General features: G+C 38.6%; 3 protein-coding genes across 4 annotated transcripts; 1 reads left to right on the top strand and 2 right to left on the bottom strand.

The window, feature by feature from the left end:
* The first annotated feature begins 2761 nt into the window (after positions 1-2761).
* Positions 2762-11317, top strand: PPIC (peptidylprolyl isomerase C). The gene is made up of 5 exons (XM_082301085.1): positions 2762-2888; positions 6943-7056; positions 7542-7635; positions 9300-9484; positions 10717-11317. The coding sequence occupies exons 1-5, from the start codon at positions 2790-2792 to the stop codon at positions 10843-10845; spliced, it is 621 nt and encodes a 206-aa protein (XP_082157211.1). The 5' UTR covers positions 2762-2789; the 3' UTR covers positions 10846-11317.
* A 1589-nt stretch (positions 11318-12906) lies between these two features.
* SNX24 (sorting nexin 24) lies at positions 12907-101859 on the bottom strand. The gene is made up of 7 exons (XM_082301377.1): positions 101754-101859; positions 56297-56380; positions 49385-49489; positions 20470-20564; positions 19310-19342; positions 18380-18444; positions 12907-13746 (listed from the first exon to the last, which is right to left on the bottom strand). The coding sequence occupies exons 1-7, from the start codon at positions 101811-101813 to the stop codon at positions 13676-13678; spliced, it is 513 nt and encodes a 170-aa protein (XP_082157503.1). The 5' UTR covers positions 101814-101859; the 3' UTR covers positions 12907-13675.
* Positions 101860-108544: 6685 nt separating this feature from the next.
* Positions 108545-141128, bottom strand: SNX2 (sorting nexin 2). 2 transcript variants are annotated; one of them, XM_082301275.1, is made up of 15 exons: positions 141009-141128; positions 132773-132890; positions 123616-123779; positions 122413-122479; positions 122160-122203; positions 121930-122071; positions 118637-118715; positions 117365-117440; positions 116011-116124; positions 115690-115783; positions 113751-113956; positions 112586-112729; positions 109965-110045; positions 109786-109857; positions 108545-109026 (listed from the first exon to the last, which is right to left on the bottom strand). In XM_082301275.1, exons 1-15 carry the CDS (start codon positions 141114-141116, stop codon positions 108976-108978), a joined length of 1560 nt encoding a protein of 519 aa, XP_082157401.1. In that variant the 5' UTR covers positions 141117-141128; the 3' UTR covers positions 108545-108975. The 2 variants fall into 2 exon arrangements, with proteins under 2 accessions (XP_082157401.1, XP_082157402.1); XM_082301276.1 differs by lacking the exons at positions 132773-132890; positions 141009-141128 and adding an exon at positions 130945-131031.
* Positions 141129-144179: the final 3051 nt, after the last annotated feature.

Consider the following 144179-nt stretch of genomic DNA (forward strand, 5'->3'; position numbering starts at 1 on the left):
AGGTCCTGCACTTGGGGTCACGACCCCAAGCAGTGCTACAGGCTGGGGAGAGTGGCTGGAAAGTGGCCCAGCAGAAAAGGATCTGGGGGTCCTGGTCAAGAGAGGCTAAATATAAGCCAGCTGTGCCCAGGTGGCCAGAAAGGTCAATGACACCCTAACCTGTATCAAAAATCATGTGGCCAGCAGGACCAAGAGATTGTCACCCTGTACTGGGCACTGGTGAGGCTGCACCTCAAATTCTGGGTTCAGTTTTGGGCCCTTCACTACAAGAAAGACATTGAGGTGCTGGAGTATGTCCAGAGAATGTCAACAAAGGCGGAGAACAGTCTGATGCACGGGTCTGATGAGGAACAGCTGAGGGAGCTGGGGATGTTCAGCCTGTAGAGAATGATAACCAAGGGGAGACCCAATCACGCTTTAACAACAACCTGAAAGGAGGCTTTAGCAGGTGGGGGTCAGCATCTTCTCTCAAGTAACAAGCCTTAGGACATGAGGAAATGTTGCAGTGGGGATCCTGCAACATGCATATATCAAACCAGGTGTCCTGTGGAAAGGAAATATATATGGACAGATTCTTGGTAGATGTTTCAGAGATGTTTATTTCTCCAGCCGCATGGCCGGGGCTCTGCCCAGGAACTGTTCCAGTCCCGGGACCCGAGGGTCCTTCTGCCCGCGCAGGGAACACAAACCAACCCATGGGAATGAGGCTGAGCAGGGGCAGGGAAACGCCGTGCCTGTGCCCTCAGGGCCCCTCTGCCAGGGCTACACGGCAGGGGAGGGACCCCAACAAGGAAACGTCCCTAAACTGTTTCAGGGGAGACTTAAGTTGGATACTATGAAAAATTCTTTCATGAAAAGGGCTGTTAAGCACTGGAACTGGTTCTCCAGGGAAGTGGTAGAACCATCTCTGGAGGTATTTAAAAGACATGTAGATGTGGTGCTTAGGGACATGGTTTAGTGCTGGGCTTGGCAGTGCTGGACTAATGGTTGGCCTCAATCACCTTAAATGTCTTTTCTCACCTGAACAATTCTATGACTCTGTGGCTATTGCGTCTACTACTTGCCAGCTGAGGCACAGTCTGAAGCCAAGCGGTTCGGCAGCCACGCAGAGCACATGCGGCAGTGCAGAGCACACTCTCCCTCGGGCACTGCACCTGAGCTCTGGGCTGGCTCTGCAATTCTCTGTGTAAGTGCTATGCCATACACCCAGAACCACAGTGCTGCTGAGTTTAAGCCCGAGTGTGTTTACATAAGCCACTGACAGCCTCCTGCTTGCAGTTCATTGGCATCTATTACAACTTTCATATGCTGGCACCTGAGAGGTCACAAAATTTCAGTGTGTGCTACAATTTGCAAATTTTCTAGGGACTGCAGCAGCAACACCATTTGAGACAGGTCCTGAATGCAAATGATTTTCTAGCAGAGAAAGCAACAGGTAATTTGCAAGACTGGGATCCCTCTTCCCCATCTTGGTAGGTAATGGCTTGGGAGAAATGTTTGTGTTTGATGAAATCCTTTAGTGCTGTTGTTTATTATTCAAAGTCCTGGGTGCAAGCTGATGTGGGTGCCAAGCAGTGCACCTCCACTGCTAACACAAACGAACCCGAAAGTGTTACAGGTGCCTCACAGGCTCTTGTTTCTACTCACTACATTAAATACAGCAGAGATCCAACGATGCACTCCCAAAATCACAGAATCAGAGAACTGGTCAGGTTGGAAGGGAGCACAGTGGGTCATGTGGGTAGTCCTAGAGCACACGGCACAGGACTGTGTCCAGATGATTCTTGAGTGTCTCCAAGGAGGGAGACTCTACAATCTCTCTGGGCAATCTGTTCCAGTGCTCAGTCACTCACACAGTAAAGAAGTTCTTCCTTGTAATTAGGTGGAATTTCCTGTGCATCAATTTCTGCCTGTTGCCTCTTGTCCTATTGCTGGCACCACCCAGCAGAGCCTGGATCCATCCTCTTGACACCCTTCCATCACATACTCATAGACAATGACATGGTACATCTCAGTCATCTTTTCTCTAGGCTGAACTTCTCTCTCAACCTTCCCTCATAAAAGAGATGCTCCAGTCCCTTTCTTGCACTCTGCTGGACCCACTCCAGGAGCTCTACACCTCTCTTATGCTGAGGAGCCCAGAACCGGACAGAGTGCTCCAGACGTGTCCTCACCAGGGCTGAATAGCAGGATCACCTCAGTCGACCTGCTGGCAATGCTGTTCCGAATGCAGCCCAGGATACCATTGCCCTTTCCCACAATGGCACACTGCTGGCTTAACCCCTTGCACGTTTACTGTTTTGGCTACTTCACCCACACGTGGGACCTTCCTGGGCACACGGCCTGGCCGAAGCCGAAGGCTGGGCGGCCGGGCCCCTCTCAGGCACTGCGGCTCCCGTTGGGCGAGGCTGACCCCGGGGAGGGCACAGGGCTTCCCACCGCCCATCGGGAACGTGCGCCACGACCCCCCCGCACTGGCACCCGCCCCACATCCCGCCTGGGGCGGGCCTGTCCTGGCAGCCCCCGCACCCGGGCAGCGCCGGGACCGCAGCTCAGCAGGGCCCGCGCCGGCCCGCCCCGGGCAGGTCACCGCTCCTGCCGGGATGGGTGACGGCTTCTCCAGGATGGGTGACCGCTCCCCGGGATGTGAGACCGCTCATGGGATAGATGAGCGATCCCTGAGATGCTGACCGCTCCCCGGCACGGATGACCGCTCCCCGGAGCCCCCCGCCCCGGCGCGGGAGGAGCCGCCCTTGCCGGCGCAGGCGCCGCAGCGCTCGGCCGGCGCCATGGCCCGCGGGGTGCTGCTCGGCGTCGTGGCCTGCCTGTGCTTCCTGGCCCCGGCGGCCGAAGCCTTCAAGAGGAGGGGACCCAGCGTGACAGCCAAGGTGACTCTTGCCCGCCGGGAAGGCTCGGGCCGGGCCGGGCGGGGCCCGCGGCGGGGGTGTCCCGCGGCCGTGCCGGGGGAGCCGGCCGCCCTCTGCCCTGTCCCGCTTCCACAGCCGGCCCCGCGCCGCATCCCGGGCACAGACGGCTTGGGGCGGGCTTGGGCAAACGCCAGAAATTCACCGTTTTATTAGATTTTTTTGTTGGTTGGTTTGTTACTTGGTGTTTAACCCCTTTGGGCATGCCGCCTTTCTGTAGGCGCTGGCATACCGTAGAGTTCGGGCCAGCAAAGCCTGCCTCTGGCTTGCAGAGGTGGAAACTTTTACATTCCTCACCCCACCAGCGCTGCTGCGGCCTCTCCTGCTGCCAGAGCAGTTTGGGGCTGCTGGTGCTGCCAGCCTGCCCCGAGCAGGGGGGGTTTGACTGCGCTGGCGCTCGTCTGTGCCATGGGGTTTATTCACTCTCCCCTGCCCTCTTTGCTGAAACTCCTGGAGAGGATCCAGCAGAGGGCTACGAAGTTGATCAAGGGAATGGAGCATCTCTCTTGCCAGGAAAGGCCGGGGGAGCTGGGCCTGTTTAGCCTGGGGAAGGGACTGAGAAAGTACCTTATCAATGTCTATGAGTAGCTGAAGGGAGGGTGCCCAGAGGATCGACCGGCCCCTGCTCGGTGGTGCCAAGCTGATGCACAGAAATTCTGCCTGAATATGAGGAAGAGCTTCTTTACTATGCAAGTGACTGAGCACTGGAACAGGTTGCCCAGAGAGGTTGTGGAGTGACCCTCACAGGAGATATTGAGGAACCACCTGGACACAATTCTGTGCCATGTACTCTGGGATGGCCCTGTTTGAGCAGGGAGGTTGGCCCAGATGACTCGCTGTGTCCTTTCCACTCTGACCCATTCTGTCTTTGTGTGAAGCTCTTGGTACTGAGAGCAGTCCCTTTGCTGCTCCTTGTTTCCCACTGCCTTGTGCCCGGAGGAGCGGTGCATGCGGTGCCTGCGAGGTTCTGCCAGCTGAGCTGCGGGCCAGGATCCCCTGGGGCTCAGTGCTGCAGGGCCCCTGGGCAGGCATGATAAATGGGCTGTGTGCCTGTGGCACACATGGCCACTGCAGATGGCACTGCCCAAGAGATGGACTTGTGGGCTGTGGTGCGTGCTGATGGGACGGGGATGCACCTCATTACTGCAGCATGCTGGCATCTCTTTCCAAAAAATGTTTGTTTGGTGCAGGAGGTGGGATGTTTAGTGCAACTTTGGATAAAGCAGGAATTCCATGTTTCAGCCCCCAAGTGTCTTTCCATCTGCAGTCACGAGAGAGTGTGTCCATGCTGGGAAAGACACTTACACTCATGAAAGTGTGACAGGGAAGGGCAGGGGCAGAACTGCTTCCTCTTCTGCATGGCTTCAGCATCCTAAGCCATGGACTGTGCCTTTTTCTCTGTACTTCATTGCCACTGTTGTCTGCAAATGCTTACAGTTTCATTGCCATGGACTTCTAGACCACAGATTTGATTTTTTGGGGGGGTAAATTTGACCTCCAAATAATCTTCTAGCAATATATTTCCATTAAATTATGCATAAAGTACTTTCCTTCTTCATTCCTTCTGCCTGGGCTATAATTTTATGCCATTTTCTGATTGTTGTGGCACATAAAGAATTGCAGTGCCAATCTTCCGTGTCCTAGGCAGTGGTAACTTTACAAAGCTCATCAAATCACACCAGTCTCCTCTCTTCCAGTTTAAGTAGCTTTCTGTAATTTTTCTTCATATAAAAGGTATAAATAGGTATTCTGTACCTATTGAGCATCTGTTCTGCCCATTTTTCTACATTTTTTTAGGTTGGTGTTATCATTCTGTGATAGAGAAGCCAGAATTGCATGCAGCACTCGGGGTGTGAACTCACAGTACACATGTAATTATGGTGTAATTATGGCCCATCTCTTTTCTGTTTCCATTTTAATTATTTCTAGTATTTGTTTGCCTTCTCTGACCTTCACAAGCCCAAAACCAAACTTTTCACTAAACTGCTCAGGAGGACACCAGATGTATTTTGGCCCCCTTGTTGTGGCTCTACACCATAGTCAGTATTTTTGCATTTATAAGGTTATTAGATTATCTGGTCTCCAAGAATAATGAGATCTTCCTTTCAAAGTCCGCTTTTGTTTCCCTGAATAATTGAATGCTCTTGTCCATTTTTTCAATTAGCTGTACACCATCTTGTGTAAATTATATATGAATATGTTTATGAGAACCAGCCACTCATACTTTCTTTTTTCATTTCAGTCTTGAAATACTTAACTTCAAATTGTAAATATGTTTAGATATTTATAAAAATATTAATAAGACTGAAAATTTATAATATTTATTTTCTTTCAGAGTTTTTAGTGAAGAATTTGGTCAGATGCTTTTTGGGATTCGAAAGTGCTGTATTGACCAGCTCAGTAGTGTCTACATGCTCACTGAATTTCCAGAGAACCTGAGGAAATACACTCACAATGACATGGCTTTTCTATGCAAAAATAGTGTCTAGGGCTACCAGATATTTCCATACTTGATTTTCTGGCCAAAAATATGTGCAGACACATTTTTACAAGTACTGGGTTTGCTGCTTAGGTGAGCAGCAGTGCCACATATGAAGCCTTGTGGCTGGGCTAGGTTTACAGCATATGATGAACTTGTCTCCGTGTGCTCTGTCAAAGTGTTTGATGTTCCTGCTCTGTGGGGTGATTGTTTGGTAGCCTTGGTCGTGTTACTTATATATGCCAATGTATTTCAGGCAGTCCTAGTAGAACAACATTTCCAAACAAAATAGACAGACAATGGGTTTAGAAAACATAGGAGGGCAATACCCCTTACCTAGATAACACTGGAGGCACAATTCAGAGAGAGGTTTGTTTATAAAACTCCTAAAGAGTTAGTGAAAGTGTGTTGTTAATACTTTGGGAGCCACACATCTAAGAAGCATGTTATTCAGTGCCAAGGAAATGAATGAGGTGTATCAAAAGGAATTTTATTTCCTTTATAGCGCTTTTATAGCGTTAGCCAAAAGTTCAACAGTCAAAACCACATGGAAGATCAAGAAACGGTAGAAATGTTTAGTAGGAGAGCGTGAAAGAGGCATTCATGTTGGAGAGACTGTGGTCATTTATTATCATTATTGGACTAATTTCTTAGCATTACAGACAAGTAATACTTGGTTGAGTGCCACAAGGAACAGCAAATACCACATCATAGGAATACACATTGCTGTTTCCTAGAAGTTGTAATAGCCTTTATGTAACTTTTTCAGAACTTCAAAATGCCTCATTTCCTGACAGCTGTTCCTACTTTCAGTAATTATTGGAACATTTTTGCACGTTCAAATATGCATTCATAGATTCTGAAGCATATTGAAATGTCTTATAATTCATTTGCCTTTTTGAAGTTGCTGTTCAGCGACATATACATTGACGTTTTTAGGCAATCAGCTGAATCATCTGGCCAGGTTATTTCTCTGTTGGGTTTGAATTCATGTTTAGGAAGGCGGCTGCTTGCTTGAGCCGTAGGATTTTCTTCCCACTGTTTGTCAATTCAATGGAATTTAGGCTTTTGTCTGCACATACTGATGCCTGGAACAGTGAAGATTATGAGTGGATAGCAAACTGTCATTTGTAGGGAGTGTCAGTACTATAGTTCTTTGTTATTTTCCCCCACATTGGAATAGCATTGTTGTTCTTCCTTACTTTCATATTTCAACTTCTCCATTCAGCTTTAAAGACTTATATGTCTGGGAAAAATCTTCTTGAACACTATCTTCAAGCTTGAGATACAGCAGTCCCACTGAGCCATTAAAAGCAATAAGAATCAAAACATAGTCACCAGTTCTCAAACAGTTCTCTGCATAAGCTGATTTTGGTGGCTCTGAAAGGATTTCTCTGAAACAGCACCCTTAGGAATTGCAGGACACTATTAATACAGGCCAGGCAGAAGCAATTTCTTACCACCTTACTCTTTGAAAAGCTTGGCCTTTTGTTGCGCTCACGTCTGTATCACTTTTGTTCCCTTCACAAAAATATTCAGGTGTTCTTTGATGTGAAGATTGGAGACAAAGATGTTGGCAGAATTGTAATTGGATTGTTTGGAAAAGTTGTCCCAAAGACCGTGGAGAACTTCATTGCGTTGGCGACTGGAGAAGTATGTTTGTGGTTTTCTTCCACCATGTACTCAAGTTTGGCTTGGGAAGGCAATGTTTGTTTAATGCTGTTTCAGTTGTGAGCTGTCAATCTTCATTCACTGGAGCCTGTGCAAAAGTGCCATCCCCAAGGCTATGCACTAGTGTGTGTCTTCTCAGGTCCTCAGTTCACAAGACATAATTACGAGATGTTGGATATGACCACCTCAGTCTGTCCCTGCCTTGCAGATCTAGCATGTGGAGTTAACAGTGGTCAGATACCAGTCAAATAAAGACAATGCCTTTGATCACCTGAATCATACCTTCTTTGTGGCAGTGTAGTCCAGCTGTGTTTACCTGCACCTCAGTTCAGTGTGTTTCCTGACAGTATTACATCTCTTGTTGATATATTCTGTGAAATCTAGCCATTCACAACTTGTGTATTTCCATATGATTATATATAGACCTGGGTGTTATATTCATTTAAAGAATTATTTCATTTTCTTAGAGAGGATATGGATACAAAGGAAGTAAATTTCATCGTGTGATCAAAGACTTCATGATTCAAGGAGGAGACTTTACAGCTGGAGATGGATCAGGAGGTAAAATACTTAGTATATTCCAGGTTCTCTTTTTTTTGTTCAAATGTCTGCTGAAAGTATTGGCAAAACAGCATATTCCTTCATTGTTTCTGCTCACATAAATGAGAAAAACCCCAAACCAGCCCACATTTGTTTCAGAGCATCTAGTACTTTTCCAAGCATCTTGTATCCTAAGATGCAGCTGGTTGGATTATCTGATTTATAAGTATGTGTAGCTCTTCCTTTGTCCTCAATTTTTGCAGATAGCTCTTTTCTGTCTGACTTGTCCCCATTCAAGAAGCATGGCTTTGCGTGCTGGGCTGGAGCCACGTGACCAGCTGAGCTGCTCCTACAACTTACCGTCTCCAAAAGATGGATGTCTCCACCCTTCCCCTGCTCTGGCTTTGTGACAGCGCTCCTTCCCTGAGGCACTCACTGATTGCATGAATAGGTGAACCTATTCAAGTCATCCAGCAGAAGTCTAATGCGTGATGAAACAGTGAAAGCGCGTAGAGGGAAGGCAGGTAGGGAAGGAGGAGGCTGTCCTCCCTGCCCTCAGCTCAGGCTGTTCCCAGGAACCTCTGAAATGTGCTGTGAGAGGGAATTTCATAGCAGGGAGAGAGAAAGAAATTAGAAGATGAGGGTCATGCCCTCTCCCCTTTTTTCTCTTACTAAAACTGAAACCATAAACTTGCTGGTGCTGGGAGTCCTGGCTGTGTGTATCACTCCTCACTCCTGAGCCTCCAGAAGAACAGTTCAGTCCACTCAGGAGGGCATTGCCAGCGCAGCATCTCTTGCACTGCACTCATTCTGGCTGCAGATTTCTTCCCTTCCTTTACATGCACATTCTTCACATGCTAGGATTTGAACTGTCTGCCTGAAATGTTAGTGATTTCCCTGCTGGGAGAGAATGGAAAACACAAATTCCTTTTCCTAGCAGTGAACAGTGGGGAAGACTGTAATACCAAAGACATAGTTTTAGCATTAAGGGTAGGCAGCATTTACTTGCTTGCTGATGTTGTTTATCGGGATAGCATCTGGTGGTGTTGTGAGCAGTGTCCCCATTGTGCTAGGCACTGCTCAAGTAAAGAGTGAGACAGACAGCCTTCTCTTTTCAGAGTGATGGTGGTATAAACATGACTGACGTATTTTCTCTCTGAACAGTTCTAGAAACATCTTAATCTTTATGTCGTGGTTGTACAAATCCACACCAAGTATTTTAGGCTAACTTCCATTTGGTCTTTATATATTTGTAAACCTGCCTAAAGCAATTTCTTAGTATAAGGGAAAGGTTTAAATACTGAAATTGTCACAAAACATGACAGCCTTATTGTTAATTGCCATAAATATGTACTTTTTTTAAGCCAAACAGGATGAAGTATAATATTGTTCAGTGGTGTCTGTAAACCAGACCTTTGAAGGTATTCAGCTTGCTTAAATTCAAAGGATAAAGCATCATCAGCTTTAACTATTCTGTCCTTATAGCTTTAGGTGGTTTAGCTTACCTTTACACACAAAATGATTTTAGTTATGGAGTCGCTGATGATTGAACAGTGATGCTGCTGTGTTTACTCAAACAATGAACCTTCAAGTCCTGAATCCATACTTTGTTTTTCCCATTTTTGAAAAAGGGCTTTTGTTTAGTATTTTTTTTTAATGTTTGCTTTCTTATTTTTTTGTCATAGGAAGAAGCATCTATGGAGAAAAGTTTCCTGATGAGAACTTCAAGCTCAAACACTATGGAATTGGATGGGTTAGCATGGCTAATTCTGGCCCAGACACCAATGGATCCCAATTCTTCATCAGTGTGACAAAGCCTTCCTGGTTAGATGGAAAACATGTAGTATTTGGCAAAGTCCTTGATGGAATGGTAAGTGTAAAGTAGTGGTTGATGTGGACAAATTGTGACACATTATATCCCTGTTACCATGGTTCAGAAACAGTTGAGTATTCATCTAATACGTACATGGTAGAAAATAATTGTGAAGAGCTCCAGCTGGATGATTTAGAACTGAAATAGCAGAAATCGAAACCTGTATCATGCTTTTGGCTTTCACAGCCCTTATTTCAGACTGCTAACCACTGAAAACAACACTGACACCTTTGCAGATTACAGATGGAGAAAGTTCAGCTCCTCCTGTCAGTAACACTGTTACCCATGAAGTAATTATGTTTCTACAGGCTAAAATCAAATATTGTAGCACATGCTAGTTATGGATAACACTTTCACTGTTACGGTCTTTAGAAGCATGTGAATGATACTGATGGAAGGCCAAATAGAATTTTAAGTTAAAAAATCGTATTTTCAAGTGATTATACTTTTATTAGTCTGGTTTTCCTTACAGATTATTCCTTTTTAATCTACGTCTTGAAATTAATGGGGAAAACACAAGCTGCTGGATGGACCAGTTCTTTGAGGAGTTTGAAAATCTAATCAGAACTCTTGCCCCTCACTCCCACATTCATACTGAATTCCATGTTCACGATCTACAGTAATAGCTGGAAATTTTTGAGAAGGTATTTAGATTTAAGTTTCAGTTTAGTCAGATTAATGGACAAATATCCAAACCCAAATTGTCAATAGAACTAACTGAATGTAATTAAAAAATACTGATGGCATGGTACCACACTGAAAATGTGTATGTGTGTGTTACATGCTAAAGGTAAAAGCAGTAACCAGATTTCTGGAAGCACAGTTATGCTGTACAATTAGGAGAATAATAGTGCTTGTCTTTTCTGATCTCTGGACTCACCTTCTGCACACAGGCCACAGATAGAATCCTGTATATGCCAGCTTAATCACCTGAATGTACATTTTCAGTTGCCCCTTCAAAATGTTTTTGTTGGCTGAAAGATTTTCTAGGAGGACAGGCAGCCTTTCTTGTGCTTCTGTCACCTGTGTGAGTTACAGAATGGTGTAACTGCTAATGTGGAAAAAAAAGGATGTGGGAAGTCAACAGGGTAAAGGTCTTTGTTCACAAGCTGTTTCATAAGCAGTGACATTAGGCGTACTTCGTTGTTTCCGTGGCACCAGACTTCAGTCACTGGAGTTTCTTTGGCTAAACGGAACCTTTCTGTTTGTTTGTTTTTTTTGTTTAACAGTCTGTGGTGCACTCGATAGAACTCCAGCCAACAGATGAACATGACCGGCCCCTTCAAGACTGTGTGATTGTGAACAGTGGCAAAATAGCTGTAAAGGAACCATTTGTAGTTGAAGTTGGTGACTGGTGAGACCAACAGTCAGAATGAAAAGTAAATCTTAAATAACTTTCCTTTAATGCCTGTTTTTGACTGATCTCAATTATACATTGAGTTTTCTCCTCAAAACATATGAGGCTACATTTAGGCAATACTTACCATTTGCCAAATACATAAAAAATATGACCATTTCTGTAACAACATGTTGGAGCTGCCACTGCTTGAAATTCAAGACATATCCCACTAAATTCTAGATCTTGCAGAAAAAGTCTTTAATGAAAAATTATAGCAGTAATTCTATTTTTTCAAGATTTAAAATACAGTAATTTTATTCTGTTTGGAAATTTTAGCAATGTTTGTTTTTGTCTTTTCAGCTGAAAATATTTACTATAACAGTACCAGCATTTTTAAAAACTAATAAAAAAACCTAAAAAAAAAACCTTAAAAAAACCCCAGAGTAAAATACAGAAGTGTTTTGAATAAATAAACTTTGATTTCAAATAAATACTTGAGAGCATTTTTTACTCCACCCCCACAAGGTCTTTCTTCTCACCTCAGCTGATTCCACTTAATATGCAGGGAGTTTTGCTTTATAGGAGGTAAGGTTGTAAGGTTAGAGCAGAGATGGTAAATTTTCCTAATCTTAACCTGTCAGATGAAGTCCCTGCTGTCTTTCAGAGAACCACAGTATTCAGATACCATCCTGTGATCAAGGACATGCAGCTTTTCTGTCTATTATTAAGATAATCACTTAGAAACTGATTAAAACAGAAGAATTCTTCTTTTACAGCACAGTGAATTTTGTAACACCTAACTGATATTATTTATTGTAAAGCTCAAATGCTTTTTCTTTTAAGTTTTGCTGTAAGTTTGAGAACTTTAGGTTAATTATTTTTGTGATGCTTCATAAATAACTCTTAAGCTGACAATGAGTAGCTTTCAGAGAAGGTCAGTGTAGGGTAACACTTAAGAGACACACCCCTGTTAAGTTTTTACAGTACTCCCCAGGACAGAGATGTGGATTTTTTCCTGTTGACAGTGTTTTAGGACTCAATATGGAAGAGGCAATGCCAAGATCTGATGAAGGACTCATCCACCTGTACAACAGGCAGCACACCACTCCTCCCTTTAGTGACTTGTTTCCTGAAGGGTGTCCTGGAGCTCATGAGAGGTATCTAGAGCTGAAGTGATTCAGGGTAGGAGAGGCTACTACAGCACAGAGCTTGTAGGAACCTACTGGCATTCTACTTAAAAGGAAACAGGAAAAAGCTGTGGGCAGGGATTTACCCCAGGTTCTCCTGACATGTCATTTGCAGTTACAGGATGCTTCTGCTGGTTCTTCATCCATAGCTCTGGGGCCTCTCCTGAGGGTAAATACTGACATTTCTTTTCAGAGACCTGTGAAAGGATTACTGTCCTCTTTAAAGAGAACTTGAGGAGAACTTGGCAAGGGCCTCTAAATTTGCCTAGTGCTAGGCAATCAAGATTTTAATTTTACCTCTGATCACTTCTTTTTCTACTGGCACTTTAAAGTAAAATTCTCTGAAAAGCAGCACTGGGAAGGCAGGGTTAGCAAGCAGGAGTGAGGATGCTTCAGACTGCCTTGTCCAACCAGCCTTCTGCCAGTAGCTGAAAGCTTTCCTGGAGGCTGAGCCTGCAGACCTCATAAAGTTATGCTACCTGAACAAGTGTTGCAGTCCCAGGCCTACCTTTTGTCCAAGTCCCAGCTTTCTGTTCCCCAAATGGCTTCCAAACACATTTAGTAGCTAGAGCAGGCCACCCATGTGTCTCCAGGATCAGACTGCTGTTTGTGCCCAGCTTTGCCATTGCTGCTTCTGTGCAAAAACTCCCCTCTGTTGATGAGCCCAGTGACTTACTAGCTATTCAATTACCCTGATTTTTTTCACCAAGACATACACTTCTGTAAGCCTACTGTGTTCAGCTGAGCTAAGAGCTTTAAATGAGCAGACACACAGGTTATTTTCTCACACTTCATGGGGAGACATCTATGAGACCCATCTCAGATGACAGAATCTCAGAAAAATTTCAATAGAAAAGCACAAAAAACCCACTGAAGTGGTACATTCATGTCCTAGTAATTTATTTTGTAATGTCCAGTAGCACACATACAAATTTCCAGTTAAATCTGAACATACATATATATGTATCAGTTTTAGTTTGATCATAATAATAGTCTTGCTTTAGTTTACCACAGAGTTGTATGTTTTGTGACTTACAAAATGTTAATATATGGAATACAGTCAGCAAGTTGATGTGGAGAGTAAACAAACACACAAGTTAGATGTTAAAACTGAATGGACATGTATAAAAGCCACATAAAAGCTCCTGGTAAGTAAAATAATTTCAACTGAAATCTAGAAAATTTCCTCAGAGAGTGCTATGTGTTTCAGAATGTGAAAGCACTCTTTCCAATTCCGCACACACTCTTCAGCACTTTTAATCCATTCAGTGCCAGCAGTGGGTAATGTGCTGGGAAAAATCCTGGTGCAAAAAGGTTTAGTGTTTGCTTTAATAAAAATTATAGAAATAATTAGTAAAACTTTTCTCTTCAAAGGTTAGCATAATTCAGTGTAAGACTTAGAACATTTAGTGTTAAATAGCTAGAGCATGTCAATATATAGAAGGTATAAATTACTTCAATACTGTTGTTTCCGTATCATTTTTAAAAGCAGCAACTGTAATGACAGTGATTTTAGTTAAGAAGACATAATGCTTGAACTTAATCTGATGTTCTGCCTCTTGCTTCTGAGCATAATTTTCACATCACAGAATTTTATTCCTGTTAGTTCTATTAACCATGACTCAGAGACTTGCTTCAGCTTCTTCTTGCCTTATATCACTTCTACCTGGGCAGTAGATGAGGATAAAATATTCCATGTAGAATGCCGTCTATAACTACGTTTGGAAAGTCATCTGAAAAAAAAAAAGAAACAAAAAAAGAAACTTACTTTCTTATCCGTGTCAGAACAATATAAATGTTTTTGTGAAACTTAACTAGGTAAGGCCTCGTTTACTTTGGGTTACTGCATCACTCAACTGTTTTTCCATGTTGGGGATGTACTATTAGTAATGCTGTTTCAGCACTAAAGCCACTTTAGGGTAGCACTGGGCATTGCATGAATGCGCTGCCAGATTTCTAGCTTATTGATTTAAAGGGATGTTCTAATACTTAATGCTGCTAGGCTCCAGCTCTTTATCTGAATCTTTTCTCACAAGGAAGATGGATTACACTGGCAATTCAATTTCTAACAAAATCTCAATATACTTGAAGAAATTTCAAGACTGCTACTGGGAATACTTCAAAGCTGTTTTTTGTATTGTGGCTTACAGCAATGTTTAGACTGAGAAGACCTGAGGATGCCTATACAAAGATGATTATTTGAGGCAAGAAATTTTCAGGTTGTCCAGTTGACATAAAATGTCTCATGTTACAAAATGTCATCCTACAGTATTTGAAGGAAAAATTCCCCACAACTTTGTTATCACAGATGCAGAGGTAACTACCAGTTAATTTTCATGTTCAATTTGGCTTGAAGGATTACCTGATAGAACACAGTAATAGATCCAGGATGTGCATTGTTGAATTGAAAAGATTTTTCAAATGCACCAACACCTGAGGTTTTAACAAAGGGTTTATTTAAATCACCAGGCATTAAAACTAAGAATTTCTGATCACATCTTACAACCTTAAAATGGTTAGTGTGCTAGAAATGGATTTGCTACTAAGAGCTGACTGTTTCTGATACAGAACTTTCCACACTAATCAAACCTTCAACTATCAGCCTACAGGATATTCACAAAGAGGAGATGCAACTTTTATAAAAATCACTAGTACTTGATAAATTAGATCACCGAATGTGAGTGGGAATTAGGGTTTGTCCCTAATTCTTTCACAGAAATAATTTTGGATGTAAAAATATTGAGCAAAAGTAGATTTGGAATCTATAAAAACAATCCTTAGTGTCTTAAATGTGTTATTTCATTGTTACTAATAAAGTGATTTCAGAATATTAAAGATGTTACAAACAGAGATATTTCAGGATGTTTTCATGAACTGTAGCCTCCTAACTTGACTATGTAAACAATATATGCATACTTCTACCCAGCTCATAGTAAGTCATAGTTATAAATTACTTGCTAATATTTTGAATCCAGTAATGCTTCCTCCAATTCTCTAAGTTCATCTGTACCAAATTACCCTGGTAGAATAACCCTGTGCAGTTGTCATTAAAGTTATCAAAAATACACTTGTAAAGGCAACCTGAAGCTTTCCTTCTAGATTAAATGCTGCAGTTCCAGAAACCACTTTTTATTGTTTCTTTTATAACATAGAGTGTATATAGGAAAATAAGGATTGATTTTCGAAATTATAGTACCTCACAATATTAGATTTAATGTGAGCCATTTCTGCTTAAAAAAATCAAGCATATCAATTTCAGTTAAATACAACTGGAGTATATATACATAACTATAAACACAACAAAGCACAGTTGCAGATCTGTGATATTTGCATGGCTTAAAAGAATCAACACAACAATTTTCAAACAAGTGACACTAAATCTAAGATCCCATTTTTTTTAGCTTACAAGATATTGTCTCCAATTTGAAGCATATTAGGTTTTTCCTTTATTTTTCTTGAAAACATTAATTTTTTTTTTCTCCCCATACCCTTACACAAAAAGTGATGCACACTTGGGCACTCATACTGTTAGATACATCATGAAAAAGGGAATCTAAAAATCAATGAGGTTTGTAACTGCAGATCTTGTTTCTGGAAAGTTGTCTTGTACCTCAACAGTGCTTGAAGCCCAGTCATTGGAATAATGGCGAGATTATATTTTATAAAGACAAGTAACAGTGCAATGACAGGGTAAAAAATATTCTTTGAGTATTATATTCCAGAATTAGTTATTTATTTTGTTTAAAACTCACACTACTTCCTATTTATTGAAATATGTTAACACAGGCATTCCCGTATCCAGGAAAGACTTCTGATTGAAATTCACCTTCTTCAAAGAAAACATAGAACAAATAGTTGTTTGTTAATGGACACTTACTTTTGGTCATAGGTTGAACAACCTTGGCTGTTTTTACAAAGGAATCAGAGTCTATCAAAGTAAGAACTGATCTGAGAGGGAAAATTTTAGAAAGCTCATCTACATTTTCTCTGTGCTGCAAACTAAAAACAAAGAAGAAGAATTAAAGGCAATGGTAGTTGTGTAAAAACTTTGTTTCTTTCTAACTAGACTTGAGTCAACTAGTAGAGCCTCTAGACTCAGGACTTGGTTTTCTTCTTCCTTTTTTAAACCACAAGTCACATTCTAATTTGTGTTTTAATTCATTAAGTTAAAGAATGACTTGCAGTGAATTTGAGGTTTTAGGGTTTTCAAATACAAAGCATTTTCACCTGCCATGTAAAATTCTAAATACTGTGGGTCAAGGCCAGAAAATGCCTTGAAAAGGCAAAAGTCTGAAATGTCCTTTGTTTCAGATGTCATTAATGAGGCCTACTCAATATTTAAACATCTTACTCATTAGAAGAGGCCTTTATATTAATGCTTTTTTGCACTGCTTAAAAGAATAGTTAAAAATTAATTTGGAAGTTTCTAATGATTTCACAAATAGGAAGCTTAGCCTTACTCAGAGTACACATTATGGAAGGGAGGTAAATACCATCACAGAACTGCAAAATCTTGAAGTCTTATGGCAAAATGTTACATGTGGGCTGGAAATACTAAGCACCATCTCAATATTTTTGGGATAACTACATGAAATCTATTTTCTCCCTTCAGAATGGTATGGAATTACATGATGTTCATAATTTATACTGGGCTCTTGAGGAATCAAATATGCAATTAGGAGGAGCATTAAACAGATTAAGACATGCAATGTGGCTCCCTCTAAATAGTATAGGCAGCATCTGGCCCAACTTTTAAACAGAGGTTGCTCTGTGGGTGATTCTTCATTACTGTTGTCACTTGGGTCAGACATGACCTGTGCAGTGACCCCCCCCCTCCCCTTACCACGCTTCGGTTCATTGATTTTGTGATTTGCACTCCAGCCTCAAATGAACATTCAGTGGGATCAGACTAGTGCTAAGTCAAAGTAAAAGCTAAACAACCTTGTGATGTGTATTCTGATGTGGACCCGAGTCACACTGGACCTCTGCTGTCTTGTTTTGCTCTAGTTACACTTTTGAGTTCAGTAAGACTTCAGAGGGTCAATAGTGTTTGGCTGCACTACTAGCTAGAGTGGACACTGCCTGCAAGAGAGACTACTTAATCCTCTCAAAATATGTGCACCTGTCCCTGTGGTTTTGATAAACAGCTTGAATAAAACAACCATAGAATAGCTGCAGCTGGAAGAGACGACTGGAGGTGATCTGGTCCAACCCCCTCTTCAAGCAGGAGCACCTGCAGGCAGTGACCCAGGACCATGACCAGGCAGCTTCCAGGTGTCTCCAAGAGTGGAGACCCAAGACCACTCTGGGTAACCTGTGTCTGGGCCTGGGAAAATTTTCCTGATGTTCTAGTCCTGTTACTGGGCATCACTGGAAAGAGATTGGCTTTGTCTTTCTTATGCCCTTCCCTCAAGTATTTATAAACATCTTGAGAAAATCTCAAGGAAGTACACTCCATTGTCTAGGAAACTACGAGCAAAAATGTATTCTTTCCTAAATTTATTCTTAAAATTTTAATGGTTTTCAAGGCAGTGTGAGAATTTGACTTCCACACAGTATTTTATAAAATGAAACAAAATGCCACATAAAAAAAGAATCCTTATGTGCAGCTCAGGGAGAAAATTCTCTCCTGAAAGCATATTACATTTTTTAATAAAATATTTAGTAGAAACAACAAGTTCCAGCAAGTAAAATGACAAAGCCAAGAGGAACACACTTGGAAAATGGTCCTTTTTTCCCTGCACACATTTAATTTAAGACAGGGTAAATTCTCTGAATTATTAATTCAAAGAACTTTTTATATTAAAAAAAAAGTTTATAACAAACTATTTCAAACACTCCTTTGAACTCCATGTTATGAGATGAAGTCTAATGTAAATGTCCTGTGAAATACATCACGTGCACTTAAAGTGCACTTTTTTTTTCCCCCATAAAGAGCTCCAGAGGTTATAAATGATAAGAAATAATAATAATCCAAATGGAAATACAAACATGCTTGCAGTAGATCGACTGGTGTTTAGGGAAAAAGCACTTACAAAGGACTGGGCCTCCAAGTTCAAATCCTTCAGGCAAAACAGCCAAAGGGTCAACAACAAGAAAAGAAAAGCAGTGTTCTTCATCTTTTGATTTGAATTCTCAGTAGGTTTGCCTGAGAGAACAACTGGGGGAGAAAATTCCACTCTTTTATAAATCACCCACCCCGCTTAGTGTTTTAATGGTTTCTTACACAAGAACTATCGTTTTATTGGCAGGTTATTAGATGCTGGACCAGTGTCATTTGATTAGGCCAGTATTAATAATAATGTGGTTTATGCAGTGCAGGGTCAGATCAGTAAAGTGCTGTTAACAGATGACATGTTTGATTACCGTTGGCTTTAGGCAAGACATATGGATCCCTTAGGAACAGCAGCACAGGCTGGTGGGACAGTTTGCTGGAAAGGTCAAGAACAGGGATGTCAGTATCAAGGGACAGCAAACAGACTATTCTACAAACTAGCTTTGATAAAGTGAGGTGGTCAAGCTGCCAGGAGCCATGCGGTGTGGCTCTGCACACCAGCGCTGCTCCAGAGGGCAGGCTCCATCTCCTGGAAGCAAAGCTCGCTGCTCCTCCACCATACAGTGAAACCCTCAATGTCAAGCTGGAGTGAAGGGGCTCCATCCAGGAGGAGTGGCTTGCAGCTGGCTCTGAGACCTCCTGCTCCCTGGCACGCAGTGTCATGCAGGCTACAAGACCATCTACAACCAGGCTCCGTGTCTACAGGCTCTCCAGGCCACAAAGCAGACTCAAAATGTCACCATGTTCTTACAGCTCCCAAAGCAGTTGCTGTACCCATCATCCGTGGAGAGAAGTCCTTGGAAGCCCCCCAGGCCTGACTCCCGCCCTTGGTCGTGGCATGGACAGCCTCCCCCAGCTCTCTCCACTTCACTCTGTACATATACATTCCAAGTAGTGCAACCTGATGCATATGAAGCTCTATCAAATGCATAAGGAAGAACCCAAACCTCTAATTTCTTCTGATAAGTCTTCTTGCTACAAAAAATATATTCCGCAATATATTTCAGAGCTGGTAGTATTCTGTCAGTTTTGTAAGGAATTTCTCAACACTAGCATAAGGATGTCCAAATCACACTATAAATGGACAGATATAGCATAGCTGATGGTAATTAACAAATACATCTAATTTTAATGCTCAACTACTGCTAGTTTGTTAACTGCAAGGAACAAATAAAGTAAATGCCAATAATTAAAGTAGTTTATTAATCAGGTGTCCTATAAAGAGTAGAAATCAAGCTCACCTTGATTCTTCAGATTCTGTTTCATCAAAAGAGCTGCAAGTAAAGTGAGAGAAAACTTTGGTTACAACAAAACTAAGTTTAAAATTAAAACTCCCAAATCTTTTAAGAATCAAAGAAGGGAACAATCTTTTGCTGGTCAGTGGCCACATAATGCCACATAAGGAAATGAATGTAGGAGATTGTATCATTTTATAACCACCACTACTTGAAAATGACAGCATCCATTTTACCATAACAGATTAATTTCCATCTCTCTATCTCTCATTCTATCTATGAAGTGTTGGGATACAGTTCCACTGAGGATAATGGCTGATGTGATTAACTGCAAGTGAAAACTGCAAGTCTGCTAGCTTCTCAATGACCCTGGACACTGCCCTGGGCCATAGAGACCTCCAAGTCTAACAGGTCCTCAAAATTATCTTCAGGTAAAGTTGCCTTCTTGCCACTGCAGATCCAAACAGCCTGCCCCAAAGTGGAAAAGGGCCATGTGACTTTCTGGGGAGCACATCCTGGTAATGCTTCTGGACTGTCAACCACATCATCTTACACAGCAAAAGAAATTCTCCCTACTAAGCTCTCAGCTGCAGAGGGTATCAGAGCTTCCAGTTACACTGTTTTGGGTATTTCTGTAGTCATTACACTCATCGTACTAAGATTCCCTTCTGCCACTCTAGTTAGGAACCCTTCCCAGGGGACAGGCAATTGGTTCACTGGGGTAATGTCATCGGAAAGGTGGAAGACCTCATTCCTGAACACACAGAGGGAGACCATAAAATGATCATGGAATGAGCTTCTATTTTGTACAGTTACTATGACCATAAAACACATGCAAAGGCTTTCTATGCAATTTTAGTGAGTGCTTATGAATATCTTACATTTCAGTAGATACTTCAAGATCTACAAGAAAATTGTATTTTTCTCATCTAAGCTCTCCTTTGCTTTCCAAGAATATTACATGAAACTTCCCGTCTTTGAACATGCTGGATTTATTTTACGACCTTTTGGGAATATATAAACATACTTAACATGAACCTAATGCCCATTTATTTTACAGTGTTAGAGTTGGCAGCAAGACCATTTTAAGTCAATGGAATTGCATCAGCACTGAGTGGATATGGGCCTTTTGGCCTCCATATATTTTTCAGTAAATGAGAGCTTACCCACAGCTTTCTGCTTTTGGCAAGGTAGGTACATGACGAACATTCAGAAAATCAAGAAATATCTTAGGGAGCTCTTCATTTTCTAAAATGACTGTCTGTAAAAAAAAAGGCACAATAGAAACCCACATTTTAAAAATATTTTAGATATTGCACACTTCCATTCAAGCTACTAAAACATTTCTCTCTTGCAACACTTTTCAGTTCTCCATTTTTTTACACCTATTATGGAATGCCACATTTCAATAGGAAAACCACAGTTCTTGATGAATCACTTATGCTACTTACATTCTTTTTCACCTGCCATCACTGGTGCCAAGCTATATGCCTCTCAAGCAGAGATGTCTGATTCTGGAACTAAGTTACTGGCATGCTCATTTCTGAATAAAGTTCTGTTTATTTAAAATATAAAATAAAACAGCCTCAGCTCAGTGCTTTCATGTTCACCTCACAGCAGACTCCCATCTGGCATATGGGCAGAAGAAGGAAGTCTCCACTTTGTGCAGTTTTATTAATGCACGTCTTGGTGAATGAAAAGAAGGGGAACTCCTTGCTTGGCTTGATAGGTCAGCTTACAACATGCTCCATTGTATCTGCACTATGGCTCCAAATGACAAAGCTCTGACCACACAGCTGCTGCCCAGACTTATCACACACACTTCTTCCACAACCGTGATACAATGGCCACATAATGGCCAGACTACATCCTGTGTTTTTTCCTGGAGATGATTTACAGTTTTCACAAGGCAAAGAAAAACAGTTCATAAATTAAATCAGTGTCTCACCTGAAAGATTAAACCCCTATTTCTTTACTGTTCATACTGATATATATTCTGAAAATGTGTACTTCACAAGAAAAAGGAAGCCACAAGCTCTTTCTCAAAGAGATTTCCTATGTAAAGGCCTGATCTGAAGTGAATGTATGTATGGACGAAACTTCACTGTATTTAATATTAAATTGCCTCCTAGAAGCAAAGCTATCCATGTTCAACCTGTTCACTTTCCCACCCTATGATACAAGAAATAAATATAGAGAAGAAACAAGTCTGGTGATGGAAAGAAATATCAGTCTTACATTCAGAAGGTAACTTACTCCTGTGTGTATATTCTTTTACATTACAGTATCACAAGGGAGACACAATGGTATATAGAGGATAGCAGGATCACAAAAAAAAAGTTGGAAGAGACATCTAGAAGTCATCTAGATTTTATAGCAGCTTTTATATCAAATGGTTTGGTTATTTGTGTTAGGAAAACCTGCTTAATGTTAAAATTACAGAAGATGTGAATGGACTTAAAAGCTTTTGAAAACAAAGATATTTGAGAACTGGATCTTTTTTTATGTTACAAGTCTCAATTCAGAGGCTACACTTTCTCAACAGCTGAGGCCATCACTAAAATGTTTGAAGAAAAGAACAGGGAAAAATGTAGTTGAACTTTTCTGTTGTAGATTTTAAGGGATGTAACAAGCAAGGAGGTCTAAGATGCTGGCAAGTGTTAAGCCTTTCAGTTCACCTCTATATGAAGATGCTGCATTAAAAAATGGCACTTTGCATTCTGCAAAATCAGCACTCTGCTGCTGCAAAATGTATCCCATTCTGCATTCAGGTTATGCACAAAAGAAGGTGTGGAGGGGATGCATATTCAGAGGGTGCGTGAATTGCATAGAAATGTGTATGATTGGCTCAAATAAAACCATCTTGCTAATTATATGCAATGAGGAACTGCAAAAAGTTGTAGAAAGATGTTTAAGGGCATCCAGTGCTTATATGCAACTTCATACTTACAACTCTTGACAGCTTTTTCTAAAACTTGAGCTGCCTGCTGAGGCTGCTGAATGGAACAGGGAAGAAGAGAAGGATACACCATTTTATAAAAGGAAAACTACTGACAGCTCTTACAAACCTATTTGCTTCTACTTCCACTCATTTGAGATTAATATCTCCTTCTGTTTTTTCCCCCCAACATGTATCAAGTCAACCCAAGCCCTCCTAATCCTGGCCTGACCAAACACCTTTCGCCATACAGGTTGTTAGTTGTTAATAACTCTGCTTTGGTGATCACTAAACTTGAAAACGTAGAATTTGCAGAGAAGCAAATGCAATTTTGCACTGCCCTGTATTTGTACACCACCTCTGCTGACTGGAAATTTTGTCATTTCCAGAATTTTATGAAGGCAGGAATGACTGCATTGACCAAAGGAGGATTTTTCAACTGATGTAATGTGACATGGATTTTTAAGCATTAAAAATAAAAATATTAAACTTACAAGTTAATTATACTAATAGGGGGAAATTATCTTCTGGCTTGACTTTGTTGGCTTTGATTCAATAAGGGGTGAGGACATAATCTTGCCATTTAAAATAGATGGTGGAAACCAAAGGAAAGGAGAAAAAAAAAAGCCTGATAACAACAACAATGACCAAACCAAACCAAACCAAAGCAAACCCAACAAAAACCACACAAACCACCAACACCAAAACAAAACCCCCACAAGCACCAACCAGCCACACCAGATTAGGTGTGTCTGTCTAAATACATTTCCTAACTCTGCTGGTGGCCCAAAGTGAATGTCTTGAAAAAAATCTAAGCATTCTCAGCTTCCTACTTAAGTTTAAAAAAATACCCTTAAATCATAAATGTTATTATAGTTGGCTTAATTTACCTGGAACAACCCTTAACACAACAGATTTTCTACTTCTGTCTGAAAACTTGTAAGAAATCGGTATTTTGCAAATCTGATGATCTTTAATGATAGTTGTGCAGAAAAGGAACCAGCAGGTAAAGTTTCTCAACCACTACCTATACATTGTGATGTAATATGCTCAATTGTAGCGTTTGTTCAAGTATGACATTGGCTTGTAAGCATGACTAGCTACTTTGTTTGCTCCGTCATCAGAAACTGAAGGATAAATATTTTCAAAGAAATAAAAACTCAAACTTAGTTTCTTTGTAATGTGAATTTCTGTTGCATCCAAAATCTGTCAAGATCATAGCAATGAGTTTCAAATATGGGTCCCAGAGTGCTAAGTAGGCCAGTTTAAGAACAAAACCCCAGCATGTGTATTTCCTTCCTAAAGTAATTACAATGCCCTCTTCTCCCAAAACTAAACCAGCTAACACAACCTCTAGCAAGTGATTTGGGAAGTGACTCCAGAAATACATTTTTCAACTCATTGATTTCAGCTGAACTAAAAGTGCCATATTTTCTTGGAAAATTGTAAAGGGTGTTTATCTGTTACTGTCACACTTTAATGAACTACTCTGTGCTTCAGGAGAAAAACCCACAACACAACACAAGGGAAAGTCTGATGTTTACATCAGCAGAAATGTCTTTTTCACTGGAAGGGTGCAATTATTATTATGTAACACATCATAAAATCCCCGATTTTTCTACCTTATCAGTTACATAAAATCATGTTCCCTAAGGATGTAATTGATTAGTTGCACATGTTCTTTCAGTGACATCTGAAATACTTAATTGTCGGTTATCTTTTCTCCTTCAGTAAGTAAAATATAGTCACAAAATTGCAAAGGGACTTGTTCTGCCTTAACCTTAGCTAGATGCCATCATGCAGTGGAAAACAGTGCTAAAATATCACAGGATAATGCTCTCCAACAAGGGAGACATATAAACAGCATAATGATTTCCCACGAGTTTCCTTTTTAGAAAATTGTCACTAAAGCCAGGGTAAATGGTGACATATCTTCACAGAGGACACAGTGAAATCGAACACTGGCATTCTAGTTAGGCCCAAACCTACTCATCAGCCAATTATAACAGTAACTGAACATCTTGCTGAAAACCTGAACAAGACCACTTCGCTAACCTTCAGAGATCATGCCACAGAAATGCATCATCTTCTAGAATTATTATTATTGTTAGTATTATTATTATTATAGCTGGTTTTAATGAAGAAAGATTTAAAAATCAATTTCTTACAGTCATCTATCATACTTTATTGAGGTTGCTGGAAGAGCTGTTGGAAAGGGAGAAAAGTGAGTGGGGAGCTGAGTTACAGGGTTTTTACAGACTTTTCCATTCAGTCGGGTTTAGTTTGAAAGGCTGTACTGTTAGGGTGAAAAAGTTCATGACAGTTTTTCCTCTCTTCAGAGGGAAAGATGCTTCACAATACCTAATTCAGTGGTGCAGCTAAAATGGGGGAAAAGAAAATCAATACATTCCAGCTACAGTAAGTAGGCTGGAGTGTCAGTCTCCACTGGGACCAAAATCCACATCTTTTAGAACATTTTAGAGTCTATATTCTTCTATTAACCTGCTTTTCCTGAACTTACACAGTCCCATGAAATGATAAAAAGGTTATCAAAAAACACATTAGCTAAAAACCAAGTAGATAAAGGAACCAGACTTCTAAGAGCAAGCTTTTCTTTTTTAAAGTAATAGCAGATACAATCATGTTTTATATTATCCATTGCGAAGAACTAAGATGAAACTCACTCTCTTGTTCAGTGAGGCTGTTGTTAGAGGTTATTAACTGGGATTAATTCTAAAAAGAATTTCCACTTTTCATTGCTATCAGAAGTATTCACATTTGTGAGAATGGAAGGAGGCTATCAAACATGCTTAAAAACCTGTATAAAGATACAAGAAGCGTGAAAACACGTGTACAACAACACAGAAGTGATGCTCCATAGGGAAGCACCAGCTAGTTAACACTCCCACGCTGTGTATCAAAGGGAAGTCAACAGTAAGAGTGACATCCATGCAGCGGAGCTTGAAAGGGAACAAATAGTGACTATAGGTATTATAAGAGAAAATACATCCAGTGAAGATCCAGAAGTTCCAACTGAACTACCTGAAAGATAATGTAAAGTCACAAGAGTTAAAAAAAAGGAGGACAGAGGGGAATTGCACATATGAACCTCAAGACTGGAGGATACTTCCAGGGAGCTTAAAACTCCCCCGGTATCTCATGAGTGACAAATCTATCTATCATAGTAATCTCAAGCTATGCAAAGGATAAATTAGATGAAAGGGGAGGCCAATAGGTTAAACGACTACTGGATCATCACTGAAAATGTGTATGCATAACTTCATGACAGTGTCTATAACTTACACTGCAAAGCAGTTAACTCATTTTGATTAAAAATACTGCCACATAGGTCTTAAGGTAGAGAGCACTTTAATTAGAAAGCTACTTAAAAACACAGTTACTGTTCCAATTAATATTTAACTACTAAGTGCGGAGCAGATAGACTTGTAGTTAAGTCTACAAATACAACCCATTTGATGTAAAAAATAAAATATTGAATTTTTTTTTTGGAAAACTGGGAACATAATTTAGTGGGACCAAACAGTGAACTTCTCTTCAGTGAAACAGGAGACTAGTCCTTGAAAGATTAGAAACAAAGTGCAAGAACAGTTCCTTTGAAAAATAAAAATGAAAGGAAGCGGTCAATATAATTTCCTGAGACACTGCTCAAAGGACTGGAGGTTAAGACAAAGCTGGATGACAAATGAAAAAATCAACAGAGCAAAAGGAAAAGAAGCAGAAGGGCAGGCCAAGTTAATGATATTATAAAAACTTAGCAAGAACAAGAAAGGCTTTTAAAAATAAGTAACAGGAAAAAGTAATACAAAGAGTGAGTAGATCCATTAATGACAGACACAAAATTAGATGCTGATTTCAAAATGCCTAAATTGAAGTGTTTTTCAGAAGTCAATGGGCCACTAGGATCATGAAAAATTAACAAGTAATTAAGACGATGTCAATACTGGTGGTGATGACAAACAGGTGCAGGAATACCTTAGATAATAATATATATATCAATCAATCCAGAAATTACACGTTCTAGGAAGATACAGAAATTAGGTAGTCAGGTTTGAAAAAGTCTTCTCAAGAGTACAGGGGAAGAAGGCTTGTAAAAAAGCAACCACATTTACCACCACAATACACAGTAGATTGCAGTACTGTTTTCTAAAAGCTTAAAAGAACTAAACACAAATATGCTATAGTGAAAAAACCACTGAACATTCAGGGAAAGCAAGGTGCCTCATTTACCTCGCCCTCTGCCAGGGAAAGCTCCAACAGGCAGTGCCATGGAGCACCAGGACGCTCACCTGAGACAGGCACCATCTGAGACCTCTTACAGAACCCCTCAGACCAACACAGCCACTGGTGAATGCCAGAATTTCCTCATAAAACGCTCCAAGTACAAATCAGCCGCGAGAACTGCACGTAGCACAATTCATGTCACCAGAAACTCATGCATTTTCCCTGTTCAGGATGCTTCTGCAGTCCACTACCACAGCCTTATGAGACACCAATTATCTAAGAATTACATTTTGAGAAACATTAAGGATAGAGACCACTAAGACAAATAGAAAAATAAAGAAAAAGAAAGGGAAGAAGAAGATGTAGTTAAGTGGAAGAGATGTAGTTACAAACTACAACACCTGGAAAATTTCAAAATCAATAGGTTTTTGTTTTCTGTCAGTCAGGTACTGCCCTCCTTCTATGGTGATCCTTGTGCATCAGGGAGAAAGTTGCATGGGAAAAAGAAGCAATACCCTGCAACAGGATCTGATCAGGTAATTAAATACTATCATAAATACATAATCTACTTTAAGGTGAAAATGTCAAGTCCTAACCTTCTTCCTCTAAATATCAGGGTTTAGTGTACATTCCTGTCTTCTTAGTGTGTGACAACTCTTAGAATTGTAGGATCATTTAGATGGGAAAAGGTCTTTAAGATCCACCCTTAAGCCAGTACTGCCAAATTCATCACTAAATCAAGTCCCTAAGTAAAGGGACTATATGTCTATATGTCTTTTAAACACCTCCAGGGATGGTGATTCAACTAGTTCCCTGGACAGACTGTTCCAATGCTTGACAACCTGTTCCTTGAAGGAATTTTCCCTCACATCTGATCTCAACCTCCCCTGGCCCAACCAGAGGCCATTTCCTCTCATCCTGCCACTTCTTACCTGAGAGAAGAGACCAACCTTCACTCTGCCTCAACCTCCTTTCATGTAGCTGTAGAGAGAGATAAGATCCCCCCTGAGAATAGTTTTCTCCAGGCTAAACACTCCCAGCTCCCTCAGCTTCTCCCCACAGGACTTGTGCTCCAGACCCTTCCCCAGCTCCACTGCCCTTCCCTGGACATGCTCCAGCACCTCAATGCCCTTCCTGAACTGAAGGGCCCAGATCTGAACCCAGGATTCAAGGTGTGGCCTCACCAGTTCTGATTACAATCACTGCCCTGGTCCTGCTGGCCACACTATTGCTGATACAGGCCAGGACGCCATTGACCTTTCTGGCCACCTGGGCACAGCTGGCTCATGTTCAGCCACTGTCAACCAGCACCTCCAGGTCCTTTTCTGCTGGGCAACTTCCCTTCTGCCCAGCCACTCTGCCCCCAGCCTGTAGCAGTGCAGGGGGCTGTTAGGACGCAAGGACAGGACACAGCACTTCACCTTATTGACCCTCACCCAGTAGGCCTTGCCCCATCAATCCAGCCTGCCCAGATCCCTCTGCAGAGCCTTCCAATCCTCAGCAGATCAACACTCCTGCCCAACTTAGTGTCATCTGCAAACTGACAGAGGGTGCACTTGATCCCCTCATCCAGACCATGATAAAGATTTTAAACAGGGCTGTCCCCAACACTGAGCCCTGGAGAACAGCACTTGTGACTGGCCACGAGCTGGATGTAAATCCATTCACCTCCACTCTCTGGGCCTGGCTGTCCAGCAAAGAGTATTTCCATCCACAACATGAGCAGCCATTGTGAAGCCATCAGCATTCATCACTGTCAAGATCTGAAATCAGAATACTCAGCATACACTTCCATTTTCCCTTTTTTTTGTTTGACTCCTCATCAAGCATTTCTCTCATTGAGGTAATAAAACACACAGAAATTACTTGCTTGTTACAGTAACAAGTCAGCAGGAGCACAGTATTCCTCCTTATTCATTTTCTGATTAACAGTGGTGTATAATATATTGTTTATAGCTCCTTTAGAACCAGACAACTAAAAAAATTGCAATAATAGTAAAGATGATGATGATGATAACAAAAACAACAACAACAACAATAATAATAATGACAATAGAGTACCATGAGAGAACTAATATTAATAACTATTAATAAAGTGATATGCCTGTACCAGGGAAGTTACCCCACAGTAAGTAGTAGAATTATTGGGAACAAGGATAAAGACATCTGAATGGAAACATATCACAGAACTGCTGTGATTGAAACAGAGAGACTTTGGTTAGATGGTTACTGACTAGATATTACAACAGAGGAAAGAGACTCTGTTTCAATACTTACTGCAACTCCTAAAAGGATAGAACCTACTTTCATTTCCAAAAGGCTTTTGACAACCTGCACCCCCCAACCAAAGGTCTTAAGGCAAACTCAGCAAAGATAAATAAATTGCTACAAGATCCTTACATAAGTAAGTTGTTACGAGAGAGATTAGGAGAACACAGCTCTGAGTGATGCCTATTGGAAAAAATGTAACAAAACAATGATGGACTTTAGAATGACCATTAGTGATTGGGGGAGTGAGTTGCTGATGGCTGTAATAGCATTTTCTCTTCTTTTTAGCTTCAAGAAGTCTCCCACAGCTCTAACTCATTTTGCTGGCTTTGCTGAGAACAAGGCAAGAGACAGATGTTTGATAAGGTCTGAGGAACTTATCTATGAAAACAAGTCTTGCTTTCCACAAGAATGACAATTTCATGCAAATGTCAGATCAAAAATTTAGAAGTCATCTGAGCATGGTTTCCTCGTCTGCACTGTTTCCACCAGATACTGTAACAAAAATGCTATTCAACTCTACAATAACTTCTTATTTTGTCTCTCTGACATTTCTTGTCAGATGTTTTGGGTCAGAGTAAACTCTTGAGAAATGATTCTACATTCCCTTTGAAACTAATTAGACTAAGCAGCAGGTACCCACTCTGATGCCCAAACAAGAGAATGTAGAAAGCCCAGGGAATTCACTGCACCTGGGGTTAATGAACTCAATTGTGCCATTTTTGCAGAGGTAAAGCAGGGGTAACATAGCTGACAAAATATATTTAGATTTATATGGTGGGTTTTTTTGGGTTTTGTTTGTTAGTTTTGAGTGTTGGTAGCTCTTTCAGTGCAAAATACAATGTTGAATAAATACTCTAAGCTATTTTGTAGTGTTGGAAGTGTAGCTGCAAGGAAATTGGCAAGCTTTATTTTAAAAACTCGGAAGCTTACTTAAATTTTAATCAGCTTAACAAGAACATACATGTTGTGTTTGCAAGACATTTACTTACCTTTATCATCAAAAGAAATGTAAAAATCTGTATGTGGGACTGGTTTTTTTGGCTGGGGTTTTTTTTCCCCAGAATAGTTAATACATTAACAATTTGCTTTGATATCTTGATTCTGTACTTGAGGAGGTGGTTGCTTACACAATGGCAAAGAAGCACAAAGTATGTTTTGACCACTGACAAACTCAGAAATGGAGAAAATGAAGAAAACTGGAGACAGTCATAACAGTACAGATAGACCACAGGTATAGAACAAGAATATGAATGTATTGGTTGAAATTTGTAAAAGCAAAGGGCTTCCTTGTAACAAGAGAAAACTCTGTTTTAAAACACAGACTTATCCATGTTCTATTACATTAACTTCTGTTTGTAAACATTCTTATGTTTAAAACATTTCCTTAGCCCCACAAGAGAGCAAGACTAGATCAACTTGGAACAATGTGATAAGTGCTGTGCTCACAGCATTAGCTGTTGATTAAAAAGCATCTGTTTTTTGAAAAAATCACAAAGGTTTGCTTTGAAAAACACTCATAAGAAATGTCTACTCTGTATTGGAACCAACAGGTTAACGTCAAAGATTCAGACAATGTCTTCTTGCCTGCTTATGCTATAGAAGCAGCATAACAAATGGTCAAGATGTAGTGACACATAACCATATGGATATTAAAAAAGCTTAGACAGCATTTCATAAATTACACAAGCAAATTGAAATCAATGTCAGAGAAGAGAAATTTGAATAGATGAAGTAGGACATTTTTCAACAGATACTAACATGCATGTTTAAATTAAATTCTTGATAAATAACTAGCTACTAACTATGCTGTGACAATGTTTTTCCAGGGGTCGTAACTCAGTCATTATTTTCATTAAAAAGAAACACAATATAAAGTAAATGGAGGACAGTAGAGCAGTCACAATGGGGTAAATAATTTAATTTTATTTTCCTAAATAACATAAGAACAGGAAGATGCTCAAGACTGTCCAAAAGCAACAGTACACATTTCCAGCAGTAAGTCACTGCAAAACAATCAGGTGGGCAAGAAAGGCTTTAATATGTGCAGTCAAAACACTTAAATGGCCCAGTTTTGTCACCAAGAGTCTAAATTTAACTCTCATACTACAACACTTGTGGATCTTGACCGATGGGTTATTTCTGTGTTAAAACAGATTGATCAAGGACTGTACCCTGCTCCTCAGTAGCACCCACTGAACTACTCTTTCAGGAATAAGACTACAAATTAACTAAAATGTGTTGTCTTACAACATGCCTATACTCTATTTGTTGACACTCTCTTCTATCACATATCTGCATTTTGTTAAAATCTGCCAAAGAATTCGACATCTTGTTCATGCCAAAATTCTGCATTAAGTATCCTTCCACATAAATTTTCAGAGAAAGCTGACTTTGTCATGTATGTGTGTCCTCCATTACAGGAGAGGTCCAGCAAAAAATTATTAAATTCTGCATTCTTCAGTGAAATTAACTGCTTGCAGAATCAAGCCCAGCATATTGCAGTATGATTTTGTCTTGCTAATGAATCAACGGTCTTTACACAAGTAGGACAAAACATGAATAAATAAAAAAACATAGCAGTTAAGGCTTGTGGTGTAGAGCTCATGACACTAAATTCTGCCTATTTCAAAAATCCTAAGTATGCTTGCTCATGGATTCAATCTGCATCAGGAATTAATGTCACCAGAAGTGCTAGAACTGGACAAAGTAACTCCCTTCCTCTGCAAACACAGAAATCCTGCTTTTCATTTGCACAGGGCTTCAACATTTTTCTTGTTTTTTCTTGAAAAAAAACCCTACAACCCCAAAACAATCCTCAAAACCCCCCATCCTTCCTTTTTCACTCCTGCCACCCTGGCAAAAAACCTCACCTCTCTTTCGGAGAAATGAGCATGCCTTGTTACATGCTGCTCTGTAACTATAGGAGGAAATCAATAGCAGCTGAATGCCATCTGCTTCGGGCAGCAGAACAGCACCAAAAGTGTGAGCAATGCATCTTCCCTTATTGAAAGGTTATTTTATGCAAGTAAACAATTCATCGTCTTCTTGCACGCTTGATGCTCATTTACCACTTTTGATCAATAAAATATGCAAAACAACAAAAAAATTGAATCCTAAGAGTAGTTCTGATGCCAGTGTGATAGGTAATCAATACCAGGTCTCTGTTCAGTAAGGCAGCCAGTAGGGTAACTCCTTTATTGTACAAACCCAGGAGAAAGTGTGGAAATGTGTCTTGTTATCTATAAAATGCAATAAGAGAGTGAGAAACACAACTTCTATCCTGGAAATTAAAAGAAAAAAAAAAAAAAAGGAAAGGAGAGCCACTATTTTAATTGTATTTTCCCCCTAACTATGCAAAGGTTTCTAATGTCAACTTTCTTGATCATTTCTTGCAAAGGCTCTGCTGTTACACTGTTGATAGAGCTTCATTCACTATCATTAACACAGATTTTTTGGTTAAATTGTAGTCATTACAAGACATACTTTGGACAACAATCCCTCTTCCTTCTGAAGCTGCTCTACCTTATTAAGCCTCAGTTTTCAATGTATTTATGGTTCAGGTGAACTCAGTTTTTCTGTTAAAAACAAACTGGTATGGGAATTCTTTTGCACAGTGTTTCTTTTAGTCAGACCACAAACTGCCTTATTACATTAAGTCTCCTGACAATTGATTCAAGTAGAATACTTCTCTCCCAACAAAGAAAACAACATCATTTTTACAGATACTGCAGAACAAAACCTCCAATTTAAACAGTTTCCTAAAATAACATAAAATACTTGAACTAACAGTTGCTACCAGCAACTAGATCTCTACTCTAGTGTACCATATATCCTAATATTTACAAAAAAAATTAAAGCTACTACTCTCTCATTTGAACAGCAATTTTGCAGATTATATCACAAAGCCACAAATTGAGCTGCACACTCTATATTCTGATCTCCACTTAATACAGAATTTTTTTCAATCTTCTTTCCTGCATGTTTCTAGAAACACAATTACTTGCGTATGTGGCCTTTACATTCTTTTGGTTATCTGAACTGCAAAAAAGCTTGACATTCTTCTGTAGGATCATATCTTATGTAGGGCTTCCACTTAAGAGACCTCATCGGTACAAAATGTTTTTAAAAAAACCACAAACCCCCCAAAACTTGATTTTTTAAAATATTTGCAATGCAAAGACATTTTCCAGTGCAGTGGTCATAGATTTTGAGAAAAGTTTTATTAAAGTGAAACCAAGAAATACTGAAAAAAACCCAATTTCACTATAAGATTATAGCCAAACACTAACTTGTAGTCAAGCAGTGGTGCTTCTACACAGCAAAGGCAAAAAAAAAATCTTCTTAGCAGCTCAGTTCTCATAATTTTTGCAAGAAGAAGACAACTGGAAGAACTTATCTGTAAATCAACTTACATAGAATTTTTAAGGTAATTACTGGCAATTAAAAAAGAACATATTTGCACATGTGGAAAAAGTCCTTCTGACCAATCAATGAAACTTATTGAATGTAAGATAGATTTGGGTTTGGGATTTATTTAAATCTGTGAATTAGAGGCATGTTTGTAAGCAACAGTTCAAAATTTTTCTTTTATAACCTTGTAAGACCCCAAACATTTGTAGTAGTAACAGGCAACTACCCCTTCTATATAATGTAGCTTGGATCATGCTCCTCCTGCATCCCTTCCTCATGCTTATGAGTTTATATGAACTTCAACATATGGCTTGAACACTTTTACAGAAGCCAAAACAATTCTGATCAAATTAATAATACAGAACATAGTAGTGAAAGTGCAGTAGCTTGGAGTCAATGACCCAACTAGCAGCAAGGGTATAATTTAAAGTCAGAAATTTCCAGTGCATGCACCGTTAGCCACAGTGAACCTGTTACTGCTCTAAAGGGAATTGTTTGCCTCTTATTAGATTTTCTACAGCACAGCCATAAGTGATAAATGTACTGCTGTACTCACTGTCAAGTTAATCAATGCTGCCAAAGTTTTGTTGACCTAACAGTAATCCATAAAGTGAGCGGCATTTTCTCTATCCCTATGACATCTCGGTCCTCAGTGGGGATACAAATCTTACAAGAGCTTCTCAAAAAAACCCCCAACAAACAAAAAAACAAAACAAAACAAAACAAAACAAAAAACCAAAAACAAAAAAACCAAAAACCATCCAATCAAACAAACAAAAATCCAAAAAAAACAAAAACACCAAAGCAAAGCAGGGGGGAGAAAAAAGATATTTTCAAAATTCTGTCTTTAAATTAGCAGACTGTGAGAATGCCTTGCTTCTCTGACAAATTGCCTAAAAATGATGGCCATACAATGGAATCAGTTTGATGGCTAAAATACTAGCAAATGGATAACTTCATGGAGGATAAAGCCTTGCCTACTAAAAAGAAGATAAAAAACAGCTTCATGAGTCTTTCAAGGAAACAGTTGTGAACACGATTTACATGTAACTATAGGTTAGTGCACTGGTTGAAACAGAACACATTGCAGCAATTCTGAAGACAGTAATGTGAAAACAATAATAAAAAATCACCACCAATAAAACTTGTCTACTGCTGTCTAGCTGTGATTCACAGTCCATGAGAGGCATCACCACTGGAAAGAAGAAAAAGTCAGGAAACAATCCCTGGTAGAACAAGCTGTTCTATAAACAAACTGCTGCCATGCTCTCACAAGCAATTATAGACATATGAAATATGAATTGCCATTGATTTTTCTTCTAGAGGTCACTCTGCTCCATGTTTTACGCAGTCTAGGCATTTATTTGGGTGGCAATCTGACAAGTTTTTACAGAATTAACAGAGCAATGTAATCCTTGCTCAATCGCAGGTACTTCATTATGGCTCTGTTTCTTGACACTTGTCCCTCCCAAAACTCACCAGCAAGGGAGTCCTTGATAAAGGTGAGGAACGATGCAATTACTTGTGAAAAGAGACCATCCTAACTTGGTCAGTGAATGCTTATTTACTTTTTCTGGCAGACAAACAGCATCAGCTGGAAGGCTGCATTTGTCACACCATAGCAATTCTGTGGACAATGTTCTGATTTGGCTAAAAATTCTCCACATTCTTGTTATTGAAAGAGGGATGACTTATCCAAAATGGAGAAAAAATATTGCAATTTATCCTGCTAACAGAACCAGAAGAGCTATCTATATTTCTGTTAAAAATTATCATAACATTAGAATGCTGCAAGAATGCCCAGATGTTCTCTATAAATCCCATATTTTTGATATATTCACACTTAGCAATTACTTGATGTTCCTCACTCAGCAACCAGAGACCTACTTAATTATGGTCAGTAAACTCCACAAATTAGGTTGAAATTGAGTATCACTCAATTAATCATAATATATGATTAATGAATCATATATTCTGGCCTTTTAGACAGCAATCTTCCTTATTTCTATTACTCACTTTGGCACAAATATTTGGTCTCCATGTTTCCCACACAAGAAGGATTCATAAAAACGCTGTGTTGCACCTCTTCTTCCCAATGGTTATTCTTTTTCCGAAAGGTCTGGTTTACCTTACAAGAAAGCTTTAGTATCTGAAGCTAGGTATAATTGTTATTTAAGTCACATTTCTTGGTGCATCAATGAAAAGGCGGAACAGTACTATATACAGCAGTACAGAGAGCTTAATCAGACTCTAGACTCCACAATGAGCAAATAAAAGTGAGTATGCCATCAGATGTGGATGTAGCATAAGGGTTCAGAAAGGATTTATAGTAGAACTGAAATCTACAAAAAACTTGCATTGTCTGTTGACTGGCCACAGAGATGACCTTCAGTACATGATCATCAGAAAACAATACTGTGAAAGATATGTAGATTGAATAAACCAGTCAAAGGGACAAAATTAAGTTTCAGGGGAAAAAAACAAAACAAGAAAAGGTTGGAAGATGGAGAACTGAAAGAATCTGAAGTTGAAAGAATCTGCTATAGATATAAAAAGGATAATATGGTGGTTATAACTGGTAAATATACTATAGGGAAAATAATTTTCATGTCTTCATACACACAGTAACAAATCCATCAGTCTTGTCTGATGATAGACTTCTCTCTGACGTCCTTGGTGAACATCACTGCTTTGTAAAACTGGGCAAAAATAATTGACAAACTAGAAAAATTTGGATTATTTTTGGGATTTTTTTTGCCACTTAAAATTTGGGTTGATGTGTCAAGCCTGGCTGCTGGACCTCTTCACTGTAATGTTGTCATGTTGTCTGTACTTTTACATTAATAATACAGTTCCTGAGCATCTACATTGAACCACAGTTATTAAGAGCCTCCTACATCATTACAGGGCAACTTTGTCATAAAACCCACTAATCTTTATTTCCAGTACTACAAAAAGACCCCAATATCTTGTGGTAACTCACTCTTGCAGTACATGTCCTTGTGATTCCAGCACTTAAAGCTGGATAACTTATTCAGGTCACATAATTAAACTTGCCTGAATTTGATTAATTATAAAAAAATCCCCCTGTAAAGCAGGTAAGCACTACTGCATGGCATTTAAATACAGTATCATTACAGAAACACAAATTGCTTCTTAACTGTGAAGTTATACAACTGCTGCTGTTCAAAACTATTAGCACATATCACCGCATGACCTTGACTGAGTCCAAATACACAGAGAAACATCTGATGGGATAATGTGGAGACGGCTGCTTAAATGCTGCTGTTTACAAGACTGTAGAGTCCAAATTCTGTGCATGTTCTTTGTTGCTCCATAATCTCCTGTGGCTTTATGAGTGGTTTTTTTTAATGTGTGTTATATTAGGAACCTTTCCCACAGAACTATGTGTGAGAGCTGGACTCCATACTGAAAAGCACACTTGAAGATCTGGATGCTTTGACATCTGAAGAAACTAGTCTAATTTCCTCATGATTTCTTGGAGATATTCTGAATATTTTTCAGAAGCCAACATTACAGGTAAGCTGCTCACAAAACCATAGTTATTCTTAATACAACTGTGATCTTACTCCTGTGTTTGTTAAAGCATGTCTGTTACCATCACTTCATGAGCTGATATGACATGATACTATTATGGTTATGAATGCTGAATTTCTCTAATGATGATGATATTCCAGAAATAAAAAAATATGAAGCTCAAAAAATGGATTATGAACTCCCCTAGTCAGACACACATAACTGGAATGACATTTTCTCAGAAGGTTTTATTGGGAAAGTTATCACTGACCTTTTCATTTTCCTAGAATAGACGTACCCAGTGGGTTGCAACAGCATAAGAAATAAGGTTTTTATCCAACCATTTTAAAACTGTAATTCTGTAAAAGCAGACTCCAGCCACATTGCTTCTGTAAAGGCCAGAGATGCACCATACAAACTGATGCTCTAAGAGAGCAGTTTTAAAAGTTGGCAGCTGGTATGTTTGTGCTATCAATTTATGTGAACGATGCCAACTCACAGAGTAGCAATATAACTTACCTAGCCAAGGTAGTTCTGTAAAAACTGACTTAGATATTAGTCTGTTTCATGTGCCGCCTTCTTGTTGGAGTACATTACTCCAAAGCAGAATATATGCAACACTTCTCAACAAGTGAACAAACGTGTAATACCTTTTTTTAACATATTAATATTCAGAGCCTCTAAGTTTATTTCAATATCTAAGGTGACAGACGTGTGTGCTGTCAAAAGGCAAAAGGTTGGCACTTAAGGAGAGCATCCAGGTGCTTTTTCTACGTTTCATCATTAAGAGAAATATCCAGAGCACCCACATGCAGAATGATGTTTACACCATGTGGATCAATGCAATTTGGCATGCACAGGCAGCTGGAAGGAAGGAACACCCATCCAAAAGGTATAGATATACAGGAACACATACCTGTACTAAAGGGGAATCAAAATACAGTGTTTAGGCTAAGTCTCTACCAAACACAGGGGTTACTGATTATTAACATAAGCAATGCACACTTGGAGATTACTGTGTCTACAAACACAAGTGTTGTAGTATATGCAGGGTTTTCTTATGCTTTAGATGCAAGTGGAATAAATCTTGTGATGGTTCTGAATTGTAGGATCGGTGATTTCCCACGTCTTTTATTTCTATATCACAGATAAAATTTTCCTTTGTGCTTAGTGGCTACTCTCAACACTGTTTTGTTGCATCAGTGCTTCTTACTGCTTTACGAAAAATTTGCATTCATTGATAATGTTGGTTCACTCTAACTGCTATACTGAGCTTTGAACTAATTGCTCTCAATTAATCTGTTCCACTCTTTGATAGCTTGTTTATCAGATTGGGAAAGATAGATTTAATGGTGCTTGCTGGAAACAAGTTCTTTAATTGGAAATACCTGAGTGCTTAGCTCACTTCGTGCTCTAGCAATTAAGGACAATTTGGAAAAGCGTTTTTCCCCCTACTATTGTCTCCTTGATTAGATATCCAAAGAAGCAGACAAAACAAATGACAACACCACCTAGCAATATTGGTTCAAATAAAAGCCCAGCAGCCAAATTACTTACTATGAGAAATGTGAACCATCCCCATCAATTCCAATGCTCTGTTACATTCATTTTGCTGTATCTTTGCCTCCCAAGTAGGTAAATGGCAAAATTTCTTTCAAAATGCATAGCTCTATGCCTGCCTCTATACAATTATCCCTTTCCACAAATAAGCCAAATCAACAGAAGAAATTATTTTTCTTGATTAAGCTCCCACATTTCTCTTGGGATGAAACAAAACAAACAATTAATCTTTCCTTATTTGTTCTCAGAAGAACCTACATCCCTTAAATGTACAATAACCAGGGTACCTGTGGCAGGCAGTCGGCAGCAATTAGGCTTGTGCTGAAAACGAATGGACTAGAGTCAGAATGCCTAATCTGCTGAGAGTTTCTACAGGAGGGCAAGGTTAGACCAGGAAAATTCCCTTGCTGTGAAAACACTGTTAAAAATTACCACCTGACTTCAGCATAATTAACAAGGTTTGGGAATTTATATGAACTGAGTAATTGAAAAGAATTAGCAAGAGATATATACATTAATCTTCGCCAGTTACAACATGCCTAATGAAATTAAAGGTTCTACTTCTGCTTCACACTTTTTTTCTGCAAACTTTTTTCATCTACAGAAGAAAAAGTATATTAGATAAAGACAATGATAATTATGAGAAATTTAAAAGAAGAAACTGCACCATGAGCCTCAATTTTTACATCAATACTTCTTGAAAATTTTCTTATATATAATTCACAGTTTTTATCATAAGTAACCCTGGAAGTTTCTTATTTTAACCTTTTCTAAGTCGACAGGAAAAATCCGTATCAGAGTTATAAATTTAGGCATCATTCAGTAATGTGTATTTGTTTGCAAATGTACCTGCACAGAAATCCAAGCCTATCTCAGTCCAAAAATTCTGCAGTGAATGGGTTTAGTGTAAAATGAGCTTTTTTACACTTAACTAAATCTATATTATATTTGGACAACAGAGACAACAAGCAGGTAAAAAAAAAAAAAAGACAATCAATAGTGATGTGGGTAGAGATAGACAATGTTAGAGAAGATAACAAGCATTTGTTATTCTCCTAAGCTACCCATGACCACAGGACCTTCCCCCCTTAGTTCACTCTGAAATCCTACATCATCTTTCAGAAAGGAGTCATGTAAGACTGCATAAATGCCAAGAAAAGGCAGCATACACACACACACACACACACACACACGGGAATTATGTCTAATGCAGGAGCATTCAATTTACTGCAGAACCAAAGGAAAAGGCTCACTGACCATCCTTCCACAACGTATCTGAGGAAGACTACTTGTCTCTTCCTCTGCTCACCTCTCTTAGCTACTGATAGACTAGCTCTCTTATTTTGCTTAGCACTCCTTGCAAAGAATTTTTCTGTTCCACTGCTCCTTCCTTTCAACATCGAAAGCAGAAGGTCAAGAATTACTGCTTATTTATTTCAATGTATTTCTGGTAAACCCCTGTGATTAGCCACAGCTTGTTGGTTTTTTTTTTGTTTGGGTTTTTTTTCAGAATGGTCTATGTTAAATGATACAAACAATGTTAGACAATAAAGTTATTATGGCACACTAGAATCAAGCTTTAATTCAGCTTTCCTATGTATAAGGATTTATTTAACATTGCTTACATATGTAGCATGGTCCTACACTACTTTTTCCCCCAGAATGAGTTCTTCATCCAAAGCACATAATAAATGGTTCAGTTATTCAGCATATATTCCGTATTTTGTTTTCTTCCTCTGGCCTCCAAACACAGCCTGTGCCTTATGTGCAGATTCAGATCTTGCTGTGAAGAAAGAATTATTCACTTCCTCATGAACATTTTTCTCCTGCCCTCATGTGCGATTTATAAATGTGTAAAGAATGTTAATGGCGGATCTTCACCCACATAAAGAGTGCATGCAGAAGAATACTACCAGGTTGCATAAAGTCAATGCAATCTAGGTCTAAACTACATTCTAATTTAGTGCTGTCTACTACTGAATAACCTTAACAAAACGTAGTGTGTTACACTACACATGCAATAATAAAATACTCCTTCAGTAGAAAATAAGTTTATCCCTTTATTAGCAATTCATTAACTTTACCGATGAATCTTGAAGAAAAAGCCATTAAGATTAAACTTGCTTTGAAAGTCCAATTTAAAAAAGCAATAGTCATTTGTATACCAAAATATAAGAATTACCTTATGCAAAACAGCACAGAATAGGAATTGAAAATGTGTTTAAAATACTACGGATTGATTAAAAAGATGGGGAAAACCTGAGTCTTTCTACCAAACTTCAGGTGGTGATAATAGGACTGCAAGAATTACTGCTCCCTCCCTCCTTCCTACTTTACAAGAATTGACAAAAGTTTTTTGACTCCCCTCCATCTTTCCCAAAGAGCTCAAGCAAATCTATTAAATATCTATTAAGGAAAATGAAAATGTATTGCCTACACATCAGAGCTGCATTCAGGATAAGGAAGGTGACCACATTTTATTTCATCATGGCTAAATGAATTATGTATCTCATACTTTTTATGGCTTTAGAAGGAATCATGGCTGTTAGAACAGTCATCAACAGACTACAGCAGTGTGCCAGCACTTGAGTTTTAATATCCCTAGTTTTGCTTTCATAGACTGTGACTTAGACAGAGAACTTACATTTCTTTCTCTCTCCTCTTGAAATATTTTTCAGCTATTCTGAGCATATTCAATCATGACAGAGACCATTTCTTACTGTATGGAAATGCACGATTAGTACAATTTGATGTTCATCTTAACTTGGGCAAAAGTGTGTAATACAATATCATTATGATACACAGTATAATGAAAAGAGAACAAGCACTTAGACATGGTTTCTAAACATGTCACAACTACTTACGTAAATTCTGTGCTTAACTAAGTAAAATTTATTTTGATCACCTCTAACACGTAAAAGTAAAATTAGAGAGTTCATGCAACACAATTCTATACAGCAAAACCAAACAGATTAGTGAAGATGAAGGAAAAGAAATATTAATCATAAATCACAACAGTTGAAAAGCAAAAATTGAACTCCTAAAACACAAACCAGGTAATTTTCTGAGCATGCTTGAAAAATGCTTTCATTCTTCATAAATCTTTACAGACAGACAGTTTTAATAAATGCCTCTCCTTTAAATTATCTACAGAATTATTTTGCTTCCCTGTTTTCTTTGGCTTTCTGCTTCCCCTTAACAAATATGCAATCCTGCATGTGTCAGGCACACTTCTTTAAAATCCACAGCCATCTAAACCCAGCTATGTATCTTTACCACCAAAGAAACACGTATGCACAACAGAATCTTAAAAAAGCTGGTCACAGCAATGATGGATTTAAGTTATTAACCGATCAAAAAAAGATGGATGGTGGTCTGCTTTTCTTAATCTACATCATCATCTAGATCTATTTAAGGATATGTGGTACACTAACAAACTTAGTTAAGGTTTCGATAAAATCAGTAGAATAATCTGCCCTGTTACATTGAGACTGTATCGATCAATAAAATCACTTGTACTAGGAAAGTACTGTTAAGTACTGACAAGCCCAGCCATTAATATTATTTAACACTCCGCTCACAATCTTTAATGAGGACAAAGAACATTTTGTCTTTTTATACTTATCATACCATTGCTTTTAGAACTCCTTACAGGAGCTGTTCAGCCTTGATTACTGCACACTAAATGGACTTAGAGAAGGAAGAGACTGAATAATTTTGGATAATGGAGAGAATTTTCTATGTGATTAATAGATGTAGGTGATTCAACAGACTTTCCAGCAAAACATCAGTTAAATCTTATTTCACTGAATCCAACTTTTTTTTGCAACTTTCTAATGCTAGACCCTTTCCTCTCAGCATATTCACCCGCATTTAAAACAAAACTAGTTTCCAGAAACAGCAATCAGGAAGATAAGCATCTGTTCTGGACTTGATGGGAATTTTTTTTCTGCAAATAAGCCAATTTGATCTTAAATTAGTTAGAAATAGATCCTAAGAGTGAATGTGTACATAGGACAAAGGGAAGGACTGCCTCTGCAGAAACCTTTGTGGTGCCTAATGAATGATACAAGGAAGTCAAAGTGATTTCTATCCAGCTCCTGCTCTCAGACATGGGGAATGGTTAAATAGAAGCCTAGTGGGAAAAACCCCCACAGGTCAGGCACACACAGAATAAGGTGGAGAAGAAAAAAGTCCACATTTTGCACAAAACTTTTATAGCTAAAAATTTCAACCTCTGAATTCAGGTTTTAAGTATACAAGCAAGTATCTCCCACATGTAAAGCATCTGGTCTGAAAAGGCCTTAGCCTTTACAAGTGGCTTTGCACAGTCACATGACCTGCATACCTCTATCTATCTCTATAGATACATCTCAATGATTCAAACATGTCTTCTCAACCATACAATTAACTCTTTTTTCTTTTAAGATGGTGTTCATGATACATACAGGGCTCAGTTCTTGAAAACACATTAATGTTTAAACAAATCTAATAACAAAATGAACAACAAGCATGTCTCTAATTACTGTAAGGATTATATAAGAAAGGTCATTGCTTCAGACTAAAGATCCATTTAAGCACTGTATCCTATATCCCAAAATGGTTATAAATGGATACCAAGAAAGAGTATAAATGTGCAAGACTAACATATAAGACATTTTTCTTCAAAACTCCATCAGCTTCAAAAGTTATTTCCAACTAGAGGGCCTTCTGTGCTTGATATATGCTGTCCTTTCATACACCTTTCCAGTCTTCCAATTGAACTAACTCAAAATTTTGTGTTCACAACACCCTTTGGCAAAGGTACACAGGTATATGGGAACAATTAAATGCTTGATACAGAATATAAAGGAAGAACAATTGTAATGAATATTAACATTGACAGAAGGGATAAATGTGCTGAATGTGAACTGCACAGAAATAAAATTTAAATAGTTGAAAGATCATTGAATAGCTCTAAGTTCATTTTGCCATTGCATTTCCAGAACTAAATAGTAACAAACTTGATCCGGTTTTATTGGCCAAAAGCAATCAAATATCTCATAAAAGTGCATGTATCACACACAGATCTCAATAATTCTAAACAGCTCCAACAGCACCAGTTCACCTCTACAGACATTACATATGTAACATCAAAACCTGTTACACTTAGAAAGCACTTACATATTACTTCTAACCCTAGAGAGCTGTATCATCTTAAGCCACACTCAAGATCTTCCTGTCTTTATATGAAGTCCTAGTTTTTGTTCCGCTTAAGAGAGCTCAGATAACTTTATGTATTATCATGGGACAATTTTTACCTCTACTTCACAAAGAGAAGAGAAAACAGTGAAAAACCATGTATATCACCAAGGATTTCTTTTCCTCAAATAAATTTATTTTCTTTTCTGATTCTTCTCCAGGCAAGAGAGTACTGAAGCAGGATTTCAGCTGCAGTTACAGATCAGGAGTATTTGGCTCTTGAAAGGCAAACCTCTAGCAAACACACTATGTGGAGTACTTGCACACTGGCATCAGGAGCCTAGATGCCTCATCTTAGAGCAGAGATCTCTCCAGTCTTCCTGACAATGGACAAGGTTATAAATGGCTGAGTTCACATTCCTTCTTGTTAGAATAGCAAGATGTCAACAGAAATTGAATCAGTTAAGCAGTGAAGAACTAATGAAACTTCCCAAGAGGTGATAGAAAACTCTTTTTCTTCACAATTAGATAAAAAACCCTGAGAAATCACATTAACACAATCCCCAGAATGATAGTGAAAAGGGGCAATGACTGAAGCTCAAGGAATGCACAATTCTTATCCCCAGTTGCAATATGAAATGCTATATTAGGTCTGAAATGCTCTGCAACAAAGCTTTCTAATCAACAAAAAGAACCTTTAATTTTTTTTTTAACTGAATCTAAAACTTTCATGAAGTAACATCACAAAACTAGATCAACTTAAGAGAAAACAGTATAAAAGTTTGTTCATAACCACTGTCCAGTCAGGAAAGGTTTATTTATTTAAACTTTACCACAAGGAATTTTGTATCAATGTTTATTGAAGTAATTAAAGAAAATCATAGTGGCCCATGAAGAAATGACATCTTGAGCCAAATTTTCTGTATGATAGTTTTTCCTCTGCAGTCACTAACTAAAGAAATAGCTCATTTGTCTTCATTTTTTTTGCAGTTGCTGTTGAACTGTTCCCCCCAAAAGAGTAAAAAAAATGCAATACAATAATGTGTGCTTTTCTTCTTCATGTTTCTGATGAGCTTACTCATAAAGCAACGATACATTATTCATTATTACATGCACTGTTTTCCTAACTCCAACCTGCTGGAAACTAAGACAGCTAAGGAGTATAGGGTTGGATTTTAATTTCTTAAAAGCAAAATCATAGAAGATATGGTTTTACTTATCTTTTTCAGGAAGGATTGGTAGTTAAAATATTTTTAAAAGGAATTGCATTTTGAAGAATACTGAAATATAGGTCAAAGTGCTTCTCAGATCTCCAGATTATTTCCTTAAATGGAAAACAAATCTCTAGTCCAGTTTCATAAACGCCATAATTCATTTTTAAGATTTGGATTCCTGAAACTGCTGGAATGTTGAAGTTCATCAAGTCTTCACGTCTCACAGCCAAGGAGCACTTTAACCAATCTTATCTCCAGGAATCAGGACTGTTCTCTTTGTAAAAAGTTCAAGAATAAATAAAAGGCAAGTATGTTTTCTTGACCTCAGCCAAGAGAGAAATATTAGCTCTACATATTAACTCTGGTTAGAGACGTATGTACATAGAGACCATACATATATACAGAGCACTTCAGAAGGTCTACAGTTCTCTGTTTTATATTAGAGCCTTGCCCGTCACAAGAAGAATTTCTTCAGGTCATCCAGACCACATGAAATGACTTAGTACCCTGAAACTAACCAAAAATCTGGGCCTCCATCAAAATCTTTCCCTATAAGCAAATCATTTCAGTGAAGACTAGCAGCAGCTACAAAGTCTCATGCTTAGGTATGGGTGCCACTTCACAGTGATTCTGTTAACGATGCTTGTTATCTTGTTGGACTGATGATATCAGCAAATGATGAGATTTCTTCAGCCCAAGGGGGCTAGAAAATATCTATTCCATTGAACTTTAAAAGGCAGACCTGTCAAAGGGCAAGTCCCTGGGGCAGACAGACTGGATGGCAATAACATCCAGCGTCAGCTTACCGGGACAAGGATATGACCTAACTCCAAATGAGCAGGTGGCTAGATCATATTCTTCCCCATTAACAATTCACAGGAAATAAGCTCTGTAAGAACTGCTCCTCCAATAGTACATCATATCAAATGTATTTGTAACAAATACTGATCTGATCCAACGCAGCTGCAGGTGCTTTGATAGCCAATTAGATAAGGTCCCTCCAGCGCCACCCTTAGGAATCCCACCAATGTCTTCAATGACCAAAATAAAACCCCAATGATCTGTTCACTTGGTCCATCTACAAAATTACTTATTGAACTCCTACACAGTAAAAAACTATGGAAGAGGGAGCTTTTCAAGTGATTTATATCTTCTTTAAATACACATACCAACTAACTTCTGTATTGCTTTGTGATAACAGTCAGTCCAAGACTGGACAGTGGATGAAAAAAAACCCGAACCAAACAAACACCATCTAGAAGCTACAATACTGGTTATCAGCCTGCTCCATCATTTTCCACACTTACCTTCACCTTCTGATACTTTCAAGCAAATACATTTATCCATGCTCACTACTATGAGGAGTCACTTTTCAGTGCAGGTCCTTTTGGCAGCCCTTCTCAAATTATAGGCGCCTTATACAACTAGCTGCTTAAAATCCTTATCTTCTACCTTTCTTCAACACCAAACTCCTCAGGAAGCTCATCAAGAGAAGACATTTCTAACCATAATCTAAGTTCAAATCTTGCTGCAGTCTAAAACTACTATCAAGACAGATTTTTGTCAGCAATAGTGTAACCCAGTGATTTATTTTCCAAATTTTAAATCTAAACCACCTGGATTCTCATCTCTGCTCTACTGCCAACTACAAGCTCAGATATACAAATAAGTAACTATAAAGTTACCTAGTTGATGGCCACCACAAGGTAATAAAAGCTGGTTTAGTGCTCTTCTAGTGGCAGTAACAGGCATTTTGAGATTTAGAGGAGACCGAGGGGAGACCTCCTTGTGGTCTTCATCCTTATGAGGGGAAGCGGATGGGCAGGCATTAATTTCTTCTATGTGGTGACAGTGACAGGACTCAAGAGAACGGCCTGAAGTTGTGTCAGGGGAGGTTTAGGTCAGATATCAGGAAAAGTTCTTCATCCAGAGGGTGGGTGGGCACTGAACAGGCTCCTCAGGGAAGTGGTCACAGCACCAGCCTGACAGAGTTCAAGAAGCATTTGGACAATGCTCTCAGGCACATGGTGTGACTCTCAGGGTGTCCTATGCAGGGCCAGGAGTTGGACCCGATGATCCTTGCAGGTCCCTTCCAATTCAGCTTATTCTGTGATTTTCTTACTTAGCAAAGACTAAACCAGCTCAGCTTGTCCTTTGTGCTGTAGATTAAGATCATGCACAGAGACATTTACCATGATCAGCAGAGGTGCAATAGCTTATTTCTTCATACTAATTTGCTTGAATGTTTGGGGCCACAATCTGTCATTCACTTATCTTTGCATCTGTTTCCTCATTAATAAATTAAACATAATCCTTCTTTCCTCTTGTCAGTCAGTTGATTGTTCTCAGTATTCACAAGGACTCTGTAAATATTATTATACATGCAGTTGAATTACTAAGCATATTACTGCTTCTAGTCAATTGTTTCACAGTATTAAAAACAGAAGTTGCAAATTCCAGTCAAACTTGTAAAATACAAAAGTCTTACTTAAAATAGTATAAGATAAATCATTATTTCAAAATTCCATGAAAATTGTTCTATTATAACAAGAAAAAGTCCTGACCCAACCTTTCAAAAACAGAAGTAAAATAAGCAATCTGATGACTATTAGCTGGCAGTGGCTACTGATACATTAAAAAAAATTACTCCTTGTAGCTCACAATTTAATAATACTTCATTTATTCATAATTTTTGCTACTCTTCAAAAAGATATAATGAAATGTTTCTGAGCTCCTGTCCATCCACTCCAAGAAACAAACAACCTGTGCTGAAAGGATTTAAAAGGGCGGTTTCATCATGAAAAGGTCACAAAGAAGTAACAAGGTGCTGGTACTTTCTGTCTTAGACAGGGAAATGTCTTGCTTTCTTTACTACTTAATAGAGACTGACTATCTACTACTCTCATTTCATGTCAATATTTTTATCTGCATTTAATTATAGAAGACTACTTAGTTAAAATATATTAAGAACCCAACACGACTAGACCATGTCAGGTACAGGTCTGTATTTGACAGCCATCTGCATGGCATGCTAAAACAAATTAATTGAACCTAACATCTACGTAATTGCTCAGTCTTGGCATAATGTTCTGGCTGGTTTTATACAAAACAAATAACGACTGGCATGACTTCATAAAACTTTATCTGCTGCACAAACGGTTGGCTACAAGCACCACCACTGACCAGTGACAGTAGCAGCCAAACAGCTCCTGCAGATTAACTGTCAGTAGTATCACCTGAAAATATGTTTGCAATGTTTTACATACATGGTGTTAAATAAAAAACTGATCATGTCTCATGAAATTGTAGTACATTCTTACACTGTGTTTTGGTAAATGCTTGGCACTATTGAAAAACATCTGATAACCAAAGTGCCTTTATATGAACTTTTCATTGTCTAGAATCAGGCCCTAATTATCTTAAAAGTTAAAATTTCACTGTTGATTAATTCTGCTTTCTATTAGCAGAAACAGAAATTAATTACTTTGACAAAAGTATTAATGATTTTCTTCTTGTTCAAATTAGTATGCACATTAGTATGGATATAACTTAGAGGCTTGTCATGTTTTAAATAGATGATGCCCAGCAGTCCCTTCCAACCTAAACCATCGCATATTCCTATGACAGCCAACAGCAACTGAAGAGAGGAACAGTTAATTAAATGTTCAAGACTGCAAAAGAACAAGAGTTGACTAACTCTTCCAGTAGGGGGAGATGTTCTTTTACAGTTTATCAGCAATTAAAAAGTGATAACCAAATTACCTCTGTATCTTTTAAACGAAATCAACTGCTTAAAACAAATTGGTACATGTACTTTGGTAGTAATTATGTCCAAAAGAAAGTTGTATGGAAATCAGAAAAAAAAAAAATTCACTGCAAGTGGCTGATATGAGTAAAAATAGAAGATTGTTATTCTTGCCTTCCTCCCAAAACAATTATGTTTTGACACATTATTTCTATGATCCCTTTCAGTAAAACAGCATTTGCATTAGTGCAGCTAAAAGTGCAGTGAACTGGGAACATGTTTACATTAACACCTTCATCTGGCTTTGCCACCAGAGAAACAGCTGTGAACCTATACCACAGGGCATTTTCTAAAGCCCTGTGACAAAACAAATTCCATTTATTAAAAATGAATGGGATTTATTCCTGATATATTTAGATGTCTATACAACTGCATCATTCCTGAAGACTCTTGTTATTGTCTATATCAAAATCATGACCCATCTAGGTAGAATCTAAGACTTAAAATGCAAATGTCCAAATCAACTGAGATTAGTATGAGATGACAGGTGCCTATTTCAGCTAGAGGAACAATTCATGTACAGCAGAGGGATATGAATTTTATGAGCTGGTGCTTCTCAAGTCTGTCTAAATAGAGGTGAGCTAAAGAAAGACTCCTTATATTTTTCCTGCAACACTTTTGATTGGTACAGTCAGAACAACTTTGGAAAGAACAACATTATTTTCCCCCATTTTAGGCAGAGGAAAACAAAGGCTCACTAAAGTCAATCAGCAGCCTTTGGAAAAATCAGGGAAAAAACACAAAACAGTCTAGTTTTCTAGCTGCTAGTCCTGCTACGTGAACAGAAATCACCACTGCTGGTAAGTGTCCAGATCATTTTCCACCTCTAAAATTACCTATCAGTAAAACGTCACACTTCACATTTTCTAATGCTCTGAAAACAGATGCTGCTTTTACTTTCAGCAGGCTGCAAGGAGACCCACCTGCAAGTACAGCTCCAACCCTTGTCGTCGCTGCTCCAGGACCTTGGGGACCCAGTTTCTCACGTGCTTTGAAGGGATCTCTGGAGTTCTTATGAACTTCTTGAGCTGAAAAAAAACCAAAACAACCCAATAAATAAAAAGGAAACAACATAGATTGAAACAAAGTATAATTATGTCTCTTTAAAATAAACAAGTTTCTGTTAGAGATATACAAAAACCTATGCATTAAGGACAACAGCATGGAAATGAAGTTACTTACAATCATCTCCCTGAAATAACAGCAGATGTCATACCCACAGGGTGCAGTTAAAAATCTTCCCATCCAGTTGCCCTGGACAGTAAAGACGAACCCTACTAAAATTTTTTGTCACTAACAGCCTGAAAATAAAATGGCAACCACTACATAAGAATACTTGAAAATGGAGTTTCCCAATAGTCTGCTTGGGACGATACCTCACAAGATCACCATGACGTAACCAGAAATTACCTTGCTAAGTGCAGTGAACACACCATGACGGCTTCTAACTCCAGATTTAGGCAACTATGAACAGGTGTGAGAAGTACAGGGAAGAGTGCTAACCATCTCTCTGGAGAGATGGCAATCCATGCTCTCCAATTGTACCAACAGATTGACAGTCTGTGTTTAATACCTTACACAGAGAAATAGCAAGATTGTCACTGAATATATTTCGAAGAGTGCTCCATAACTATTCCTCTAAAGATTCCCACAGGAAAGCTTATACATGTATCTATAGAGATCTGTATATAACATGTATCTATATAGATCTCTATGTATATATATATACACACACACACATGCATATATATTTTATATATATGCATACTTATGACTGTGTATAGATAGACACAAACATACAACCTGACAACACTAAAAATCCTCTTCCTAGAGCAACATTTTTTTTTCAAAACAAAAAACATGAAAGTTTTCCTCAAAACTACAGAGCAAAAATAATAACTGAAATAGACTCCATTGCGTTTTAGTAGAAGGTGGCATTCTTTCTGTTGGATATTGCCTCTGAGTAAATCTGAGGCAAAGAATGCAAGGAAAGAAACTCAAAATTGACTTTGACATGCATACCCATGGGAGACTAAGAATTTACATTTCATCTTTGAGCTTGCTGAGATGTCACTATAGGAAAAAGCAGTGGCAACATATCAACGTCTCTGCAATCACAAGTATTGAAGCTGCAGCCGGGAAACCTCAATTGCTCTGGAAATATTTTGCAACTTCCTTATATCTTAACAGTGCTAAATTACAATTAAACGTGAAGTGAGAAAAACAACACTCCAAAATAAAACTCCAAACCTAGGTACGTTTACTGACTGATCTTAAAGAGAGAATACAACCCCCCGTTTTTCCCTCTAAATTGATTGGGGATGTTGAAGAAACTACGGTCACCACTGTTGTGAACTATGACAGCACCTGCAGGTGAGCAACAAATGAGGAGAATGCTCCAGATGAGTGCAGACAAATCTGAAACTATAAAAGCATCCACCAAGACCTATTGCTTACAAGATGATTACTCTCTGGCTGGTAACTCAGCTGATGATTAACAATCCTTTTGTGCTCTGTGGCCCTGTTACATATAAAACATCCAAAACACAATTACTTAATGTGCAGGCATAGATACTGGTTTTAAGCATAAAGCCAATATTACACAGATATTCAAAGAATATCTTTGTATAGATACCTTTGTACGAAGGCCACTTTCTTGTGCTTACAGTAGTCCAGTCATACATATTGCTATAAATAATTATAACAATGTCAAAGAATACTAAGCAAAGCCACATATGCATTAGCTGTATTGCTTCAGACTTGTCCCTGCACAAACACAGTTATCTGAGGACTATTATTGCCTATAATACCTTCCTGTCTGTAACACTGACCTAATGCCTGTTGACACACTGTGACCTCTATTTCCTGAAAGACTTGAAGATGGCTCACATTATCAAGTAAAGAGTTATTTGTCCAATTGTGAAAAGACAATATGATCTAGAGTATACACTAGTTATTCTAAAATTATAGACAACTTGCAAAACAAGATATGTCAAACTTCAGATTTTTGCAAATTTCACTGCAGTAGTTTCAACACTGTCACCTTCTAGCATTATTGTACTTAAAAGGACTACCGATATTTAATAATGGATAAGAAAATAAGTATAAAAAGATATTTGTGAATAAATATAAACAAATTGTTGTATTTTTAACTATGTTACACAACTTGAAATAATTTAATTCTTGCTAAAATACCTTTCCACATGAGTATAATAGCACTTTTGTTCAGATTTACATATAATACTGTAATGTGAATGGTGCATAGCCTGACAGGCAAGGTTTGTTGTTTATAATCAGGGCAAAGCATAATGGCCTATGCAAACTATTTCATAGAAGCCAACAGCTGTGGGTGGTTTCTGTCAAAAGAATAATTTGTACTCCTGGTGTAACATGGCAGTCTCGAAAATATTTTAAACCTTTGCCACTACAGTCAGATTGCACATGAAGTGGGGCTTTACTCATTTACACAACTGGAATCTATGAACGATTGAACCCAAGAAGGCGGGAAATCCAGACATGTTCTTGGAAACGGCTTTGTTTAAAATATATAATTAATCAAAACATTGATTGGCATTCTTATGAATGATGTCTTCTGTGAGCAACAGTCTCCCTTCCTCCACACAATGCCAGTGAGGAATGCTCTTCTCCAGCAAAAGGCATGATCTCCTCATCAGTCTCTACATCCATTTTCTACCACAGCTGTTCTCTACAGAAGCTTTGTTTCTCCTACTCACTACAAACATCTCCAACATTAAGGGCACCTTGAATATGCAGCAAGTCTAAAGAGACCTTTCCAACTGCCATGTACTCACAGTAATTTAGAATTAAATGTACATTTTAAATTGAAGGGGAAGAAAGGAACTAAAGATAAATACCGCATTGGCATGCTGATAGCAAACTGATGCAAATGCTTTCTCTAGGACTTCTGTAACACTGAAAGCACTAAGACAGGTTCAGAGCACAAGCTGTTCAACAATACTAACGAAAATTTTACAACTTCAGAAAGACTTAATAAAAAGGTATATTGCTGACAAAATATGCTCTATGTTTTGCATCTCTGCAGGGAACAAGCAAGGAAAAGTCTCTATCCATTTTCAGAGTAATAAAAACAGACAGCAAGTGAATGAGAAAATGAAACAAATTGAAACGTGGTGCAAAGGTTAGAATATCTGTTTTTCAAGTTTGTTTATTTTGCTGCTATTTCTGCAGAGAGAGAAAGGGGGCATCATTTATGATTTTTCTGGTGTTCTAAGAAGAAATCTCTTCAAAAGGAGTTATTGCAGTGAAAGTGGTGTACAAGAAGAAAATCTGAGAATGAAATTGCAATCATTTGTGGCTTTTATGCGGAATAATTGTGCAACTCCAGAAATTACAGTGAAGTTACACCTGCTGCCCCATCTGTCTGGACAGAAGGCCAGTTATGTGATGCAGAGCCTCCACCAGTTCTGCTACCTGTCCATCCTGTGATGGGCTGAGAACAAGCCCGAGTAACCCCTCTGCTTGGGGGATCGTGTCAGTCCTGCAATCGTTGCAGCTGGATGACGACTGTGTGGAGCATGTCACCACACCTCTACGACATGAGTCATCCACCAGGTAGGAGTGGTTCTGGGACATCCAGCTGCCCATGAGCTCCATCCTGGAGCACTGCAAAGGTGGGCTTCAAGAAGGAGTGCTCAGGTGTCCTGTGGGTGGCATCCAGCCTCCAAGCTCATTGAACCACTTCGAGAACCATGCAATTCTCCTCCAGACCCTGCAATCCTGGATCCATCAGGAGATGGAGATGTTTGGCAATAGTGTTGGAAGAGTTATGGTGGAAGACACTATCACAACTGTTCCAATCAAACACAGGATGGATGCAGAGCTGCTGGGCTGGATGCTGGGGGTGTCCCTCCAAAACTGCACAGTGACATTCATGCAGCAGCATGCACGTGTTGCTGTGCAACACAGCAGCAGAAATGCCACCTTCCACTGCTGCTGCTGGGGATCCTGGCAGCCACCCCTCTGCTCCCGTTGCTATTCCTACAGTGCAGGAAGGGCCCCAGGTTGAATCAGGTAAGGCTCTGCACAGGGCTGCCACTTCCAGATGGCACAGTAAATGCTCCTCTGAAGGGTCACAGCAACTCCTGAAGAGAAGGGAAAGAGACCCCCAAGGCTCCTCCAGCAAACAAGAGCCCAGCACCACGTCAGTGATGTTTGGAAGGTGCCTTGGAACACAGCTAAGGGAGGACTGGGTCATCAGCTATGGCATGTGCCAGCCCTCAAAAGATCCCAGCCTCAACTATCCAAATAAAATAAATGCACAAAAATTACAGGAAAAGTCTCAGTGTTACTAACAGTGTAGATTCTATCCTCACCCTTTTTTGCTGGGTAAGATGGAATGTTAATGCTGATGGGTCCTTCTGCTTGTGCCAGGTAGTGTTCCATTATTTCCCTAAAGGCAAGCACTGCCCAGCTCCACACCTGCATCTCTGCAGCTGGTTCTGGGACAGGTGTTTCCAAGTGGCAGTCTCCAAAGCCAGCCCCTGACCCGCGGCTCATCACCTGGCCTCTGCTTCTCTGTACCTTCCACCCCATATCCCTGGCCTCTGCTCTCCTACTAGCCTGCACTGCCTGATGCAGCCTTGCTACGGTAGCGTCCAGATCTCTCCTCTTGCCTTGAGTCACAATTTGGTGCTTCTCTCTACATCACCCCAGAGTTACACCCTGCCACAGCAGGAGCCCCAAGGAGGGGAAGTACAAAGTCCTGGCACTGCGAAGGGACAGCCACAGATGAGGCAGCTGCCCAGATGATGAGCAGCCTGGGAAAGGCTTCTGCCCACAACCAGACTTTCTTCTCCCTCTTCCAGATCCAGCCTTGGTGCTGGCATTTCTTCTCTGCTTGCAAAGGATCCATCTGCAGGTGCTCAGCAGATAGATGCCAAGTGGCTGAGGAAACTGAGTTTGCTTAGTTTGGAGAACAGGATGATGAGGGGTGACCTCATTGCTCCTGGAGGAGTGGAAGTGGAGCAGGACATGCTGAGCATTTCTCCCTGGGATCCACTGACAGGACATGTGGGAATGGCTCAAAGCTGTGCCAGGCGAGGTTCAGAGTAAATATCAGGAAACATTTCTTTACCAAGAGGGTGATCAAACACTAAAACAAGCTTCCGTAAGAGACGGTCGATGTCCCAAACCTGTTGGGGACATTTGAACAATGCCCTTAATATAATGCTGTAACTTCTCATCATCCCTGCATTGCGTAGGCAGTTGGATGGTATAATTGTTTAATGTCTTTTCCAACTGAAAATGCTCTAAATATTTCTAATTCTAATTCTATACTACACTGCATTATACAATACTATACTTGTCTAACAATAGCAGACTGCGTACTTGGATAGGGTGCATTTTAAAGATATAAATCCTGATTTTTCCCTCTTAATGTTTCCTAGCCTATTTCATTGTATAAACTCTATTCATCTGCTTTACTTTCAATTACAAAATTATTCTCATCTGTAAAATAAAGCACTCATATATCACAAGGCTTAGTGGTGGGTGAGCGAGTTATTTTACTGTTTCTGACACTGTTGCTTATTTAATTTCATATTCAATGTGACAATATCTCAGACATATACGTATTAAAACAATAAACAAGGAAATGAGTATTAATAAGTGGTAGATGATATCACTACTGAGGTAAGAAGCAAATAGGCAAGAAGCACTAGCACATCTTAATTATGGTGCAGTAAAGCAAAATGCTCTTGTATTCGGACTTTTGATGGCCAACAACACAGATGGATCAATAGCTGCCTTTTCCTCAGACAAGTTTGCTGAAACCTGTACACCTGAGAAGCCTGGCAAAATCATCCTCTGTAGCACCAGGTAAATGCTTCTTTCCTGAGCTAATTCAGGACCACCAGCAAACACACTGGTGGGAATAAACTCCTCTGATATGGCACTGGCACGAGCTATAAATACCCATGTTGATCTCTGTTGTTTGCAGAGCAAGCTTTTCCATAATGAAAGCAAGCAGCATCAGTCAAAATAGTTGATTGTGCCCATACTCCACTGCCACTCAGACCTACAAACCAAAAGAAGTTTAGTTGACCCAGATCCTAAGACTCAAGCTCTTCATTACAGCCCCACTGCTGGTAATGGGCTGCAATATTCCTCCAGAATTCTCCTTCACAATACTTGGCCTCCATAAAGAAGAAAAAAATGTAAAGCTTGCCTTTCAGCTGCACAACTGCACAGCAGCATCCACTTCAGCTTGGAGAGAAGAAACCACACTTTTTCCTTAACATTGGTCACACCAATTTAAAGAAGTATTAGTGGATAACCAGCCTTGAAAGTACTGAATTCCCTTCTATATGTTACTAAGATGATTCGGTAGAGAAACTTAGCAGATATTTTATATTACATTAATTGAGATGGTTTACTCAGTCATTTTCGTATCTGGTTTCCTCATGTACAAAAGTTGTTTCTTCAGCTTTACATGGCAGGTTAGCAATACAATTTATAGAACTAAAAAATTATTTACCCAATTGGAATAAAAAACCCCACTGTATTTATTTGCGGTTGGAATGTGACTTATTTTGTGACTTTACAAGAAGTCACAACAGACAGCATTTTAGCCATACAGCATGTAAACAATAATCAAAAGAAAAGGAGACTTAGTAACACATGAGAAATCAAATCGACAAAACAGAGAAGAAACTGAGTTAGTTAGGAATTAATTTCTAGAGGTATGAATCAAAAGATGTATTTAAGATAAACCATTTATAGTAACAATTACAAGAGAGAGGAAAACATCACAGAGGGAAAACAAAGCTACAGCTTGTAAAGAAAAAGATCAGTACCTTTTTATGAAGTGCATGGAATTCACTATACCTCTTCTCCACAAAATGTTTCCTTCCACTCATCAGGACTTCTATTTTAAAGACCTGAAAATTATAAATAATAAAAAAAAAGGTAATGTTACTTGCACAAACAGTTCAGTGACATGGATGTGACTGCACATTTTACCACAGTCATTCTAGTAAGTAGTCCCAAAAAAACCCAAGGTCCCTCATGAGTTGCAGAAGTACAGCAGTGGTTAATGGTAAACATGGCTGAATCTTCTGTTAACAAGTTTGTTCAACAAACGTATAAAAAGACAGCTTAAGCCTGGGCTATATGCTTTACATTAAAATTAAGCATTAAAATACCTATATTAAATATCTATATTTACATTTTTTTCTGATATTAAAACATCAGAAAGATGTAACATACTTTGAAGTAATTAAAAAAATAAAAAAGAATGGTAGGAAGAGAAAAAAAAACAGGGAGAAAAGAAATAGAGTTTCATTCTTTTTCCCTTCTTACCATATAGTGTACTAATACATTCACACATGTTCAGTAAGAGCTGGATAATATATGCATTATGGTATGCATGGAAATGCAGAAATAAATGTAAGCACCATATTGTATGTTAATTTCCTCCTAACCTACAAATTCATCTCTAGTCTCAATTGAACTTCTGCTACGTACACTCTAGGAAAAAACAGAACAAAACACAAACATGGCAAATGCTTGTTTTCCTTGTGTGATACATGTGACAGCTTTTGTTGCTGCCTATGGAAGGTTGAAAGGCCAGGAGAAGCAGCTCTCTGGATCCACTAATTAGTAGCCACTGACATGACATTTTCTTGATTCTCAGGTCAGCAGGTCAGTTTTGAGGCCAAGTGATGAGAAATATTTTGAGGTACTCAAGAAAATATGGTCTGTTAAATGAAGACAAAATCAGCAGAGAAGTAATACAGAAAAGGTGCCTGTTCTATCTAGGAGTTCTTTGTTTTCTGTTTTGCTCAGAAAATGCTGGAAATAATTATTTTCAGGACAATGAGAAACAATGTTCAGCACAGATGATCACATCAAGACCCAAAACTTAGCCAAATAAAATGTTCTTTGAAATAAATTTGCAAACAGTGTTTGTGCCTGAATGCAGAAAAAAAGGCTTTTCTGTCACAACATGACCAGCTAGCATTGATCAGAGCAAACACTGAGATACTGTACTGGATAAACACTTTCTATTGTCCACTAGAACCTGCCTTTCAGACAGGTCAAAATGCTACGGTTTTCACTGACTAGTCAAACAACATTAAAAACAGACAGCATTTTATTTAACTCAGACTGAAATGCTTTTACCTTTGTTTGAATGCAGTACAGATAGGACCATAGTCATTTCACACCAATATTTACATTACCAAAATTCGTTTGGATGGCTGTAATAACTTGTGCTACATTCTATGTCTTCAAATAGGACTATGTCTGTGTCCTAAATGTATGAGCAGACAACCTTATTTGGGTGCACTGATTTTTTTTCCCCCTCCTATCTATTTGGACTACTTTGGAAGAACAGCAAGTGGCTACATACACATGAAAAAACTCCAAGGCACCCTGAGGAATATTTTATAAGTTCAGAGTTGTAAAGAGAATCACATGCAAAGGAGAATCAGTGTAGACATTTTTCTTCAGTTAAAATTTAACATACTAATTAATTGAGAGGAAAATATTATTTACATTTCATATTCTACACACTATATGAAAGAAATAGTTCTGCAAGGAACAATTTGTTTTGGATTGCACAGGAACAAAGGAGTTTCAAGGATAACTTGTTAGAAAGAATGTATAAAAAACCATGAAAGTAGCTAAGTGAAAAGTGACCATGGGTGTCCAGCTAAGGTGTTGCACCAGTTTTGAATTTACTTGGTATTATTGCTACACCTCAGTCAGCTAAGAGCCACTCACTACTTTAAGGTTAGCACTTCTGTTGGCTACAGGGTTTGCCAAGCAATTTGGAAAAGTCTAAGAGGCTCCTGCCTCAGCTATAAGCACTCCCTTGCGAGGTAACTTTCCTGTAAATCACAGGTTGGCGCCTGCAGTCCCATTTCTATTTTATTCATATGTCCATCTTCAGAGAAACAACTGTCCCTCTGAAATCTAAAAACCCATCTTCTCATAAAGGAGAATAGTTGGAATATGTGAAAGGAAATATACATCCCTATGTGGACCTTCTTTTCAAAGCATGTATCTATTTTGTTCTGTGTTTCATCACTTGTTAAGGAACCACATAAATGGTTTCAGAACACCAAAAAGTATGCTGCATTTATTCTTCCTCCTGTTTTAATTACAGTTTCATCGTTTTTGCTAACGTCATGACATTGAACAATACATTTGACAGTTACTTTCGCAGAAGATGCAAGAAGAAAGAAGCACAGCTTTGCATGCAAAGTAATGTTATTTCAAGACAGAGATACTGCTACCCTTACACCCCCAACTCCTTGCACCAGTATAGAGGCTTTAACTTTGCCCCTCACTACCCAGAGGCCTCAGATCCAGCTTTATGAGACACCTAAAATTTACAAAACCAAGAACAACTCTGCTGTGGTTGAAGTTGAATATTACTGTTTGAAAACAAAACCGTGCAAATGATGTTTCTAATCTGTGGCACCTATACTTCAGACATATAAAGCAATTATAAATAAGAGGTAAATAAGTGGTAAATAAGAGGACAACCCAGAAATGTTTTTGCTTCATTTAAATCTAAATACTAAACTGATTTACAAAGTAACTTGTAAAGCAGAAATGCAAGTAACTGAAATAAAACAATTGTGTTTATGGACTTTGTATTATTTAATGACTTTATTTAGACTGCATAAATTCCAGGTTTGCCTCCTCATTATTTACCATATCAGAATTCACAAGAGCAAATTAAAAGCATATAAGTTAGTTTTTGTGCCACTGTTTAATAAAACGATGTGTGAAAGACAAAAAGATATATTAAGTTGGGAGAGAGAGATAGGATCTCTTCATGGATACAAAATAGCTACAGGCAAATCTTGTACAAATTTAACTGAGCAATTGCAGGCTCTGGCAGAAAAACAATGTAAGGAAACTGGTGAACATAGATGTAAGTGCCAAAATAAAGACGGAAGAACTATGGGGGGAAAATGCAACAGTGCTAGGAAATTACTTTTCTTGTAAAAATGTTAATGTTTTTTGAACAGATAACTCTGAAAAGATATATGACTTTTCATAAGTGACAGATAGTTAAATGAAAAATGCAAGAATAAGACAAACAAAATACTTTTCCCATAGTCATTGAAATGCCAGAAATTACACTGCACTGAACCATTTGCAGTTCACTCTGACTAGGACACAAGGGACCATAGATTTGAAGACAACAATTAGAAAACTCTAAGAGTACTTTGAAACTAGAAACATCTCAGTGTTCTCGGTTGCTGCCACAATAGTTATCAGTGATGTCTCCACATAGCTAGAAGATCATTACCCATTAAAAGCATTCTTCCAACAGACTTTAACCCACATAAATGATGTATGGGGCAAAAACCTCTGAATTGGATATCAGTATGAATAATGCCGATCTTTTAAACTAGCAGAATTGCACAGCTGCCACTGCAATTCATAACCATCAAACTTGTGATGAAAACTTCAGAAGAAGAATTCCTAAGGTCTTTGTTAATAAAGTAGTAAAAACTTTCAGGTCCAAGTATAAAACAGATTTACGCATAATTTTTTTTCCTCTTCACTTTGTTCCCACTATATGGATTATATTCAGATGCTGGAAGCCATTTTCTTCTTCTATTATTGTTAGCAACTATGCCTAATTTTGCCATTTTTCTGAATTTATCTGTATCTCATCATTACCAAACCTCTAACTGAATGGTCCTTTTTCAATATTTTCAAGAAGAACACATTTCTCTTCTTGCTGTAGAAACTGGACAGTACCACATAGCAATTAAACTGGATTACATATGGGCAAAAAATTGGCACTGTATCACCGCAAATTTAGAGGACAGAAAGCACAAATGGAAAAAAACAGGAACTAATAAGATGTACAAGAACCGCCCATGGTGCCCACAAGTGCATATCATGAATTGAGGGTACCACTGACACTGGCCTCCTTCAGTTCTTACCTATGTCACACGTGTACATCAGATACAAAAAAACATCTTTTATCTGATAATTTGATGCAAATATATGCAGCTCCAGTAACTTAGTCTTGAAAAATCATACAGTGATGAATTTAACAAAAAAATGAAGACAAGAATGACAAACATGACCCTGAGCAGGGATGAAAACTAAGAAGTATAGTAACATCTCAGCTTGTTTTTCTATTGCATAAGAAATATATAGATGACTGTCACAACACTCATGGAAATTATGTTAGCTACACAGTTTATAATTACTGTAAGTTAATACTATCATATTGTGCACATTTATACACGGAAAAGTGAATTGCAAGACTTTTGAAAAATTACAGTGGAAAAAGAGATTTGGGGCAGCGTCATTTAGAATACGGAGATACAAAAAACAGGAGCAGAAAAAGATAAATTTACAAAACCCAGATACATTTGTCTAACATTCACCAGGCAAGAAAACCCCACAAAATTCTAGTATCATGTTTTTATCTCTCAAGACCAAGCCTAGTGACCCTAATACTATTTAATATATTACTTACAGAAATAAATACATCCCTTCAGATGCTTCAATATACTTGACAGACTTTTGTCTGAGGAACAGCTAATGCATTCAAAGTGTCAAGAAAACTCAACCTTAAACCTTTGCCATGGCCATATGGAAGGAATTCCAGAGCAAATGAAATGACAGCTACGGTCCATGAAACACTAATAGGATTTCCACGTGTTTAGTGTTTCATTATTGCTCAAAGGCACATTTTCTGTATCAGCTGTGCTACAACTACAACTAGAAGAAGACCGCAGAAAACAGTAGAGATGAAAAGATAACTTTAAGCCTCTTTCCATCCTACTGTTTCAGGGGAAAACAGTATTCTACACAATCAGTAAGAGCACCTGGGTGGTGGTGGTAACCAGAGCTGCATATAGCTGCAACAGCACTTCAGCATCTTAGGAGTGTCAGTGCCTCATGGCAATGCTCCATACTTCTGAATGCCCTCCACAGGAGAGGCGGAGACGAGGACAGTATTCAGAGCCAACTCAAACTTCAGAGCAGCCTTGATAAAACTGAATCTCACGATCCCTCAAATGAAAACACATTAACTTATTCTGACTTCATCTTTTGGAAAGCAGGGCAGCAAAACTCAGTTGTGCAGTGGGCACAGAGCAGCTCAAGGGCATAAAGGCGGACATGGGTCACAGAGGCACGAGGCAAGGGAAATCTCCAACCATATTCCCCCCAGTTCTAGTTCTACTTTGTCTAGGACCCAGTGTTTACTTTGGTTATCGCCAGCATTTCAAGTTACTGAGTCTTGAGACCTTCTGTTCCTTGGGTGAGTTGCTTATAGTCACATCTTTTGACTCCTCTCTTCAGAAATTGCTTTTCTACACAAGCAGCCCTTACATGAGCTCCTGCAGTCTGCCCATAAGGAAAGGGCCCACTTTCTGCTGCAGAACTGGGAATGAGTTGCAGCACAGTAAAGAAGGAAGCAGTATAGCCCTGAAGAGACCAGTTTGCTCTATTTGGTTTTGCTTGGGGCCCCAAAGAAGAGATGAGAGTGTCTACAAGAGGCAGTAACAGAAAAGAAGTGAACGCTTGAGGAATCAAGTGTTGGGAGGGAGTATGAACAGGGACAGAGCTAGGAGTCATCCATCCTTCTGGTATCATCCTCACACATACTGAACTTTTTCCTGATGGCTATGGGAGCAGGCAGGAAGCCAGAGCTGCACTGGGGCAACTCAGCTGGTGCAGACATCTGGGCATCGGTCCTGGCAGCTTCTTCCACCTCCCTGCTCGCCTGGGACAGGTGCTCCTTGTGCCTGCGCCTCACCCTCCAGCGGTACAGCTCTGCCCAACACACATTTCACTTCTACTGAGGGGCCCCAAAGAGATTCAGATCTACTGCATTATCAGTTACAAGATTTGCTTATCTCACCTAAAGTCAGCTCAAAAGCTGGGTTAAAACATCAGAGTCCCTTCTTTCACCCCAAGCACAGTCACATCTGTTATATGAAATCAGACTTTTTCAATTAGTCCCAAGTACAATGTACAGTATTAAGTTACAGCACAAGGAAAAATGTACACAGTTTTATTGACTATGGAAATGAAAGCTTGATATTATGCAATTATGACACTGCTTTGTCCAGAATTTGTGAGGGAGAAAAACCATGACAGAGAAGTGAAATGTTCACACAGGAGTTCCAGAGAGTATTCCAAACGACACCAGCACATGTAAAACAGTTACCTGACCCATTCTGGCCTGGTAAAGCAGCCTTACTGTTTTAAACACATAAAAATAGATTTTCTACTATGACATAAGAGGATAAGTCTGTTGTTTCACTGACTCCTGTTAAATCTCATGCTACTGCAATCTAACTTGGGCTTCCATTGCTAAAAAGAAAACTAAATAAAAGGATGTGTATGTAAAAACAGTCACTTGTCCTTATAAATGTGACTCCTAATTCAAATGCCTCCTTACTAATTTATATAACCTTCAGCCACTTGTTTACTGAAAAAGTTTTCTCTTCCCTAACAGTTACCAGTTTTACTGGTACCACTATCTGAGTCAGACTAGTCTGAGTACCTTCCAGAGAGCAGTTCATAGTTTCCACCAACAATACAAAATAGTTAAGGATTATTTCCTTGCACTTCTCCTACACTCTTTTGCAGTATGAGGCTCCCCCAGTCATAAAATGGCAATGTTAGTAGGAATAATGTACAAAAGACGTTAACAGGATTCAAGGATATTCTTCCTGGAGATGGCCTTTTAGAAGTGTATGTCATATTTCTTAAGGTTTAGAGGAAGAGATAGTAAAACAACTTATACTGCAACCCAGTCAGGCAGTTTTGTAATTCTTATAACATGGGAAGCTCAAGGGAGGCTTCTACAGAGCTGTCACTGTTGAATGAAAGAGTAGCTGACATGTAAGAGTAAGTAGTTTTCTGATTTTTTCAACTCTCTTTAAACCAATCTTTTCCAAACACATGGTTCATAAAATCCCATAGGAACCTCTCTGTCATTTCCTGAAAAATAACTTACTTGGCTTTCCAAACTAAAAACCCTCTCCCTTGCCAATGATACACTGGCTATGGAAATCTAATTTGTAACCAAACCAAGATGCTAAAAAATCTGACTTGTTTTTGGTATTTTTGTTTACTGGCCCTGCAGAGGACAACTGTTACATAGATGACACCCCTTTAAAATCTCATTGTCACTGTGGTTACCTATTTGGCTAACTTCCTTACAGTCAAACTTAAGGGAAAATGTGTTGATCTTTTACTGAAAAGGGAAAAAGTTTATAACCCATGCTAAAGCCTATAGTTAAACAGATGAAAAATAAAATCAGCCTAATCTGCTCTATTTGCTCATCTGTATCATCTCAATGCCTCTTATCATAAAGGTTCTACTAATAGAAAAACTATGAGCCTTTTTATGGAAAAGATTAGCTTTCCAATAGAAACAGTAAATGGGGATAGAATACTTGAATACTGCAAAAAAATAACTGATGCCAGGAGTATATTTACAAGAAACAGATTAAATCTAAGTTGGATAAAATATAAGGAATCTTCTATTACATCACGAAGTCCTTTGCTGTTTTCTCTGGAGAGTCTGTAAAGAGTCCTCACACTTCCCAAGTCAGGATGCAATTCCTAACCACAATGACAGTGCCCTCATATTGCAGACAACTAGCAGCAAGAAGCTCCTTTTTGTGAGGTTAGACACAACATTAGATTTTTCCTAGAAGCTTTGAGTCTGTGTTACTCCGTTTGCACTTGCATTTGCTGCCCAGAGAACATCTGGGTGACCTAACGCCTCCAAAGCATGGATATTTTGTTTACAAACAAAAATGAAAATGGTGTCAAAGAACACATAAAAAGATATACAAGTAGCAGGGCAATAAGCATTTCAAAGGAACTAACTTTCTACTGTCTCATTTTCCATGATATATCTACCATAGTACATGAACTTAGTATTTTCATCTGCTAGTGACTAAGAAAACACATATGAATACGAAATACAACAGGATTTAGTCAAGATACCATATACACAAGCTATTAAAATCAGCTCCACATGGTGATTAAACAAACAAAAAAAATGTATATCCACTTTGCATCGTTTCTTATTAGGGTCTCCACAGTAATCCATCTGAGAGATCTCTGCTCCTCTTTACCATATAAGTAGTTCATCCAAATAAATTTTTAAGAGCAGTAGTCAAAGGAGGTTGTTTTACTAAGTGTTTGCACAACTTAACAAAGATCCTTCATATATTACATTTAAATACTGCGATGACCCTATCTTCAGCCCCAAAATGGAGGATTCAAATGTTATTCTGTTAATAAGAAAATGAGCAGTCAGGATCCATGTAACACCTTCAGGAACTTCCTTTCAACGAGTTAAATCATCCAAACTTTCACTAAATTGGCATTGGTCTGTCTTCCAAAATGGAAACCTCATTACCTTTGTGATTGCCTGCCATCTGTGTTACTCTTACACTCAACTGACAACACTATTTCAAACATCAGCACTGGTTCCTGGAAAGACGAGTGACTGCATCAATTTATCAAAGAATGCCATCCTGGTCACCAAAGGTTTCCTCTGCCAGGTCAATGTCTTTGGAATGGTAATTCAAAGGTGGACAAAGAAATAAGCTCAAATAGATGCAAGCAGTTTTCTTACTGGACTAAGCCTGCTGTGACTGAGACAAGACCTGAAGCAGGTTACCGGGATGTGGTTATCAATGTATCCAGCTGCAAAAAATCAAATGCTTTTTAATGTGCAAGGTGGAGAGAATGGAAGTGACAAACTCTGCACAACTACTGAAGAAAATGCAAAACAGCTACCACAAACAGTGCTCAAAAATAATAAAACACTGTGCCCAATTGAGATTCAACTTTTTGAGCTTTTGAATTTACATGCTGTGACTAACAGAATATTTATATAGTTGGCTTGTTGGCCACAGTGAATGCAAACATTCCTGAGCCAGATTTACACTGGCTCAGGGACTGATGAGAGCATTAACAGTAGCAGCAGCATGGGCAGCACAGGCAGCAGAACTCATCATAAAGTTTGGACAAAGCTCAGTGACAAGAGGGCCAGCCTGGCTCAGTCCCAGGTTTGTCCATGGGAACTGCCGTCAGCAAGGTGCAGGCATCCCAAAAAAGGGAGCAGATGAGTGTGAAGTTCGGAGCAGAGTTTGGATTTGACTTGAACATAAAGGAGTAACACAGGGAAGAGAAACAAGTATTTCCTAACTTGCTTTCCTTACAACAGAAAACACAGCAAGTAGGTAAATCACATACACTTCAGGCAGAGAACTATATTGACATTAGTGGAAGAGCTGAGGAAGCACAGAATTTGACTCAAACAGCTACATCTGGGAAAAGACAACACCTAAACCATTTATGGAAACTACTTTCAGTACAATCATGTCAACAGATTCTATAGCTTCAAAGTAAGTAGAAATACTAATACAAACCAATATCCAGTATCATATACATAATAAAAGTATCCTATTAGTAATTTTGCGATACAAGATTGAATAACCTATCCAAGAACATTGGTTGTATAGTCATACACTTATCATTTCAAAGACATGAAAATTGATTCAGTAAATATTATGTTATTTTGCAACTGGTCTCTCAATCACTTGGAAGATGACAAGGCAAATATCAACTAATTACACACCTGCACAGGTATTCAGACAGATAAGGTTTTAGGTATCCATCACAATTTGAGAGATTTTAAATAAGTTATAAATTGAGTCTGATGCAGTAAATGTGGAAACAAAAGCATGCATACTGCAAAAAAAGCAACAGAATGTGGATGATTGAAAACTGTGCTAAATGTTTTAACTGCTGTCTGTTGCTTGAACTGATAATACAGTGTGGCAGCCTCCTCAAATGTTAACTCAAAGCATCAAACAGTACTATTCACAGGTCTAAAATCCATGACTGCCTTTCCCTCAGTGAAGAAAAAAATAAAAGACACAGCCAAGCATAGACTAGCAAAGAACTAACTTGAACACTTCAATAACAAAAGCTAGTATCTTCCCAAACACAGCATTATGAGAAAACAGAATCCACACACTCGTTTTAGCTGAAATTTCAGTCACATTTCATGTCCTGGGTTCTTGGATGTGAAGGAAATCTTCATTTATTGTACTAGAAAACTTGATGCTCATCACCAGGAGATACCAACCAAATTCCTTATTTAAATACATACAGAGTTAAAACTCTAAATTCAGTTGGACAAAAATACTATAAAGAAAATACTACAGATACCACTGAGAAGTCTTAAAGGTACAGCACGATACTGTGACAGGTATCAGTCCTCTCCTCATTCTGAGGCTTCAAATTTTCTTCTTGCTTTATTATGAACTTAGTGAAAACTTTACTCCCCTAAACAAACCTCTTTGAATCTTGCCATTTTCCTGCTTCTCACCTTTTGTACTGAATAGAAAAACTTTTGTTTATTCACACAAAATGCTGCCATAAATAACTTTTAAAAATATTTTTTTGAAAGGCTCTACTACTATGAAACTGCAGTGCCTCCCTGCAAAAGGAATGCAAATGCCTAGTTTACTCTAAGTTCTTAGTTGCAGCAAAAGTTGATTCTTCTACATATTTACAGAAAGTGTTACTTTTCTATTTACAGGGCAGAAAAAAGGCAATGTACTCTATCCTACATGTGACTGAAAAGCCATCATCTCCAACTCCTCAGCCAGAAACTGATCATCTTTCTGTACAGCTTCTGTCCCTACTCACCTTTCACCCACACGTTTTTCACAGGTAAGAAATCTAAAGGGGTAATGAAAGGGGACGTTCATCTTGCATCAACTAATTCCTCACCCTCCTGTTTCATGCTGTAGCACAGACACACTGCTGTTATTTTTTTCTACCATCTCAATAACATTTGAATGGGACCTGAGATGGAAGTAATTTAATAAAATGTACTATAGAAGTCAATGGCAGAGCCAGGAGCAATTAGAATTAATCTAATATTTTCCATTACAAGACTGTTCTCAGTTACTTATGGTTTTGCCAACATTTAATTTTTGGGCTTAGATTTTCTGTATCAGGTATGTGATTCAGACAGAAAATATTTTTAGAAAGTTACAGCTGAGACAGTCCAAATACATACTTAGAGAAAAATACATTTTACATTATCCATGCCAAAAAATCCAATCAAAAACCCAAAACCCAATCCAAAGCAAAACCCAAACTATTTTGCTCAAATTTCTCCAAGATGTGGACAAGAAGACTAGGAAGACATCTGGGAGGCAAATTTGGCCAAGTCATAAACTTCTGGAAAACTGCCTAACTCCTAACAAAACTTTGCAGAGAGTACATTCATAATGTAGTTTTTCTAATAGGATAGTCACTGCTGGTGCTGTTATTTTCACAGCATGTCTGAACTGATTGAAAGCTCATGACATCTCCAAAAAATTAGGATAAATTTCAGGGCTACAGAACACTTTTCTATTCCGGAGCAGCTATAATATTAGGGAGCAGAAAAACAATTGGAGGACATTTTGAAGTTTTGTCTAAGAGATGCTGGACAGGAATCTATGCTATGGTACAGGGAAACAACACCTGAAAAGACCATACTGTGTTACCATTAAAATAAGGTGGCTAAGAAAGAGTAGGAGAAGGGGCTTGTAGTGTGAAATACTCCTACTCTTGTATTCTTAAAGGAAATGCACAGTTCCACTGTGTATGAATCAGAAATGTATGTCACTGCATTTGCTTGCTGTGAAAACCCACTGTTAACACATGGTACCCCCTCTCCCTCCCTCCACAGCTGGTGGGGCAGCTGGATGACAAAAACTCAAGCATCTCTTAGTCAAGAGGTCTGCAACAGGAACCTCAAAGTTCCACATTCACTGGTCATATGTCTGGGGCAGTACCTATATAAATGATATATTCCCTTCCCTTAATTCCTAGTTACCTGCTCAGGGGTGAAAGAAAAACAAAGGGGGAACTGTTAAGAAACAATGGTTGTGAATTTAAATGCTCACAGTGCCATTTAAGCTTTTCACACAATGCAATCCAGTTGCTCTACATACCTACTTGTAGCAGTCAGTCACACACTCCTTTTCTCCACTGAATGTCCACTTAGCTCAGCATACCTGACTGACAGTGTGGTGGGAACAAATGAGCAAATGACAAGGTCCTCAGGGGATCCTTCCATGTAAGAACTAAAAAAAAAACATTTAAAAAGGCAAGAAAACCACACACACAGAAAAGTATGGCAAATAGTAATTTCATGGTTACTTAGAAAACCTTAGATCTAAAACCCAAGTGCTTCTGCAATGCTGAACAACTTATTTCATGTTCTTTCCTAGAAAAACCTACTTAGAGCATCCAGATCGGGCACAATTCAGAGGCCTGAAGTCCAAGCCCTAATCCCACATTTTTTTATTATATTATGATATTCTATTATAATTCTATTCCCATATCTTCCTTTCCTTTTTGATAACATTTTCTATCAAATCTTCTATCCATTCTTTTTAAAGAACCAATGAAAAATTACTGCATGCAAAGATCACTCAATTTTTCTAGAAAAATAAGACGATTACCATACCTAGTGCCAAATGTGGCTTATTTAATAATTTCATTGGAAAGCGTATATTAGATAAACACTGGAGCTGGGGCCCAGAGAAGTAGTGGAGAAAGCCAAAACATGATAGGACATGACCCTGTGGAATCTGATCTACACTGGCCCTGTGTGGAGCAGGGGTGGTGGTGGGGGCGTGCCTGGACCTCCATGGGCCCTTGCCAATCTAAATGATCCTATGATCCTATGAAAGTCCCTTCCAATGCAGGAGGAAAAGTAAAAAGATGAAAAAAATTGCTTCTTTTTCTACGGTCATTTTTTGGAAGACACTTAGAAGACCCAGTTATATATTCATGACTATCACAAATTTTACAGTTTTTTGGGTGTTTTTGTTATCAAGAAGCAATTTGCTCCTCAGGTTTGCAAAGTTTCTCTGAAGATCCTGTTGCAATATTTTGAAAAAGGTGAATGGGATGGAAGATGATAGATATTCCCATTACCTTCATGCTATTTCTCTTCTTAAGAGTCTTTCATCTTTCCCACCAGGCATAGAAAAAAAAACCCCTTAGGCCCAAAAGTTACTATCAAATCAGCTACTTATTTGCAATTGACAAATTCCTCCCAAATTACAAAGAATGCTGGTTTGTTCTTACAGAAATTCCAGTGACCCAGGAAGAAATCTCAAGCATGCCCCACCTTTCTGGTTTTTTCCATTTCCTCTGTGACTTCTGAAATGCTTTCTTATACATTTATTTTTTCCATTCCAAACAAGGAAAATACTAGCTTTTATGGGTTCTACAAACAAAAGTAAAATGTCTCAGATTGCTGGTGATTTAACAGTTTTCATTGCTGTTATCACTGCACAGTATAGTACACTGCCTGTAACACTAGCAATAACTAGAGCTTTCCATGTGTCATAAAAGTTGCTGGATTAGTGAGGAAGTTTATCAGATTACCAATATTTACTATTCATGAACTTACAATTACACACTGATTAATACATGTATATAGCACACTGAAAGTTACTATTTAATCCTATGCTAAGTGATTAGGATTTAAGGTGAAGTTTCTAGCTGGAGAAGCCTTTTCTATGTTCAGAAACCTGCAAACCATCAACCTATGTTCAACAAAACATACTAAAAATTGAAAGTTCAGCAACATTTTGCAGTAAAAGCAATTTAATATCCAATAAATAAACAGTACATAATCAAAACTCTCTTTTTCCTAGTTATCTAAATTGATCCACAATGTAATAAAAATCCCAAGATCTATGGTCCACTAATCCACATCAAACCAAATCACACACTCATGCAAAATGTGCCCAATCCTGTGTATGCATCCTAAAATGCAGAAGAAAGCATTATGCTGTCAAAGCAAACTATTTTTAAATGTGCAGCATGTAAGAGGAATTGTACTGTTGGTTAAAAATAAGGGTCTCCAAAAATGCTAAAGATGTCAAAATAACCTTTTTTAGGCCCAGTGTCTGTTTAGCAGATAACTGAAGCAAAGACCAATCTCCAAATGCTACAAAAAACCCAAAGATACACAAATGATCTTCATCAAGAAAAACCAGCTCAGTTACTAGATGAAAAAGGAAAGCATGTGACAGACAGAACAGTAAAAAACCCTAGGAAAATACAAATCTTGTAAGCACAGGCTTTTACATCCAGCTAAAAATACACAACTGTGAAATGATCTACTTACAATGCCAGATCTATACACATTTAGAAGTTGTTTAGGTTTTGAGGTATTTTTGTAATTTTGAGGTAGCAGAAACCATCTAGTAATTAATGAACACGTTGTGCTTAATACATCAATCAATCAATCAATCAATCCTCTGCCTGCTTGTAACAAGAGGTGCTTAAAATATTAACATATCAGAAATAGAAGCCTGAAAACAGTTTTCATACTTTCCCTTGTTCTTAAAATGGGAATTCAAATGCTGTAAATTTTTGGTAGAAAGTCTCACTACTGACTAAACAATAACACAATACCTCCTCTTTCCTACCCCCTTCATACCAGCTGACTCACAGTGCTGTGATACCAGCCTCAAGAAATATTCTTCCACAGATTATGGTCCAGTCTAAAATAAGAAATTAAAACATGTTTCCTCTTTTCCCACCTTGCCTTTAAGGTATTTTCTTCAGTGAAAAGTTAGCACTTTCTACACTTTTGTTAATGTGAAGAAAAAGGTCCTCTGACTAAAAAAACCTCAGGTGACTTGCTTCCAAATCAGATTTCTACTGTCCCCTCTCAAGACACCTATTTACATGAAATCTCTTATAGTTTCTCTGCCTGTATAAAATGCAGATGCCACTGCACATCAGGCCTGTGTTTGCCTCTCTGCACAGACAGTCCAAAACAGTTTTCCTGATCTGTTTCAACTTGAAATGTTGTCAATATATGGATTGTCTTGCTTTCTAATTCAGTGAAAAATCTAGTTTTCCATTAGTCTCTGCCTTTCTAATTTTCGATACAGCTTTACTAAATGTAATTATTAAAGGCAGATTCAAGAAAGCAATTACTGAGCTACTGGTTTGTATCTCTGAAGTCTTAATAAGGAACAAGAAGTTGAAGTGACAGAAACACTGCAAAATCTGTAAATTAAAAAAAAAAAAAAAAAAGTCAAACCAAAATAAACCAGGCGATGTGCTTACTTTATTATGTACAATACAACAGAGAGAGAAAAAGAACAGTATGGAAAGTCGCTACATGTTTGGGGCAACCACCCAATAATCTGTTACCACAAACGAGTTTTAGACTTTTTATCACTGGGCCGTGTATTAGAATTGCAAGTGTATTTCAAAACTACTGCAGAAATAGCTCTAGAAAGAATTTTATAAGTATCAGATCCAGAATGGGATTGCTAACAATGGAAAGTGGCATTTGACCCTCTTTTGGGGGGCATTTTCAATGTGTTCTAGAGGTTACAGTATTTGGAAGCCGGACTATGAGATATTTAATCTCACTTGCCAGTATAAGGAACTAAGTACTCAAAGTAAAATAAAGCTCATTTTGAAAAAAAAAAAAAAAAGGAAAAAGTAGACAATTACATTAGATTGGTCTAAATGTATAAAGTATCCTAAAGCACAGTCAGGCACTAAGCTGAAGCACAGCCCTCTTGCTAGCTTCTAGAGAATTTGAATAATTCTCAAGATTTGAGTCCACACATACAAGACTGCATATAGAATATCTTCCTGCTGTGTAATGACCTGCTCCACCCCACAAGTCAATCACCTCCCTTTCTCCCCGACAAAAAAGTGGATAATACAATGAATTCAGTTACCAAAGTCCTGCTTAACAGCTACACCTTGACACCACTCTTTTTGTTACAATTATTGTATGCACACTAATATTGTTTGGTTATTTTTTGTATCAGAAGAAGTGACATTTTTTTATTTGCAAGACCACAATACTGGTTCTGAGTATGACTTCATGAGGTAAATTAGAAATAAACTCAAAATAATTTTCTTATTTAAAATTAACATCAGCCTACAAAGAGCTGTCCAGCAGCCTCCCTTTCACAACTATTGTTCATAATACAAAGTAAATTAATTTAAATATGCTAACAGTTGATGACTTAGCATCATGTACTTTACATTCCATTGTGCTCATTACAAAGTTATAATGTCAGGTGAGCACCTGGTCATTCTCTGTGTACAACACAAAGGACCTAATAATTGACAATATAAAGAAATGTAGAGGTGTGATCTGATGTCCAAGGAAACAGGGAATGCACGTAATTTAGAGTGGTTATGCTTGACTATTCTTAACCAAGTTTCATGCCAGTCTCAAGAAACCTGTTCTAAGTGTTCCAGATGAGGACAACTATTGTCTGAAAGCCCTGCAGAAAACCCCTTAGAGACAGAGGTGATGAAAACCTAAGAGCCCAAACTGAGAACTCCAGAAGTCAATGGGAATCATGACACCTGCTCTGAATCCAGGCCTCTTAGCTGAGACATCTTGGTATATATGAACAGTATGGCCAGTGACTGGTGAAGACCCAGTTGCCAATACATAAGCACTGACCTCATGGCACATGCCCAAAACCTGACCAAGCAGAAGCATGGGCTTTTCTTCACACAAATTATCCTTCAGTGTAGTGGATAAGAATGACATGATTAAAGCATGAAACATTATTACGGCAGCAAAGATATCAAAGAATCACATAAGGGTTTGGGTTGAAAGGCAGCATAAAAATCATGTAGTTCTACCTCCCCTGTCATGGGCAGAAACACCTTCCACTATACCTGGTTGCTCAGGGCCCCAGTCAACCTAGCCTTGAACACTTCCAGGGACAGGGCATTCACAGCTTCTCTGGACAACTTCTTCTAGTACCTTACCACACTCACAATAAAGAATTTCTTTATTATGTCTAATTTAAATCTACTCTTTTTCAGTTTAATTCCATTGTCCCTTGTTTTATCACTACACACCCTTGTTAAAAGTCCCTCTTCAGCTTTCTTGTAGACTGCCGTTAGGTACTGAAATGTTGCTATACAGTCACTCCAGAAATTTTCTTCTCTCCTGATGTTCATCTCCTGATGAACAATCTCCAATTCTCTCAGCCTTTCCTCATGGAATCAGTGCTCCATCACTCTAATCATCTTTGCGTTATTCCTCTGGATTTACTCCAACACCCTGGTGTCCTTCCTGTGCTGGGGACCCCAGAGCTGGATGCAGCACTGCAGGTGGGGTCTCACTGGAGCAGAGCAGAGGTGCAGACCGTGAACTCTGTTACATTCCTGTATGCACATGCACACACCATCACACAGAGATAACGCTCCCACCTTCTCAGCGGTTTTGCCAGTGGCCAGGAGAGCAAGGTAGAGTGCAACTGGTATCAGTGACATTGCTGTTACAAGTAGGCTAGAGTTCAGATTGCTCTGCTAACACATCAGGTTATTACTTTAACTTAAAAAATGCATAGATTTTTTTAGAAATAGGTTTCATTTTACTAATGTATTTAGTTTCTCTTCAAAACCATGACTTCCATATTTTGTTTCTTACATGGCAGTAAGTATAGTAAAGACATATATATATATGGCAGGGTATATATATATATTGCATAGGAAGGATTAAACCAACACTCAAGATGAACGGCCAAGTACCATGCACTTGTTCAAACAGCTTAAATGGTTATCTACCCCCAACCATCTATTACAGAAACTTCCTCTCCTCACAAAAAACTGTGTTCTGAAGCTCTTACTGTAAATTTCTTATGGTAAAATAGGAGCAAGTATGTTCCACAGCGTAAGACCCATAATAAAGCAATTATAAATGAAACACTGAATAGTACTAAACTCTCTCTTCTTCATCCTAACTCCTGGCAGTTGATCTTCACTGGAATCATGAAGTGTATCAAAAAGACTTCAAACTAGAAAAAACCCTGCACATTTCAGCTACAATTCCCCACGATGGAATAGAATTGTTTTCATAGTTAGTCCTCTACTGACATTTTTTAAAGTATTTTTAAGCTTCTTCACAACCGAAAAACAACATAAGAAACCAAAATACCTCATTTTTTTTAATCTCTAGTGAAATATTGAAGTGAGTTCTCTAATGCTTTGAAAGAGTATGCTAGCATGGATAGATATTCTACTCATTGTACGGTGCCTAGGAGAACATTTTTAATATTTATTTATTCTTTCCTCATTTTAACATCAAGTAGGACCCAAGATTTACTACCAAAAGGCAAGAATAAAAATAAAGGTAACTTCTACGTGAGCCATTCTGTTCAGTGCTGTCCTTCAATATAAAAATCCTTTTTATTCTCTTCAGTCGTTTTGAATGATTTGACTTGTACAAGCCAGAATCATTTTGTTGCATGCTTATGGAAAATGAAAAATCTTGTCTGTAGCAATATCAAATCATTTATACACAGCAGACATCAGCTGTCATTTCTGTCTATCCCAGCAGTACACCCCCTCCCACACTTCTCTCTTTAGTCTAGGTGAGCTGTCAAGTTTCTAGTTTCTGATGTGTATTTACATCATTCAATGACATCTGACAGTAGTGAAAGGCCACAGAAAACTGCTTATTGATCAGAGCAAAACTAGTTGACGGAACAGATGAGGTTGTATCACAGAAATGCAGCCACACTCAGGTGATGACATTTTGCTCCCTTGTATACAAGTGCTTAATGGAATACAACTTCATTATATCATGCCACTAGTGTTTAAAGAATTGCACGGTTCTCATGAGTGTTTTGTCTATGAGGTGATGAGGACAATCTATTTGTACTGGTACCAATGTATTACTAACCTGTTTTGCTCATGAGCACTTGCAAACTACCAGCCAATGTGTCCTGATGAATATAATAAGAGACACTGAAGACTCAATCTTGCCAAAATCTAATTGAGCTGACCTTTTAAAAAAAGATGGAATTACCATTTAGGGAGCCAGATCTACTTGAGATTTAGTTCTGCAGAATTCTGTGCTGCTTAGTAAAGACATTTTAAATGACCACTTTTATGCTTGGGACCGGTACAGTTTCCCAGTGGAAGTGATAACTCATCATTAGTATTTCAGAGGTTATTACATCAACTTGTATGAGAGTCTTTCAAACTGTATTGATTTAAATGCTGAAGAGTTCATGGGCAGAGGCTCTCCATACAAAATGTCCTGCAGCTAAAATATTAATTTTCTTATTTTCATTACTTTCTCCTTTTGTTATCTTGAACAGAAAACTAATTTTCCACAGAGTAACCTGTCAGGGTATAATTACAGTTTACAACCATTTCTTACAGGATCTATGTTTGCATTAGCAGTCTAACTGGAAAAGTCAGGACAATGTTAGCACTAAATAAACTGCAGTGATTCAGAAAAAGCCGGTATGTTACAAGTAGTACCTGAAGGGCTTGAAATCATGAAACTTCTAGGGGTACAGCATAGACATCAGAAGAACTTGCTTTCCATTTCATATCTTACAGAAGACAGCAGCAGTAGCTTTTTGTTCCCAAGAAAAAAATCCAGAAGGAGAAAAGTTGCTGATGGTCCAAAAGTTGCTCTTCACAATGTGTAAATGATGCTCAACCTTTCTAAGTTAAGCCTTGCATTCAGGGTAACTGCTTATAAATGAATACAGTCTTCCAGTTCAATACAAAACTATTCACCGCCTCAGACACAGAAAATTCTTTCCATTTCAAGGGGAAGGAGATAAAAGACTCAGTTCTCAGAGAAGGCATATACAACCTACACCTTGATTTAGGCAAGCAGCATGAAACCAGAGGTTGACTAAATCCAAATTCCATACAAATAGAGAAATCCAAGCTTTAAAAATAACCAAGAAATGTATAGAAATAATGTCTTAAACAAGCAGAATACATCTTCTGCTATTTCACAGTAGAAACAACATGGACTAATCTGTACAAATTTATTAATACCAAAGGAAAAAGGTGATATCAGTCTTGCTAATTTTCAGTCCAGTTGTTATCACCAAAACTTCTTTCAGACAAAACCAGTCATGGTTAGAAGTGTCTTGTTCTTTTCTTGGTGTTCTTGTAATGCAATTTCTGCAAAAAATCTAGAAGAATTTTGCTTTCAGACTCAAAAAATTTGGGGTAAACTGAGATTTTCAGAGGTCACCGGCTAAGACTGAATCAAGCTACAGGTACAGAGCAATTACTTTTCCCACTCTAATAAACTTTCCAATTCCTACTCCAAAGAGGGGGGAAAAAAGGCAACACAACTGACAACACATGACTGAATTTATTTTATTAATTCTGGCAAAACAATTTCCTCATTTTGTTGGGGTTTTTTTGTTTCTTTTTTTTTTTCTTCTCAGAAGCAGATGAATTATCTCATTGAACCTTAAGAATTTCAATGTGTACTAATAATTTATGATGGAAAACTTCAGCCCAGAAGCCAATATTTACAATGATTCACAAAAATGAAACCAAGAACTCATTCATAGCAAACAGCTTTCAAATACATCTTCAACATTTTTCACAGCTAGCTCAGTCTGCATCTAAAAGAAACTGTGTCATTTCAGATGCTGTGGTTAACTGTCAGCATTCGTTTGCACATAAACAAACCCATGCATATTTAATATGTACAGATCTAAGGGGAAAATGGAAGATAAAGAAACAGTCACACACTCAATGCATATGATGCCAAATGTCTAAAAAGCAAACTGTCTGTAATCTTCTTGAAGTTAGTGGGAAGGAAAGAGGAAGTGCCCCAGACGATGGACAAGTATAGACAGGATATTATTTTAGGTACATTTAAGAAACTTATTTTAGCCCTGAGGTTTTTTTTGAACAAAGAAAACAAAGAAGTGTTCTGCATTTTTAAAAAAATCTTTAACTGCATAAGCTTTTACTCATAAGAACTCAAAATTATCGAGAAGAATAGAAGAATATCTTTAGACAAGAAGTTGAAGACAAATTACATTTCGTTCCTTCCAAGTCTGGTTCTTGTTCTTTGTGCTTATACAGAAAACAGGAAATTCTCTTCATCTCAGTTGTCTCATGCGCATAAATATCTGGGCTGAAAGCCTTGACACTGATACTGATGATGGCAGCAATTCCTAACCAATTATGAAAAAACAAAAATCCCTAACTGAACCTACTTTTAATATAACCTTGGATCTAAAACTATTTGTTTAATTTGAAATGTAAAGTATCTGTCTAAAACACAAGAAACATCTATTTTCATTCAATGAAGTCGCCCTGAAAATTAAGGAAACAAGATTCAATACCAATAATTCCCAAATTGCGCTAATACCTTTGAGTCAGTTCTCTTAGGAAAAATATGTAGCCGTACATTTCCACTCTTTTAGAACAGGAGCTAAGAGAAATGGAGACAGACTGTAGAACAGGCTGCTGATATAAGGATGTATAGAGGATATGCAGAATTTGAAAGTGAATTATGACATACACACTTCACTCTTTCAGTCTTTAGATAATGTAAAAAAACTTTACATCTGATAATTTTATTAATGAATTTCTTTTAGATTCAGCTATTACAGTTCTACGACAGATCCTAATTGTACCACGCAATAATCCAAATGACTTGCTGATATTTAGGGCACCATTTTAATATTCCTTGATTTCATTATACAAAACATACATCACAAGCATTTGTTTCTGGTCTAGATGACACCGAAGACCTTTTCTTCCCTGTGAATAATTCACAGAAAGCCTACATCACTTCAAAAGAACAGAAACTGACTCTTTATGACAGGGATATATGAACTGGGTAAATGCCCAAGCCATTGCTCAAAGCATGCCTGTAGCAGTATCATCACTTCTTCCTGGACAGGCACACTTAGCTGAAGCAATGACTTTTCTGTTTTCTTAGTTAAACTCAATGGAGTTAAAGTCAAAGTAAAAAAAAAAAAAAAAACAAACCCTAATACTTGGATTCATTATGCATTAGAGGCATCTTTCTTTGTTAGTGAATAAGTATAGATTTTAGTGCCATAGACTGTTGTCTTATAAAAGGTTCACAATACACTAAGAACCCAACATTTCTAAAAGGAATCCTGAAAGACTAAGGAAAACAAATGCATGTAGTCCCAAACATTACATTATTAACTATTTTGCAGTAATTTACAGTTCTCTCTGTAATTTTGAATTCCAAAGCATGAAGCACTGAAACCTGCATCAATCATATAATTACATCTTTCCATTGGAAAATATCACTTAGGAGGGCTCCTTTAAGCAGGGATTCATGTTTGCAGTGAAGGTACACCACTCAAAAGGATTCCACATTTAGGCTCTGTGATAACTGCAGCAGTGTCACTTTTTGATGCCTCCTCCAGGATCTCTTCTTACTGTGCTCCTTGACAAAATTATCAATTTTTCTTCTGTACAAAGTTCAGTGTACAAGAAGTAACTTCCAAAACCAGAATGACATTTACTACCGTATGATGTAACATGTCTTTTCACCCTGTTTAGGTGGCTTTACTGACCAATTCTCAGTTACATTACTGCTTGGGCATTTGAAATCTTTTTCTTCTTGAAAAAAATTTTTGTACTATTTTTCACTTTTTTTAAAGTTAAGTTTGAAGCTTTTTATGTTAAGTACAAGTATACTTGAAAATGAGATTGAGTTTAAAAAAGGTAAATTGATACATCCGTGATTTAAGAAAAGCCTAATCAGAATCAAAATTTATAATGTACCTGCAGAAAAGCAGTACATAGACAAAAAAGGAAACACATGTTTAAAATAAAACATAGAAATACTATTTCAGTCAATAAAGTGATAAAATATTTTTATCTTCTCAGATCTCAGAACATGTTCCCTTTATCTGGTCTGAACATACAAGTCTGGTGATTTTGCCAACATTCTCCAAAACATTTTTTGGGTATTTTTTGAAGAGAGTCCATCTTTCTCTATGGATGAAGAAGCAAAGGAATGGTTTGCTTGGTTTCTTTCTGTTATCTCATGCACCAGGTTGCTGTGTGAAAATGTAGTTTAATATGTTGATAATTGTCATATTCCTAATTAATATCAAACCCCTGAACTCTCCAAGACTTATTTCATTCTGACTCCAAATAGGTAGCCTTTTTGAAGAAAAAGGTGCAAAAATCAATACAAGAAATCACTGATACAACAACCATTTGCTGCAATACTTACTTAAAAAAACCAAAAAACAACTCAAAAACCCCCCGAAGCCAATAATCTCCCAATTATGACTACTCATTTATCATTAATCATTAGAATAAATCATCTGTGGGTCATGTTAAGTAATGTGAAGTGGTAAGTATTAGCATTACCTAACAGTAGCTAATAATCTCTGTGCTATCATGTTAGCAACGATACTGTAAAGCTACTGCAGAATTTTGCATCAACCAAAGAGGTAGAAATACTCACGTTTACTCTTCTAAAGCTATGATAAACGTAATAAAAGATAATAATGTATCTGAAATGAATTTGAAACTAATTTTGGTGGGGATCTGGAGTTAGACAAGCAGCCACATTATGGTGCACTGGGCCAAAAGGAACCATGTTTGATCCCCACCACCACCTTTGGAATCCTCAGCACACGAGAGACATGAAATTCCTGGGGCAGGGCCAACACAGGGCTTCAAAGGTTTTTAGGGGACTGGAGAATCTCTCCTATGAGGAAGGCTGAGGGAGCTGGGCCTGTTTAGCCTTGAGAAGAGATGGCTACAAGGGGACCTCACCAATGTCTATGAGTACCTGAAGGGAGGGTGCCAAGAGGATGGACCAGACTCTGCTTGGTGGTGCCAAGCAACAGAATGAGGCAACAGGCAGAAATTGATGCACTGGAAGTTCCAGCTGAACATGTGGGAGAACTTCACCGTGCAAGAGTGACTGAGCACTGGAAAAATCACCCAGAGAGGTTTTGGAGTCTCCCTCACTGCAGGATATTCAAAAGCCATCTGGACACAATCCGGAGTAATGTACTCTATGGGACACTCCTCGAACAGGGATCTTGGACAAAGTGACTTCCAGCAGTCCCTTCCAACCATTAACATTCTCTGATGCTGTGAAAAGGAGACCAAGCTTTCCTTTTCAAGATCCATTTTGAAGAAATAAGGGCTACACATAAAGGCATTAAAATATGTTAGGCTTAGATGACCAGAACAACCAGTTTACATGGGGGCAGAGAGAATAAAGAAAAGCTATGATTTATTTAAGCCATTATGACTTCACTGGAAGTGCAGAGAAAAAATATTACAAGAAGGAAAAACAAGTAGTCTCACTAAAAAAAAAAAATCACATAAAGTTTAACTAATTTTGTGAATTCAAGAAAAGATGTGCTGAAAAGATGCTAATAGTTTCTATGTTACAGGATTACAAAATTGTTCCTCTATTCCAATTAAAAATGCAGCATAGTCATTTAAAGACATTTCTCTGCTTGTATGATACCAATTTTTGGACTACTTAAAGAAACAAAGTATCAATTTTATGAACTAAGAATACAAGGAAAAGATTGATTACTCTTCTTTTCACTCATTTCTTCACCATCCTCTTTCTTCCCTGCTACACACTTCTAAGTAAAGAGACAACAGTTAGGGAACAGAAGAAACAAAGATACTCTTTATTATAATAAAAAATTACCAAGATAAATAGAAATTCAACCACTTCACTGAAAAAAGGGAGACAGACACACACTTGAGCCAATCTTTCATTTTCTTGTCAAAGTGTGCAAAAGTGATCAGCACAAGTTTTCAGATACTGTCATCGATCAAATTAAGCAAATCTCATCAGGCACAGAAAAACAAGCAAATGCTGGTCCTTACTACCTTGCTATTACTTTTTCTGCTCCCATCTGCTCTTGTGCCAGTATTACTGAAATTAATCACTTTATCCTTTCAGACAGCCTCTGAAGTAATAATCATGAGCATTACAAATATGCTCTTACTCTCTGTCTCCGTTTCACCTGACTCCACGTGGTTATCCATGCTTTTCTGAAGGAAACTACCAGACCACTGTGACTTGCCTGAGTTGGAAACCAAACTCTCAGGTCCTGGATCTCAGCTAAGCCACTAGACTGGGGTGATTTTTGCTGGAAAATTGGGCTTTCTCCATGAACCACTTACACTGAAGATTCTCTGTGGCTTCCAACTCTTGAAATAAGGCCTGAGCTCCTGCACACTACTGTGGCACAGAATAACACATGCACACAAACTTCTGCAGTAAGTGTGGAAGAGGACATCATAGAAAGGGTAAGAATATAAATAGCATAGCTATTTCCATCAAATTATGTGCAAAGCATCCCTCATTAAGAAATCTTAGTAAAGAAAATATTACAAACTACAAATCTCAGTCTTTAATTTAAAACTGAATAAATGCCCCATTTAAGAAAAGATTATGTCCGTTCACAATCATTAAGATGCTTTCATCTTTCTTCAATGTTATAGACAAAACATTTTAAATCCTAAGATATAGATTTTAGAAGAGAGCAGGAGGGAAAGATGTATTTCACAACACTGCCACTACAGAAAAACTGGGAACAGATGGATCTTATATATTGGTTTGAAGTGACTGCATTGATCATCAACTAGTTGCACAATTAACTGCTTGACTTAGAAGACCAGGATATCTTCACCCATCTATTTCATTTAACAGATGCATACATGCTTGATACCCTTCTCCTAGGTTTTTTAAAACGGCCTTAAAGTTTGACTTTGAGAGAAATGGAAGAATACATTATTGAAGCATTTATGTGGCACACTGACCTACCTCACTAGACTTTCCAGCCTCTTTTATCGAGTTAGGGCATGGAAATACAGTAACCCCAACCAGAACCACTTTCTTTTCAGCACACACTGTCTTTTCACAAACTGCAAAGACTCTCTCAAAGACTCTTCTGAAACTGTATCATTAGATATACAGTCTGTGATATAGCCATGCTTCATAGTTAGCTTATAAAAGGTTAACTATCATGCATGCTTTGTACAGAGACTCCCAACTCAAAGAAAAAACCAGTAACTTAATAAACAATGAGTAGAGCTCTTCTCTAGGATTTCTTCAGGTGTGCAAGCATGAGCAATTAAAAAGAGTAATTAAAATTAGCTACACATTTCCCAAATTCAGTGCACAGAGTGACCCCTACTGGTCTGTTAGGCACCCCAGCAAAGATACAAACTGACAAGAGCCATCACTGCAAGGACCGAACCTAAGCTAACTTACATGGACAACCCTCAGGCTGAGCATGCATACCTTATTCAAGCTACAGAATGACTAATACTAATAACTTAGTAGAGGCAAAAACACTCCAGTGCTTCCTATGGCCTTTTAAAGTTTAATTCCTCTTGTTACTATAAACATCCAAAATTATCAAGTAGATGGCTTGTAAAGAACACTACCTATTTACCAGTATCTATAGCTGGAAACCATATTATTATGAAGAATTTTAATTAAAGAAAAGAAGCAACTTAAAAAACACCCAGAAGAAATAAACTTTAGTTTGTTTAGATGTTTCTAAATGAGAAAAATGTATACTTCCTGTACATTCACAACTGAACAGGAATGGGAATTACAACAAGCCCCCGTGATTCAGATGTTGGTTGCTACTCTTTTATTTTATACATAAAAATCAAGTCACAAGAGCATCTAATAATTTGTCTGCTTTAATGTACAACTAATAAGCAAGGTAATCAATAGTGCTCCGTAACACACACAATTTATCACCTAATACACTATTTTATTATTTTAATGCTGTAAGAGTATCTATTAAAGATCTTAGCACTAACATGAGTACATTAAAAGGAAAATAAAAGGAGGGTATGGCTGTTTATTTGAAGTGCTGAATGTTCTCTTATTTTTGTAAATAAATATATTAGACACACATACACATACTTATCAGAACTCAGCTAGAATCAAAAACTCGAAAACAGCAAAACTAAGATAAGTGTGAATTCTAAATCCATTTCTTTGATCATTGGACTTTTTAGTAACAAGCACAGGATTACAACATAAAGTGCAGGAGATGGAACAAAAATACTTGCTTCTGACTTCACTTCAGCTAGAAGTAATCCCAAGAATCTAGTAAAAGAAAGCAGTGCTGATTCCCACTTCTGAAGAAAACCTTTGCTTAGAAAGCTTAAGCAATTTCTCTGCTTCAAAATTTCTGCTAATTAAAAAGGAATATGTTGTGACTGCAAGTTTCCACTGCATCTGAACCAAGTCAATCCAATGTTGCTCAATATGTGCTCATACTGGGAGCTTACAAAACAGGCTGCTCAGGAGTAGCTTAGTCAGCCTCCAGGTCCAGAGGCAAAATCAGGAACTCACTGGCCACCAGCAGGCTGACCTGCACCCTGGCTCTTACTTCTGACCACTAGTCAGGCTGTTGAAGCAAATAATTACAGGCACAATTTATTTTTAAAATGCACTCAACCAGTTCTAACTTAGTACGCCAAATCCCTAGAGCCTTCAACAGGAGCTCAGCATTTTAGTGATATTTTATTTTTGGGAGCCATATTTAAATATTTACAATGTTACACAAAGGAGAATAAGAAAAAGAAAAAAGAAACCAACAGTGACATGCTATAAAACATTTAAGAAGCCTGTAACTCAGCTATTTTTTCCCCAAACTATACAGTGAACTTTTCTATTGTTTTCACTGAAATACTGAGTACTACAACATCCACTGTAAAAGTATAAATTTAGACATTATTCCACCAAAAGAAATACAACAAAACCATTGAGGTTAAAAGTCAAGAACTCCAGAGTCACAGAATTCAAGAAATCATCCTGTCCATCTACAATTTAATCAATCCCATTGGGCTTGCCTCAACTGCTAATTAAAAACTTACTCCTCAAGATCTTTGCAGTATTCACTGGGCAAGTGTTCCACCATTGCTGTGGTTGGTCTTGCTCATGTTTGATCCTGGGTCTTGTAAGTGCCCTCTAAACACAAAGCTGAACCAACACCAAGCTGAGTGGCACAGTTCATTCGCTGACGAGAAGGGATGTCATCCAGAGGAACCTTGACAGGCTTGACAAGTGAGCCCATATGAACTTCATGAAATTCAACAAGGCCAAGAGCAAACATGGGTTTGGTTAACCCTCAGTATCAATAAAGGCTGGGGTATGAATGGGTTGAGAGTAGCCCAGCAGAAAAGGATTTGGGCTATTGGTGAGTGAAAAGCTGGGCATGACCCAGCAATGTGTGCTCATGGCCCAGAGAGCCAATTGCATCCTGGGCAGCATCAAAAGCAGCATGGCCAGCAGGGAGAAGGGGGAGATTCTCCCTCTCTGCTCTGGCAAGATTCCACTTGAAGTGCTTGGGTCCCCAGTGACATGAAAGACATGGATCTTTTGGAACAAGTCCAGAGAAGGGCCATAGAACTGACCAGAAAGCTGAAACATCCCTGCTGTGAAGAGTTGTGAAAGAAAAGAGTTGTGGTTGTTCAGCCCAAGACAAGAAGGCTCCAGGGAGATCATTTTGTGGCCTTTCAATATATAATGGAGGCTTACAGGAAAGATGGAGTCAGACCAATTTTTACCAAGATTTGCAGTGACAGGACAAGTGGCAACATCAACTCTTAAATTAAGAGTGTAGATTTAGATTGGAAACAAGGAAGAATTTTTTTATTATGAGGGTAGCGAGACACAGGCTGCTCAGAGAAGCTGTGGATATGACACCACTGGAAGAGTCAAAGGTCAGGCTGAATCTAATCAGCAGTATGATCTGCTGAAAGGTGTTCCTGCCCATGGCAAAGGGTTGAATTAGGTGATTTTTAAATCAAATCTTTCCAATCCAAACTATTTCAGGATTCTATGCAAGAACGCATTTTATATTTCCAAGCTGTCTATACCAGAAAAAGGACCTAAGTCTATTGGGAATCTTGATTCCCTCTCTGGGGTAATAGAAAGTAGTGTAATGCCAAAGCTATTGCCAAGCCAGCTTCAGTACCAGACATACTAAGACAGAAGGCCATCTGATCAAACTACAACTTTTTACCTGTTTTAGTTTCAAACCCCTGACCTCAGTACAGCAGTGCAAAGCTACGGTTTGACCGCATGGGTTCAAGAGCAAATTTGGCTGACTTGGGGATTTCACTCCTCAGTTCCTTTTCTGAGTATGCTCTCATGGCACCCTGTCTCACCTGCTCTCCACTTGCAGCTAAGCAGTCCATGCACGCACAAAGCTCTCGGGTTAAAAAAACCCAGAAGGAGGTTAGTCAGTAATCAAAGTTAAATCTTGTGTCTCTGGTGCTTGTGTTATCCAGGGCTGGGGCCTCTGAAAGGCTGACAGTCAATATATGCCAGCCATAAGATAGCTTACCTGGCTACAAACTTGCATTACCTGGTGAATGATAAATTAGTTCTCAAAGCTCTTCTGCAAGTCTGCTCACAATTGTAAATGGAATCATGTTTTACTATCTACAAACAAGAAATTAAAAACTGTTGTAATGTAGGAGGTAAAAATGGGTTTATTACTGGGAACTGAGTAAATGTTGACTCGTGTTGCCTACTTACCATGTTGCCCAGCATAACCTCACACTGCTACCTTGAGAAGTATAGAAATAGCCTATTTGAGCTATGAGGAGCAAAAAATATTAATTGTAATCATATTTCTTGTCAGTGACCATGATTCTTGCATACTAGGGATATTTAAATCACTTAGCATCAAACCTCCCACGAATGCGAAAGACAGCAGTGAAATACGAGAGGTTTCTATTTAGTGTTCAGGACAGTGGCACATCACCATACTGCTGTGCATCAGGTATTTTCCATCAAGCCTTCTGTTTTAAGGTATCATTCTTGCTGAAACTGTAGAAGATTTTTTTATGATTTCCATGGTGTGAAGGGTAAAAAGCTACATCTAAACATGAGCAATAAATGGATTACATACATCAAGAACTATGTGAAGCTGAACTGTCTACGTATGTCCGTGGCTAAGAGCAGCAAGAGAGGACTAGAATGGCAAGTGGCAGAGCTCTATTCTTTGGCACTGCTCTGTCTTCGACTTCTGGCAAGGCACATGATCACACCATGGAATGGATCATACCAGTGCCTACTAGAAAGCACAAAGGAACAAGCAAACAAGAACTTACTACTGAGAATCATCACATAATGCCCTGCACCAGGGCAGAGACAAGGTCTGCACAACCAGTGAGCGTGCAATAAACATCAGGAAATGGAGATAACGCTGATGTTTGAGCACACACTGACAAAGCAGCAACTCTTCCTACAAAATTAAAAATATGTATCTAATTCATTAACCAAATGCAAGACTAGGTGATACCTACAGCAAGTTATGCAGATAAGGTATATAACTTGGCAAAAAATTGTTGCCCTACAAATCCCTCAAAATAATTGTTTAAAAATACAATTTTTTTATCAGCTCCTGAAAATACTTGGGAGTAAATGGCACAAATTGTTCTGTCTTGTTATTTCTGTCATTTAGTAAACCTGAAGAGCCTTCTAACTTGTACAGTCTATCTTCATGCCCCTTCAGATGACACAGGATTGAGGTGAAATGTACCTGTGAGCGGGACCAGGAGTAGAGACTCAGACCTCTGATGGGAGTCCTAACCCTCCTGTCCCCGCACTACTTTCTGCTTCACAGCTAAGCCACCAATCTAGTCACCTCTTACAAAGCCACACATCTAGCTATTTAAACACTTAGATTTCATTTTGTGGCAAATATTATTCACAGGAAGAGGCATACTGACTGAAGTAAGAGTAGCACTGAATTTTTGCAGTTTCTTGACTAGCTTATAGGAAATGCTGGCTCTGATGCTCTGCACCTCCCTTCACTGCTATGTACATTTAAAGTTATGGAACCACATACAAGCAGTCCAATTCTGAAGCATCAAATGGGATACATACCAAACACAAATACTTCACTGAATAATATTAGCTGTGTCTAAAACTGGGGAAAAAACTAGAATATTTACCTCCCAGGAAGACGTTGAAAAAGGCTTACCTGGGCAAACTAACAAATTATGTTTCTTCTCTTGCATAAAGAAACAGAGATGGAGAAACTCATGATTGTTTCAGCAACTGTTCCATTATGAGATGCCTCTACATTTCCCAGGAGAGGAGAAGAACTACTCTGTTTGGACTCTTAAAGAGTTTTAGAAAGCCACAGAATTTATACGAGATAATAGATTAGAGGATGGATAAACAAAATTTTTGAAATAATGCAAAGGATGACAGCCAGGTGTCAAGGGGGGCTCACAAAAAGCAGCTTGAGGTCTATTCTGGCTCTGTGTTTCTGGAAGTTATCTAGCTCTTCCTGCTGTCTCCAGGCAGGACTAATTGTACTTATTCTTAACAGAAACTCCTAAGCCACCTCCAGACAAAGCTTCCACACCCTGCTCCTCAAGAGTGTTCTGGTGCTGCAGTATCTTTATTATTCAGCACCATTTCATAATTAGCCCCATACTTCTGGTGGATAGGACAGATAACTGCACAGAGTAAGACCACAACATTGCCAATCCACAGACCAACTGCCTCCTTTTTTCAACATTTTTTTTGTTGCTGGTGACTGTCATGCAGTTCCTACTCACTGTTTTGTTTTTGATCTAAAGAGGTCCTGCTGTATTTTCTTCTTCCCATTGATCAGAGATCCAGAAAGCAATGTAACTGGTTGTAGGAGCACATACATCGCCTTATTTTGTCTACACTTTTTCTTAGAATGCAGTACCTAAAACTGGACACAGTACTCCACATTTAGTATACACTCCACATCAGTGACTTTTTTGTTACATTCATCTTTTGAAGCCCCAACATGCATTTGCCTTGTGACACAGCCATCCTGTGATGCATGATAACCCCCAGATCCTTTCAGGAATATCTGTTGCCTAATCTTTTGGGTGTTACTCCATGTAACTGATTCTTTTTTGAGAAATACAATACTTGGCACCAGTTCCTATTGAGTTAGCACCCTGTTTTCCTTTCTTAAATAAACTTTCCAATTCATCAAAATTATTTTAAATTCTACTCTCACTCTCCAGCATGTCCACAGTCACTTCCACCTTTGGTGTTGATGGCAAATTTAAGTAAGGACATTCTTACTCCATCATCCACATCACTAAAATATCAAGTCATACTGGAACTCAAACATAATCTTCAGCAATACAACCCAATAAATCCTCCCGACGCTGACATCTGCATGTGCTTCTGTGTATCTGCACCCACAAACACGTGTGTGGCATGCTCATCTGTGTATCTGAATATAAGGATATTATACTGACCACAGCACTTTGCTGGTTTTGATGTTGGTGTAGTGGCAACTGATTCAGGTTGCCTTCTGTACAAACAAAACCTGTGATAACAGCATGCTCACTGGATTTAACTAACTTGTACCCTCCACAACCACCCCTTGGAAATCAGGCAGAGATGTTTTACTGATGCACAAGTAGCATACACAAAGGCTAGCACACTGTAAAAATCTATGTCTATTTTAAGAAGTCATCCTACAAAAAAACCCACCAAGAAATAAAAGCAAAATATGCTTTCATAAGTTAACATCATGCTTAAAAAGAACCCTTACTTCTTTCTTCTTTTGTGCAACACTGAACAGTGAGTTCTGGTCATAACACAGAATTACTCTGAGAAATTGTATAAAACAACATTATTTTTCTGAACTTATTTAGAACAAAAAGGGAAAAAATGCAGGCTCATTTTAAAAATTTGCTTAGCTATGCAAAGCTGCTAAGCAAATGTGGAAACTACAGCATGAAAAAAAGTGGCAGACTTGCAGAGACTTGCTAGCGGGGTGCTTAGAGTTACACGGCTGTCAAAAATTCCCCAGGTAAACATAAAAAGAAATAGTTTGTGCTGAAGCATTTTTATAAATTCCTGAGAGATACCTTAAATATTAATAAGAACATATTTTAAAACAGTCTTTTAAATATTAAGGCATGTGCATGTATATTATATTAATGTATGACTGAATAAAATCTGTTCTTCCCACAAGAGTCACTTCAAGGTCTGTTTTTTTAAATTTTTTTTGGCTGTCCACAGAAATCCTTGTTAACCCACACTAACATGTTCAAAATAACAAAATTCAATGATCTGGCAGTTTTTAAGAACAGATTACTGACAGGGTTTTGAATGTTTCTTAGATGAAATCACTAACTAACACCTTCACATTAATCGATTGGTGTCAGCAGAATTCTGGAGAGCTATGCTGCAGGCTCCAACAACAAAGTAGTAATCAATTAAGGAAGTCAGCTGAAAAAAATGATGCAAAGATCAGAGTTGTCAATGGCAAAATAATCTCATCTCAGTGATGTCAAAAGAAGAGTAAAAAAAATGCCACATACTTACTTCATAGTGTAAGAAAATGATTCAAACAAATATTTAGTGATCAAATAATTGTCAAATAAATATGCCAATTAAAATCTATTAAGAAATTATTCAGAAATCTATTTTTCTAGGCCATAGTTACATAATTTTATAAAAGATACATGTTAGTATAAATTGCACAGGTCTTTTAATTTTTTTTTTACAGTATGAAATAATATACTTGCTAAAAAACCCAGGGATTTTTATTTAGAGAGTACTAACACTTCAAACAAATAATAAAAAGGTGAACACCAAGACAAATATATATCCAGTTTACTTCTTGGAAACTAATTAACATTTTTACACCTCTTACACACTTTTTGAATAAGGACAAAAAAATAGCCACTGTTTTTCTGCTGTATCTCTCATCCATAAACAACTCTAAAGCACAAATAACACTGCTTTGTTGAGCTGCTAATTTCTTGGACCTGCTGAGTTTGCAAAGATGTCCACAGCAGGGTGTTGAGAAGGGCAGTGTTAAATACCATTCAAAATAGGGTTCTCATTTCTCCATCCTCTTTGTTTGGCTATCACCATCATGAGGGCCTTCACCAAACTACATGCCATAGAAAGCTACCTGACACAATCTGTAGTGCATTCTTTACCTTCCACAAGCAAACCATCAGAATCTATTAAAATTACTTCACGCCGATAGCACTAGAGACATGACAAATCACAGGCCAAGAGTCAGATACCAAAGAATGTGTCTCAGGGCGTTGGGGCCAGGCCCATTTGCAAGCAAATGATATTGTGTGAAGCTGGCATGCTCAGTGCATGACAAACTGATGCAATTTCAGTACTGTCGGAGAAGCTGGGTGAGATTTCTCTGATGCTGGCTATGGTTAGTGTACAGAATTGTGCAGAGTTCCCAGATTTGAATCACTTGGGGCCTGAAAGGGCTTCACTTGACAAGCCACAAATAATTACACTACACTCTTTCTATTGTACTCTATTACTTTGCCTCTTATCTCTAGGCTTTGAGCACTCACGAACAAGCAAGGTCGCTTCTATTTTGACCATGATGCAACAAAACATTGCTCTTTTGTGATATGATAAATAAAACACAGCTCCACAGACTAAACATTTTTATCAGGTCCATTTTCCACTTTTATAAGCAACAACAACTTTGGGAGCTTGTTAGAAGAGTGGAGGCTGGAAATAACCATGCAGGCAAGTTCATGAGCTTTTCACTTAGGAGTGTGATATAGCTATCTCGTTATGGTAAAAACTCATTTGAGCAATAGGGCATTAAGTTCTTAGCCTGTAACAGATAACAGTGGTATCTGTGATTACTTTAAGCAGGTTTTTACCCCCTTTCAAATCAGCAATTTTTGACAATTTAGTAGCAAAAAATAGTTCTGAATGTGCAGCATGTTACCAGTTCTTTCCTAGATACCAAACACACTTCAAAACTAACATTTTCTGTATCAGTTCACAAAATGTATTATTTAAACACTTAGCCAATTAGGAAAGTTTTGTGTTAGTGGTATTATCCTGGCCACTGCATTCAAAGATAGTAATGATAACATTCACACTTAACCAAAAAAAAAAAAAAAAAAAGCAGTGACTTTCATGGTTTAAGCAACTAACTTCTAGTCATCTTTTCTTAGTTTACAGAACAATTTATTTCAGAAGAAATTTCTTTCTTTCTCCCACCGGTTAGACAAAATAAAATCACTCTTTTAATTTAGAGTTCCATACTACAAACCAGATGGTACCAGGTTTTTTCACCCTTAAAACTACATTTAGAGGTTTTTTAAGCTGAAATTAGATACAAACCAGGAAAGCAAATATTCAAATATGAAGACTAAATGCATGTAAAGAAAAAATTATTCTACCAAGAACCTTAAAACTGTTTCTGGTCCCCATTATCACATTCTCCTTATTTCCCAGACAAATATATAGTAGCAAGTAGGTACCAAAAGATAAAATGTTAAAAGAATTCTTATCTGCAAGTGCTGAACTCTTTACAAAGTATATTTTCCTACTCTGCCTCTAATTCTGGCCGCCATAAGAACTGGCTTGAGAGAAGAAAATTACTATCTGCAATAACATTCTCATCAAGTTCTTACTGAATTGTTGTAAAACACTCATAAAAATATTCTTTCCCTCATCCCAAATGTCAATAAGAATTCATGGCAAAACTTGGATGTCCAATATTGAAACATTTCTGACAAGGGAAGGTAAAACCAAAATTAGCAACAGATTTTGATAGAGAGGACAAATATGAAAAGGAAATTTTAAATTAAAGAAAAGAAACAAAAACAACAAAACCCACAAAAAACTCCCTCCAAAAACCCAAACAACAACCAAACAAAAACCAAACCAACCAAATGAAACAACAGACACCCACCCCAAACTCAGCCATACTTCAGAATCTACTTGAGCTTTCTAGTCACCACGTCAGAGGAAATGGTGCAAAGATGCCATTCCTACCAATCACATCCCCATTCTGAGGACTCAGCAAAAGGAAAGGCCTTTGGCATTTTCTATTCAACACCAAAAATAGATGTTTTCAGTAATTACTGACTTTTTATGCTCCCTTGCTAGAACATAAACCCAGAAGGGATGTCTTTGGCTTTTAGTGGGCGAATGAATCTCTAATTAGAAACCAGCTATCACATGTTCTCAAACTTGTTTGTAAGTATAGAAGCATTTTGAAGTTTTATAGGGAGTACGTCATCACAGGAGATAATTTTTCTTAGCATTTGGAACAAATCAGTAAAATAATAGGCTAATAGGTTTACTGATTCTATAATGGCATAACTTTCAAATCCAATGTTGGTTTGCAATTTTTTCCTAAATATCTATTTCTTCACATATTTAAAGCAAAGCTAGTATTTTTATTACATTCCCCAACATTATCATAAATGTACTAGTCTGTTAATTTGTTATTAAACTGAAGACATAGTTTCATTTTTTTTCCCCACATCTTAAAGGAACAAGAAAGTCAGATTGTAATTACCATCACAGCTCAACTGCAAGGAAGACACATGATCAGGGAGTCCTGTTCCTGGTAAGAGCCTGATTACTCAATAAAGAGTAGAGAAGTGAATCTATACACAAAGAAAGAGTCCTGTTCAAAACCAGAAGTGAAGGCAGTTAGCTGAAGTATGTATTTCTCAACACATATGGTCCTTTTTCATAAGAGCAGTGTATTGTAATCAATGCAGGCTTGCTGTTGAACAATTGATTATTTCAACTACCTCATCAAGACTTTGTTTGCCCTTTTGTAAAAGATTATAAGGAAAGCTTTAGATTTCATTATTTGCCAATCTGAAGATACTGCAGCACTTGAATACCTTCTGCTCTGGTATAAAAAGGGGATCCATTTTTTTAAAAGTGAATCAATTACAGGAGAGACAAGAAATATAAAAAATAAACCAATGAAGTTTGGTAATTCTTATCTTACCATTTTCAAGGTAACCTAGTGGGAGAGAAGACTTTCACAGAAGTTTTATACTCTTTTCACTCTGTTAAAGAATTAAGTACTCAAATAGTACGAATACCTTTTTGGATATACAATGCTTTTCATAGCATCTCATCAGGCAAACAACTATTATCAAATGTAGGCAACCCCTTTCAAGAGTGATTTTTGAAACTGTGTAGCATGTACATTATTCTGCAACTGTCTCATAGAGGCCCAGGACTTAACTGGGACCCACAAAGACTGTGACATCTAAATAAATAATGTATTAGATGTAGGTTGCAGTGGAGGTTTGGATGTCGCTTCTCATAAATTACTTACTGTAGTAAGGGCAAATTCAACACCCAAAATCATCTTCTCAGATTTCCTATTTATATGCTCTTAGAACTGAAGGTTTTTTTGAACGGGAGGTGGAGCTCTCACTGCACCAACAGAGAAGGAATGAGAAGAAACATTGTTTTGAACCTGGCATGGACATGGTGCTCCTTACTCATGGTATGCTCCTTCTGTCTCATCTTATTTCAATGCCTGAAAGTATCCAAGCCTGACTGCTGTGCCCCATATACTTTATTTAAAAAAAAATAAAACACAAAACAAACAACAACAACAAAAAACAAAAACCAACCCTACAATATTTACTGGTTTATGAAACGTGAAATTTATAACACAATATATAGGTTGAAATAATAACTTTAAAAAGACTGTTCACAGGAAGAGGGTATTCATGCTCTGGCTGCAAGACTTTTATCATCAGGACATCTCAGAATAAGTTTATTAATGGACTACATACACTTGTCCTTTCATTTTCTATTAAAAATACAATGCCGCTTTGAAACGGCACGACAACACTTTTGTTTTGTCATCAAAATCCTCTTACAGAATGCTCTCCAAAATGCTATTTTAATCTTCCCCAAGCCACAAAAATTTCAGGCTTATAGAAAACAGAACATGAAAAGTTGATACAAATCCTCATATAATTCCTGTAAACACAAAAAAATAATGGCTACTAATAGTAAGAGTATGCAGAATACAGTAGCTCAAAAGCCTCCATTAGCACACTTCCATGGTGCATACCTAAACCAAGTATTTCTACTGTACCCAAATGCAGCACTGAAGTTATCCCACCAACCACTCTACACAGAAGCACCTCTTAGGTCTCATATACTGAAATGACAAGATAACTTAATAAATTACATAACAATGCTGACTAATTATCAATTAAACCTGGAATGAACTACATCAAGCACTAAAAAATTCAAAGACCAATTAAAATTGCATTACAGTAAGAAAAAGGGAGAAATCTATTACATCTTCCCTCATGTTGCATTTTAAAGCCTGGTGTGTTCTCACTCCTGGCTAGTGAAGAATGTACAGAAGTTTAACACTATCTTTGTTGAAAAGATTTTACAATTATCATGACTTGACGCTATCTGGGAACACCACCAGAAGCAGTTAAGCATTAATCTTCTGATGAAATAATTCCGCTGATAGTATTACATTATTAACAAAACTTTGTCGCCAATACCTCTCAAAGATACAATTCAAATATATCTTTATTGTGATGCAAGTCTGAATGCCCTGCTACCCACAATCATTCTGAAAATGCAAGTTCCTCATTAAAACTGCAAACCAGTAGATACTGTGAGAGGAATGGATAATGGATGCTTTGCAGTTGTAGTGTACTGATAGAATGTGTCAACTTTTGGTCTTTCAGGTGAAAATTGACAGAGGTAATCATGCTGCTGCTTCTATATTCAACTGTTGACCCTCCCATTGCAAATAAAGCAAAAGGTATTTCCTGCCCAGAGAAATCTTACATGGCCCTTTCCATTAAGATTGCACGACTGTGAATCAGGGGGCCTTCGACCAATTGCACAGCAACCGGAGATCACCAGAGATACATGTCTCTGTCTGATCTGTCCACAGCTCCAACTGATCGCTACATACAAATTCAGCCAGTTTTCACTTTGGTTTTACTTCTTCCTGGCTTCTGCCTTAGCTGCCATCATGTGCACTGCAAAATTCTTTGTGTCTTACTTTATGCTCTTCAGGTTCTCACTGCATACCAAGTGGTTAGTTTCATATCACTGACAAAGTCTGTCAAACAGGAAAACTGACTTGAGGAAAGAAATTTAATTGTCACTGCTGACAAATGCACAAGTTACCCCCTGAAAAAAAAAAGAAGTATGTTTAGTAGCAGCAATCTGGCTTAAATTATCAAGTCTGTTTCCTCCACTAACACATGCACCTTCATTGGAACTTCAAACCCACAAAAAGCAATGATCAAAACAGCATTTTTCTGAAATCACATCACTGACATCTGTAAAATTATCTTTTATCATCTTCACCATTCCTGTAGGAGAGAATCTGTACAGACCTACTCTGACACCCTTGTAGAGCAAAACATTTGAAAATCCTCTATGAAGACACTGAGATTGTAAAAACCTCTAATTAGACCTAATAGATATAATACTTCTGTTGAACTTCCTTGAACTTGGAGTAACTGGTGTGTCACTGATTTCAACAGTACTTGTGACACAAGGTTAATAAATGGTGGGCTTATAAAAGCTTGACTGGTAAGCAAGTAGTCTTCACCCTGGCAGATTTCATACTCAAGGCACTCAAAATCTGTTCAGAATTTTTTAAAACTACCAATTTTACACAGTCTAGAAAAGTGAAAGCAAAAGGGCTAGAACAGTAATGCTTTGAAATCTTTTTATGTAAACTCACAATTGCTCCCTCCAGGCTTTGTAATCATGAAACTTATAAACAGTCCCCCTTTATAACTTGCTATTGTGGTTTATTCTAGGTCTTCATGGAAGAACTACTAAAAACTCCCCTTCTTGACTCTGTGTACATTTATTTCAACAGCAAAGAATTGTAAAATACATAAACTATACCAAACCTTAGATCTTCGTGGTTTTATACTTCCACAAACAGAAGTATAGCCTTGTAATTAAACTGCTGCTTCTGTGGAGGTAAAGCCTATGGACTTTCAAAAAACCCACATTAGTTTATGATCTTACATGTCAGATCTTGCTTCTACATTTGCAACTCCAGGAGCAATTTGGAGAGTAGTATTGGAAGTGTTAATTAAAAATGCAGTAAGCACTTGTGTCAGTCAAGTATGCCCTCTGCTCTACAACACATTTAAATGTATGTCACCTTGACCTGCAATACACCACTGTAAAATTTTTTTGGTCAATATAAATCAAATGTACACTAATTTATTCAGTAAGTTTCCTGGGATCTGAATCAACATTAGAAATCTAACTAGTATTTATTATTCTGTTATTGACAAAGGGAGCATATTTAAATGACAACAAGAACACGTGGATGTCATTTCGAAGTTGAATTGTTCTCTAGGGACATCCTTAGTAAGCGCCTACATTTAAAGGTCATTCACTGCCAAATTATGAACAACTGTTGCATTTATTAGCACAGGCTCAATAGTTTAGAAGCTAGTGTCATCAATTTAAACTGACAATGAAATTTAATTGTCCACCAGGAAAACTGCCATTTCCCATATTCTGTGTTTCATCATTTTATGTATACTCCAAACAGAACTGGAACAAGTGCAAATTTACTCTGGGGTTTTTGTTTGGCTTTTTTTGTGTGGGGGAGGGGGGAAAAAGACTTGCAAGATTTTATACCAGAGGAATAGTGCTTTAGTAAAGCTGAGCTGCTGAAACAAACACTTTTGAAAGAAGTGTGTTTCCCATTTACTTTATTGACAGACCCCAATCTCAAATGTTGCATAATAAGGTTTTACCCTAATTTTTCCTTCTAATCTTTTATCTTCCCCAATATTTTACCTCTCTGGTCAAGACCCCCCCCCCCCCCCCCCCCCTTTTTATTTCTTAATTGCACTTTAGTTTTCCCTCTGAAGCTAGAGAGAAGTTTCTACCTTCTATGGCAAGTCATTTTCACCCTCTCCCCAGAAATGATGGATCTCTGCCCATTCCACTTTCCAAGTGCTGCTTAGTCACACCACAGGGAAAAAGAAAATAATCTGAAACAACAGGGTTAAGCCGAAAACAAACCAGTAAGTTGGTAATGAATTCCCATAAAGAAAAGGCCAAACATCCCTTTTCTGTCTTTTCTTTCCAGGAAGAACACACAGTAGCAGTCTGCATCCAGGGGAACTGGATTCTGTTCTGCTAAAGATAAGGAACCAGAAACACAGGGATGTCAGGAAAGTGTGTAATGGTTGCAATGCAGAGTCACCACAGAGAGGAACAACTCTCCCTTCAGTCTCTCATTTCATGCAGGAGGTCACCACCATCCCTGTTTCTAGCATTGCCATTCTGAGCATTGCCACTCTTGTCAAAAAACCCTTTGTGAGTGCTGCTTCTCTGCAATGGCCCTGGCAGTCACAGTGCAGAAGGCACCCTCTGTAACCCGCTGGAATGTGACTTGGCTGGTGGGCAGTCAGCACATCAGCAATCTTCTATCTGCTTCCATCATCCTTTTCTGCTATTAGTTGCATAATATCTGATAGTTCCTTGTTCCAGCTACTCCAGTCCAACAAAACATTTTAATTTTGAGCAAGTTAGCACTTGCGGGAAATATAACAGTAAAAAGATCACCTGTGTAAAGTGGTACTCCTGTGATCACAGAATCGTGTAATAGTTTGGGTTGAAAGGCACTTTTAAAGGTTATCTGATCCACCCCCTCCACAATGGGCAGGGATATAATCAGGATCAGGTTGCTGAGAGCCCCATCCAAACTGCCCTTGAATGTTTCCAGGGCTGGGCCATTTGAAACCTTTCTGGGCAACCTCTGCTGTGTTTCATCACCCTCACTGTAAAACCTGTGTTCCTTAGGTCTACTCTGAGTCTACACTTCTTCTAGTTTAAAAGCACTGCACCTTGTTCTACTGCAACAAGACCTACTAAAAAGCCTATCCCCATCTTTCTGAAAAGCCCCATTTATATACTGCAAAAATGGAGCCCTGCAGCCCTCTCTTCTCCAGATTGGACACACAAACTCTCTTAGCCTTTCCTCAGTGAAAGAGGAAAGCGGAGGTCTCCATCCCTCTGATCCATTTTTTGTGGCCCTTCTCTGGACTCAATCCAACAGTCCCTCTCTTTCATGTGTTAGGGACCCTAGAGCTGAATGTAACAGACCCCTTCCAGGTGGGCTCTCACCAGAGCAGAGCAGAGGGGCAGAATCCCCTCCTTCCCCTTCTGCCCACGCTGCTTTGGATGCAGCCCAGGACACGTTTGGCTTTCTGGGCTCTGAGTGTACATGGCTGGGTCATGTCCAGCCTCTCATCCACCAGCACCCCCAAGTCCTTCTCAGCAGGGCTGCTCTCCATCCCTTCATCCCCCAGGCCTGGATTGATACCGAGGGTGTCTGAACCCAGGTGCAGCACCTTGCACTTGGCCTTTTCGAATCTCATGAAGGTCCCACAGACACACTTCTGGAGCTTGTCCAGGTCCCTCTGGATGGCATCCTGTCTTCAGGAGTGTCACTGCACCGCTCAGCTTGGTGTCACCTGCAAATTTGCTGAGGGTGCACTCAATCCTTTTGCCTATGTCATTAATAAGGTATTAAATAACACTGGTGCCAGTACAGACCCCTGGTGGCACCACTTGCCACTGATGTCCACTGAGACTCTGAGCCACTGACCACAACCCTCTAGATGTGACCATCCAACCAAATCCTTGTTCATCTGACAGTCCATACACTGAATCCAACTCTCTCTTCAGTTTAGAGAGGAATGTTGGAGGGGACTGTGTTGAAGGCCTTACTGAAGTCCAGATAAATGACATGTGTAGCCCTTCTCTTACCCACTGATGTAGTCACTCCATCACACAAGGCCACCAGGCTGGTCAGGCAGGACTCACCCTTGGTGAAGTCATGCTGGCTGTCTCAAATCACCTCCCTGGCCTCCATGTGCCTTAGCAGAACTTCTAGGAGATTCTGTCCCATGATCTTCCCAGGCACAGAGGTGAGACTGACAGGTTGGTAGTTCCAAAGGTCCTCCTTTCTATGCTCTTTAAAGATGGGTACTCTTTTTCCCAGTCACCTGGGATTTCACAGACTTTTCAAATATCATGGAGAGTGTCTTGGCAACTACATCAGCCAATTCCTTCAGGACTCTGGCATGCATCTCATCAGCATCCATAGACTTAGGTAGGTTCTTCGTGACCTTTATCATCTCTTACAGTAGGGAAGCAACTTACTTCCCCATTCCCTGCCTTGCAGTCCATCCACTTGAGAAGTGTGGGAAAAGAGACTGCAAGTGAAGACTGAAGCAAAAAAAGTTAAGTAGCTCAGCCTCTTCTTGTCCATTGTTACCAGTTTGCCAGTAGTGTTCATTGGGAGTACACCTTCTTTGACCTTTCTCATCAAACTGTTTTAAATGTTAATACTGTAAAGCTGATGATGAAAACTAACTTGAAGTGAATTGCCTGTATAAGTTCATAAGCAATACAGAACATTGGTAAGCTTTTGTTAACCTCAGTTTCACTGGAAGGAGGACATATAGTGTACCCCTTTGAATTTCTGTGCTTGGAACAATACTTATGCAAATCATTTAGCAATATAACAAATTCACAATTACATTGGCATAAGCCTTCCTCATGCGTAGTCCATAACCTCCTTAAAACATAAAGGAAAGACACAATGTTATTATCAGAACAGTTTTCCATATCCTCTCCTACAAGCATGCCTGACCCAGACAAACTTCAGCAACAATTCCTTGTACAGTTTCATGGTCAACATAAAGCATGATCATTTTTGTATGCAAAATAGTACAGAATCTGACTGAAATGGCAAAATAATCATGCAGGAAAAACTACCAAAGTCTGTTGAACTACAGCAACTTTCAGATCCATGAGACTGACTCATCACCACTAAATGACTCAAGAGGAAAAGTGCTGTAACAATCAACAGTGTTGTAATAGAACATGTTTGTTCTCAGGATCATTTTCTTGAAAGACTTCTAGAAACATATAGTTACATTTCTGACTTCTTTGAACCTTACACAGCTTAACATTTATGAAATTTAAAAAACCTGAATGAATCCTCTAGATAGCAGGAGTCACAGACAGAATTACATTTAAAGAAATAGAAACTCACTAAAAGCAAATACTAAAAATAAGCATTACTTCGAAAAATCCTATTTGTGTAATATGAAAATCTTAGCAATCACTCAACTAGGACATGGTAGGATCAGCCTGTGCTATTGTAATCACACTCAGTCAAAATGCTCTAAAGCCAAGTCCCCAGAATCACATAGGTGTCTTGTAGGGAGTCACTTACATTTAAGTTCACCCAAGAGGCAGAAATATTAATGCTGCTACAGTCCCACATTAATAGATCTAAAGTGGTTTATCTTTTGCAAGGCCTGCAAACACTTACTAGTAGTGAGGACCAAATAATATACAGCATTAAGCATCAGGAAGATGAACTTGCTTCATGAAATTATGCCTACATGGATTAATCTTCTAAAAGTTCCACAGGATTCAATTTTTCTTCTGGTATTTCTTATGAGGTCTGAGCTACTAAATGAATATATTTAATAAAAGAAGCAAGCTTTGAATATCCACTTTCACACAAATACCTTGGGTTTTGGTCCACCTGTCTCCACCCAGCAACATGTGAAAGTGTTACAGTCCAACAGTTTTGTGGGATGAGAAAACTATTGGGAACGAAAAAGACCTCTAAAAACTGTGCAGATTAACTTGCCTGTTCCTGGAGGGTCACCTATACAGCAGGCTACCCAGGATAGTGTCCAGGAAGGTTTTGAGAACCTGCAAGGATGGAGATTTCACAGTCCTCTGTGCAACCCATGCCAGTACTTGACCACCCTCATGATAAGGAACCAGTCTTGTCTTATGTTCCCTGCATTGTGATGTTTGTCCACTGCCACCTCTCCTGTCACTGGGCACCAAAACAAAGAGTCTGGCCCCCTCATTCTCTCCATTCAGATCATCCGTACACCTTGAAGAGATGCCCCTGCCCCTTCTCTTCTTCAGGATTAGCAGTCCAGGTCTCTCACCCTTTCCACATGCAAGAGACACTCCAGTCCTTTCACCGTGTTTGGTCCTGCACTGGACTCACTCCAGCTTCTGTTCTGGGCAGCCCAGACCTAGACCCAGCATGTGCCTCTCCAGCAGGGCCGAGCGGCAAGGGAGGAGCGGCCTCTCCTCCCCTGCTGGTCACGCTGCACCAGCCGCTGTCGCTGCTGCCCCACAGAACAGAGCTCTTGTGGTGTAGCAGGTGTCTGACGGGCTGAGACCAGCCTTCCTGTGCGAGAGGGGCAGGGCAGGGATGGTCGGCGCTGGACAGGGCAAGGTTGGGCACGGGAAGGCCGGCCTGGACAAGAAGGGCAAGGCTGGGATGGCTATACAGGCAGACGGGCAGGGCTAGTCAGGGCAAAGCTGGACAGGGCAGGGCGGAGCACGGCAGGGCTGGGGAGAATAGGGCAAGGCTGGGCAGAGCTGGGCAGGGCTGGCAGGGCAAGGACGGGCTGCGCTGGGCAGCTCAGGGCTGGCCTGGGCAGGGAGCGGAGGACGGCCCCGGCACGCTGATGCCTACCGGGAGCCCCAGCGCAGCCCCCGCCACATGGCCGCCCCGAGGCGCGGGCTTGCCCCGCCCCGGCGCACCTCACCGTGTACCCCCGCTCCAGCTCGCTCTCCTCGTATCGGAAGGACGGGATGAACACTTCCATGCCGGCTCCCCTCAGCGCGGCGGCGCCGCCGCCATCTGAGCGCCGTTCACGTGACCCTCAAACACGTGACAGAAGCGGGGCGGGACCCGCGCTCGGCCCCGCCCCCCGCGTCCCCTCACGCTGCCGGGATGAGGCGGGAGCTGCTGCTTCTGGAAAAAACGTGGTTTAAAACAAACGGTGTTTGACAGCGCCGGCTTTTGGTACAGCCAGAGCTGCAGCGCTACTGCGTAGCACAGAAAAAAAGGGAGGGGGAAAGAATTAGCCTCCAAACGGATGAATTTATCCAGTCCTAAACTCACACCACAGCTCAAACTTGAATCACAAAATTGCTGGGGTTGGAAGAGACCTCCGGAGCTCATCCCCACCAACCCCATGCCAAAGCAGGGTCACCGAGAGCAGTTGGCATAGGAACACATCCAGATGGGTTTTGAGAGAGGAAGACTCCAGACCCTCCCTGGGCAGCCTGTTCCAGCGCTCTGCCACCCTCAGTGTAAAGTTCTTCCTCAGGCTGAGGTGGAATTTCTGGTGTTTTAGTTTATGGCCATTATTCCCCATACTATTGCTGAGCACTACTGAAGAGAGTCTGGCACTATCCTCTTGGCACTTGCCTTTGACATATTTGTGTGCATTCTTGAGTTCTCTCAGTCTTCTCCAGACTAAACAGGCCCAGCTCCTACAGTCTCCCTTCATAAGAGGAATGCTCCAGATCCCTCATCATCTTTGTGACCTCCACTGGACCCTTTCCAGTAGTACCTTGTCTCTCTTGTACCAAAGCCAGAATTAAACACAAGACTCCAGATGTGGCATCACTGGAGCTCCCTCCACCTGCTGGCCACACTCTTCCCGATGCACCCCAGGACACCACTGGCACCACAAGGGCACTGCCAGCTCATGATCAACCTGTGATCCATGAAAACTCCCAGGTGCTTCTCCACAGAGCTGCTCTCCAGTAGGTCAGCCCCTGACTTGGGGTTATTCCTCCCCAGGTGCAGGACCCTACACTTGCCCTTACTGAACCCCATACGGTTCCTCACCACCCAACTCCCCAGCCTATCAAGATGCCACTGAATGGCAGCACAGCCTTCTGTCATGACCACGTTGGTCAACAAACAAATCAGCACCTTTCATAGCACCTGTTGTGAACAGACATGAAATTAAGAGGAAAAAAATAAAAGCAGCGCTAAGGAAAGTGGCCTGTGTTGTGTGTGCTCCCAAGAAGCCACCTCTTAACTTTGCTATTTAGCAGAGAAAACCATATCATTTCAGAGAAGTGTAGATGATTTCTGGCCACTGGAGAAATTAAATAATACTTCTCACACTCCAAAATAAGCAGCTGTTTTCATGGCTTGAAAAGTAACGGCAGCAGAAACAGAAGGTGTAATATCAAGTGCATTTAGGAGGCTATGCTGTTGGCACAGGCAAATGCTTTGACCGCACGAAAATTTGCTAACTCCAAGCTTCAAACCATTTGGAAGCACTGCAAAATGACAACAAACTGCCTCTATATTAGATGGTCATATCTTAAAACTCACCCTGTGAGTCTGAAGAGGCACTACCTGAGACAACCTCACACTCTCACTGATCTTCTTAGCTACCATGATAAATCCATGAGTATAGAGGGTTTGATCTTGCATAAGTAGATTCAGGTATAAAAACATACCTCAAAAGTGGACAGAAAACCAATTTTTCTGATGTCTGTGGTTATGTTATCAGCTTTTTGAAATTTCTTTTGAAAACTAGTTTCCTTCTAGATTAATGGCACTGGGGAGGGAGAGGGGAACATTACAAGCTCCTTTTCCCTCAATTTCTCTTTATTTTACTGACAGGTAAATTTAATTATATTTTGCTCTAAGCAAAGACCTGTGACCTTGAAGGATTCAATACAAGATAGACATCATTTGACTTAAACCAAGAAGACTAAAGCAAACTAACACTAGTTTTACTTTGCTAAACTAAAGCGAAGTAACAAACCAAAATTTTAAAAAAATTACCTGAAATCAAAGCCAGATAATCCTCAGGCATCTGTTTTTGCACAACACTGCTCCTCCAGTATCCTCAACTGCTGACAACCAGCAGGACAGTGCCAGCACAGCTGTGTGGTAGTGGTGACGAGCAGTGTTTCCAGCCCCTATGTGCTCTCCACCATGTCCGTGGACTGAAAGGTGTGTATGAAATCCCATTCCCCCACAAAGCACCCTCTGCTTTGTGGTAAATCCCAAGGAAAGACTAGCCATATAGTAAGAGCCTTATCACTCTAGTAAATGTTGGCATACTATTTAGTAGTTACCATGCTATTATTACTGTTACTTTTTGTTAAGAATCCAGTCTTTAGGTGTAGTTCTTCCTCCAATACAAAACAGAGGGATAAGTCTTAGGATACCACTTGTGCCATAAAACATTTATGCTGAGAAGTCAGTAGAAGAATTTCATAGGGGCACTGTTTGTGGCTGTTTGCAACCTAATAAGCAATAATTTCAAAAAGCTACTTTTTTCCTTAATAACATATAACTTATTAACAAAGAAAAGTTTTGGACATTAATCTGGTTTCAAATTCAATAGAATATAATGGAACTTTTGACTGTGCATCAGCCAAGAGGAACAAGGAAGATTACATGGTGAGCTGAATTCAAATACGTCAATATGTTTTAGAATGTTAAATACTTAATTTACACAATATATCATCATTAGTTGGCTAATCTTTAAAGTTACATCTGAAGAAAAAAAAAGGATTTCTCCCCCATGGCTGGCTGGCCAAGGATTGTCTTTCTGTCTAATACACTGAAGATCAAAAATTTAAGAAACATTAGTTCATAGAATACTATCAAAGTGTGTTCAAAACTATCTAGGATTCTGGTCTTTGAAAACTAAGTGCACAGATGTTACAATGCTTCCCACAAACAACAAAGCAAGGAGAATATATTTCAGATATAGCTGACTTGAACTGGCATAACGTATTAAAATCATGTTAGTAATCTTAAAAGCAAAACTGTAAAATGGTTGAACTCTACTGGTAACACACAGACTATCTTCAAATTGATCTGCTGAGCAGGCTCTCAAAAGTACACTAGGAAATGTCAGTGTTGGTCTTCAGTGCTGGGTATTGTTGCAGGTATCAGTATCTTGAGTTATATTCTTAGATTACCTTGATCCAGAATGTGAAATAAATTAATAATACACTCCTTCCAGCTGTAGCTGTTACCTGTCACCAGATTCTACCTAACATTCCATGATTACAGAAACTAGGAATCATCAATCTGCCCCTCTGCTGGCCACTTCTATGTTTCTTTTTTTTCCAAAATGGTCATTCTGTAATTCCTCATACAGGGAGGGAGAATTTAGCATTCATCATGTTAGCATAATTCACAGGAGAGAAAAAGGAATAATTACAGGCAAATCTAAAAGATCACTTTCCACTAATTCTCATGATTCAAGGACTTTCTGAATGGCTAGTTTCCAGAATAGAAATAGGCAAAGAAACCCATATAAAAATTCTAATCTAAGTGGTAAGTAAAATATACATCAAAACAAGAGGCCAGATCAAAAAAAGACAGTCCTTAATTAGATCATAACCTAAGTTTGTCAATTTTTCAATTGCTACAAAACGGGTTTTAAGTCAACTCGCAAAATTCAACCACAGATACATGGTTTATCTCTAGTCTTTTCTCGCCCTCCCATTTTCTGTTACTTTAAAAAATGAAAAAATATGTATTTTTTTTGCATATTTCTTTTACTTTATATCAATATCCTGCTAGGATAGTTCTGCCTAAGCTGCTTTCTTAACAACAGAAAAAAAAGATTTGGATTATTTTATACCAATTCCCTTTGTCAATTATTTCCTCGTTGATCTGGGGTGGGAGGAGGGGAGAGGAAAGGAATGGCTTCACCAGTAAAGTCCAAAGATTACTAGCAAGTTCACCATTGATTCAACTATGGAACACAAGAATTTATAAAACAGGAAGAATTGTCTTAGCAGGTAACAAGGAACATTCTGAACAACCTGAAAATTCAGCCTCTCACTTGTTAAAATATTGCCCTTTTATTCCTCATGCTTGTAATGGACTCATATTTTGCCTCAAATTAAAATTATTACACAGCCTGTTCTACTCTAAACTGAAAAGAGAGAAAAAAATACAACTCCAAAGGGTTTTTTTCCTATTTGTTTTTCCTTAAGACAATCATTTCACTGTACACATAATTTTAGTGGATGTTGGCTGTTCACTTTAATGCACAGGATCTACCAGCTAGCAGCTCGTCTCCACAATTTGAACGAAACTGACGTATTTGGGGCATGCACTCCACAGATGCTGAAACAACCTCCCATATGAGGCTTTCAGAGGGGAATAACTTAGGAGAGGTAGAAGAAGGAATAATTTATAAGGAAGCAGAATATTCTCTTTTAAAAGGGACAGTGGCAAAATAATTAGACTTACTGTACACTGAACATCAGTTTAAGAAAGAAGTAACAATGTCTTCAATTTGAGCCACTTCATGTCATATATACATACTTAATTTAAAAAGCACAATAGACATGATGAACAGTAGAATTTGTTGCAAACATCTGCATTCTATTTTAACCTAAAAGGTAAACTAAAATTCAGTAGCACCTTGTCTTTCATACAGTATTCCAAATGCAGTTCATCATTTTGCAAGCATTCACTTTTTGTTCATGCAAGTGATTCTTCAGTGGCACATTGGCTTGCTGTTTTAATGAAAAACACCTCTTAAATTTAGTATGATATCTAGTAGTCAGCTCCACAGAGGAAAGAGTTCAGTAATACCTCCATTCACTTGGGCTGAGAAACATCTGCTAATATGGATATTAACTGCACTAAGAAAGACAGTAACCGAACCTCCAATCTCCATAATGCAGGCGAATATAAGCAAAATAAATTTTCAGATCACAGGATATTCCGAGCTGAAAGGGACCCACAAAGATCTTTAAGTCCAACTCTTAAATGAATTGCCCATCTGGGGATTGAACCCACAACCTTGACACTATTAGCCAAGTGAGCCAATGTCAGGGTCATTAACAGCTTCTTGAAACAAGAGTTTTATGCTGGCCAAATGTGACAGCCGATTTGGATCTTCTGTTCAAGCTAACCTTGCGATGCAAAAAACCCCTAAAATTTTTTATATTAGCAGCCAACCCTGTATGACAGTGAACTCCAGAAATGCCATTATCCTTTTGTTCCCCAAAAGGCTCCTGGTTTTAAGAAAAAACTTGCACAACTCATTCTTGTTTTCAGTTGTCTAATCCTTACTAGAAGACTAACGTGAAAGCTCTCTCTCATTCTCCTGTCACAAAAAGAAATCTGATCCATCATTCAAATGATTTCTAACTCTGATAGAAGGAAAAAGAGATCAAGAGCTAAGAAAGCTGGACAAAGAATTTACACAAAAATGATCATGAAAGGATATGTTTACCCATTTTGAGCCCTGCATGTCCAAACTGAGTCTTTTAGTTCTGGAAATACCACTTTCAGTCAGAGTGATATATACGTGAAGTTTAATACTGAGCTGCTGGTCAAGTTTCATTAGCAGCACGCAAGCCAATGTTAAGCGCATTTTAACACTTAAGAGAGTGTTACACCTAGATCAGTTTCTCCATCATAAGCCTCCAGCATATCTGAGCTTTTCAAAAGGCAGTTTTAAGATAAATGACTGAACAAACACTGGTGGCATAAGGTATTACAAGCTTAAGGCTTTAGCATTTAACCATTTAAAAAGACACTTGATTTAGGCTTGATAAATTTTGGTGGGTTTTTTCTGTCCTAGTTTCCTTCAAAACTTCTAAAAATACTGAAGAGAGGTATGCAGAGAAGCTATAGCAAAAACTAATCTGTAAAGATTACACTACCTTTGTTGTAGAAATAGACCTTCCAGTTGAATTGAGGTCTTCATTCTGTTCAAAAATGGTATTATGTGCTTCTTTATATTTGATCCCAAACAATACAAATTCATGGGTTTATCCTGCAGTCTTATGATTAGCTGTAAGCAACAGCTTCTCTTGTTTTCTACAATTAATATTTGCCTAAAATTTGTTAACAATAATACCTTCCATTAATACTAATACATCAACAAGCTCATTGTGTCATTAAAATGACAGGACAGCACATCCTATGTTAATATTGTGTATTTCAGAAAAATCTGCTCTGATTTCTTGGAAAAGGTATATATAACCAGTCCCTTCAAATGCATTTTCTACTCCAGAAAATACAAACAGAATGCTAGCTCTTACAACTAACAGGCACTCAGCTGAATTACCCACTTTTCTTCCTCACCTATTACCAGAATTACTGCAAGACTTTTTTATATTTTTGTATCCTAAGACCACTGAATACAATTGATGCAATGTACCAGTCCCATAGGACATCAGTATTTGACCATGCAGGTGATTTTAACTCTGCAGAAGCTCTGTAAACACTTGAAAGAGATTTCAGTTTACATCTGTCTGTTGCCCAAGCATCAGTCTTTTGACCCTATGAGTACTAACACAGTAGACTTTGCCAAGGCAGTGATAACTTCAAGTGAAAAGAACACCCACACTGAAGAGATTCAGAATTAAAACACAGAACAGTTTAGCACAGATAATTGTTTGTGAATCTTTAATACCTTCTCCACCACTCTTTACTAAATGTTGGGTTTGCCCTGGATACATCTCAATTTGTTCTAAACCGTACTCTCAAGAACACCAGTAAGTATCTATAGATACAAACCCAGAGCGTTTAATGTTTCACAAGGTACATCCCTTTATTATTGTAATCACAAAAACATGATTTTGTACAGGAATGTTTAAGTGAACATTAATCAATGCAATTAAATTTGTTTCATAAAGATCAGGTAAACATACTACAGAACATTGTGTTGTAAAGAACAAAAATATCAGCTTTCTGGCCTTGCAGTGCACATTTTAGTGCAAGTATTAAGACACAATAGTGTTCAATTCAGCAATGTATTGCAGAACATCATGCCACAGTCCACTTCAAAGAGGGTCAGGACATGCAGCTTGTTAATAAAATGCTGTGGTATATAAAAAAAGCCACATGTTAATTCATAAAATATATAGTGGTTTATTTAGATGATTTAAAGTGATTTCACTGTGGAATTCAGTTTTATCCAGGACAAACATCCCGAGTATCTTGTCACTTGGAATATTCTTCTTTTAGGCAATGGCTTTGGCTTCAGGTAGGAATGCCTCCCAGTATTTTATTAGCTTGAAGAAAAGGGAAAAATCACTCATTAAGTACTAAATATTGGAAAATACAACACATACCTACCTCCTCTGGCAGTAAACTTGCCTCTGTGAGATAAAGTAAGAACATAGGTACTTATTCATTCATGTATTTACAAAGTGCAAAAAAAACAAGTAATAAATACACAAATCTGCTCATAGCTGTAGATATGTTGCCACATGTTAAACACAATGCTACAGAATACAATCATACAGATTTTTATTAAAGATCAGTCACTTATTCTTATCTCTAAGGATACTGTTTTTTGGGGTTTTTTAATTAAACAAAGCTGGAGGGTTATATTCCTGCAATGAACAGAAGAAAGAGTCCAGACTTTTTCTGGTAACAAGGCCTACTTCTCAGACACTGGAAACTGTTTTAATGCTTTCCAATATTCAATAATATTTTGTACTTTTAAAAAAGAGCAATAAACATTTAAGAATCCAAGTCTCTTCAGTAAGTGTAAGTACATACTGATTACAATTTACTCCAATCTCTAAGTGAAAGTACTAATTCAGTTTGAGAAGATGACAAGACCCTCTGCTTGCCCATATCCATAGGAGAGCTTCTCCCTTACTTCCCTGAATTACAGGTGGGCAAGGGCTGGGAAACCAACGCAGTACAGACCAGTAGCTCTTAATGTTTTAGGAACTGCTGTGCTTAAAGCCCATATTTTTCTAACTAACCTAATATGGAATGTATTAAATATTAACTTGTACAAAACTTAAAATTTATCTTACCTGCTGTTGTGTTTGCACTAATGACTCTAAGTACTCGATAATAACAGTTTTAAAGTCTTTCACTCGTTCCTTCTGTTAATAAATAAATTATGGCATATTAACCTCTTTATAAATTTTACTTGAAATGTCAGTATTGTCTACAGTAGAACTGTTATTTACTTGGACAAAATTATACATGCCTCAAATCTTCCAACTTCCTTGCGAATGGTTTTGGAGATCTGTTCAAAATCTTTTTCCCCTTGCTGAACTTTTGTCTCCCACTGGCAAAGGAAAGACATACAGAGGTAAGATTTTGTGTTGTCCATTCAGTCTACTAGTATCTGAATTTTTTTAGCATATTGATAGTCACTTAAGGACCTATTTGATTTTTTTGGCCTATTTAGAAGAAAATCTTACAATAACAATTTCAAATTTGTGTTACGGGATGCCATCAGATCAGTTACAACAAAGGTATCTTTGAGTTAATGCTATCTGTAGACAAAATGTAAATATAGCTTAGTACTGCTGTTATAAACACTTGCTAACATTTAAAAAATGTTCTTTAGAAAATAAAATGCATCTCTAAGGCTTTATCTGCTATTCCCTTTACACACGTCATACAAAGGAACCTAAACCTGTCCAATCAAGCTTGGAAGAGTCTCAAGTTAGTTTCTGTATTTTTTCTAATTCCAGAAGAGATGAGTAAATCTTCATCTCTGCCTCTTGTCAAGTATACGATTATCTCTACTGTATTTCTGTTGCGAATGAGCTACTGAGGATGTGTTTATCTGTTTTCATAGAAAGCAGGAGTAGAAAAGTTACTGCAGGTAAGAAGATCATTAGAGGAAAATTCAGAGGAAGAGATGTTTCTTATGGGGTTTTGCCATATTGGGAGCATGGCATTCATGTAACAATATATGACACTAGGTTTTTTCTCCTTAGTTTCTGTAAAAAGACATCCAGCTAGACAAGAAGGGATATTCAGCATTCACATTGCCCTGTAACTGCTTTTACATACCTATTACATTGTTAAATTTAAGATAGTTGTGTAGATAAAGGGCGAGCCCCACAGAGAGGCTAGCAGTGCTTTGAAAATACTTAGCAACTGTATCTGTTCATCTCAACATATTACCTGAGTCAAGAGAACAAATACATTCAGCAACATTTATCTTCCTCAGAAAAAGGCACCAGGGAAGCAACAGGCTTCAGTGCAGCATCTTCCTGTTACCAATCCAGTGGTGCTACTTATTCACAAAAACATTTTGTGATCTGGTGTCAAGTTTCTACTGTGATATGAGATAAACATCATCTGTGTTCTAATAAACATCTCCATATTTTTAGCTTATATTTATTCACAGTCCCCTGACTGACCTTTTAGATATACATTATGAAGCTATTTAGTAAGTCATAATAGCATCTCCTCCATGGAAGATCAGCCTGAAGAGTTATCACATAACTGAAATAGTATAAAACACAGGTAAAGAAAAGTAGATTAAGATTGCCCATGCTTTCCTACCGCCCATCAAACAGAGGTGCCTGAGATTTCTGTGAAAGCTTATACAGGTCTAATATATTCAGCATTTCAGTTTCATCATGCCCAAATCCCAGGTCCTGTGTGAATTACCATTGGATAACAGTTTGCCATTTTATAGCGTCTGACAAGGAGAAGTTCGTCATTCAAGAAGGTATTTATAGGAGTGTCCTTTGTCCCTTTATGCACAAAAAACAACCGAGTCATGCATGATGCTCGAGCTGCTCAGGCTTTCATTTCGCAATTCCTCTGCCAGAGAGTCCACTATTACAGAATTCAACAACTCTGAACATATTTCAGTGGCAGTAAGAACTTTCAACTGGCACATTTAAACTGTGGGTTTACTAAAAGCCTTCTCTAATAAAGCAGGAAAAGTAATACCTTCAAAAAAAACCCCAGTTATTTACTATTGGGACTGGGAAAGGATCTCTATTTCCCACTACTACCAGTAATCAGGAAATTTATTGTTAATGGATGGGTGACATCAGGAGAGGCAATCAATAAGAACGTGGCCACACAAGAGTAACATTAGGTTTTCCCAGTAAACAATAGACTTTTTTAAGGAAAAAAAATCAAGTTAATGAGTAATTTCAATACTGTATGTGAAATATACCAAGGGGCAAAAAGAACAAAGGAGCATGTGGTTAGTGACCAATGAGGAAGCCAAACAAAGCAATTGTGTAAACGAGCTTGAAATCTGCAATAAATGTTCTTCCATTATTTAATGGGAGAGTACTAGAGCATACTTAGAATGCATAAGCATTAAATAATTAAGTTGTCCTACCTCTTCAATTTCCTTAGTGAAGCATGATAGAAAAAGTGTATAAATTATGACACTTCAACATGTTAGATTTATTTTTACTGAAATTACACCATATATACATGCACATATATATGGGTAGAAAAGCTGCATATTTAAGCAAAACATGGGAATAGTTCTCTATTAGCTGTCTTTGCTGGATTTACCCAAGTCATCTTAGCTTTAGAGACCAAGAGAAGTTCCTCTGCCTACTCAAGTGAGCTGTTAACAGTTAAAAGCATTAACGTGTCCATGTTCCCACCCTCCTATCTCCCACACTCTGTAGAGACAGTATTAACTGTCTTACAGATCTTACAGTAAGTAAAAATTGCACATATTCAGTGTTTTAAGTAAATTTCTTTTAACAATTTCAGTAAATATAGGAAACAGCAAGTAAATGATTTGTAAAAATGGTATAAAGCAGCATTAATGCAGAATGAATGAGCCAATGCACAAAGTCTGACCTCCAAAATAATGTTTGATAACATTACCTCTTTTATCTCATCTTTAGCTTGCTGTAATTTATCAGGTTTGTTGGCAAGTTGGAGCTTTGCTTCAGCTTCACGTTTTCTTTGTAAAGTGACCTGAGCATCTTGCCACTTCTGCCAGCATTTCATTCGATGGTCAAACACGCCCTGCGAGAACAGACACATTTATTAAACTGGAAGTGCTAGAGCTATCTTAATTCCCAGTAGGAAAAAATAATTCCAGGATAAAGGTGGAAAGAGTAGTATACTCCAAGAAACCTTAGTGTGTCTACCATGTATTGTATCCACTTGACATCATGCTTGCACAGCTCAAAACCTTCCACAAATAACAGGCTATTCAAGAACCCTTTTCAGAGCAGACACTTCGGTGCTCCAAATCATTTTACGCCCCTCATTCTATCAAAACACAACCTAAACAACCACTATGTAGTGCTCTATTGTGCAGACTATTCTTTAAATGCAGATGCTAGCAAACTGTTCATGCATATGGATTACATGCATTTTCAGCAACACGTTTTTGTTAGCAATGTACTAAGGCAGTAGAAGTAAAGTACACATTAAAAAAAACTAGAAAAAAGAGAAACAAAGTAAAAAAAAAAAAAAATACTTCCAACAACCTGGCAAGTTCAAAGGTATTTCTGGACATAATTCACAGATACCTGTTCTCATGTCTAAACCTAATCATGCTGTACAGCATAGCTTACACCTAAACTGAATATTTTCTTTAATGAGATGTAGATCCACAAATTGCATTTTTTTCTTATTTAAAGACATTACTGGCTATCTACCAAATATAGAATACCAAATTATGTTCTTCAACATTTATGTATGCTTACTGTAACAGTAAGTAATCTGAAATAAACATGTACAGTATGCTTAGACACAGTACAGTATCCCCAAGTACTGTACACACTCAGTACTGCTCAAAGTGGATTTGCATTTTCTCTAGATCTTACCACTCCATTCACATTTTTGATCACTTTTATTCTTTGATCACATTTTTATCATTGGAATAATTCATGAACGCTTTCACTTTATTCAGCTAGAACATGAGGCAGAAACTTAACTGTGTTACATGAGCAAATACACACATTCATTTACCCTAAATCTGTAAGCTGAGGAATGCAATTTTAAACACGAAATCGGTATTTTTCCTCGTAGTACTCACTTTTACTGCAGCAATCAGACGAATGTAATCACCAAGAAGTTCTGAGAACACATAGAAATCAGCAAAAGCTTGTTCTTGATGCAATTGATCTATCTTCTCCTCAACCTCTGCAAGCTGAGACAAAGCTCTAGATAGAGCAGTATGGTCCTCAGAGTTACCTAACATGGCAGCACTTTTAGCAAAGGCAGCGGTGTTGGCTGAAAGCTCTGAAACACAGAAGTAATGTTCAGCACGATTTAATGTGTTATATTACTCTGCAGCATAAATCAGTGGAGCAGAGGTTTGAAATCGAGCAGAGGTTTAACCTCACCAACTGAAAAAAGAAGCTAAAGATCACGATAAGATACACGAGGACATCACAATGAAACCACATTTAGGAGGAGGACTCCTGCACAAAAAACTCTCGATCAGTAAATGCTTTGCCAAGTCTGTTAATGTCATGCTTATTTTGTCTAGCAAAAGACATGAAAAAAAAGTCACTTCAGTATTATCCAATCGCCTACTTCAAAGAAATTGCAAACCCACAAAACAAAAGCAAAGTCGTCTACAGAGCAAATTCAGAACAATTTTAACAGGTTTACAGCACAGTTTTTCCATTTAGTTCAGAGTGGAAAAAAAACCCGACCCTTTCACAAAACCACCACTCCCATGAGTGGAATTTATTTTTGTTGGACTGTTTTATGGACTTTAAGTAACTTATATGTGTGCATACTGTAGTGTATTGTCACATTCTGATATGCCTTAAAATTAAAAAAAAAAAAAAAAAAAAAAAAAAAGAAAACCTCACATATCGGCATCTGTGAAAGTGAAGTTTTGAGCTTATTTCTTAAAAAATACTGGTGCAATTGTCCCAGATCCCATGTACCTTTGAACAAACGTTTAGTCCAAACTACTACAGGCTAGTTTGTAACTCTGCTACTCCTGCAGAACCATCAGAATACCAGAAGTGATTGCAAAAGAAAACTGTCTTCAGATATTTAAAACATTTACAATTTAAACGCAACTCTTACCAACAAACCAACACTTCTTCAAATCTATAAGGTGTCAAATCAACTGTAAATATAGATTTTCATTTTCCATTACTTCGAGGATAGGTGGCTAAAGATATTTTTACTACAGAGAATAATTCTTGATTAGAATTATGAGAAAGTAGCTCATGACACTTTCAAGTGCTTTTGGAGGAGGTTGAAGGCGACACCACATTATATAATACAACATTGTCAGAAAGCACACTTATGGTCTTCCTCGAACTAGAAATTCAAAATTGTGGTTTGTTTGGGATTTTGTTAGATTTGGTTTCTATTTTGTTTTGTTGGTTTTTTTAATAATCTGATGGAAATCCATCTTTGACAAAAAGTAGCACAGGTTATTACAATATAAACTTGCAGGCTTTGCTTGTATCTAAAATAAGCAAACAAAAAGCTCATATTCTGTGAATACTTATCTTCCCAGAAAAGTTTACCTTAACAGTAGTTTGAGGGTATATCATTATGCAGACTAAATAAGGAATAACAAATTCCTGTGTAAGCACTTAAACTCAGTTAACAGAGCAATACTGAACCAAAAGATATTTAAATGGATTTATGCAGCCACTTTTTGTTCGGAAAGAAATTACTCTTGCCATGAGACCTGAAGATAAATTTATGGATGTCTACTGTAGTAGAATCACTTGCTAGGTGTGGTAATGAAACTGTGCAAGGGAAAAAAAAATTCTAAATCATTACAGTGACTCTAGGAATGACAGATACTCCGGTTAAATTTAAAATTAAAGACAGGTATACAAAAATACTAGAGTGGCTTAAAATAAAAGATACAATTAGAAGATTTTTCCACTAAAATACGTTGTGCAACTACTTTAGTTAAGAGTTCTGACATGCTGAGCTCTTGTTTCTCATCACCATTTCCTAAGGTTCATGCAGTTACATAAAAGTAAAGTTACCTTTTCTGTGGCAGACTAATGCTTCAACACTGGCATGAAGCTTCCTAAGTTGCTGATCCAGATTCTCGAATTGTTGCTGTTTTTCTTCAAACCACTGACAAAAGATGAAAGAGTCAAGCATTACAAATTAGATTACCAAGAACATTTCTGGTTCTAAAGAAGCAAATTATCCAGGTACTGCCAGGGTGGTCAACTGATACAGCTAAGAATTCCAGCCAATAAGCAAATTAATAACCCATTTTCTACTTCTACAGCTTTAAAATGCAATTGTTGAGGCTCATTAATTCATCTCATTATTCAAGCCGAAAAATCAGCTCTTACTGCATCCGATTCATTCATCTTGATTGTCATTTTGTTGACAGCGTCGGCAGCCTTGTTCACCATCCTCAATATTCCTGCTCCACTCAGAGCCTGGGTGTTAACCGCTCTCGGCAGCTGGAATTGAATGACAAATAAGGGCAAAGAGACTGGTTAAAAGGATGGAGGTTTAACTGGGCACAAGGGGGAAAGAAAAGGATATAGTGTTTTCTTTACTCCTATGTGTTTCAATATAGTGGAATCTAATTTCTCAAATTTACTACTTTTACATTCTCAAGAGGAAAACTTAAAAATATAGACTATTTACTTTTCTTCTACATCTTTACATTTAAATGGAACAAACAAACCACTTGTCCAAAGCTGTTATGAACTAGCCAAATGTCCTAAATGGCCACCTATATGCTACAATGAACAAACTGCCACTACAGGAACAGAAAAGCTTAGATTTACAACAAATTAGACAAAGGAAATTCTGTGACACGTTTAATTGTAATGCAAAACATGCACTGCATGCTGATAATAAAAGGTTGATGACTTTTTGCTTTGCAACATAAGGCCATGAACATACCTCAAGTATTAAGAGAACATGTTATCTGTTTAGGTACTGAGAAATCCTCAGAGTTAAGTTAACAAACTTTAAATTTAATTGATATTAGTATTCGGGCTAGATTGAATATGCTATACAAGGTGGCCCCTATGTCAGACCATTTACCCTTCATGTGATGTTTTGTCTGTCAGCAGCATTGACAAACCCACTGTAAGTTATCTATTGATGCTTTTGTCAGTAGGGAGGCCTCTGTGACTTATTAGTATAACTAAGATACTGACATTGCCAAAACACAGTTCAGTATTAGAGTGAAACCACTACACACATTTATGAGGAGATATTATGTATCTTTAACAATATATTTACTATTGTGAAAGGTACCAGATTAATAGTACAGGTGACTGAAGTCCTTATTCACAAAATACCTAGCGTGGCCAGCAGTACAGCCACCATCTTCACATTCTCCTACCAATACACCTCAAGCTGAACTCCTGGAGGCAAGAGAGACACTTCCAAGCCAGTTTGATTTTACATCTTACTTAACAATCAGTAACATCAGAACTGAAAAGACCAACTCGCTTGAGAAGTCATTATACAGCAAACAGCTTTTTGTCACTACCATTCTAAGTTGTACCAGAGCCAGAGGCACACCATTACCTAAGTAGCCTCTGCCTTTCTGTCCCATGAAGGGTACAGTCAATTGGATTTCATATTTATTTAGGGGATTAGATCTCAAAACAAAGTGAATCTATTTCTTGGGAGGTTACTATATCTAGAAACAAGTAAGAGAAGTTAAAAGAACGTAAATACCTCAGAACTTTCCAAGAATTGTCTCAAATCTGGATCCTGTAGCAAGGTTGGGTGCTTTACTGTTCGTTGTAGATACCTATGATTTTAAAAATTAAAATATCAGGTAACAGAACAGATTTAATGTGCCTGACTGAACATAACACAGGGTCATGCACTCCATACCACAACGTAACATACTAAACACTGGACAGTCTTTACACCAGAAAGTCCTTAAGGTGCGGCCTGCAACTGTATGTTGGACAGTGGTAAAATAATATACTTCTTATTTTCAACAGCTGAGTGAAAACCTACTCCTTTAATAGCCAGTTTATGCCAGAAAAAAAAATGAGCTTGTTAAAACACTTTTGTACAGCGCAATGGACAGGCTTTTTGTTACAGGTAATTCTGGCTGATTTATTTTAGAATTATACGAAATCTTGGAGAAGTGAGTTGATCATGATCTAGGTATAAACTATTTATATGCTGGATAGACTACAGTCCTCAACCCATTTAGTTCTAAAAGATTCGTAAACCCACAAGTAAAATTCAAAGCAACTCCTTCCCTTTTTTTTTCCCCTCACTTCTGCTTCATTCTCAAGTGTAATTTTTATCCATCTCTACTAGGTATGACCACCAGATCCATACTTTTTTTCCTAAAGAAGGTAAGGATTGCAGTAAAACTATTTTACACATTAGATTGCTCAACTTTTTTTCCTTGTCCCATATTCCATATGAAGTACAAGTTAAGGTTAACGTGGCAGTATACCAGGGATAGGACCCTTTCCTAACAAAGATACTTGAACAGTATCAGCTGTGTATCAGAGCTGGGTGACAAGAGATCCAATATCTCTTATGCCAAAATTCAGTAAGTCACATCAATGTCATCAATGCACACCATCAGAAGCCCATTTTACTTTCAAGTGGCTGAAGGTCTCTTCACCCCACTTCCTGCCCAACAGCTGATTTGCTATGGAACAAATATATTGCTGTAAGTGCCTTAATTCCTTTAACCCAAAATGTCTACACAAGCTGAAAACGGTAGTTTTACTTACTGAATCTCTGCAATCTTCATTTTAAGTCTGAAACAAGTTAGCTATAGTAACTGTTATGAATATGGCTACACTTCCTGTTATTAATGGGAATTATTCAATTTCTACACAAAAATTTGACAGCTGTATACAGTTTCCAGAATTCATTTAAGTACAGATCACCAGTGTTCCAATTGCAGAACCCATACAGTATATTACAAGTAATTCTGAGCCTAAATAAATTTTAGTTAGATACACACATTACCTTTCCAGAGCTGCTCTTCTTTTCTCTACAAATTCAGTGGATGAAGAATCTTCTTTGCCTACTTTAACCTTGGTCATGCCTTGAAGGAAATGGCATCATATTGATTTTATCACAGATAAATCATTAACATAACTGATGTGATTAGAATATAAGGCTCACCTAAGTTTACATATTTAAGTCAAATTACAATAAAAAACACAACATAGGAACATAAAAAAATATCAACACTACATGCTGCATGGTTTTGTGGAAGCAACTCTGTGAAATACTCAATTTCCTGTAACATATTATTTGTGACTAACAGTTAAGTAAAACTAGGTTAATCTGCATTTATGAAAACTGTCTAAATGACAATCAGCGACCTACTGGCAACTCATGTTCAGAAAAAGAAAACAGTTAGCCATATAAAGCCGAATAGAAACATGTCCTCAGGTTATAATCCTATTCATTGGTAAGCTTATTAGCATTATTTCTATTCTACTATTTTTTAGGTTCTAAAACTAATAGTTTTTTAATTAACTAAGGTAAACCAGCAAGTTCTGAAAATTCTGAACGGAACTGAATGGAGAATAAAATCAGCAGAATAAAATGTATGCAGCCTTACAGTGTTTCCTCTGACCACGACAAGAGTGGCACCCAGTTATTGATGTGTCATGGCTTGGGAAATACATTCAACCTCAGCAACAGCAGAACTCCAAAATAGTCAAGACTGAAGTCACTATTTTTCATGCTAAAGACCTAAATGCAGGGAGTTTAGCAACCTGAGTCCCATCAAAAACACCATGAAACACTGAACATTAATAATTATTCTTATTTCCTAGAAAACAGGAAACATATTTTATTATACAGTCCAGACATCTGATTTCTAGCTGATTTATTTTCTGTTACTTGTGTGTTTCTTCAGCTAAAAGTTCTGAGTTTCTCACTATGTACCACTGATCTGTCAGGTCAACAGTTCCCCAAGTTCCTCACCCAATCTCCCTTTTGGCCTTAGAACTTTCACACAGTAACTCCTGGAGGAGACAAGCAGCAAAGCCTTACAGGAACAAGAAGGAACCCTTAATCTCTCAGTGAAGCCTTAGTTTTTCCCTTCTCTGCAACATGATGAAAATAAATCCGATACACATTTTTTTCAAAAGTATTCTACACAGCATAATGTAACTAAATCCATAAATTTGTCTATAAAACTGAGTATTTCTTCAAATACAAGGATTCAAGTATTCAAGGAAAGTTGAGGTAATTCACATGCCTCATCTTTTTACATTACAGTATTACTATACATTAATATTTCACTGCAGGAAGCAGGAAATCCTGTAGTTTAATAAAAAAGAGCCTTTGTATTTGAAATTTGAACAAAAGTTCATAGGCAAAAACTGAATTCACAATCAAATAACCCATATGAGGACTTCCTAACCTGTGATAATGACAGTTATTTCTGAGTATCTTGCCAGATTTCTTTCTCTGCTAATATAAGCCTATTCAAATGTAAGTCTAAAGACTGTTTCTGTAGACCAAGCACTCTTCTAACCCTTCACAGGAAAAGATCCATGAAATAACAAATTCTTTTCTTCAAAAATAAAAACATGATTTTCATACACGCTTATGTAAGTAGTGAGGTACTTTGGATGAATGTCCAATTCTAGTTCACCACTGATTCATTTTTATCCTTTTGTTCCACAGTCAGTAACTGATGACTTGAATTTGTAGCTAAGATCTAAAATTCTAGCCCCTACCACTCATCACCACAATAAAACTGGAGCTTAAAACTCCAGGTGTTAGCAACAGTGTAACAGAATGAACAGACCAGAGACTTTTTTACAACACACACTGCATAACACTGAATGTATGACATCATGTGTTAATACTTTAAACATATAAATGCATAATGTAAAGACTATGTCATCTTACTTTTTGCTGTTTTGTCAGCTCTCTGCTTTAGGATGCATTATTTTAAAACAGCCTAGAATCAATTCCTTCTTTTCTCCAGAATTAGAAATGTACTGACTACATGCTCTTGAATGTAAGTAAGACCTGTGAACTTCAACTTTAAAGAGGGAGTTTAATGCTCTTTTGAAAATGTTCTACAGAGTCTGAGTTTTCCCAACCTACCTGTAGCTTAAAATCTCTATACAGGGCTTTGAAGCGACAGCCAGTGCTTGCTTGCACTGCAGTAAGTCCCACCGTTTTACCGTGTATCAATGTTTATGCTGGTTTTGGTCAAGTGGTAGCTGAAATCTATTCTAAGCTGATTTTGACTGTGATGCAAGCACTACATTTTCATGTAAATGCACACTGTCATAAAAGCCTTAAATGTTGTATCATCCAAAGGACATGATCAGAAGCCTCATTCCAATTCTATAAATGCTGTGAGCATTTGGAATTAAACTTATTTTTGTTACACAAAAAACAGATTATTAAAGAATTACAGAACTACTTTCAAGAACTACCAAAAATTCAGGTCAAATTTTCAGTCTCACAGGCTTAAAAACACAATGCTTTTCCACAGAAGCAAAATCATGAATTTTCCAAGCCTTCTGCTGCTTACATCTACTCAGTCTACCTACTTCTACTTACATGAAAAGCTGCTGCTTTGATTATCTTTACAGACTAAACTACTGAAAAGGAAGTCCCACCATTGCTTACATATCAAACAACATTCTAGATTCAAATCACGTATTTATAAGAGTAACACAAAAGTCTTCAACAAGCTTTACTGTTTAAATGTTTAGCTATTTTGAAGGAACTTCTACTACTTAGAGATCACAAAACTGAAGTTGTTTTCATGCATCAGGCATGCTTCTTAACTCACAGAGAAAGGGTCTGATCCTTTAAGGCATTCATGAAGACTAGCATTATTGAAAAGTCATTTTTTGCATTAAAACTTTGCAAAATTTATGAGAGGTTTTGCATTCACCATGATCAAAAGAAACAAACAAAAGTATTAGAGATGTGGAGTATGTATGAAGCTCTATATATTGCAGGCAATTGATAACAGCTCAATTTAAAAATAAACTTTCTTTTAATATCCTTGCTTTGGTAGACTAATCAGCTCTTGAAGGGCAACAGCAAAGAAAGAATCATAGATAAGAAACATAAGGCCATGCACTAGAGACATCCTTCTCATTATCAACACTAGTCTGAGCTAGGAAGAGGCCATTATGTATCTTTCCTGAACTTTTTGAAAATACACGACATGAATATTTGGACCACCTGAGAAGAAGCAAGCAGTACTTATGCAGAAAAGGAATTTGTATTACAGTAATTAAAAGTCATCTTACCAGAACTGCACTTACCTACAATACTTTTTTCTGGAGCTGGAGGCACAATATAACCAATATGCATGTATTTCGTTGCTAATTTGCTGTGCAGGCCAAGAAAATCACTGAATCTTCTTTTAACAGAGAATTCATTTTTGTGGAATATTGAAAGTGATGTCTTTAAAAAAAATCCAAAATTGTTGTGAATTACTGATCCATCTCAGTTATGATAGAAAGTATTCACAAATTTTTGTTGCACTACTTACCTTTGTTGTTACTCTGTATGCCATATAAGCATTCATGCCATCTCCTGTAAGAAAATCAAAATACTTATCCCAGGACAAGGTACTGTAATCCTGTCATACACTTTTTAGTCCAAAATATACATTAAATAGGTTTCCATTTATATAGTAAAAATTGCCAAAGGAAAAGTGAAGAGGAAATAATGCTAAAATCTTAGAATAGTCATCAAGGAATAAGACAGTCTACCGTCTGAATTTCTAGGCTCAAGGAACTTACCAACTTTCTCTGGGTCTGATACATTGATTTCTATATCAAACAAATCTCCATTTGCTTCCTCTTCAATCTAGGAAAACGATGCACCATATTTAACGAGGTAACAGACATCCACATTATAGGATAAGGATATAGAGGAAGGAGGAGTAAAAGTCAGTATGCTTGTCTAATTATGAAACATTTCCAGTCTCCAATGTCAATATACTTTCTAACATTGCCTGTGACTGCAGCAAAGTTCATGTGGTAAACTTGATAGTGCTAAGTTACAGTTGGCCTTAATGATCCTAACTAATTTTCCAAACTAAATGGTCCTGTGAGTTCAGTTTTAAGCCCTACTGCAAAAGTTTTAGTATAGCAGATTTAGTAGTCTGTTCATTGTTCATCTACAATACCAGCAGACACAGTGGTTCACAACCACTCTCATTTGCAATGTTTCTATGTGTCTCTAAGCAAAGGACAGACATTCCTTTTCTTTAACGGTATCTGTAGCAAAAGAGCTTGGGAAGGGAAAAGCAACAGATCAAAAATTTTCTGATACTTGTCTGAGTTCTATTCTTCCAGAATTTCATAATCTTTCATGTACTATACGTAACTTCGATAGAGAGAGAGATCTTAAGAAACGCCATGGCAAAAGGGACAGTACCAGGGCTGAAGGGGGCAAAATCAGAATCGAATGCCATCACGTGGCAGGTCACAGGTAGATCTTGTTTGTAAAGTCACTGTCTAGTAAGAGAACTCTCCAGAATGAATGGCATTCAGTAATGTCCACGCTTTGACTGGAACACCAAATGTAAATAGCAATGTTAACTCTACGATTACCCTTAACTGTTTGTTAGCATGCAGGATAATGCTAAAAACTGGAACAGCTTCAGAAATACAAGTTGAAATTGTAACAGGCTTTAGTAAGAGTGATTTTACATTAATAACATTTCTCATGTATCAAGCTCACAGTTTACTCCTACATACACTTTTAAAGTATCTATTCTGAAAGAATAGAATCCCCACACTATATATCTCTAATATAATCACCTCAGTAGTGAATTCTTACAGTATTTTCATGAGTCAAATTCACACTAAACTTCTTTTGCAAAATAAACATCAAGGAATGATGCCATGCAACAACATTTAGGAATTGGCATTTTAAAATAAAATAGAACTTAAAAATCCAAATAAGACATTTCCATAGTTTAGAAGCTTACAGCATACCTCTTCTCTGGATCTATCAAAAATCACGGGGGCTGTCATGCTTTTTGATTCCATTCTGGGAGCTACTAATGTAGTAGGTGTTACAGGAGTGATTGCAGGAGTAGGTTCTGGTGAAAGTATGGGATCTCGCTCCGGACTGTCCAACGAAACTTCTTCTGTTGCTTCTAGATAAACATTTTGAGTTAGCAATAAATTTCCTGTGCAACACAGATGGATATGCATCACAAAGGTAACAAACACGCACGATAAAGAGTAACGATAAAATAAATAGCACCCATTTCTGCAGGAAAATTTTTTCAACATATAGCTAAAACCAGATATGACTTTTGGGTGTAGCGCAGAATGAGTTAAATTAAGATCAATATTGCCTTTTTTTTTTTTTTTTTTTGGTATACTGTTCAGTAAAGAGTCTTTTAAAGTAGTCACAAGCCACAATTAATTTACTTCTGTATGACTGTCATAGGTTAGCAAGCATAGTCCCGAAGGGACGTCCTTGCTAAGGGGTGCTTACAGTTTCCTCTGGGAACTGATAGAACCTATCAGCTGGCCAGTTTGAATATGGACAATTCTCTAAGCCACTTAAAGTTGTGACCACCTTTGTGATCCACATTTAAGAATAGGCAAACTCCCCCTCCAAGCTCTCTCTCGTTTCCGGCTCTGGCTCAGGTGGCTGCGGGCCCCGTGTGGGGGCCAGTGGGCCCGGCCAGGCCCTGCTTGGGCCAGGCCAGGCCAGGCCACGGCCATCCTGGAGCCATGGACCTGTTCCAGCCATGGAACCCCCCCACTGCCTTGCCGTGGGCAGCCGGAGCGGCTCGGCTCTCCCCCCTCTCCACTGCGATAAGAAAAATTCAACATTCCAGCTGCAAAGCTGCAAGGCCGAGGTGAGATTAACCCTTTTACTGCTGTGAAGAGCTGAAAACCCTAGGGAAGAGAGAGAGGAGATGCTTAAAGCTGAAATTCTGTTGTGAAGCTATGATATATCAGAGTATCCTGTTGTAATTTCATGAAGATATGGGGGGTGGAGTGTTCAGCTTGTGAGCAAAAGCACCTGCACTGAGATAGGCAGATGCTGACACAGCTGTAATTTCATGAGAAGTTTGGACAGGGAGAGATGGACCAGATGAGGACTTTTGCTCCAAACAAGAAAGGAGAAACCTCAGTTCCTGGAGATGCTCCCAGAGATAGTCCTAACGATGAAGATGATGAAGACCCTTTGCTCCCAGGGAAGGAGAAGGGCCTCTGTTTTTGTCTCTGAACTGCTCAACCTTAAAATTGTACCCCAAAAACCTTCAAGAGTGGACTCTCGAAAGCAGTTGCGGGAAAAGCTGCAAGTCGGGGAAAGGACTCACACGCAGGCAGAGAGACTCCTCTTCCTAAATGGACTGAACAATATTTGGAAGTGGGCGGCTGTCTCGTTGTGATAATGTTTTCATAGCATGAGCAAGAAGAGACTTCTCTTTCTAAATGGACTGAACAAGGTTATTATGGAAGTGGTAAACAGACTGAACATCTTAAGGGTTGTCTTTTCACATTGTCAGTGGGAGAAGGGAGGAAGGTGGGGGGAGGAGGAGAGTTCTGAAGGTATGGTATAATTTTTTTTTCCCTCTTTTAGGTCTGTTAATAAACTTCTTTATATTTCTTTCAAGTTTGGTGCCTGCTTTGCATTTCTCCTAATTCTTATCTCACAGAAGATAAACAGTAATGAGTATTTTGGACCAAACCACTACAATGACATATTGTGAACACTAATTAATTTTTTTTACCACAGAAGCAGCTCTTCTTCATCACCTGTTTCACACTCTGAACAGCAGCTGATTTAGCCATATAGGCTGGTAACTAAGCAGACTAAGCCATCTATCAAATGAAGTTAAACAACCTTTAATACAACACCCCCCCCCAGCCAAAAACCCCACAAACTGTAAAGTAGCAATATTAGCATGCGAGACATTAAGATTATCTTTAGTCTCTATTTCCCTTCTCTTTGGGGCTTAAAACAGCTCACTAGAAACTGACTACTTCCTTCAGACTATGGACAGTCCCCCTACGTTTAAAGACAATGCAAACCCCTGCTCTACAAATCTCACTAACTGGTTTTGACCACTGGCAAAAATTTCCTGGGTATACAGAAGTTTCTGCTCTAGTCCAAGTAAGTGAACAATGCAGTGGTTCTCACTCAACCTGAATTTTCAAGAATTCCAGTTTCTTAAAAGATAATATGGACTAGAGAACAGTCATCTGATACCAAAATTGACTTCCCAATAGACCTCAAGTCCTTTCACAACCTAGACTTCTGTGGGAAGTACTTACCAAGCAGGTAAAAAGGCACTAAACCAAAGCAGACACTCATTCTGGCTTGAGGGTGACAAAAGTTTACTGCCATCATTTTATTCTGGAGTATGTCACAGAACTGCTGAATTTGGAAAGGACTTCTGAAATCATCTAATCTAATCTCTCTGTTCAAGTAGAGCTCTAGCTAGAGCAGGCTAAACTGGACCACATCCAGATGAATTTTGAGCATCTCCAAGGAGGAGAATCCACCTCCTCCTTGGATAACCTGTGCCAGTGCTTGACCACCCTCACCAACAAGAAAAAAGAACCAAAACCCAACACCACCCCCTCACCCCCACCGAAGACAAACAAAAAGGTAAGATTTTTCTTGTGTATTATCTGGTTTTCAGTGTGTAGCCATTGCCTCCTGTTCTGTCAGTGGGCACTACTGAGAAGTCAGGCTCCCTTTTCCCCATTCCCTACCATAATAAACACTACCATATCCCTACCATATATACACTATAGGATCCCCTCCACCCCAAGCCCCAGTACAGAATGAATCCAGTACTAGCTTTCTCAGTCTCAGCTCTTATGCCATACACGTTATGGCCTCAATCATCTTCATGGCCCTGCACTCGAGTCACTACCATCTGTCCATGTCTCCCTTGTGTTGGATAGCTCAGACCTGGAGTCGGCACACCAGGCGTGGCTTCAGCAGGGCTGAGCCAAGGGAAATATCAATTCCCTCAACCTGCTGGCATTGCTTTTCCTAATTTCAAATTACAGATTTTCATAGTACTTTCAAACTAAAGTTAAAAGCAACCAGCTCTTTATATTCTCCGTTTTTAATATGAACAAAGAATCTATAGCCTTTCTTTGAAAATATTTATTGTCATAGCACTGCTTTATTCTTACTGCTAAATCTTACAGAACATAAGTATCTGCCAATGCTTCCTTTCCTCAAATGCGACAGGAAGGACACTGCATCTTAAATCAATACAGAATTTTAATTCAAAACCTAATCTTAGGTGGGGCAACTGCTGAGGCAGTTGCAAAAGAGCTTTTAGATTGGCAGAACAGCAACATTTCAACAAGAAGAAGCAGTTCTCTCCTTTGGTGGCTAACAGCATTCAACATATACGCTAAACAAATGTATATTTCACAGAAACATTTCTCAGAAAAATATGCATATACATATGTAACACAGTATACTATATACATGATAAAACATAAAATATAAAATATTTATGAAATAAAGCAATTGCACTTCAGTTCTTCCTTTTTTCTATCACTAGCTATATTCCAGCACATTCAGGAAACAAATTATTAACCACCACTATATACTTCTCTCTCTATATCTTCAAACTTTAGAGAGGTTTATAAAACAAGTCATTAAACGTAGATTCCTCTACTTTCATTAACTGAGAACACAATCCTCTTATTGTAAAGTATAACTTCATGAAAAAAATGTGAATTTAATGTAACAAAGCAGCACAGCCATCAGATGAAACAGAAGCACTCATCTTCTCAAGGACTCCTCTTTTTCAGACTTGTATTCACATACCCATTAGTATCATAAAGTGATCTAGGTTGTGCATCAAATGAACTCCAAGAAGGATTAGCAAATTTTTAAAGGTGCTGCCTACTGGTCTTTCTTTTTTATTTCCCTGAAGGAACTTACCCAGAGAAAATAGTATCTGTTTGTTTGATAGCAGTAAGTCAGTTATTTTAGGAAGAAATTAGAATTTATCCCATCCTCCCTCTTGTTACCTCTCACCCCAGGTTTGCATTCATCCAGGCATTATGCAAATCTAGAAGCATGAAATGGAAAAGATGCGAAAGGGGATGATGGGACTGAGCTGGACAGGGAGGAGGTTATTGCACTTTTTTTTTTAAAACAAAAATATGCAAGGATCCTGAAAGGAAAAAGAAGCATTAGCTGTATATAAAACAACGAACTCTTACTTCTAGCTATTTTTTTCCCCCTCAGAAAAGCAGTCTTCAAGTAGTACATGAGCTGAAGATCTATTTCTCACAAAATAGGTTTCTTCTAATGAACTCTGGCATTTATGCTTCTTACATACACCCCTTTACTTTGAGTACTCAGATGACATGGTCTGGATTAAAAAGCTTTATTGATAATTTTTCTGCTTGTATCGCAGGTCTGTTTCTTTCCCCATGGAAACATTAATCTGCTAGGTTTCAGAGTAGAAACTATGGCACTTCAGAAACATTTGCGTGATCTATTCATTTTACATCTTCACCTGAAAACTTAGCATGAAGTTGTGGTTTTGTGGTGTGGTTTTTTGTTGGTTTTGGGTTTGAGGTGTTTTGTGTGCTTGTGTGGGTTTTGTTTGGTTTTTAAAATATTCAGTATCATTGTTAGCATGAAAAGTGAAATCTAGATGTCTTGTTTTCCAGGGTAGTTCCCAAGAGCTTAAGTTCTTGCTTAAAGAGGCAAGCAACTGCTCTGTCCAACTTTTGGGAGGAAAACACTGAGATCCAACACTTACATCAGCTATGGGAGTTACCAAAACATATTAAGAACTCCCAACAATCTAGTGCTTTAGACTGCTACACATAAATACATACTTTACAATTAATTAACAGTCTTTGTTAGGGATCACTGTCAAGTTGCTTAGCTCCAAAAGAACATGAAGACATGTCATTCTGCTGTAGGAGACAACTACATATACTTAATTAACATTCTATAGCCAACCACACTAAGTTCCTATCAACACTCAAGCCTGGGGCTTAATCTCAGCATTAGACAGAGTTTGTTTCTTTATTTTTCACCAGGACTTTTTGTCAAATATCATCTTAGAAAATGCAAGTTTGCAATTCCTCACTAGCAGCTCACTTCAGCCACAAGTTATTTTTACTAATCACACTTCTAAATGTCAGACCTCTAGCATTCTGACATAGCTTGAATGATTAAGTTGGCTTATTATCTTTGAAAATTTGCCCATGTGAACATATAAATTTGGAAGTAAACTTAAGCAGAAGCTGTTATGCAGAACAGAGGACAAGCTATTTAAAAAGACTTCTCTAGGCATAGCAATTATTTCAGAGACTAAACTGAACTGAATTCACTGTAAGAACTGCTACACCTGAGTCATGGCCCATGCTCCTTATCGTTATATCAGAAATACTAAGGACAACCTTAATGAGAACACAAATAGTTTTAACACAACAGTCACCTTCTGACCACTTCTGACTTCAAAACTGTAGGTTCACATGCCTTTGTGCATTTATTTCTTGCAAAATAAAGCTAGAACTGAACAACCATCTTCTAAAAAGCAGCAAGGTATTTGCACAAACTCTTCATATCAGACACATTACACAACAGCCTGACAGACACCATCAGCTAGAAGCTTTTCTGTTCAGATGGGCCTAAACATCTCATCTGGGTCAGAGAATTATCATTTCCTTTTCTGTCTCAAATACCAAGAAAAAAGCCTAAAGGGAAAAAAACCCCACAAAATCAAACAACACAAAACCCCACCATATAAACAAACAAAAAAACCCAGTGAAAACAAACATCACCCCAGCCTCCAACACACTGACTTTTCCCCGGGACACATAGCTAGACACTTCCACAACATGATCCATTCCCAAACACATTTCAGAGCTGAAAAAACAAAATAATAGTAATCTTTTACCAGACAGAGGAGAGGAAAAATTCTAGTTTTCCACTTTTTTGAAGAAGGTGACAGAACACTGATAAAACTTCACAGATCAGTTCACCATCTAATGCTCATCTGTGAGCACTAGAGGCAGAAGGCACAGACAGCTATGCCCTTCACGGGCAATCCATGGCGTATTTGTGCAGTTATACACTGAACTTTGGGTCAACATTTTGGAAGACCATTTCAATACCTAGGTCTTCACTGTACAATAGCAGGCTACTGCAAACAAAGCTTTAAGAGATATCTCCAAATTCCTCAAGACACACCTAATACTGCCTCATTTGGAGCACTGACCCTTATGGTCTCTGCACGTAAGAGCTCTACAAACTAAGATAAAGTAGTTCTTCTGGCCAAATAATCAATATAGTGACTTTTATTCTAAGGGTGAAAGTTCTTTAGTGGGTTTAGTCAGACAGTTTGCTTTTACAGAACCAAGAACCACAATGAAGCAGCAAAATTTACTGGTCTCCAATGACAGCAGGAAAACTAATTTCTTCCATTTTTTGAAACCCAGTTTTAATAGCTCCGTTGCCAGAGACAAGATTATGAGTATCTACACTGCACATATTATCCTGTAGCTGCCACAGAAACATAATAGCAAAGAGGTTTTAAGCATAATCAAAAAAGCCTAAAAAATTTCCCAGGTTCTGTCCTGCATTAAAGCAGTAGAGAAAATTTGTACTGCTTCACCTCCTTTTCCATTAGGTTGAAATATTAGGTAGAATAATGGAAAAGACTTATAAGTCTACAATAGCTAGAGAGGCATATGATCACATTTTTTGCAAGTCTGAAAAACAAGATTTCTGACCCTGAAGAATGGCAGTCTCTCCTTTCAGGAGCCACACACGGGATTTCCTTTACCTGGATTTTAAAGTGTCTAGTAATTCAATATGAAGGAACAACAGAAGTTACAAAGCTGTGGAGTTTTATGGGGAATTATAAGAGAGAATTAGGTTGTGAGCTGTAAAACCTGCCTGCAGAGGCACATGGCAGCACACAGAGGCTTGTCTCCACCGGACCCTGGGGGGAGAAAGTGTCACACGGCAGAGCCCTACGGAGAGGAGCCTGCCGACAGCTGAGCTGAAGGACGAGGGAATGGCGAGTGATCTTCCCATGGAAGGAAGTGTGCTGCTGATGTGGCAACACGGGATAGGTCACGCCACATAAGGAAATGCTGTGCCTTAGGAAAGAGTATAAAACCAACTCACTCCTTTGAATAAACGATTCAGATTCCCTGCCGGTCTGGGTCTGAGATTCAGTCGCTGACAGAGCTTCATTTTTTTTCCTCTCCATTTAAGTGTTCCTATAAGCTGTGCCAAGTTAACATTCTTTGGAATTTCAACACATCAAAGAAAACCCCTGTCACACTCACTTTTAATTCAGTTCTGCTTTCCTAGAAAGCCAGACTTATGCAATCATGCTGGAAGCAAGAAAATAGGTATCTCATCTTGCCCTTCTCACACTGTTTCTATATTGTCTAGCAAAACAGTCCTAAGAAAGAAAAAAATAGTTATACTTGTGAGCACATAGCACTGGAACACAAATTCAACACAGTTTTTCAGAATGTCATTTCAGAACAACAGTGATACAAAGACAGAAGTTCAAGACTTGGGTACAACTGCATTATACAGACTTCTTGCTTAGAACAGGAAACTGTGAACAATGTCATATTTTATCTCATGCTCGATAAATCACATTTGTTTTTTCCTCTATTTGAGAGTATTAGACTCATTCTGTATTGTAAATTGAACTTTCAAAGACCAGTCTCAGCTGAGGTAGACATGCAGTGTTAGATGCCTTCAGTTCAATGCTGCAAGCATTTAGGAGAATGTCCTACATGGCAAAACCCAAACTCATTAAATCAGTTCTGTGTGTTATTCTCACAGCATTCATTTCAGTTAAAACAATCTGGCTGCAAACATTTGTTCCTTCTGTCTGACTCTCCTCAATATTTACTCCAGCCATTTTTTTTTTTTTCTTAATATTATTTAAAGGAGAATTGGCTTTCCTAAAATATCCACTCCAGATGGCTCTATGTTTATAAAAAGCTGGCATTATATACTGAAGCTGAATAACCAAATTACTGACTAGTACTGGAAAGCTTCATGGCTAAAGCACTGATGGTCTTTGTAAGTTACAAGGCAAAACAAATGCAGAAAAAAGTACAATTAGCCCTCTATTCTTTATTCCTTTTTTCTCTTAAAACACTTTCAGAGAGGTACTAAACTAGCCAATACATTCTAACAGTGTCTTGAACAAGTTCAAAAATATGGAAATACAAATTAAGGAGGTTAAAAACAAATGTAATGGGCATGTGTATATATGTATTTATACAAAATAACCCAGAACTAAAGGCTATAAAGCTTCTGTTGGAATGATTACATCAGGTAATCAATGAAGAGGAGATGACTGTATTCAAAGCAGACTGTCAGCTGACTCACTCAATATGTAGTAATAGGGAAAATGCTAGAATTGAGATGTAACATTCAGAACCATCTTATACACATAATATATTCCAAATTTTACACCTCCTTTCCTGAATAGTTAATGTTCCTACACCTGTAATTGACAGCTACAATAACCCATGTTAGGATAGCTGAAAACCAACACCAAAGTAGCCACTGATTTATGAAGCTTTAGAAACCTTCTGTCTACTAACAGATTACTGATCAAAACTTTCACATATCTTTTTCTAAAGCATGCAATACCATCAGAAATACAACCATGTACCAGGGAAATGACAGGACTAGTCCCATGTGCCAGTTTGTTACTTTTTCATTAAAACAAAAGTATTAAGAAGGAAATATTTGCAATATAATCTGAATTATCTCTTTATAACTGAAAAAAAGACTGGGACAGCTTATGCATGATTATTAAGTAGAAAACAAGAAAGTAACTTAAGTCATGCATTTCCACACAAACAGATATGAACATTTTGAGTCACAAAATGGTAAAGACTATTACTATCAGCAAAACATGTTAGTGACCAGCTAAACACTCCCACATTATACACTGACAGTACACACCACTGAAAAACTTATAAACAAACTTAACTAACAACATTTTTCACAAGAAAAAAACCTGTACAACACTGTCAAACTACTTATAAGGTTTCAACCCTCCCTCTCAGAAAAGCGTATTTCTTTCAGTCCAAGGGCAAAAGGGTTTGTGCAGGCATGCTAGAAGAAAATGGCCATTACCAGCAAAGAGGTCTTCTCTGTCACCATCCAGCATAATTTCTGCTGGCTTTGGACCATTGGAGTTTGTGCTGAGGTCTTCTGCTGGAAGACTTGCTGGCTCTGGAGATGAAGGACTTGACTGTTTTAAAAAAAAAAAAAGTGAAATAATTGGAAGAGAACCAGTTACCATGTGTCAGTATATAAGAATTATTGCAACATTCTTTCATTGCAAAGAAGCAAAAAAACATGGACAGAAAGGAAACTTGTCAGCTATTTCCATCTCCCACTCCTAGCACAGCAACAATGAATAAAAGATACAACCTAGTCAACATCTCTTTTAATTCCTTTGTTTAAGAGAAAAAACAGTCAACAGTTTCTTCAGGTTTAATTAACATGAAACAAAAGCTGCTACAGAATTATTAGTATTAGTTTATTAGTAATGCCAAATGTAATTTGATTATGAAGTTCCTCCTGGAAGGGCTTGGATTTAAATCTGGATTTGTACATAGCCAAAAATCAATAAAGAAATCTCCAAGTGCTCTATGACTGAAAAGAATGCATTAATACCATCCAAATAATTCAAGGCTGCTTGAAGCTGTAAGAAATTTTGATAGCTTTGCAACAGGATTACTGCCACAGAGGATCAGACTGTACTGTATGGAAGCTAGGCTTGCCACAGATACAATTTTTTAATTCACTGAAGACTGAACTTGCCCTGTTGAAGACACTCAGGAAAACTAAAGCAATATTGAAGCTGGACCACCAAACGAATAGCTTGCTTACAAAATAAATACACACATAATTGAAGATCAGTGCTTCAGTTAGAAAAATCTTTCTTGAGTAAGTATCAACTCTGTTTATTGCTGTAGTACTAGAGTATTTGCAAAACTCACTTCTTGCAACTTCATCCAGGATAGCTAGCTAAGGAGTTTTCAACAACAGCATATTTACTCATGGACGCAGGCATGTATTAAAAAGATACTAGATATTTAAGGCTACACTTCAAGGAAACCAGCAGACTAGAAAAGATTTTTAAAAAAGACTGAAAATTACTGGAAAGTCACTGAAAAAGTCTGTCCAGATTGTATTTTCACATTCATAAATGTAGCAGAGGCAAGAGTCCTAACAGAGAGGCCTTCCTTATAACTGGCTTTCTTGCCTTCTTCCCCTCACTTTATGTACTGAGCACGATTCAGATGGTCTGGAATATCCTTTGGTCAGCTCAGGTCACCTGTCCCAGCTGCGTCTCCTCCCAACCTCCCATACATCCTCAATTCCCTCACCAGTGTGGCAGCACAAAAAGCAGAAAAGGCCTTGGTAAGCCCTGCTCAGCAAAACAAAAACATCTCTGTGTTATCAACCCTGTGTTCAGCACAAATCCAAAACAGAGTCTCGTGCTAACAACTGTGAGGAAAATTAACTCTACCCCAGCCAAAATCAGCAGAACCAGACTTTGGTTGCAACAAGGAACTGATCCATTCAAATGACAGAAGAGATCGTATCTCCTTCCTTTTGCCAAAAGCTGCCACTCTCTGAAAAGCCCACATACAACATGGGGAAACCAGAAATAAAACAAAGCGATGAATAACAAAAGGAGCAGTCTCTGAAACTCTTGGTTGGATATTGCCCTAGAGCCTGCAAAGAACATCAAAGAAGAAATGCTTAGAAACTGTACGTAGGTAGTAGTTTCTAACCTTGTAAGGAACAAATTCACTAGTCACATGAACACTTCTTATCTTCTATTAAACAAATGCCAAAATGACCCCACAGGAAACAGAGTGCTCTGGAGTAATAAAGGTATGTATGTCCACTCTGTGAAGACCCTGGGAAGTATCATAAGGAGACAACACTCCTTTCAGTTGTATTACAAGACTCGCAATAATTTACATTAAATGAGCTAGGAGATGCAAGAAAATCACAGCACCTGATATGCTCCAATATTTTACAACTGACAGTATGTATGTGTTACACATAATAGCCAAAGTTTTTAGGCCATTTCAGAACTCAGAAATAGCATATTTCAGAAGAAATGGTCTGTTTCTCCAGCCAATGCTGTGTAGAGATGCAAGTTCAAGACCTTGTACTCCAACTAGAACAGAAGAGCATGGAAATGCTTGATTTCCAAATGCTTGAGGTTCAAGAAGTTTAAAGTTTTATCAGCAAAAGCAGTTCTTCACTGAAACATCCTAGGTACTCATTCCAAACCAGTTTTGCTGCTATTCAGCTTTGAACAGCAATCGACTTACATTTTGACAGCCTGGAAGTTCATGACACAGTGGGAGTCCCACACTGCCACAGATGCAGAATGCACATAGGTTTGTGTTTGTCAAGCCACTGCCATGAAAAAGAGCTCTAATACAGACAGTAACAGGGAACAAAAGCCTTCCTGAACCCTTGTAGCACATCAGCAGAGAGCTTTCTGCTTTACCACTTAATTATGCTCTTGATTAATGAATGGTGGAAAAGAGCCCTTGGAGAATGCTCACACCTCCAAACTATTCCTTCAGTCTATCTTAGTTTTATCAGAGGTAGTTATTTTGGTTACTAATCGTTATTTTTGGTGGTACCTGGCTTCTAATCACAACATTAAATTCTATCAGACACAATATTCACTTTAAACACTTAAACCTGATCAACCCATGGCAAACAGCTGCATGCCTAAAGTTACAAGTTAACCAAAGGTCAATACGGAGTTATATCCACTTTGAAGAAAGAAACAGATTCCTCTAGGACTGGCTATAAAATACATGCCACCAAGTCTCTGTTACTGAGCTGGGAAAGATCCTGTCCAATCGCACTGTTAAAGAAAGCCAGTATTTCTGCACTAGATACCAGGTTTCACAGCTGTAGTTAGCAGAGCAGTTACCAGCAGTGTTCTCTGAATTCCATATGAGAATACAAGCAAAATGCAAGGACTCAGACCTTATGGGCACCTCAGAAAGCTGAAAAGCAAAGCTGACCAGAGGGATATCCCATACCTTGTAAAAATGTGCTCAGCAAAGCTATGGGGAAGAAGGAGGACAGAGAGGATGTTTGGAGTTACAGCATTTCTCTAAGTCACCATTACACTCCTGTCTTCCTGAAGATGGCTAAGCATGGGCCTGCCCACAGAAGGGGTGAATAAGTTCATTATATTGCTTGCATATGCAACTTTTACTCTACCCATTAAATTCTCTTCATCTCTGTCCACCGGTCCTCTAATTTTTACCCTTCCAGTTCTTCTCTACCATGCCAAGGTGAGCCATGAATGCCAGATGGAAATAAACTTCAACAAGCTGACAGGTGAGTAAGGTATCTACTGGTCTATTAATCTCTCTGTGGCTCTTTGGTCCTGTTAAACAGCTGTGTTCTCAGACAAGATAAATTAAGAATGGGGTTAAATATATTCACAAATGGTTGTGACTTTATAAGAAAAGAACAATGTGTAGAAGCTTCTTAAAAACTATTCATGGTCTGAATACTGCATCAGCTTAAGAGTTTTGCAATGAAGTATAGTTTCTTCTCTTTGAAATGGACATAGTCCTAAAGGAACTATGAAAACCCTGCAAGGCACAGCCCTGATGTATCAAAAACTAGAGTCAATAATTTCTAACAATCTGATTATTTTGCACAGCCAGTGGGTCATAAAGTGCTATTCAGCCTCTCAAAAACCAAAAAAGCACCCATGCATGAACACAACATATTAAGCTATTTCAGTTACAGTCTTCTATGGATCTGACAGGACCTCAACTTTGTGTTGTATCTCTACAAAGTACAGCTAAAATGGCCAATGAAAGTGGCTGTCAAAGGAGGTAGTAGTTAGTGCAGTGAAAATCTCTGTATTAGACAAGAAATGGAGATGAAACTAACAAAAACCTCATGGCCCAGACAGAGACAGACAGCATACCTGTTCAGAAACTTTAAACTTACTTGATGTCAAGGATTCACAAAATGTCACAAACACATCAATTTCCCGAAATGTACACAGCTGTGAAATTTCTGAACAAGTCCTGAGCTGAAAGTCTGGTGCAGCCTCCAATAACCAAGATACTCAAGGGCCAGGACATCCAGATATGTAGGATAGTCAGGATCCTGCCTCGTCTTTCTTGAAAACAAGTTTCTGGCAAGACGCCCATGGGCCCATTCCAACTTACAATGTCAATAACAAGCTCAATTTTCTGTTCTTTTATTGTTCATTAAATTTGAAGGAAATAACCAAGTATTTTACAGCTCTGACTGATGAAGAAACAAGGAAAAGATCTTGCACTTTCTGCTGGCTGAAATTATAGCTCCAGATATTTGGACATCCTCCCTTCTCTTAGTAGGGTACCCCCCCAAACTAGTTCTGCTTGCATGAACCCCTCCTAGCTTCCCTCAGTCAAAACACAGTGGGCTGACCAAAGGTGGCCATCATAATATTCTAGCTGTTCAGGTTAACCCAGCTCATTGTCTGAAATGGGGTTACAGGAGCTCATAGATCACAGCGTGGGCAGAGAGAACAGACTCAATGGTAGGACAGTATCATTTGCAGCAGAAAGAAAGATGACACAAGCAGCCACACTGGAATGAACTTCCAGATACTTCCATTACAGCCTGGATTTAACATCAAGCACATTTTCAGTAGAATTACATCAATTAATCTTGGATACAGACTTAGCTTTCTGCAAAGGTATAGTACAGTAGTGAAGGACTTAGTGTTTTCCTCTCAGATATTCCAGTGGGATCTTTAGTGCTTTCTCTGTAATGGCCACTGTTAAACTGAATGGATACCATTAAAGCCATCTGGACTTCTGTAGCTATCTAGTGTTTTGCCTTATGTGCAAAAACCAAATGCATATTGCAGATCTTTGACATAAACTGATCAACTGGCAATGAAATTATTACACACCCTGCCCTAAATAGATTATAAATAAATAAAGTCCTTGATAAATTACCACATCTACTGCTCACTGATTATTTTCAAGTTCCTCCACGTATTTTTCCATTAAAAAAAAAAAAAAACAAAACGCCAACAAACAGGAGTAAGGGAATACAAATACTGTGTGAAGGAGTAGGTGGTATCCTTGGTTCCTGTGGTCACATGGCACCTGCTTCACGAAAGACAGATTGGCAATATAGAAATAAGGGAGAAGTTTAGGGAAAATGAAATTAGAAATGGTACAACATAAATGAGGAAGGTGACAGAGACCCAGACTGGTGCATGAAGGAGGAAGAAGGCAGAAACAGTGAAAAGAGAGTAACAGTGAAAATACCATTTTTTCAGAAAATCTAACATATATCTTATCATACATGTCATCAAATTTGACTTTCATACAGTTGTTTGTGGTCCCTTCTAAAGGGAGCAGAGGACACAGAGAGCAAATTAGCAGTTTGTTGATTAAACTTTTAACAGGGAGTGATTCTTCTCATAATGCACAGCTAACTTCCAGAACTTCTTGCTGTGCAAACCATGCACACTCTTTAAAAAAAACAACCCAACAACAAAAAAACCAACTGACCAAAACCCTGCTAAAATCCATGCACTTGAAATTTTAGCAAGTAGATAAGTCTACCTAGGCCTCAGGAAGGCACTGAGCTACAAAAACCTGATACCTAGGAGAGCATTGTATATGCCAACCAGCAGATATACATAACAACCAGCAATATTATTCACATGGAATTCACCACTGAATATCACTGTAAATGCAATTTTGGCTTAAACTATCTACATGATTCATCCTGGCTGTTCTCACTAATGAAAGCTACTCTGGCAGCTAAAGAGAAACCTCTTGAGCAACCATGAATTTAAAAAGCAGTTGTCCAGACTCACAATACAGTTGGCACAATGAAAACAAAATAATCATTCTCATTCTACTACTCATAGGCACTGTGGATATCTGACAAGGAAATGAGCATCCCATCAGCTGAGGAAAGTTGCTGCCCAACCTGATTCCCAGTTCATAGGTGTTCTAAGATGACAGAAAGGAAGAGTTCTCATTCTCTGCCACACAGCAAACTTTCAAGTCCTAAAATGTGTTTCCACTGTACCCCAGAAATTCCAGGTGTTACAGCTCAGTGAGTTCTTTCTAACGTTTTATTTTCTACAATTAAGAGAGCTCAGTTCAAGACATTAACTTTTTTACAACATGCACAGAGAAAGTTAAAACTCCATCTTATTTTTTCTTCACATCAGAGAATTCAACGTGAAATAAAAAGTGTTCTCCATTTGAAGCCACCGAAGTAACTAAGCCTTTCCGTATTTAAGCACTACATGATTCCCATTTATAACATACACTGAATGCATATTTTGTCAAAAGAAACTTAGCGTGTGTTTTCTAAATGGAAACTTTGTTAATATGGAAGCTATTTGAAAGACCTATTACAAACCATACAGATTTTCCACTGCACAATCAAATTATAGGCAGGAAAGGCTCAGCACACATTTTGTGAACTGCAAAGAGAAAGCAAGATAAAATAGGAAGGGACTGAAATTAATCATGCTAAACACAAATGGACAGCTCCAAGATAAACCAGTTGGGAACCCTTTCAAAGTACCAAAGCCTTCATGTAAGTTGGCTTTGGACCTCAGTGTCTTTTGCCACACTCTCACCTACTTTTTTAACTACAAAAAGCATGACACCATTCTGTTGTTACTATACAACTCCCACTACCATTTATAATCAGTTCCTCCATGAACATTTACAGATTAAACTAACACTCAAGACAACAGTTTAACTAGGCCCACATCACGAGATAATCATTCTTCTCTGGACTATGGTACCCTATACACTGAATCCATCAGTCTTTGCTCAAGCTAGTAAGAAGTCCAAAGTCAACTTTCATGACCTCTTCCTTCCACGTTTGCAGGAAAATCACAAGATTAAGGCACTGCCCTAAATGCTAATGTCAAAAAAGCTTACTGACACAGCTTTTAAAAGCTTCTCTTTAAGCAAAGAGGCTTCCCCTTTCTACTTAGAGACTCCATTCCAAACAGACTGTGTACATAAACAAAGCAGCACAGTGGAATTGTCAGCCAAAACAACTGATACAAAGCCTATTTCTTTGCCAATGTTTGCAGTTAGAGGAGTTTCAGTAACTTTTTTATCTCATGGTAACTGTGATTTGGACACTAAATCTATCTTATCTCCTGCAGTTTTAGTTCTAGACCACATCAATAAAAACATTGTTTATGTTACACTGCAGTCTTTCTCACTGCACTGAACAAGACTCCAGTAATACACACTGTGTCACACAGAGATGCACAGAAGTCTACTCATGCAATTCTTGTCAACTGCAGGTTCACATCATTTCTTATTCCTTCAGTGCATTTTTTCCACTGATCTTTTTCTACCAATGCACAGATTATGCATCTATAAAAAGAAAGAAAAAAAGAAAGTAGCTTGAGAAAAGGCAAGTGACTTTAAGATACATTTAAAAGCCTCTTTGTATACTGCAGGGCTTTTTGTTAAGGACAGGCAACCGCCAGCGCAAAACCAAAGAAGCATGCACCAATCCTATTTCTGTAAAGGTCAGGGACAGAAGGCTCTTCAGGAAAAGAGGAACAGAACAATTTTCTTTTTAAATGGGCATCTGCGTACAGGAAAAATAAAGTTCTTCCAAAAGATACTGGCAAAACACATAGGTGGAACGTGACCACAACAACTCGCCAAAAAGGCTCCCACTATAAAGGATGAACACATGAGCATTTCTCATGTCGCCTCGTGCTTCTTTCCCAGCAGGTCCCAGCAGCCGCCGCAGCCCAGCACTGCGTCGGCTCCCTTGGAAGAAACCTCAGAGAGAAGTAAGTTTCTGCTAGATTTGCAAACCGGAATGGGGTGAAGCTTCGGAAAGAGGCCAAACAAAGAAAATGGGTCGTTATTAATCCACTCAAAGCCTAAGACGGACACACACCCACAACCCCCCCCAGAGAAACTGGAAAGAGGAAAGGTGGGAATATTTCCCCGGCAGCACAAGAAGAGGGTACGAGAAGGGATAACGGCGGTACTTGGAGAAAAGAGTTTTGAGTTTCTCTTGGCAGCAGAAGCCCCCTGCCCGCCGTGAGGGAAGCACCGAGGAGCCGAAGCAGGGGCGGGCGGTGGGGCCGCGGCCGAAGGCCGGGCCGGCAGAGGCTGCGGCGGGGCGGAGGCCCGGGCAGCAGTTCGAGGGCCGGGCAGGAGCGAAGAACCGGCGGCCTGACGGGGAGAGGGGAGGGGAAGGACGGTAGGAGAGGGAAGGGCCCGGCGGGCGGCAGGCCGACCACGGGAAGCGGAGCCTACTGCGGAGGGCGGACTATCCTCACCTCCAGGGTGGACACGGTACTGGTGAAGAGGTCCTCGCCGTCCTCCAGCTCCTCGAGGTCGGCGGGCCGCGTCTCCCCCAGCGGCGGCGGCTCCCGCTCCGCCGCCATCTTCCCCTCCGCCCCGGCCCCGCGCTCACGTGACCGCTCCGCCGCCCCGCCTGCACGTGACCGCGGCGGCCGGGCCGGGCCGGGGGCGGGGGCAGCGTCCCCTTCCCGCCCTTCCCCCGCCACATCCACAGCCCCTGCCGCAGCCCCTTCCCAAACCCCTTCCCAAACCCCTTCCCCCGCCACATCCACAGCCCCTGCCGCAGCCCCTTCCCAAACCCCTTCCCAGCCCCTGCCACATCCTCAGCCCTTTCTCAAACCCCTTTCTGCCTTTCCCCTGCCACATCCCCAGCCCCTTCCACAGCCTCTTCAGAAACCCCTTTCCCAGTCCTGTCCCCATCCCCATCCTCAACCTCTTCCCTTTCCCTAGCAAATGCGCACAATTCCCTCTCTTAAGTTAGCTTGGTTGCTTTTTGTCGCTCGTTGAAACGTATGTGAGAAGTTTACCTTCTTTGATTCAAAGTAATATTGTAATTATAGTGAGTCTAAATAGATCTGTGGCCACAGAAATCTGTTATAGGTATTTTTTTGTGTATGTGTCAGAGAGGTCGAGGAATAACCCAAAGATAACTCTAGGTCCTGGATTTTTGACTAATTTAGATTCAAGGTCGAAAAACTGATTTAGTAAATCTATGTGGAAAAATAACTCACATTAGAGAAAAGCAATCAAGGAAATAAATTGGAAACCAACTAATGCTGCAGGAAAATTTAGAGTGACTGCAAAAAGCCAATCACATATGAGTTTGTGATGTGTTACTGAAAAAAGCAAAACCCCAATTTAAAGCCAAGCCTTGTCCCTGTCAGTGTGTGTATTAACATGTATGTCATTCGACAAACACATAGGAGCTGTCAACTCTACCTCATGCTACTAAGTCAAAATCTAGGGGAAGAGAAAGCTACCCATGTGTCCTAAAGGAAACTGCACCCATCCCTTCCTTTGCAGCCAATAAATCAGCCTGTGTAATGCTGTGTGAGATGAATATGAATTAAGCTGCAAAGTCAAGAACCTGAACAGTAGAAGTCAAAATACCAAAGCTAGGTTTACACGTGGAACTTGTGTATATGCCATGTACCTGCTTTAATTACCTGGTTACATGATAACATTCTACGGGAGCCCTCTTCCCAAGGAGCATTTACTACACAGTTGTGGTTTTTCCTTGTTTCCCAACAGCTTTGTACTTTGTTTATTATATGCAGTCTCAAGTCTACTCTGAAGATGACACTGATTGTGCCATAATCAAATCTCTCCTGATGGGATAGAGTTTTTAAAGTCCTTGCTAGGAGTTCTAGAGACAAACGGGACTCTCAGCCTTCACTGCTTCGTGATAGTTGTTTATTAAGTCTTATCAGAGTCACTAGCGTGATCCAGACATAGCACAAAACAAGGAATGCAGGAGAAAGCCAAATTATCAAGACTAAACAGCCTTTTTAAAGGTAAATCAACCAATGGTTACTAAAAACATACATTATTTTTACTTTTCTACCAATTATTCAGTAACACAGCTAGGAACTGCAGAATTCTTTGTCCAATCATCCCAAACTACTTTTACTGAAGAATATGGAGTAGTAGAAGAAGAAGAAGAAGGTTTGGAGAACAACAACAATCCTCCATTTTGATGTTTTTTGCTTTTATCTATTTACTACATTAACAAACCCAAAACCTCCAAATTTTTCACCCTGTGACAATCTTACATAGTAGTCTATCACCTAATTCACACTAGTTTAGTTTCTAGTTCTTTTCCAATAGTAGGCAGTTTTTTCCACGGACAGAGGTCAAAAGCTGTGGGGGGGTGAAACCCCTCAAAACAGGCAGAGAAATATCCTCTGCACTCTGGGTTCCCACATGAAGACAAAAGGATTTGTCTTCTCACATGCATTTCTCTGAGGTTTGTCACTGCCAGATTGAAGTGTTTCACAAGCACTGATGAACTTTATCTTCAGGGTGTGATGTCCATTACACAGGAACTGAGCAGAGATGGAAAAATTTAAACCTAAGGTGCTTATTGATTTGAATGCCCTAACTGAGATCACTAGGATTTGGGGATTTTTTCTAGAATACCTAACATTTCAAGAGTTTTGTCACCTAGGCAGGAAGCCCCAATATCACAGTACTAGCCTTACCCTCACCCTTTTTTTGGAGTAGGCTTTTACTTCTTTCCCTCTCTGTTGTGTCATTTCCTTTCCCTTTATCAACCCTTGTCAGGTCCCACACTTTCTTGATTAGCCTTGGAGCCATTGAGAACCCTCCAAAAATGGTAATTTCTGGTTTTGGCCTACCAGCAGGTAGTTTCTCCAAGTCAATATATCTGCTGCACAACACTGTCACTGTATCACTCCTGCTTCTGCCCCCAGCATCTGTGGACTCTGCAAGCTTTCCTAGTCCAGCACTTAAGAGGAGAGATGGAAATAAAAATGTGTTCTACGTAGACACTCTTGGGAATACTTACACAATAAAAAGCTTCCTTTTTTTTCATGCAGAATCAGGTTTCACTCAGGAGTATAATCTTGTTGATTTTAAACTGCTTTTAAAATGAACAGTACAACAGTATTAGGGCTCATTTCCCTGGTTCAGGTCACGGAGGTGCTGAAGCCTTGAAATATTTACAAGAAGTTATCTGGGTTTAGGCAAGGTACCGTTTACTACCTTCTGCCCCTCTGTCAAAAAACTATTAAATTAGATGCAAAATAAAGGTGGATATGCTCTAAGCAATGTGAATCAAGGTTTACAGTCAAATATGTCAGATTTTCAGAGAGTCTTACTTCACTGACTCTATTTTAGGATTGTACTAGTGCAATAGCCACTGTAATACCATGTTATTTTAGTGACTGTAATATCAATGAAACTGAAAGAAAATCATGACTCATGACTTAGAAGTAGCTGTTTTGGAAGAGGGAGTGTTAGTGAATTATACAAGCTCAAGGTCAGCCCCTGTAGTTTGGATCTGGCAGGAGCCACAGGAGATGATCTAGCCCATTTGCTGGAAAATATTTGTCAAACCTTTTCTTCAACAACTCCAGTGATGAAGACCCCAAAACTTCTGCAGACAAACTGCTTTAATGCTTTGC

This window comes from Coloeus monedula, assembly GCF_965178545.1.
Source record: "Coloeus monedula genome assembly, chromosome: Z".
Classification (NCBI taxonomy): domain Eukaryota; kingdom Metazoa; phylum Chordata; class Aves; order Passeriformes; family Corvidae; genus Coloeus; species Coloeus monedula.

Coding starts and splice junctions, on each gene's coding strand:
- PPIC (XM_082301085.1), top strand. CDS start 2,790: ATGGCCCGCGGGGTGCTGCTCGGCGTCGTGGCCTGCCTGTGCTTCCTG. Junction 2,889..6,942: donor GACCCAGCGTGACAGCCAAG/GTGACTCTTGCC, acceptor AAAAATATTCAG/GTGTTCTTTGATGTGAAGAT. Junction 7,057..7,541: donor TTGCGTTGGCGACTGGAGAA/GTATGTTTGTGG, acceptor TCATTTTCTTAG/AGAGGATATGGATACAAAGG.
- SNX2 (XM_082301275.1), bottom strand. CDS start 141,116: ATGGCGGCGGAGCGGGAGCCGCCGCCGCTGGGGGAGACGCGGCCCGCC. Junction 122,480..123,615: donor TTGATAGATCCAGAGAAGAG/GTATGCTGTAAG, acceptor TCGTTTTCCTAG/ATTGAAGAGGAAGCAAATGG. Junction 122,072..122,159: donor CATACAGAGTAACAACAAAG/GTAAGTAGTGCA, acceptor TTTTTTTTAAAG/ACATCACTTTCAATATTCCA.
- SNX24 (XM_082301377.1), bottom strand. CDS start 101,813: ATGGAAGTGTTCATCCCGTCCTTCCGATACGAGGAGAGCGAGCTGGAG. Junction 56,381..101,753: donor AGCTGGAGCGGGGGTACACG/GTGAGGTGCGCC, acceptor TATAATTTTCAG/GTCTTTAAAATAGAAGTCCT. Junction 49,490..56,296: donor TCCATGCACTTCATAAAAAG/GTACTGATCTTT, acceptor GTTTTTTTTCAG/CTCAAGAAGTTCATAAGAAC.